Raw genomic sequence first — 144179 nt, 5'->3', positions numbered from 1 at the left:
AATAGAAAGGCAAATGGAGACAGTTATTGAGGAGTGTACAACACAGAGATCTGGCCACTAGGCTTTGGCAATTTTTATTTCCAGCTTCATTTATGAGAAAGAGATACAACATTGACTATTCATAAGCTTAGTGAAATTAATCCTGTGTTTGGGATTATTACCTAACTCTATGCATGACGAAACTGAGATCCAGGAAAGTGGATTCATCTGCCCATTCTAAGTCACCAGAGAGAAACTGAGGTGCTTTATGAAAGTCTACATAGATCCATCTCTTCCTCCAGCTAGTGAATTTATACATATTCTTCAGAGTCCTCACCTTGAGTTATCTCCCCACTTTAGCCTTTCTTGACCTCCATAAGTAGTATGATGGCTACTTCCATTGCAATCTTGTAGAACTCTGGTATTTTCTCTATCAAGCTATATCATAATGCATTACTGTTGTTTGTCTAGATATTTTACTCTTCTGTTCCTCACCCCACTAAATTATGACCTCCTCTGAGCAGGAGTTGTATAAAGCTTAGTTGTTACTACATAGACCATACAATAGTTTTATTTGCTCTTGCTTTATTCCTTCAACAACCATATTTAATAATTTGGCTTCTCCAAACCTGGTTGTTAGGAAGGGTGGATGGAGACCATGCAAATTTAAGTCAAGGAGAAGTCCTACTCATAACAAGCGGCGAAATGGATGGGCATCATGGTTTGTAAATCAGGGTACTGTGCATTTAAGTGTGTGAAATTGTTTGGACTAGTAATACTCAAACATGCCTGGTCCAAAGAATCAACTCTGGAGCCTTAATCCAAACTCCTGGCAGCAACCACAGGAATTCTGATTTAATAAGCATTTGGTGGAGTCTATACATATGTATTTTTTAAATCCTCAATTGGTTTTGATATACAGTCAATTTGAGAATATATGATCTAGAGTTTGATCTCTCCAATAACCTAATAAAATAAAAGTAGGAAAAGTGAGGTTCAGAACTTACCAGGGTACAGCAGCTCCTCTCAGACTTAATTTTACCAGTAAATTGACCTTAACCATTTCCAACATTACCAGTTTTAATATCCTAATAGCATTGGGTTTGGGGATTGCATATTTTTTGAAATTTGAACGGAGTATGACCTCCTAAAAATCCTCCCTTGTGGTGCATGTATACTTTTGGACCATGTTTTTCTCCGGATATATGCCTAAGAGTGGGATTGCTGGATCATATGGTAGCTCTATTTTTAGTTTTTTAAGGAACCTCCATACTGTTCTCCATAGTGGCTGTACCAATTTACATTCCCACCAACAGTGTAGGAGGGTTTCCTTCTCTCCACACCCTCTCCAGCATTTATTGTTTGTGGATTTTTTGATGATAGCCATTCTGACCAGTGTAAGGTGATATCTCATTATACTTTTGATTTGCATTTTGCACCCCAGTGTTCATTGTAGCACTGTTTACAATAGCCAAGACATAGAAGCAACCTAAATGTCCATTGACAGAGGAATGGATAAAGAAGATGTGGTACATATATACAATGGAATACTACTCAGCCATAAAAAGAACAAAATAATTCCATTTGCAGCAACATGGATGGACCTAGATATTGTTACACTGAGTGAAGTAAGTCATACAGAGAAAGATAAATATTGTATGATATTGCTTATATGCAGAACCTAAAAAGAAATGAAACAAACGAGCTTATTTACAAAACAGAAACAGACTCACAGACTTAGAGAAAAAACTTATGGTTACCAGGGGGGAAGGGTGGGGGAAAGGGATAGCTATGGAGTTTGGGATGACATGTACACACTGCTATATTTAAAATAACCAACAAGGGCCTACTGTATAGCGCAGGGAACTCTGCTTAATATTATGTAACAACCTAAATGGGAAAAGAATTTGAAAAAGAAGAGATACATGTATGTATGTATGTATCTATAAACAGCCAAGAATGGCTGTCTCCCGACCAATGTGCACACCTTGTGGGAAGGACAAAGTTTAAAGATGACTGAAACTTGGGATTCTAATGCCCTTGGAAGGCTCTTCCTCTCTCTTCTCTGCAGGTCAGCTCTAATCTTTAGACAGCCTTCTTTTACAGTGACTGAAATGTGGCTTCCATCAGCCTTCAGATACATTTATTTGCTGAGGAATGGAAACTCAGACTCTCTGAACCCAAGATCCTACGACTGGTCAAACTTGGGCCAAGGGCTATTCCCAGACCAAGAACTATGGCTAGGCAGGTAGGACCCTGAAAAAAATGCTAGTTCTCTTTGGAATTATGTAGATAGAATAAGTGTTTCCCAGGAGAGGGGAAGGGAATGTTTCTCTAAGTATTCAAAACAATAGATGTCCAGTATAGACAGGAAAGTTAATTGTTATAATTTTTATATTATATTATTCCTGTCCAACAGAGTTTTAAAAAAGATATTTTACCATGTTTTTATTATTAAAACCAAGGTAGAAAAACAAAACTGAAATTGGCTTTGGACTATTTAGAAAGGCTCACAGCTATGATCCTTGCTGGATAAATCAAAGGAACTCGTGCTTTGAGGTTTTGGGCTTCTGCCACCCTGGGTACCCCTTTGCTGTTATCTTCATACTCATCCTTCTATCCAGGACACAAGAAGTTTCTTCTCACATCTTTTGCATATCTGAGATTTCCTGACCACCTAGGAAGGTAGGGGGTTGCCACTCATTTTACCAGGAACTCTTGGGATTTCTCCTAATTGTTTTTCTTGGAGGTGGAGGTTTTCTTCTAATGAGACATGGTTCTCAGTATTCCAGAGTTGGAGTCAGGACTCTCACAGACCCAGCTCTCATGTCATGCTCTCGTTAAGCATTTATTGATTCTACTGCCCTCAACCACCCACCCAGTGTTGGCTTTGCCTTCCTCTGTGATGCTGTAACATGAAATAAACCTTGATTATGGTGTGCTCATTAACTGTTGAGGTCCCCCAGAAGACCACCAGAAAAACCTGTTGATCAAAATAGCTATTTAATCAGGTTTAATACAGTAAAGAAGAACACTATATTGACAATCTTACTAATGTCTCAGAGGGGAGTCAGGGCAGGTTATTCATAGGGTTTAGGTCCTGGGCTGGGTGAGGTGGGTCTGCCAGCCAGAGAACTGATTGGGTTTGAGAAGAATTTATGATATAATATAGCTTTGGATCAGTAGATACCTAGAGATGACAGAGTTAAAGCAGGTCTTGCTGAGCAAGCTGGTTGGTATGGATAAGGAAGCTGGTTGATATTAATAAAAAGGCTGGTTGGTATTGACAAGGAAGCTGTTTTGCTTAGCCTCAGTCTTGTCTTTTAGGAGCAAATATTTCCTGGAGCAAGTAGCTAAGTCATTTTTTCTTGTTCTCAGTATGGCTTAACATAGAGAAAGTATACCAGATTCCAGTATCATTAAATACAGGGACAGGAACATTGCATTTTATTTATTGATAATTTTACCTAGTGGTGTACAGGCATGACAGAGTGATATGTAGTCACTTGGTGAGAGAAGTGTTTCCTTTTACCCTCTTCTTTTAATAATTCTGATTGCACCAAGGAGAAAGTCAATCATGTTCATTTAAATCATCTCTGACCCAAAGTCATCTTGCGCACTTCTTGTACTGTAAACAGGTATGACCTTATGGGGCCTTCCCGGGACAAATCCTTCTCCCATACCCTCTGCTTTAGGCTCCCCTCTGAAATACCTAGATAACAGTATCTGATGCATATTTCCTGAATTTTTCAGATGCTAAAAACCACCACCAAATGGAAAGAATTAACTACTCGATGATCATGAGCATGTAGCTCTCAGACCTTCTGGTATCGAAGGATTGATCACGATCAAACAGTCAGAGAATTGTGCACTTTTGAGCCGTCACATACACTGGGACACCTCTCCCTCACCTGGCTTTTAAAAATGCTTTGCTGAAACCCTTCTAGGAATTTGGGTTTTTTGAGCACAGGTCACCCATTCTCCTTGCACAGCCCGGAAATAAACCTTTCTCTGCTCTAAACTCTGATGCTTCGGTTTGTTTGGGCACATGGACTTGTGTTCAGTAACAGTATGGGTCTCATATTTTTTGAAATACGTCAATACTTATCAGCGGGAATTAAGGGGTGTAGAGTAGAAGACAGTTGCTATGACTCATTCTAATGTTATCTCCTTACTTAAAACAGTTGCAGAAATCCCAGACTGTAGAGGTTGGGTAAATGAAAAGCAAATATAACTAATGATGAATTCTGGGAAAATATTTAATACCCTTTCCACAATTTTGAAATTCTGGATTTCTTTTCTTTTATTCAATATCAAAGCCAGATAAATGTAAGTCCAAGTCGTCTATTTTTTGTGGTAAGTAATTGAAAACTTGGTGATTTTAGTGCCTAAATTCCTTCCAAAGTTTAGCTTAAAACTCCTACTTTCTGAAACATATTAATGTATCCTTAGTAGAACAAGTGTAATTCTCAACAGAGGACAAATTTTGCATTATAATTTCTTTAGGGAAAACCGTTGGTTCAATTTTACAAGCAGAGGAAAGAAAATGAAGTCTTGAATTCTGTGGAAAAGGCTGTCGATCCCGAAGCCACTTTTATATCATAGTGTGATTGTGAAACTTAAATTGTAATTGTACTACAAGTAAAAACATTCCTAAAATAATACTTTCCAGAAAAGTTACTCAAAAAAGCCAACTTCCTGTTGACTCCAATGTTATTTGAATACTATTACACTAATTGTAAGGAAAGAACCCCAACCTTCTTCTGAAGTGAAATAGGCCTCCTTCCCTCCCGCGGGATTTCACTCTTTGTTGGAAAAGAACATCTCAACTAATCAATCTTTGTCAACGGAGGGTGTATGTACACTGCATGAGGGCACAACTGAGAACTGCAAGTGTGCTTTGTTCCTGGGACGCCACGTTTTGACCTTCCAGCCCTCACCATCACTCTTTGTGTTTCCCTCTGGGGTGAGGGGCACATCCTTCATCAAAGACTAGATGGGGTCTGAGACTCATTGATATTAAAGGATGAGTCTTGAGGTGGGTGTGGAGAGCAGCTCAACCGGGGAAACCATTCTTTGGCATCTTGAGTTGTTTTCTGATTATGTTCTAGAAGTGATACAGGGTGGTGGTGTATCACCATGGTGAGCATGGTCTGTCTTCCCCCACCAATTCTGCTTTTGTTGGGTTGTGTTCCTGGTTCTCAGTACATCTCCTGGGGGACTGCTGAGGGGGGTCATCTTTTACAGTCAGAACAGGTCTGATGGGCAGTGCCAGGGACAGTGAATATTCAGCACACCTCCCCCCCCGCCCCAGCACACACACAAAAGGAAAACCTTGGGAGGGAGGAGCCAGGTGAGGCAGGAGGGGGTCCTGAACCCTGTGGGCCAGGATGAGACCTTCTCTCCAAACCAAAGAGAAGTAGGCTCAAATCCAGCACTCAGAGTGTTCTGTGCGGACCGCCCTGGGATCCTGACTGTACTAAGTAGATCCCAGAAGTCTAGGTCACCTTTAGCTTAGAGCAAATACACTGCCTTCTGAGGAAAACCATTTTCCCCCTTATTAGTAAAAAACAGAAAGAAAACCAGTCATTAGTTTACACATATTTGTGTTCCCTTTGTTAAAAGGGAAGGAAGTTGAAGGAGGGCTATCAGGATTTTTTCCTTTTATTAGAAAAAAGTCCTGACAGCCCTCCTTCAACTTCCTTCTCTCCATCCTTCCAGCCCCATTCCTTCTGAGACATACATGGAAACCTCCTAATTAACTTTGGAAGCAGTTCCAGAATCAAGAGACCTAGTGCCCCAGCGATCCTTGCTAAACAAAGACCTGTTGACCTTTTAAATTTTCCTCTTGACCTTTTAATAAACTTTCATCAGTGTAAGAAATGTCTACATCTCTTCATGGACAACTCAGAAGCTGGCAGGCTAAGCGGTACGCAGATAGACTGAATTCAGCGGCACAAGCTGGTAACGTATTTACCTATAAAATCTCAACTGTGAGTTCACGTCCGTGGAAGACAAACAAGCAAGCAAACAAGCCATTCATCTAAGAACAGGCAATGCTTTCCAAGTTCTTCATTGTGATCTCTGCGCGAAATTGCATCTTTATTACTGTTGCCTGCCCCACCTCCCAACCCTGCCCTTGCTGGGAGCTGCTGGGGAGCTCCTGCTGCCTTTAGCCCAGGTATGCTCTCTGCTCCCTCTCGGACCTCAGCTCCCCCCCCCCCCACCCCCGGGACATCGCCCGCTCTAGGAAAGTTCTCTCGTTCTCTGCAGGCTGGCTTGGAGGAAACCGCTGAGTAAACCGTTGAAGCCAAATGGCGAGTCCTCAGCCCAAACAGTGACCTCAACTCAGCAGATAAAGATTGCCCTCGGTTTCTGAGAAACCGCCTTCTCAAGTTCTTTTTTGGCAGCCCCTGGCTTCTCCCCGAAACCGCTGCTGGCCGCTGCGCACAGAGCCAACAGCTGGAGCGTCTCCGGACACACACAAGAAACCCAAGAGGAGCAAATAGCCCAGTCCCCGGGGGCGAGCCAGGCCAAGTTCGCGAGTCAGGGCCGTTTTTAAAGGGCCGCTCAGGGCACGCGGCGCTGGGTACCACCTGCGGCAGAGCAGGGACCTGGCTCTGCGCTCCACCTGCCGCGCGCGGTTCCTGTGCCCAGGCGCTCGTGCAGCCCTTGGGGAGCGGGGGGCGGGGCGTCTCCGCGGTTCCGAGGGGCCCCAGAGCCCAGCAAAGCTCGGTGAGTGCTGGGAGCGAAGGCTTGGGGCCTGAGGTGGGCGGAAGAGGGCTCTGAGGGCAGGGGTGTAGGCGTGAGTACATTCTGGTGATTTTGCACCTGTAGGATGCCCAGACTCTACAGCATCTTGCAAATTGAGACTAGGTTCTTAAAGGTTAGTTAGACTCTGAATTGGAAAGGATCTAATAACAGTGCTATTCGATGTGTCCAAGGACAAGTAGCAGCTCCATCCCCTGCGACCTAGTTAGAAATACAAATTCAGTTGCCCCACCCCACACCTGCAGAGCCTGAATCTCTGGGACTGGGCTCAGGATTGTGTGTGTTAACAAGTTCTCCTGGAGATTCTAATGCAGTTGAAGGGTTTCTTGTTTTTTGTTTTTTAAACATCTTTATTGGAGTATAATTGCTTTACAGTGGTGTGTTAGATTTTGCTTTATAACAAAGTGAATCAGCTATACGTGTACATATATCCCCATATCCCCTCCCTCTTGAGCCTTCCTCCCACCCTCCCTATCCCACCCCTCTAGGTGGTCACAAAGCAACCAGCTGGTCTGCTTGTGCTACGCAGCTGCTTCCCACTAGCTATGTATTTTACATTTGGTAGTGTATATATGTCAATGCCACTCTCTCACTTCGTCCCAGCTTCCCCTTCCCCCTCCCCGTGTCCTCAAGTCCATTCTCTATATCTGCGTCTTTATTCCTGTCCTGTCCCTAGGTTCTTCAGAACCTTTTTTTTTTTTTTTATATTCCATATATATGTGTTAGCATACGGTATTTGTTTTTCTCTTTCTGACTTACTTCACTCTGTATGACAGACCCTAGGTCCATCCACCTCACTACAAATAACTCAATTTCGTTTCTTTTTATAGCTGAGTAATATTCCATTGTACATATGTGCCATATCTTCTTTATACATTCATCTGTTGATGGACACTTAGGTTGCTTCCATGTCCCAGCTTTTGTAAATAGTGCAGCTGAAGTTTGAGCTTCAGCTCAAGCTGAAGCAAAAAAGCAAAAACGATTCCCAGATCGGATCAAAACGCTGAATCCAGCCAAATGCTCTTTACCAGAGAAATATCCAAAATAAAGAGATTTTATAATTGACATTAATGATATGCTACCCAGGGGAAAACAGAGATTATAATGTTATATCAGATAATATTGAGAGCAATAAAGATACACTATGTGAGGCCTGGTGCATGCTTTTTTTTTTTTTTAACCTCCTCTGCAATCTCTGAATACAATGCATTTAAACCAAAAGTAAATACTAAAAGTAAGAGGTACACTCACACTGAAAAATAAAACAATATCAATAAAACAAAAAAAAATTTAAAATCTCTACCCACTTGAAGAACTTAAAACCATAATCGAAGAATATCTGGCCTATAATAATGATAAAAATGCTCCCTTATTAAGCCAATATTGTAGCGCTATAGCTATACTCAGAAAAATGCATTGCCTCGAAAAGCTTTCATTCCTAAAAAAAGAAAGAATAGAAATAAATGGATTAATCATTCAATTCAAAAAGTTAGGGGAAAACACAAAATGAACCCAAGTAACAATAGAAACAGAAAATTGAGAATTAAGGCAAAGAACAAAAATAGGATTGATTAATACACACAAAAAGGTCTTTTGTGGAAAATTTTGCAGTAAAAATGATAACCTACTAATTGCTGTAATCCAGAAAGAAAGAAAGAACACAAATGCACATTAGGAATGAGAAAATTAGAGATAACCCTAGAGGGTAGAGAAAATAATATGTCTGATTTTATCATAAACAATTTGAAACCAGGATGAAATGGAAACATGTAGAAGAAAGCAGGAATGATAATTCAACTAAAAAGCAGTAGAAAGCCTACGTGACTTCTAACACTGGAAGGAATTGAGATGGTTGAAAGATAACACTCAAATCCTGTCAAAACTTGCAGTGATAGATAATACCTCTAACATTTAAAATGTTTAGAAACAAAGAGAAAGAAGAAAAGCTTCCACGTCATTCTTATACATCCAGCAGAATTGATACAAAACCAAAGAGAGTTCACAAAAAGTAAAAGACGCAGGTGTTCCTCTCTTCTGAACAATGATTCAAAATTTCTGAGTCAAATAATAGCAAGTAAAATCCAATAGTACATAAAAGAGGATATAGGATGACTAAGTGGGGTTTGTTCAATAATAGTTAAATATTAAGAACTCTAATAAATTACTAACATTTTGTTAAAGTTCAACATATAATTAGATTATAAAAGAAAAAGCATACATGGTAATTACAGTAGATGCTGAAAAGGTAATTGGTAATATTTAGTAGCTATTCCTGATTTTCTTAAATTTTATGTTAAAATAAGATGGGATATTTTCTTAACATGTTTAGAAATGTATGTTACATATCAAATGCCAGTGTATCCCACTTAATGGTGAAATACTTGAAATATTACCATTAAGTTAGGAACATTATCAATACCATTATTTAACATTGTTGTCAAAGTTCTGGTCAATATAGTATAAGATATGGACATTTAGGAAGGAGGACATGAAATAATCATTATTTCCATTTGAAATCAGAATATACTAGAAAAGTCCAGATGAATCAACAAGAGAGTTCAGTAAAGTGGCCAGTACAAATAATCATTTAGTAAAGTGAGTAGAAGAAAAGTTTCCATTTACAATAACAACAAAAAATATAAAGCATCCAGGACTGTGTATATTCATAAATGTTAAGAGTGTATCCAGATCAGTATGAGACAAACACTTATGAGGGGAAATGGCTCTTAAGAATCCTAGGTATACAGTTCATAGGGGAAATATAATTCCCAATCTCACTAGTATTATAATTATAGGAATGCAGAGAGCCATGTGGCTCCCCCCTCCAATCAGGATTCCAAAACTTTAAAAGTGTGTGATAAGAATGTGAGGAAATAAGGACTCCCATATGTTCCTGGGGAAATATAATTTGGTATCACCTTTTTTGTTGCAATTGTTTAATATTGACCATAATTTTAGATATACATTCCCTTTGACACAGAATTTCCACTCCTAGTAAGTGATCCTATAAAAATACTCCTCCCATGGTGCTGTGAGGTTTATTGCAACATTATTCAGAATTATGAAAAAAATTGGAAACAATCTGACTATCCATCTATAGAGAATTGGCTAAATGAATTAGGATACATTGGTATAGTGGAGTACTATACAACTGTTAAGAAGGATGAGGTAGATACAAGAGCACTGTTAACAATATATAACAATAATCAATCATTGAGCAATCAGAATGGATGTTGGTTTCAAAAAGTAAGACCATACTGGTCAGTGACAATTATTATTAATTTTTTTTAAATAATCAATTTTATTTATTTATTTATTTTTGGTTGCATTGGGTCTTTGTTGCTGTGCACAGGCTTTCTCTAGTTGCGGCGAGTGGGGTCTACTCTTCGTTGCGGTGCACTTGCTTCTCATTGTGGTGGCTCCTCTTGTTGCAGAGCATGAGCACTAGGCGCATGGGCTTCAGTAGTTGTGGCACTCGGGCTCCGTAGTTGTGGCTTGCGGGCTCTGGAGCACAGGCTCAGTAGTTGTGGCACACGGGCTTAGTTGCTCCACAGCATGTGGGATCTTCCCAGACCAGGGATCGAACCAGTGTTCCCTGCATTTGCAGGTGGATTCTTAACCACTGGGACATCAGGGAAGTCCCAATGACAATTATTAAGGACTTTCAAACAATTAAGTAAATAAGAAAATAGATTAATGGCTAATATGAATATTAATAAAGTATGAATGAGGTAGATACATTTAGGAAGAATAATTGAGCCAACAATTGTTTTTAAAATTTAAAAACTCATACCAGGGAGAATAATAGAGATTAAATCATATTACTAAACTTGTCTAATTATTTAGTGCAGAGCTGGCAACCTGCTGCCAAACAAAGTTTTATTGAAACACAGCCACACAGAGCAGACTTATCCACTCAGTACAGATGGCACAGTGAACAGGGCCCACAGAAGCCTGTGAAATGCCTTAATTTCTTTAAAAAGTCAGAAGGAAAAACACCAAACTTTCAGGGTCAAAATATTTAATTTTTTTCTCACATCAGAAAAGAAAAATGCAATGTTAGGACCCACAAGAGTCTATTAAATTTTGCCTAAAACAAAAAATAATTCAAGTATCTAAAGTTATTTAAAGATAAGTTTTAATTTATTTTTTATGATGGGTGGGCCCATAAGGCAGAAGTTGGTAGGCTCCACGGAAATTCTAATGCAGTTCTGCAACCATGCTGGTGTGTTTGCATATTGTCTGCAGCTGCTTTTGCAGGGGTAGAATTGAGTATTTGTTCTGGACACAAAGCCCTTAATACTAACTATCTGGTTCTTTACAGGAAAAATTTGCTGACACTTGGCTTAGTGTATTAGCACTCATGATGTTAAACAAAATTATCTTTATGAACTGGATTTTACTTTTAATTCCACCCGACCATGAAATTTTTTTTTAAAATTTCTATTTTTGAATTCTTCTTGTTAAAGGGAGAAAGTCAACTATGTCCATTAAAAATTTTAAGAGAAGGAATATCACCAAATAACTGATATTTACATTAAATTATCTTCATGCCAGACATCACAAAGAATATAAAGAGAATGAGGACAGAAAGGAAGTTTTAAGGGAAAAAGAATCTCCAAATAGTACGCTCTTCTTCAGACATCAGTTGCAAACAAATATCTGCCTAGTGTGGCATGAATGTAACACAGTGGCCTCAGGAATAATTCAGTAGGTGACAGTGTTAAGAGTATTGTTCCTCAACTCTAATGTCAACTGTTTATAATTCAGCTACTAAAGTTTTAAGAAAACAATAATAGTTTACAAATTTGGCATACAATTTCAGATTTATTCTTGGATCCCTCAAATTTGTACTATGATGGGTCTATTTTCGCTTAGGCTAAAATAACTTAATTTTAAGATTCAAACTCTTGGCATTCAGCTATCACAGATTATGACTCATTTATGCATAAGAAGCCTTCTGGAAGACTATTTATTTCCAAACTGGTATGAGTTTTGTCTCTAGGGATGGGAATGTGTATCATGTGGTTTACCAACATGGAGGAGCAGTTGAAGTGGTCCACGCGGCTAGGAAGGAGATTTTTACTGGCATTGATTAGAATTGCCAGTTCATTGGGATAATAAGAAGTGGGTCAGTTTGGTTTTATTAATGTTTTTAAAGTCTCTGTGCACCCCTTTATGCCTACCTCCAGGCCAGATGACTCCCACCACCCTGCCGTTGGTACATCGTGCTTAATCACATAAGTTATCATCCAAACTGGGCACATCAACTGTATTGAGATATAATTCATATGTAATATAATGCATCCATTTTAAGTGTATTATTAGAATCATTTTGGCAAATATATACTTCCAGGTAACCATAATCGATACACAGAGTATCTCCATCATCCTTGAAATATCCCTAATGCTCAAACCAGGGTTTTTATTTTGGTTCACAGCAAAATTGAGCTGGAAGTACAGAGAGTTTCCATATGCCCCCAGGCCCCCACACATGCACACACATAGCCTCCCCCCACCAAAGTGATACATTGGTTATAAATGATGAACCTACACTGACACATTATTATCACCCAAAGTCCATAATTTACATTAGGGTTCACTCTTGGTGTTGTGTATTCTATGGGTTTTGACAAATTGATAATGACATGTATCCACCATTATATTATCATACAGAATAGTTTCACTGCCCTAAAAAATCCTCTGTGCTCCACCTGTTCATTCCTCTCTCCTCACAAACCCTGACAACCACTGGTCTCTTTACTATTTCCACAGTTTCCTTTGCCAGAATATTATATAATTCGAATCATACAGAATGTAGCCTTTTCACATTGGCTCCTTTAACTTACTAATATTCATTTAAGATTCCTCTAAGTCTTTTCATGGCTTGTTAGTTCATTTCTCTTTTAGCACTGACTAATATTCCATGGTCTGTTTTACCAAAATTTATTTATCCATGGTACCAAAATTTATTTATCCATCCATCTATTGAAGGACATCTTGGTTGCTTCCAAGTTTTGGCAATTATGAATAAATCTACCATGAACTTATCCCTGTGCAGATTTTTGTGTTAGTATAAGTTTTCAACTCACTTGGTTAAATACTAAGGATTGTGATTGCTGGATCGTGTGGTAAGAAAATCTTTAGTTTTGTAAGAAACCAAAAAAGTGTCTTCCAAAAGGGCTGCATTGTTTTGCATTCCCATCAGCAATGAATGAGAGTTCCTGTTGCTCCTTATCCTTGCCAGCATTTTGGTTGTCAGTGTTTTGTATTTTTGCCATTCTAATAGATGTGTGGTGTTATCTAATTGTTTTAATTTGCAATTTCTTAATGACATACGATGTGGAGCATCTTTTCATAGGCTTATTTGCCATCTAATGTATCTTCTTTGGTGAGGTGTCTGTTCAGACCTTTGCCCATTTTTTAATTGGGTTGTTCTTTTTCTTACTGTTGAGTTTTTTGTTTGTTTGTTTGTTTTAATTTATTTATTTTTCGCTGTGTTGGGTCTTCGTTTCTGTGCGAGGACTTTCTCTAGTTGTGGCAAGCGGGGGCCACTCTTCATCGCGGTGTGCGGGCCTCTCACTATTGCAGCCTCTCCTGTTGCGGAGCACAGGCTCCAGATGCACAGGCTCAGTAGTTGTGGCTCATGGGCCTAGTTGCTCCCCGGCATGTGGGATCTTCCCAGACCAGGGCTCGAACCTGTGTCCCCTGCATTGGCAGGCAGATTCTCAACCACTGCGCCACCAGGGAAGCCCCCTTACTGTTGAGTTTTAAGAGTTCTTTGTATATTTTGGATAACAGTCCTTTGTCAGATACGTGTTTTGCAAGTATTTTTTCTCAGTCTGTGACTTGTCTTCTCATTCTCCTGACAGTGTCTTATGCAGAGCAGGAGTTTTTAATTTTAATGAAGCCCAGCTTATGCATTATTTCTTTCATGGATCTTGCCTTTGATGTAGTATCTAAAAAGTCATTATCAAACCTGAGGTCATATAGATTTTCTCCTATGTTATCTTCTAGGTGTTTCATAGTTTTACATTTTACATTTAGGTTTATGGTCCACCTTGACTTAATGTTGTGGAGGGTATAAGGTCTGGGTCTAGATTTGTTTTCTTGCATGTGGATGTCTAGTTGTTCCAGCACGATTTGCTGACAAAATGATCATTTCTCCGTTGTATTGTCCTTGCTCCTTTGTCAAATATCATTGACTCTATTTGTGTGAGTCTATTTCTGGGCTCTCTATTCTGATCCACTCTTTTAACAATACTACACTGCCTTGCTTATTGTAGCTTTATAAAAAATCTTGAAGTCGGTAGTGTCAGGCCTCTGGGTTTGTTCCTCTTCTTCAATATTGTGTAAGTCATTCTGGGTCTTTTGCCTCTCTGTATACATTTTAGAATCAGTTTGTCAATATCCGCAAAGTTAACTTGCTGGGATTTTGATCGGGGTTGCATTGAATCTATAGATCAAGTTGGGAAAAACTGGTATCTTGACAATCTTAAGTCTTCCTATCCATAAACATGGAATACCTCTCCATTTATTTAATTCTTCATTTAATTCATTCCTCAGAGTTTTATAGTTTTCCTCATATAGATCTTGTACATATTTTGTTAAATTTATACATATTTAAGTTTTGGAGGTGCTAACATAAATGGTATTGTGTTTATAATTTCAAATTCCAGTTGTTCATTGCTGGAATATAGGAAAGTAATTGGCTTTTGTGTATTAACTTTTTATCCTGCTGCCATAGTTCCAGGAGTTTTTTGTGGATTCTTTAGGATTTTCTACATAAATAACCACGTCACCTGCAAACAAAGACAGTTACGTTTCTTCCTTCCCAATCTGTATGCCCATGTTAAGGAAGTTCCCTCTATTCCTAGTTTGCTGAGAAGTTTTTTCTGTTTGTTTGTTTTGTTTTGTTTTAGTCATGAATAAGGTATTACATTGTCAGATGCTTTTTCTTCCTCTATTGATATGATCATGTAACTTTTCTTCTTTATCCTGTTGATGTGATGAATTATATAAATGATTTTTGAATGTTGAACCAGCCTTGCATTCCTGGAATAAATCCCACTTTGTCATAGCGTATAATTCTTTTTATACATTGTTGGCTTTGACTTGCTAACATTTTTTGAAGATTTTTGCATCTATATTCATAAAAGATACTGGTTTGTAGTTTTGTTTTGTTTTATTTTGTTTTTTGTAATGTCTCTATCTGGCTTTGGTATTAGGGTAATTCTGGCTTCATAGAATGATTTAGGAAATATTCCTTCTGCTTCTATCTTCTGGAAGAAATTGTAAAGAATTGATATAAGTGTTTAGTGGAATTTACCAGTGAAGCTGTCTGGGCCTGGTGCATTCTGTTTTGGAAGGTTATTAATTGTTGATTCAATTTCTTTAATAGATATAGACCTATTCTGATTATCTGTTTCTTCTTGTGTGAGTTTTGGCAGACTGTGTCTTTCAAAAATTCGTCCATTTCATCTAGGTTATAAATTTGTGAGCATAGAGTTGTTCCTACTCTTCCTTGCAATCATGGAATTTAATGTCCTTTTAATGTCCATGTCATCTGAGTGATGTCCCCTCTTTAACTTCTGATATTAGTAATTTGTGTCCTTTTTTTTCTTAGTTAGCCTGGTTAGAGGCTTATAGATTTTATTGATCTTTTCAAAGAATCAATTTTTGGTTTTGTTGATTTTTTTTCTCTTGATTTCCTGTTTTCAATGTCATTGATTTCTGTTGCATTACAAAATTTTTTTTCTTTTCTTCTCCTTAATTTAGATTTAATTTTCTCTTCTTTTTAAAAATTTTCTTAAGGCAGATGTTTATATGATGCTTATATGATTGATTTTAGATCTCTCTTCTTTTCTGACGTATGCATTCAGTGCTTTGGATTTCCCTTTAAGGTACTACTTTTGCTGCATTCCACAAATTCTGATAAGTTGTTTTTCCATTTTTATTTAGTTCAAAATATTTTTGAATTTTTTAAAAAATTTCTTCTTTGACCCATGTATTATTTAAAAGTGTGTTGTTTAATCTCCAAGTATTTTGGGATTTTCTAACTCTCATTATTGATTTCTAGTTTAATTCCATTGTGGCCTAAGAGCAGACATTGTACAAGTTGTATTTCTTTAAATTAGTTAAAGTGTGTTTTATGGCCCAGAATGTGGTCTATCTCAGTGAATGTTCCATGTGAGCCTGAGAAGAATGTGTATTTTGCAATTGTTGAATGAAATATTTTATAGATATCAATTATCCAGCTGACTGATGGTGATATTGAGTTCAACTATTTCCTTACTGATTTTCTGTCTCCTGGATCTGCCCAATTCTGAGAGAGGGATGTTGAAGTTTCCTACTAAAATAGTGGATTCATCTATTTCTCCTTACAGTTCTATTGGTTTTCGCCTCACTTATTTTGGTGCCTTGTTGTTAGGTGCATATACATTAAGGATTGCCATGTCTTCTTGGAGAATTGACCCCTTTATCATTATGTAACATCCCTCTTTATCACTGATAATCTTCCTTGCTCAGAAGTCAGCTCTTCGAAATTAATAGAGCTACCAAAGCTTTCTTTTATTAGCATGGTTATATCTTTTAGCATGGTATATCTTTTTCCATCATTTCCATTTAATCTATATGTGTTTTATATTTAAAGTGGGCTTCAACTACATATAATAGGGTCTTTTTTTGATACATTCTAATAATCTCTGTCTTTTAATGGAAGTAATTAGACCAGTGGCATTTAAAGTGATTATTGATATAATTGGGTTACTATACCTACCTATATTTGTTAGTTTTCTATTGTTGCTCTTGTTCTTTGTGTGTATTTGTGTCTTCTACTCTTTTCTGCCTTTTGATGTTTTAATTAGTTGAGAATTTTATATGATTCCATTTTTTTTCTCCTTTCTTTCAATTTTCAATTTTTCAATTTTCTCCTTTCTTTCAATTATCCTTTTTTAAAAACCTTTTTAGTGGTTGCCCTAAAATTTGCCATGTATGTTTACAACTAATTCAAGTCCTCTTTCAAATGACACTATATCATTTCATGGGAATTGCAAGTACCTTATAATAACCAAGTATCCCTAACTCCTCTGTCCTGTCCCTTGTATCATTGTGTCATTCACTTCAAATATATACAAGCTATAATAATCAAATACATTGTTGTTATTACTACTTTGAACAAGCTCTTGTCTGTTAGATTAATTAAAGAATTAGAAAAATAAGTTTTTATTTTAACTTCACTTGTTCCTTCTCCATTGCTCTTGTATTAATTGTATTTTCTTATGTTCTGTATTCCTTTCTTTTTTTAATTGAAGTATAGTTGATTTACAATGTTGTTTTAGTTTCAGGTGTACAGCAAAGTGATTCAGATAGATAGATAGATAGATAGATAGATAGATAGATAGATAGATAGATATAGATAGAGCTATATATATCTATATCTATATATCTATATCTATATTTATCTATATAGATAGATAGATTCTTTTCCCTTATAGGTTATTAAAAATATTGAGTATAGTTCTCTCTGCCATACAGTAGGTCCTTATTGGTTATCTATTTTATATATAGCAGTGAGTTCTGTATTCCTGATGCTCTGGCATCTGAGACCCTGCTGACCCAAGGAGGGACTGCCCTTCCCCAGGATTAACTAATTCCTAGAAATAGTAAGGATTTGCCTGCAAGCACTCCTTAGATGTACAAACCAATGAATTCTGAGTCCACACCCCCTCCTGCCTCCTCTTATTGGGCTCTTGAACTCTGGGACACTTCCCTCTTTCCTAACCCCCCAGGACCATGTGCTAGGCAACTAGGGACCACTCCTACCACCTTGATCTCACTGAGATTCCTCAAACTACCCACTTCTAAGTCTGTTTAGCTTGCTTGCCTTGCACTGCCCATTGCCTCCCAGGAAAACCACAATAAGGATCCCATCCATCTCTCTCTGCCTGCTCATGTCTCCCCAGTGCTTCCCTGTGTGGCCCTGCATGGTGTACTATGCCTCCTGCTTCTAGGGGGCTGTGAGTAAAATAAAAACTTCTTCCTTCATAACAATAATTTTTGTGTCTGTACATCTTACTGTATCTGATTAAAACAAAATTTGTGTTTTTATGTAGATCCAAGTTTCCGACCTATATTATTTTTCTTCTCACTGAAGAGCTTCTTTGAACATTTCTTGAAAAGCAGGTACATTAGTGACAAATTCTCTCAATTTTTTTTGTTTGTTTGAGAAAGTCTTTATTTTTCCTTCACTCTTGAAGATAGTTTCACAGGGTGCAAAATTCCAGGTTGGTGGATCTTTTTCTCTCAATGTTTAAAATTGTCCACTCCAATCTCATCTTGCTCATGTGATTACTGAGAAGTCACGTGTAATGCTTATCTTTGTTCCTCTATAATGTGTTTGTTTGTTTGTTTTTGGCGATTATCTTGCTTGGTGTTCTTTGAGCTTCCTGGATCTGTGGTTTGGTGTCTGACATTAACTTGGGGGAAATTCTCAGTCATTATTGTTTCAAATACTTCTGTTCCTTTCTTTCTTCTCCTGCTGGTATTTCCACTACACATATATTACACTTTTCATAGTTGTCCCCCAGTTCTTACATGTAATGTTTCATTTTTTCTTTGCTTTTCATTTTTGAAAGTTTCTATTGATATATCCTCAAGCTCAGAGATTCTTTCCTTAGCTGTGTCCAGTCTACTAATGAGCCCATCAAAGACATTCTTCATTTCTGTTACAGTGTTTCTGACCTCTTGCATTTGTTGCTTACATAACCCATCTGCTCTTGCAAACTGTCTACTTTTTCCATTAGAGTCATTAGCATATTAACCATTTTTATTTTCAGAGAGCCCTCCTATTTACTAGATGGGATGCTTCGCAATTCATGAATTGTTGAATAAAGCCACAGATCTTCAAATTTTAAAAAATCATTGTTATTTTAAATTCTTGCTCTGATAATTCCAACATCCTTGCCATATATGAGTCTGGTTCTGATGCTTGGTCTGTCCCTTCAAACTGTGTTTTTTGCTTCTTATCATGCCTTATTATTTTTTGCTGAAAGCTGAATAAGACCTAGTGGATAAAAGGAACTGCAGTAAGTATTTAATGATGTGGTGGTGAGCCAGGGAGGGAGGGGAAGCATGCTATAGTCCTGTGATTAGGTCTCAGTCTTTTAGTGAGCCTGTCCTCCTGAACTGTGAACTTCATAGGTGATTCTCAGTTTTTTTTCACCCTCTTAGGTGGCACAGGATGGCTACTAGGGGCTGGAAGTTGTTGGTTAAATTCTAGTAAAATCCCATGTGGTTAGGCTCTGGTAAAACAGTTTCTGCTGAGGACAGGTTTTGTTAAGAAGACTAGAACTCTTTGGAATATTTCAAAATTGTTATTTTTCACCTCTCTCTGCTGGAAGCACAAGGGAATCTTTCTCAGATCTTCATTGTGAGAACTTGGTAGAGCTACAGGAGGTAAAACTTACAAGTATGGCTGACACTCTAACAGTGGGCCATACCCTGGAATTTTTAACTCTCAGATTTGTCCACACTGAGCCTCCAACAATTTGTCAATCATAGTTCAAGTTCCTCAGCCCGGGCACTGGTTCCCACAGAAGTTTCCACAGAGGTTTTTGCATGTGGGTTTCTGCACTGGTAAGTCATGATTCTCTCTATCCACCTGTCTGTCTCTCCAATTTGGGGCAGTGGTTTGCCCTGAGACCTCACTTCTCTGATGGATCTAAGAAGAGGTAATGACTTTCAGTTTCTTCAGCTTCTTACTTGTTGTTAGGATGGAGCAATGCCTTCCAAGCTCCTACATGCCAGACAGGAAACAGGCAGTCCTAGGGGTTGAAAAAAAGAAAGAAAGTACTGCTAAATCACTACACTGGGACAAGTGGCATAAATTGGCACTGTCCTGGGAAACCGCATCATATATTTGATATTTTCCCCCTCAAATTTATGTTGCTTTACTCGGGAAAAAATAATTTTTAATTTAAGAATGAACTAAATATTATATCCTTAACCCCATATCCTAGGAATAAAAGCATTCAACATTTTAAAAAATTGGGATTATATTCTACCTACTTAACTGGGCCTTTACCTCCTAAATTACTGTATCCATTTAATTAAATTTTGCAAACATTTACTTGCTTTGCATTGTATCAGGAGAACCCCAAAGTAAAGGAAAATATGGTCCCTTCTTTTAAAACTTACACTAAAGATGGGACAACAAATCATGTACACAGAAATAAACAGTAAGGCTGAATGAAATATGCACACTGGCTGTTAAAAATAGTGTTATAGACTTGAGTGTTTTGGGGGCAGATGGGAATGTGGAAGGTGGATGAGGCTGTAGTAGTCAAAGAGCAGACTAGGCTAGGCAGGTCTTGAAGTGTAGTTGAAATTTAAATGTGTGCTTAAGACAAGGACTGTTCAGTCTTGGGGCAGAGAGGAAAACAGTGTGGATGCTATGGTGTTTGATCAACTATAGAGGGACTGGGAATTTGAGAGCTCTCCAGTGAATCTGGTTCTGCAGAGTTACAGCAGAAAGAAACCATCAGAGAGGTCTCAGTCTTGGATTTCCCAGCTGATCTGGTATCCAAGCATCATCAAAATTTACCAAGTGCATGTTGGACAGCATTCTTTCACTTGTGAATTTTCAAACTAGCTCAAGCACAAAATGGGATTTGTTGGCTGAGATACCTATAAAAGTCCAGGGATTGGTCAGGCTGATCAAGATGTTGATGTCATCACAAACATGTCTCTCTTGATCTTGGGGTTCTCCTTCATGGTGGCAAGATAACCCTAGAAGCTGCAGGCTTATATCCCACCAGTTTTGCAACCTCAGTAGCAAAAGAACGTCTTTATTCAATAGGTCTAGCAAAAACCTATATATTGGCTGATGCTTATTGGCTCTGATGGTCTAGGTCAGGTGCTCATCCTTGGGTCAATCATGATGACCATATCAATGCTTGCTTAGGTCAGGTGTGCTTCCCTGAACTAGGGGTGAAATCATGATTCCAGCAACTATGGGGATTGAAAATGGAGAAAGGGGTTCCACAGGAAAAGTAATGAACATTGGTGAAGCAAAATCAACAGATGTCTCCTACGAGATGCTTTACATACATGATTTCATGTAAACTTCTCAACAACACAGTGCTACAGCCATTATTGACCACAACTTACAAATAAGGCCTTTGAGGTCCAGACTTTCTTCTCTTTGGGACTATAGCTCTGTGAGTTCCCCAGAGGGCTTGCTTCAAGATGGCCTCACCCGGTGGTTCTCAACCTTGGCCACACATCAGAATCACCTGGGGTGCTTTAAAAGAATCCCAGTGTTCAGACCACACTTCTGACCAATTGAGTCAGAGACTCTGGGATTGGGACCAAGCATTAGTATTTTTTGGTAGCTCTCCAGTGTGCAGTCGAGGTTGAAAACCATGAGCCCAGAGCTGTTCTCTTTTTAGGAAGTTGTAAAGAGAAGAAAGAACAGAGCCAAGTTCTCTTTTCTCAGCAACACCACCAGTGATGAGGCACACTCTCAGACCCCAAGGAGATCAAACAACCACACTAAAGCAAACTGAAACCCAACGAAAATCAAGCACTGAGAATGTAGATATAGATGATACTAACTTTTGGGCTTCATGATTTGGAGGGCAGCTATAGTCCAATGTCATTTATTCCTAAGGGAAGTTTTGGCAAATGGAAGTATTAGAAAGATAAGCAAGACAATTTTCACTCTGGAGATGTTTATTCAAAAAAATCTGGTGTGTGAGAATCTTATGGATTGGATGATGGATGGGTAATAATACCTGAAAAATATAAATCTCAGATGTTTGGGCCTCTCTTAGAGGAGCCTTCTGGATGTACCCGTGTTTTCTGGAAAGGAGGATGACTGCTTTGACTGAAAGGTCCAGACTTTGTGGGGTCAAACGCAGAAAAAGATGTCACAAAGAAAGAAAACTACAGGCCAATATCACTGATGAACATAGATGCAAAAATCCTCAACAAAATACTAGCAAACAGAATCCAACAGCACATTAAAAGGATCATACAACATGGTCAAGTGGGGTTTATTCCAGGAATGCAAATATTCTTCAATATATGCAAATCAATCAATGTGATACACCATATTAACAAACGGAAGGAGAAAAACCATATGATCATCTCAATAGATGCAGAGAAAGTTTTTGACAAAATGCAACACCCATTTATGATAAAAGCCCTGCAGAAAGTAGTCATAGAGGGAACTTCAACATAATAAAGGCCATAAATGACAAACCCACAGACAACATTGTCCTCAATGGTGAAAAACTGAAACCATTTCCACTAAGATCAGGAATAAGACAAGGTTGCCCACTCTCACCACTATTATTCAACATAGTTTTGGAAGTTTTAGCCACACCAATCAGAGAAGACAAAGAAATAAAAGGAATCCAAATCGGAAAAGAAGAAGCAAAGCTGTCACTGTTTGCAGATGACATGATACTATATAGAGAGAATCCTAAAGATGCTACCAGAAAACTAGTAGAGCTAATCAATGAATTTGGTAAAGTAGCAGGATACAAAATTAATGCACAGAAATCTCTTGCATTCCTATACACAAATGATAAAAAATCTGAAAGTGAAATTAAGAAAACACTCCCGTTTACCATTGCAACAAAAAGAATAAAATATCTAGGAATAAACCTACCTAAGGAGACAAAAGACCTGTATGCAGAAAATTATAGGACACTGATGAAAGAAATTCAAGATGATACAAATAGATGGAGAGATATACCATGTTCTTGGATTGGAAGAATCAACATTGTGAAAATGACCCTACTACCCAAAGCAATCTACAGATTCAATGCAGTCCCTATCAAACTACCAGTGGCATTTTTCACAGAACTAGAACAAAAAATTTTACAATTTGTATGGAAAAACAAAAGACCCTGAATAGCCAAAGCAATCTTGAGAACGAAAAATGGAGCTGGAGGAATCAGGGTCCCTGACTTCAGACTATACTGCAAAGCTGCAGTAATCAAGACTGTATGGTACTGGCACAAAAACAGAAATATAGATCAATGGAACAGGATAGAAAGCCGAGAGATAAACCTCCACACATATGGTCACCTTATCTTTGATAAAGGAGGCAAGAATATACAGTGGAGATAAGACAGCCTCTTCGATATGTGGTGCTGGGAAAACTGGACAGCTCATGTAAAAGTATGAAATTAGAACACTCCCTAACACCATGCACAAAAATAAACTCAAAATGGATTAAAGGCCTAAATGTAAGGCCAGACACTATCAAACTCCTAGAGGAAAACATAGGCAGAACACTCTGTGACATAAATCACAGCAAGATCCTTTTTGACCCAGCTCCTAGAGAAATGGAAATAAAAACACAAATAAACAAATGGGACCTAATGAAACTTAAAAGCTTTTGCACAGCAAAGGAAACCATAAACAATACGAAAAGACAACCCTCAGAATGGGAGAAAATATTTACAAATGAAGCAACTGACAAAGGATTAATCTCCAAAATTTACAAGCAGCTCATGCAACTCAATATCAAAAAAACAAACAACCCAATCCAAAAATAGGCAGAAGACCTAAACAGACATTTCTCCAAAGAAGATATATAGATTGCCAACAAACACATGAAAGAATGCTCAATGTCATTAATCATTAGAGAAATGCAAATCAAAACTACAATGAGATATCATCTCACACCGGTCAGAATGGCCATCATCAAAAAATCTAGAAACAATAAATGCTGGAGAGGGTGTGGAGAAAAGGGAACACTCTTGCACTGTTGGTGGGAATGTAAATTGATACAGCCACTATGGAGAGCAGTATGGAGGTTCCTTAAAAAACTAAAAATAGAACTACCATATGACCCAGCAATCCCACTACTGTGCATATACCCTGAGTAAACCATAATTCAAAAAGAGTCATGTACCAAAATGTTCATTGCAGCTCTATTTACAATAGCCAGGACATGGAAGCAACCTAAGTGTCCATCAACAGATGAATGGATAAAGAAGATGTGGCACATATATACAATGGAATATTACTCAGCCATAAAAAGAAACGAAATTGAGTTATTTGTAGTGAGATGGATGGACCTAGAGTCTGTCATACAGAGTGAAGTAAGTCAGAAAGAGAAAAACAAATACCGTATGCTAACACATATATATATGGAATCTAAGAGGAAAAAAAAAAAAGGTCATGAAGAACCTAGGGACAAGACGGGAATAAAGACACATACCTACTAGAGAATAGACTTGAGGATACAGGGAGGGGGAAGGGTCAGCTGTTGCAAAGTGAGAGAGTGGCATGGACATATATACACTACCAAACGTAAAATAGATAGCTAGTGGGAAGCAGCCGCATAGCACGGGGAGATCAGCTCGGTACTTTGTGACCACCTAGAGGGGTGGGATAGGGAGGGTGGGAGGGAGGGAGACGTGAGAGGGAAGAGATATGGGAACATACGTATATGTATAACTGATTCACTTTGTCATAAAGCAGAAACTAACACACCATTGTAAAGCAATTATACTCCAATAAAGATGTTAAAAAAAAAAAAAAAAAGAAATGCACAGGGCCCAGAGTATCCAAAACAACCTTGAAAAATGAAAAATTTGTAAAGCTCACCACTTTCCAACTTAAAAGCTTCCTACAAAGGTGGTCAAGACTGTGTGGTACTGGCATAAGAATATATACAATAATAGAATTGAGAGTCCAAGAACAAACTAAGACACTTATAGTAAATTTGTTTTTGACATGGGTGGCAAGATAATTCAATCGTGAAAGAAAATTCGTCTCAAGAAATTTTCAACAAATTGTGCTGGGACAACTGAACATCCACATGAAGAAGAATGGAGTTGTATCCCTACCTCAAACCATATACCAAAGTTAACTCAAAATGGATCACATATGTAAATGTAAGTGATAAAACTGTAAAATTCTCAGAAGAAAAAACAAAGTAAATCTTCATGACTGTGGGGTAGGTAATGGTGAGTTAGCTATGACACAAAAAAACACTAGCAAGAACAAAGAAATAGAGAAATTGGACTTCATCAATTTTTAAAATTGAGGTATTATTGACTTTACAATATTATGTTAGTTTCAGATGTATGACATAATGATTTAATATTTTTATACATTACAAAATGATCACCACATAAATCTAGTTAACATCTCTCACCATACAAAGTTATTACAATATTATTGATTATGTTCCCTATGCTGTACATTATATCCCCATGACTTATTTATTTTGTAACCGAAAGTTTGTACCCTCTTGATCCTGTCACCTGTTTAATTCGTCCCCACACTCCCCTCTCCTCTGGCAACTATCTGTTTGTTTTCTGTATTCCATATTCTGTTCCATTGTTTGTTTTTTAAATTCCAAATATAAGTAAAATTATACACTATTTGTCTTTCTCTTTTTGACTTATTTCATTTAGCATAATACCCTCTAGCTCCATCCATGTTGTCACAAACAGCAAGATTTCATTCTTTTTTCGTGGCTGAATAATATTCTATTGTGTGTATACACCACATCTTCTTTATCCATTCATCTATTTATAGACACTTAGATTGCGTGCATATCTTGGCTATTGTAAATGATGCTACAGTGAATATGAGGGTGCATATATATTTTCAAATTAATGTTTTGTTTTCTACAGTAAAATAGCCAGAGTGGATTTGCTAGATTGTATGGTAGTTCTATTTTTAATTTTTTGAGGAACCTCCATACTGTTTTCCATAGTGGCTGTACCAATTTATATTCCACCTACAGTATACAAGCATTCCCTTTTCTCCACATCCTCATTAACATTTGTTAGTTGTAGACTTTTTGATAATAGCCATTCTGGCAGGTGTGAGGTGCTATCTCATTGTGGTTTTGATTTGCATTTCTCTGATGATTAGTGATATTGAGCATCTTTTCATGTGTCTATTGGCCATCCGTATGTCTTCTTTGGAAAAATGTCTACTTGGGTCCTCTGTCCACTTTTTAATTGGGTCATTTTTTTTTTATATACTAAGTTGTATGATTTCTTTGTATATTTTCGATATCAACCCCTTATCAGATAGATGGTTTGAAAATATCTTCTCCCATTCAGTATGCTGCCTTTAATTATGTTAATAGTTTCCTTCACTGTGTAAAAGCTTTTTAGTTTGATGTAGTCCCATTTGTTTATTTTTGTTTCTGTTGCCCTTGCTTGAGGAGACATATCAAAAAAATATTGCTAAGACTGATGTCAAAGAGTGTACTGCCTATGTTTTCTTCTAGCAGTTTTCAGGTCTTAGCATTTAAATATTTAAACCATTTTGGGTTTATTTTTGTATGTGGTGTGAGAAAGTGCTCCAGATTAAATCTTTTGCATGTCACTGTCCAGTTTTCCCAGTATAATTTATTGAAGAAGTTGTCTTTCCCCACTGTATGTTCTTGCCTACTTTGTCATAGATTGACCATATAAATGTGGGTTCATTTCTGGGCTCTATTCTGTTCCATTGATCTATGTGTCTGTTTTGGTGCCAGTACCATGCTGTTTTGATTACTGTACATTTGTAGTATAGTTTGAAATCAGGGAGGTTGATACAGCTTTTTTCTTTCTCAAGATTGTTTTTGTTATTTGGGGTCATTTACATTTTCATATAAATTTTAGAATATTTGTTTTAGTTGGGGAAAATTTCATTAGTATTTTGATAGTGATTACACTGAATCTGTAGATTGCCTTGGGGAGTATGGTCACTTTAACAATATTAATTCTTCCAATCCACCAGCATGGTATAACTTTCCATTTGTTTGTGTTGTCTTCAGTTTCTTTCATCAGTGTCTTATAGTTTTCCAGGTACAACTCTTCTACATCCTTAGTTAGGTTTATCCCTAGATATTTAATTCTTTTTGATGCAATTGTAAATGGAATTCTTTTCTTAATTTCTCTTTCTGATAGTTTGTTGCTAGTGTATAGATACACAGCATATGTCTGTATGTTAATTTTGTATACTGCAACTTTACTGAATTCATTTATTAGTTCTCATAATTTTTGGGGACATCTTTAGGATTTTCTATATATAGTATCATGTCTTCTGAAAACAGTTATAGTTTTAATGGTTCTTTTTCAATTTGGATTCCTTGTATTTCTTGTCTTGTCTGATTGCTGTGGCTAAGACTTTCAATACTGTGTTGAATACAAGTGGTGAGAGTGGACATCCTTGTCTTGTTCCTGATCTTAGAGGGAATGCTTTCAACTTTTCACCATGGTGTGTGATGTTGTGGGTTTTTCATATGTGGCCTTTATTATGTTGAGGTATGTTTCCCTCTATATCCACTTTCTGAAGAGTTTTTTATCATAAATGGATGTTGAATTTTGTCAAAAGCTTTTTCTGCATCTATTGAGATGATCATATGGGTTTTATTCCTCAATATGTATTGTGGTGTATCACATTGATTGATTTGCAGATATTGAAAAACACTTTCACCCTGAGATTAATCCCACTTGATCAATGTATTGTTGGATTTGGTTTGCTAATATTTTGTTGAGGATTTTTGCATCTGTGTTCATTAGTGATATTGGCCTGTAATCTTCTTTCTTGTGATGTCTTTATCTGGTTTTGGTATCAGGGTTTTGCTGGCCTCATAGAATGAGTTCAAAAGCATTTTATACTCTTCATTTTGGGGAGGAATATTTTGAGAAGGACAGGTGTTAACTCTTCCTTAATTGTTTGGTAGAATTTACCTGTGGTGCCCTCTGGTTCTGGACTTTTGTTTGTTGAGATTTTTTTAAAATAACTGATTCAATTTCACTAGGGGCAATCAGTGTGTTCATAATTCCTATTTCTTCTTGATTCAGTCTTTGGAGATTGTATGTTTCTAGGAATTTATCCATTTCTTCTAGGTTGTCCATTTTATTGGCATACAGTTGTTCATAGTAGTCTCTTATGATCCTTTATATTTCTGTGCTGTCAGTTGTAACGTCTCCTCTGTCATTTCTGATTTTATTGATTTAGGCTCTCTCTCTTTTTTTCTTGATGTGTCTGGCTAAAGGTTTACCAATTTTGTTTATCTTTTCAAAGAACTGAATCTTAGTTTCATTGATTTTTTTCTATTATTTTTCAGTCTTTGTTTCACTTATTTCTGCTAATATTTTTATTTTTATTCTTTTTACTAACTTTGGTTTTTGTGTGTCCTTGTTTTTCTAGTTCTTTTAGGCGTAAGGCTAGGTCGTTTGTTTGAGATTATTTTTGTTTCTTGAAGTAGGCTGTATCACTATAAACTTTCCTCTTATAACTGCCTTTGCTGTATCCCATAGATTTTGGGTTGTTGTGTTTCCATTTTGATTTTTCTCTGGGTATTTCTGATTTCTTCTTTGATTTCTTCAGTGACCCATTGGTTGTTTAGTAGTATATTGTTTAACCTCCTGTGTTTGTGTTTTCTGCAGTTCTTTTCTTGTAGCTGATTTCTAGTCTCACATCACTGTTGTCAGAAAAGATGCTTGATATGATTTCAGTCTTCTTAAATTAATTGAGGCTTGTTTTGTGGCCTAGCATGTGATCTATCTTGGAGAATGTTCCATGTGCACTTGAAAAGAATGTGTATTCTGTTGTTTTTGAATGAAATGTTCTGTAAATATCTATTAAGTCCATCTAGTCTGTGTCATTTAAAGCCAGTATTTCCTTGTTGATTATCTGAATGATCTATCCATTGAAGTAAGTACAGTGTTCAAGTTTCCTATGATTATTGTGTTACTGTCAGTTTTTTCCTTTACATTTGTTAATATTTGCTTTATGTTTTTCGGTGCTCCTATGTTGGGTGTATATATATTTATAATTGTTATATTTTCTTCTTGGATTGATCCCTTTATCATAATGTAATGTCTCTTCTTTGTCTCTTGTTTTAAAGTCTATTTTGTCTGATATAAGTATTGCTACCCCAGCTTTCTTTTCATTTCCATTTGCATGGAATACCTTTTCCGTCACCTCACTTTCAGTCTGTGTGTGCCTTTAGATCTGAAGTGAGTCTCTTGTAGTCAGCATATATGTGGCTCTTGTTTTTTAATCCATCCAGCTACTCTACATCTTTAGATTAGATCATTTATTCCATTTACATTTAAAATAATTATTGATAGCTATGTACTTATTGCCATTTTGTTAACTGTTCAGGGATTGTATCCGTAGTTCTTCTTTGTTCCTTTCTTCTGCTTTTGCTCTCTTCCCTGGTGATTTGATGACTTTATTTAGTATTATGTTTTGATTCCCTTTTTTTTGTGTATGTGTGTATCTATTATAGATTTTTGGTTTGTGAGGTTTATATATAGCAATATATATACAATGAGGTTTATATATAGCAATATATATGTAGTTATATATATATTTTTTAATATTATGGATATATATATATATATTTCAAGTTGATGATCTCTTAAGTTCGAACACATTGTAACTGCCCTGCCTTTTTACTCCCCCAACCACACATTTAATGTTTTGACATCATATTTTACATCTTTTTGTTTTGTGTATCCCTTACCTACTTATTGTGGATATAGATAATATTATTACTTTTGTCTTTTAACCTTCCTACTAGCTTTATAAGTGGTTGATCTATTACCTTTACTTATATTTGCCTTTACAATGAGATTTTTTCCTTTTGTAATTTTTATGTTTCTCGTTGTGGTATTTTCTTTTCTACTGATACTTCGAGATGTCCCTTTAACACTTCTTGTAAAGTTGTTTTAGAGGTGCTGAACTGTTTTAGCTTTCACTTATCTGCAAAACTCTTGATCTGTCATTCAAATCTTAATTATATCCTTGACGGGTAGAGTGTTCTTGGTTGTAGGTTTTTTCTTTCATCACTTTAAATATATTGTGCCACTCCCTTGTGGTTTGCATAGTTTCTGCTGAAAAGTCAGCTGATAGTCTATGGGAGTTCCCTTGTATGTAACTAACTGCTTTTTCCTTGCTTCTTTTAATATTCTCTCTTTATCTTTAATTTTTTCAATTTTAATTACAATGTGTCTTTGTGTGGATCTCTTTGGGTTCATCTAGTTTTAGACTCTCTGTGCTTCCTAGATCTGTTTGTCTGTTTCCTTTCCTAGGTTAGGGAAGTTTTCAGCTATTATTTATTCAAATAAGTTATCTGTCCCTTTCTCCCTCTCTTTTCCTTTGGAACTTCTATGATACAAATATTAGTATGTGTGATGTTGTCACAGAGATCCCTAAAACTAGCCTCATTTTTTTAAAATTCTTTTTTCTTCTTTCTTTTCAGCTTGTGTGATTTCTACCACTGTCTTCCAATTTGCTGATCTGTTCCTCTGGAAGATCATATCTACTGTTGATTCCTTTTAGTGTATTTTTTATTTCAGTTATTTTATTCTTCTCTTTGGTTCTTCTTTACATTTTCTAATTCTTTGTTAAAATTCTTGCTGTGTTCATTCATTCTTCTGTGAGTTCATTGAGCATCTTTATGATCATTACCTTGAACTCTTTATCAAGTAGACTGCTTATGTCTCTTCACTTAGTTCTTCTTCTTGGGTTTTATCTTGTTGCTTCATTTGGAACATATTTTTCTGTCATTTATTTTGTTTAATTCTTTGTCTTTATTTCTATATATTAGGTAGGTCAGTTACATTTTTGATATTGGAGAAGTGGTCTTATGTAGGAGATGTCTTATGGGGCCCAACAGCACACTTCCTTCTGGTCACCAGAGCTATGTGCTCTATGGGTGCCCCCTATGTGGGCTGCATGTGTCCTTCTGTTGTGATGGGGCTTACTACTGGCCACACTGGTAAGAAGGGCTGGACTCCAGGCCAGTTGGTTGCCAGGCTCTGCCTCATGCTGTTGGGCAGGGCTGGGTCCCCAGTGGCTGCTTGTGGAGCCTATGGTGTCCAGGGGCTGGTGCTGGCCTGCTGGTGGATAGAGGCAGGTCACAGGTGGCTGGCTGCAGGGCCCCTGGGCCTGGGCCTGGTGTTGACTGGCTGGTGAATGTGTAAGTCCCCTGGCACTAATAGGCTAGAGGGAGGAATCTAAAATGGCAGTAACTAGTACCAGTGTCCTTGTGGTAGAATGAACTTCCTAAAATCGCTGCTGCTGGGATACAAATACTGTTAATATACTAAAACACATTGAATTGTCCACTTTAAAGGGTAAATTTTGTAGAATGTGAATTATATCTCAATAATAAAATTAATGAATAAGTAAAATATATGATATATTAGAATATGATGAGTATAGATCTGAAAGTCATTGCTAACATGATTCAGCCAATAACTACTGGGGATCCTCGATTTCCTCCTTAGCAAAATAAGGATTTAGTCTAAATGATCTATAGGGTGACTTCCAAATCTAGTTTCCAGTGATTCCCTCAGTCTTCCCGCATGATTAGCAATTTCAAAGTAACCACTGGAAAGGTCACTTCTAGAATAAAATCCAGTCCTTATACCTTTGGTATCTCATTGAAGGCATCTCTATTTTTGAGTATTGGTTATTTTATCTATTTCCCTATTAATAGAGAACAACTTTGACTTGGTGGAATTTCTGTAAGATTGTAAATTCCCATGAAATTTTCTGATTGTGTGCTCATGGAGAGAAATACTGAAGTTAAAGTAATTTATAAAACTGAGTATAACCAGAAATGAGGGAACAGTTCTTACAAGGGTTTAATGAAGAAAGAAACATGGGTAGCTGTTGGTTTTTTTTTTTTTTTTTAAATACATCTTAATATAGGTTTTTTTGGCTTTGGGTTTTTCTTTTTCTTTTTCTTTTTAACCCCACATTTGTTTATTTATTTATTTTATTTTGGCTGTGTTGGGTCTTCGTTTCTGTGCGAGGGCTTTCTCTAGTTGTGGCAAGCGGGGGCCACTCTTCATCGCAGTGCGCGGGTGTCTCACTATCGTGGCCTCTCTTGTTGCGGAGCACAGGCTCCAGATGCGCAGGCTCAGTAGTTGTGGCTCACGGGCCTAGTTGCTCCGCGGCATGTGGGATCTTCCCAGACCAGGGCTCGAAACCGTGTCCCCTGCATTGGCAGGCAGATTCTCAACCACTGCGCCACCAGGGAAGCCCTAGCTGTTGGATTTTTGAGCCAAGTTGTGAACATATAAAATAGTCATTGTTGACATGAAAATAGATGGTCAAGAGTAGTGACTACATAAGTTCTGAGTCCAAAGATTTTGTATAAACCTCATGGCACAGTGGTTAAGAGCTTGGGCTCTGCGATCACCTTGTCTGGGTTAGGATGATGGATCCACCACTTACCAAGTCACCTGTGCCTGTTTCCTTATCTGTCACGTGGGTATAGTAGTTGTACCTCCCAGTAAGATGGTTGTGAGGGTTAAATAAGATGATGCTTAAAAAGCACTGAGAAAAGTATCTGAGCCATGGTAAGGACTCAGAAAACATTAGCATTATCTATTTTCAACAAATACTCAAACTCTTGATGAATGTTTTAAACACAACTGGCATTGTTGACAAATACAGTGTTTACAGTGTACTATGCTCTAAACCAACTTTCCCAGTAGTTATTTCTTGTTAGATAATGAGATTTTTTATATTGTAAATAACATTTTTTACAGAATAAAAGCAAGAAAACGTCACTAACAAAATGAAGATTCTGCTAATTGTATTTGTTCTCATCCTTTGGACTGAAACACTGACATATCAGAGCCCAGGTACCAGTACATTTTATGTTTATTATTATTAGGAAAATAAATATTTTATGTCTCAACAAATCTTTATTTTAATAAATAGAAACAAGGAATTTATTTCTTTACTAAAAAAACAAAGCAGGCAGCATTTATTTGTAGTTGGCGATATATTATATCAAGCAAATGCAAGCTCTCAAAGATGATGGGAAGCCATGGGCAAAAGGCATGAATTATGCTACACCTGGCTAGAAAAACTTTAATTATTCATTGATTTGCTGAAGTCCTGATGTTCCATGTCTGTATGAACAAAGTCAACCCATACATTTTGTGGGTCAGTTTGCACCTTGGCTTTAATAAATGAAAGAAAAGGAAAAAAGGAACACCACAGAGGAAATTTTATATATATATAATAAGTAATATAAAAGCTTTCATATTCCATACATGCATATATGGAATATGAAAGCTAGGTTTTTCTACTCTTCTGTAATTACTAAAAACATCATTCAAAGAAGTATTTTTAACCCTGCACTGTGCTACCCTAGGAATCCTAGTGAATTTCAGGGTCATTTTGAAAGAAATGTCCTGCTTAGTTAAACATTTACCAGCAGATCACTAACTGGGTGGGTGGAGGTGGCTGACCATGACTGCTAAAGTCAATGCTCCTGGTGCCTCCCCTTGTCCAGACTCTCTTTATGAGGCAGGTACACACTCCCCCACCCACAGCTGCTGTGAATATTGCCTGCAATGGCAATGGCTCATGACTCTACCCCACTTTCTCAGGACAATTGCCCTTGGCTTTCCCAGAGCCACCTTACCCGTAACCCTCCACTCCTTCTCTCCAGTTCTTGGGAGAAGTCTGCAGCTGATGACTGACTGATAGGTGGGTACAAAAACTGTCCCTCTTGACCCAAAGGGTTTGTTGTCATTTTATTTTGATAGGGCCAGGCCCTGAGTATGCCGACGTGGTGTTTCTGGTGGATAGCTCCAATCACCTGGGAATTAAATCCTTCCCATTTGTGAAGATGTTCATCAACAAGATGATCAGCAGCCTCCCCATAGAGGACCACAAGTACCGTGTGGGCCTGGCCCAGTACAGCGATGGGCTCCACAGAGAATTCCAACTCAACACCTTCAAGAGCAGCGGCCCCATGTTGAACCACCTCAAGAAGAACGTCAGGTTCTTGGGCGGTTCCCTGCGGATTGGGAATGCTCTCCGGGAGGTGCACACGACCTACTTCTCAAACGGGAGGGACAGGAGGCAGTTTCCTCCGATTCTGGTGGTCTTGGCTTCAGCCGAGTCCGAGGATGCCATGGAAGCGGCCTCCAAGGCACTGCGCAGCGACGGGGTGAGGATCATCTCAGTGGGGATGCAGGGGACGCCTGAGGAGACTCTGAAGGCCATGGCTACAGGCCAGTTCCACTACAGCCTCCAGACGGTCCGAGACCTCAGCATGTTCTCCCAAAACATGACGCAGATTCTCAAGGATGCGGCTCAGTACAAGGAGGTAGCAGCCCACTCTCATACAGTAGGTAAGGAAGCCCTTGGTTGAAGAGGTGTCCCATCCCCATGTAGTCTGGTCCATAGAGCCATCTCCTATTATCTCTATGGTGCCACTCACCAGAAATCTCAGTATTTCATGTGGAAATGCAGAAGATCTCCTTCTTATCAACTTTCAGTCTTGATCCCCTAGGCTGAAAGGAGAGCTACTTTTACCCCCATGACTTACAGCTTCTCATTTGAAAAATGCTTTATTTATGTCTTAAGCAAGTTCTCCATGAAGACCTGAAACAGAAGACCCTTGAGTACAAGTAGCTTACTTGGGAGGTAATCCTAAAAAGCATTAGTAAAGAAAGGGTAAAGTGAGACAGGAAGCTACACATGCACTGTTGATGAACAGACGAAACAGGCCAGTACACACTCATGGGAGGTGCTCAGTAAGTGTGCTGCACTGATGAGGGGCCCCAGCCATTGTCTCCAGAGTGAGGTAGAAAGAGCTCCCGGCAAAATGGATCTTCGTGGCTGCCTCTGTGCTCTATTGTTGATGAGGGGCTATTCTGAGTAGGTGCTACCTAGTTCTAAGACTTGAGGAAGACACCTGGTTTGGTACAAAGTGCCCTGACCACAGGTCAAGAGGTCCAGACAATGCCACTAGCTGGCTGTGAACTTGAGGAAGTGATGTCATCTCTCTGAGCCTTGCATCAGCATCCTCCTTTGTAAGATATGAGAGTTGGAATGATCTTGAAATTTTTTCCTGCTCTATCATTCACCAATTCCTTGGCTATCACTATGGGTTGATTTTGCACTCAGACCAGCCTAAGCCTTAATAACAAATAGACTTCCTGAATCAGTAAGAAGTTTATTTATTTCCCTTGTAACATTATAGAGCCAGTGTTCAAGTTGACAAGTTGTCTTTCTTCTATTTAGATAATTATGTTGGTGGTGGCTCTTTCGTCTTCAAATATTACTTTCAAGGTGCCTTGGGAATTGGTATAGAGCTGGTGGAAGGGAAAAAAGATGGAACGTCACTCAAGATGTGGTTTTATGGGCTAAGCTTGGAAGAGACACATGCTACTTCTGCTCACATTTCATTAGCCAGATCTTAGTCCCATGGCCACACCTAATTGCAGGTGAGGCTGAGAAATCAGGTCTAGCCCTATGAGCAAGAAGAGGAAATGGGTTTGGGTAAGTATCTAGAAGGCTCTGTCACAGTTAGCGCTGCCCCTGAAGCATCAGGGAGTACTTTTACCTCCACTCGTCCCATCCCTCACTCTTCCTGCCTTGGGTGAAATAGCAGGTTCTTACAGCACATGTGCTTCTCTTCCCAGAGAAAAAAACTTTCCTGTGACCCTTCACCCTGTGGACCTTGGAGATCTTACAACCCTGTAGGTAGCCTGAGCTCTCCAAGACCATAGGACTTTACCACCTTCTTAGAAAGCTTTGTGTACTGATCTGTGTTTCTCTCACTCCTCCTAATTTATTTCACAGCAGTATACAGTACAACAAGGTTTTGTTTGTCAAGACCCTATCCTTGCCTTTAGAGGTTAAGAGTAAGGGCTTTGGAGTCTGGGTTCAAACACTGGCTTGGCTGCTAAAGACCTTGAGTAAGTTACTTAACCTCTGAGCTTCAGTTTCCTTACCTATAAAGTGAGGATAATAGTATCTACCTTACGATATGGGTGAGATGACTTGTATGGAGTTTGGCAGTTTACTGTCATTAATAGTAATAGCTCTTTGCAAATAAATACTGAGCTGAGTGGGCCATGCTGTAAGTTTGTTTTAGCCAACTATGTGAGGTTCAGAGTACATTGGTAGATTTATGAGAATTATTATAATTCCACAAATATTTCTGAGCTCCCACCAGGCACCAGATACTGGAGAGTTAGAGATAGGTAAGACATGCCTTCTGGCTTCTAGAGCTCACAATCCTGTGGATAGTTCTTGGCAAGACTGAGCTTATCTCTTGGCTACACCCCCCACAGTTGTGGCTCCTCCACCTGTTCCTGGAGTGGGCATTCTGTGAATGTGGTATACTCGCCTGTGGATTCCAGATTTATACAACCAACAGCTTACCTGGCATCTTCAATAGTATCCCAAACTTAGCATGTCTGAAATGGAGCTCTTGACTTCTCCCTCCAACCTGTTCTTCCCACTACCTCCCCTATCTTGGAAAAAGATACCACCAATATCCACTCAGTTGTTCAGGCCAAAAACCCAGGAGTTTTCACCACTTCCTTTTTGTCTCCCAATACTCATATCTAATTTATCATCAAGTCCTCTCTGTTCTATCTCTAATTCATGTATCAAAACGACTCTTTTTGTTCTGTCTTACCTGCTTTATTCTTGTCCAGGAACCATTATCTCTTTCCTGGACTAGGGCAATTGTTTTTTAATGAATTTTAATGAATTCGTTACCTCCCCTCAGGAACTAGGGTGATATTTAAAAGATTTAAATAAGATCATCTGAGCCCCATATGATTGGGCCCTGCCTCCCTCTGACCTCATCCATCATTGTTCCCCTCACTCACTGGCTCCGGCTACTCTGGGTTTCTTGCTTGTTTCTATTTCTTGCTTTTCTTTCTGCCAGAATTCTTCTTCCTTTCACACAATGTGTAGTTCAATCTTTCTCTTCATCTATCTCAACCCAAATGTAATCCTTTCAGAGAGGTCTTCCCTGACTTTTTATGGCTCAGATCAGTGAGTTCTCATCCCACATCCCCAACATAGGGTAACTCAATTGAGTCACCTATTTTATTTCCTTGTTAGCATTTATTATGGTCTGAAATAGCATAATTTATTTATCTGTCCTCCCCATAGAGTGTGAGCTCCCTGAGGTCAGGTATATTTCTACTAATTTATGCCTATATTTCAGCATTTGAAAATGGTGGTGGTGATTGTGGTGGTGGTTCATACTGGTAGTGGTGGACTTGGAGGTGGTGGTGGTGATAGTGTTGGAAGTTCAGGTGGTGGAGTTGCTGAAGATGAGGGGTAGTGGTGGTAGAGGGGGTGGTGGTGGTGGTGGAGGTGATGGTGGTAGTCATACTGGTGGTGATGGTGGTCATGAAGACCATGGTGGTGGTGGAGGTGGTGGTAGAGGTGGTACAGGTGGAAGTAGTAGTGGAGGTAGAAGTAGAGGTGGTAGTGGTGAGGATGGTGGTGGTGGTGGAGATGGTTGTTGTTGGTGGTAGTAGTGGTGGTGGTAGTCATACTGGTGGTGATGGTGCTCATCAAGAACATGCTGATGGGATGTGGTAGGAAAATCGTAAGAAGTATTCTTCAGATAGAGGGAAGAGCGTTGCAAATCCTCTGAAGTCAATGGCTAATGTAAATTTTGCTGAGAATTTTTATCTTTTGTTCACTAAAAAAAATGCTAACTACATCCATCATGACTGCCTCTATTTTCACTAATGCCTTCTGACAATCTGTACAGTGCCTTTCTCACTCTGGGCCAGGGGTTTGTACTAACATTCCTACTTTTTCTCTCTCCATAGTCCCTTTCCCCAGGGCCTGTCAGAAAGATTCACTTGCCGACCTCATGTTCCTGGTGGATGAGTCTGTTGGGACCAAACAGAATCTAAGGAACCTGCAGAACTTCCTGAAGAATATCACCTTCTCCATGGATGTGAAAGACAACTGCCTGCGGCTTGGTCTTATGAGTTACAGTGACAGAGTTCAGATTTTTTCTCTTCTGAGCTCAAGCACAACCCAATCCGAATTTCAGAAGCAAATCCAGAAGCTTTCTCTGCAGGCTGGGAAATCCAATGCTGGTGCTGCCATTGAGAAAATGAGGAGAGAAGGCTTCTCAGCATCAAGTGGCAGCAGAAGGGCACAGGGAGTGCCCCAGATTGCAGTCCTGGTCACTGACAGACCATCAGATGACAAGGTGCGTGAGGCTGCACTGAATCTCCGGCTGGAGGATGTAACTGTGTTTGCCATGGGCATCCAAGGGGCCAACAAGACCCAGTTAGAAGAAATAGTGTCTTACCCTCCGGGACAGACCATCTCCATGATGAAGTCCTATGCAGACTTGGAAATTTACAGTAAGAACTTCTTGAAAAAGCTCCAGAATGAAATATGGTCCCAAATTTCAACTCATGCTGAACAAATGGAACTTGATAAAACTGGTATGTCTTAAAAAATCATTTTCATAGTATAAAAATAATATGAGCAGTTGTCTAGGGCTGGGGCAGGAGTGAAGACTTGTTTTAATTGGGTAAGGGAACTTTAGGAGTTATGAAAATGTTCTAAAACTAGATTTTGGTGATGGTTGCACAACTTTATGAATTTCCTAAAAATCATTGAATGATTGCAGTGGATGAAAGTTTTAAGCATGTAAATCATACCTCAATAAAATATAAAAAATGTTAATTATAAAATAGTTTAATAGTGTTGATGAACATAAAGAAGAAAATAAAATCACCTGTGATCTTCTTTCAGATAAAGCCATTCTAATCCTTTATTTCTCTTATCTTTTAGTCTCTTCTCTGTCTCTACACTCATGTACACACAAACACATGCATACACATTTTTAAAAAACCAATGTAACATTATGTGTATCAGTGCTGTCAAACAGAATTTTCTGTAATGATAGAAATGTTCTTTATCTTCACTGTTCAATAAGGAGGCCACTAGCCAATCATGGCTATTGAGCACTTGGAATGAGGATAATGGAACTTAAGAACTGTGTTTTAAATTTAATTTAATTTAATTTTTATTTTAATAGCTACATGCTGGTGGCTGTCATATTGGACAATGCAGGAACACACTGTTAGGTAACTTGTATCAGTTACAATTACCTCTGAGTGTGACTAACAAAAGAAAAAATAACAATGATTTCAATAGGATAAAACTATCTTTTCTTTCTGTTTCACAAATAAGTCATAAGGTAGGTATAAAGAGCTGGGTAGTACAACACAGTGTCAGGGATTCTGTCTCTTTCTAAGTTATTTTTCTGCTCTTTGTGGTCTCTATTCCCAGCATCATAATCCAAGATAACTGCTCCTGGCATTACGTTCACATCCAGCAACAAGAATTATAAAAGAGAAGAAAAAGGCAGGCTTCCCCCTCTTTTTCTTCAAGGATATTCCCAGGAATTACACTCGCCATCTTTGCTTACATCCTATTGGCCAGAACTTAGTCACATGTCACTCTTCATTGTAAAAATGAGAGCTAGAAAATGTAGTCTTTACTTGGGGCAGCCAAGTACCTAGGCAAATATTGGGGACTAAATTAGTGTAGAAAAGAGAATGGATATTGGGGATAGCCAGTATGATATGCCTTACTCACTTTTCTATCAACCTTATAACATGAACTTTTGTCCATCTCCTTAAATATTTTTTGGCAATATTCTTTTTAGGTTGGGAATAATATTCCATCCTATGGATATAACATAATTTGTTTAACATATCCTAAATTGTTGGATATAGAGGTCATTGCCAATGTTTCGCTCTTATAAAAGTCTTGCAGGGATCATCATTGTACTTATATCTTTATACACAACCAAATCTGCTATAGTTTTACCAAGTTCTTTTCAAAGATGCCAGGACATACTGCCAAAAGATACTTGATGTTACTTCGAGTTTATCTAACTCTGAGATATCTGCTGACATTTCCCTGCAGATAAAGTGCTTCCAAACAATTGGAACTCAAATTTGGCAGCACTCACATGGAAAAGAATCCTCCAAAGATGTTAAAGGCTAATTTTAAATTCAGATTAGTCAATTGAAAGTTTAAGGATGCAATCCTGGGCCAGCCCTTGATTTCCTCTTGCATATATACATTACAAGGCAGCAGCAAGAAACCAGTCCCCTATTACCTCCTGAGTGATACAGAAAAGAGTCTCTCAGAGTGGCAGCTGCCTTGGTCTAGTAGCAACTTTTAGGGCATAGGAGGGATTTGTAACGTGGTCTCTCTCAGAGAGTTTGAAATTATGAGACAAAAAAATATTATTGTCATTACAGAATTTCTAAATGGGAAGATATGGGACCAAGGCTAGGACAAGGGCCATCCTTATCTTCCATAAGGCCTCAGTAGGTGGCTTCTTATTAATTCAGTGGTTCTGTAATACTGGTACCTGACTTAGATTGAGTTCCTCAGATGTAGATGTCAGATAAGGATTCATGTAAAACTGATATATTAAAAATATACCCAGGAAAAACTGGAGAGTGGTAGAGAAGGGAGGATATGGGACCAGGAAGGACAGGATGATAAGCAAAGTCCCATGGAGGGTCAATTCCACAGGACCATTCGAGAGACAGTGTGGGTTAAACTTTAGATTTGTCCTAGTCAAGGGGCAATGTAACTGGAGAATTTATATTCCAGCACACAGAAGGGAATGTACATTTCCAGACACCTCTGGCTTAATACCAAGCAAAAAGGGTTTCAACAACCCGAGAGCAGCCCACCCACCCACAGACACAGGTGCTAGCTATTGGAATGAAAGTGCTGGGCACTGGTTACACAGAAATGGTAAAGGATTTGAGGGGATACAGGCAGAGCACCAAAAGTGTTTGCTGTAAATTTATCAGGACTTCCTGAGGAGCTTGTTAATAATTCAGTGGCCCAACCCAATGACTCAGTCTCTGCGAGTAGGGCCTAGGCCACCTGGGTTTTAGAAAGGTCCCCAACAAACTCACGCTAGCAATATCTGAGAACCACTACCTCAGTGAATTTGTCATGGTCTACAGTAGGGTGGCCAGCTTTGTAGTTTCAGAATGGTCAGACACAGAGAATCAATCTCTACTGACTTAGTCTCTGCTGTGTCCACCACCTTCGGCACCACTAGGTATTCAATTTATTAAATAGAACTTCATTAAAGCAAGGAAAGACTCACATTAACCAAACCAAGAGGCAATGCATAAAAAAAGATTGACGATTATCTCTGTAATGGAACTATTAGTGCCCAGGGACCTAGACATTCATGTCCTCTGAGCAACATAGTCTCTCCCTGTAGACATATAGACAAGTCAGAAGCTAAACTGTAATCAAAAGACTGCTGGAGGATGTGGAATCAGAGCAAGGGAGTTAGTTTTATGACTGAAATGTCTAGTGGTATTTAATCAGGGGAATGACTATTTTAAAATCAAATATATAGATCTACATCTCTGTCTATCTCTCTGTATAACTGTGCAGGTGAGGCCTTGTGCCAGGAGACACATTTCTCTTCAACCCTGTCCACTTTAACTTTTTAGATGGATATATTCTGTAATTACACTGTCCAATATAATAGCTACTAGACACATGGGACTGTTAAGCACCTGAAATGTGGCTTTTGCAACTGAGGAGCTGACTTTTAAATTTTATTTAATTTTAATCAGTTTAAGTTCACATTTTAATAGCAACATGTGACTCATAGCTCCAGGCAGGGTTGGATGGGTATTGCCATTGTTACCCCCGGATTCGAATTTTTCTCTTCCTCATTACTGACCACCATTCTTCTTTATTACATATATAAGACAATTCATTCTGGTTGCTGTCAAGTTTTTGTGGCCTGGCATCACCCCTGTCTTTTGCAGATAACTGCTTACCTTTGCCCTAATACTTTTTTTTAAAAATAAATTTATTTATTTATTTTTGGCTGTGTTGGGTCTTCGTTGCTGCACGCGGGCTTTCTCTAGTTTCAGGGAGCGAGGGCTACTCTTCGTTGCGGTGCATGAGCTTCTCATTGCAGTGGCTTCTCTTGCTGCGGAGCATGGGCTCTAGGTGCACAGGCTTCAGTAATTGTGGCTCGTGAGCTCTAGAGTGCAGGCTCAGTAGTTGTGGTGCACGGGCTTAGTTGCTTAGCCGCATGTGGGATCTTCCCGGACCAGGGCTCGAACCCGTGTCCCCTGCATTGACAGGCGGATTCTTAACCACTGTGCCACCAGGGTAGTCCCTGCCCTAATACTTTATATGTAGATTTCATAGTTTAATTCTCAGAGTCAAACTTATTTCCAGTATTTCTGATTTCTTAAGGACCAACTCCTCATAGCCTGAAGTAGTGTCAATAGCCATATATTGCCAACAAGCTATCAAGAAAGAAAATATTTCTGAAATGACTAAATTGTCCTGTATTTTAAAGACCTTTTCACATACTTAACCAGGTAATTGTGCACATAACTAAATTTTAAAGGTATGCTTTTCCTTCTACCCAATTTCAATAATGGCTAAATAGAGTTGTAAATAGACTATTAGGAAAGTTAAAGCACTTTTTCAGAGAAGCTGTTCAACAAAGGAAGGAACATTGAGAGCTCCTTTATTTACAATTTTCTGTTGAAATCCTGTGATATAGCAGGTCTACCGGGCAGAAGCAGAAAACTAGGCAATGTCTCACCCTCATGGAGCTGACATTCTGTGACAGGAGACAGGCTGTGTTCATGAACAAATGAATAGGTAATTTCAGAAAGTAATGGGCATCATAAGGAAAATAGACAGGTTAATAGAATAGACAATGATTGATGTGCTTTAGCTGGAAGGGAAGCCCTTCTAAAGAACGGACATTTGAATTGGCATGTCCAGGAGGTAAGAAGGAACCAGCCATGAAGATTTTGGGGGAAGAATATTCCAGGAAAGAGGGCAGGTGCAAAAGCCCTGGGGCACATTTAGAGTACAGGAGAAGCCCAGTGTCGCTGGAACACAGTGAGGAAGATGAAGAATTGCTGGAAATAGGGTCAGAGAGAAAAGAAGGGGGAAAGATCAGGCTGATTTTTCATTTTTAAATTCTAAATACAATGATCAATCATTTAAGCAGAAGAGTAATATGATCTGTTTCTAGTTTTAAATACATTATTCTAGTTGCTCTGGGCAAAAGAGGTTATTGGGGACGTAAGAACAGAAAGTCATTTATCCCATCCCATTTCTCAGGAAATGATAAGGCATAAACGAAAAAGCCAGGTGTCAATACCAGAAAAATGATTTTAACTAAAAGCCTGGAGACTTGGGAATCTCGTCCTTACTCTGTAATTCACTGGCTGTGTGACCTCAGGCAAACCACTAGGCCTCATTCAGTTTCAATTTCCTCAGAAGGTTGTGGTAAATTTCAGAGAAAATGGGTATGAATGTGTGCAGCGAAGTGTCCAGGCTCCGTGCAAACCTGAAGTGTCCTCATCCTCCTCTCCAAACCCTCCTGCAATGTTCTCTCCAGATTCTCTATAGTTAACAGAGAATGCAATTTCTGCTTTCCATTTTTCTGCAGGCTGTGTAGATACAAAAGAGGCTGATCTCTATTTCCTCATTGATGGCTCAAGCAGCATTCAGAATAAACACTTTGAGCAAATCAAGGAATTTATGTTGGCGGTGATAGAGATGTTTAGCATCGGCCCAGACAAAGTCCGAGTTGGAGCTGTGCAGTATTCCCACGAGAAGGAAGTGGAATTTGATATCAATGACTATACTAATGATGTGGCATTGAGAAAGGCTGTTTCTAACATCAAGCAACTTGGAGGCAACACTCTTACTGGGGCAGCCCTGGATTTCATTCTGCCACTAATAAGGAAGGGAAGGAAGCAGAGGATGAACGAGGTACCCTGTTACCTCATTGTGTTGACTGATGGGATGTCCATGGATGGTGTCCTGGAACCTGCTGAGAGACTAAGGGCTGAACACATCACCATCCACGTGGTCGGCATTGGTGAGGCTAACAGAACACAACTGCAACAAATTGCTGGGGCAGAGGAAAGGGTTAACTTTGGACAGAACTTTGATTCTTTAAAAAGCATCAAAAATGAAGTTGTTCGCAGCATCTGCACTGAGAAAGGTAAGCAAAAGAAAAAGGTTTTATTCTCTGTACTTCGTTGGTTGCTTCAGGCGGACTAATAGGCCGAAACAAGGAATGACGTGACCAGTTGTCTGGCTCACATTTTGCTAACTTCCTGTATAACTGTGGAGGGATTCAACCCCTCACTTTAAGCCAATTGCCAAGGTTGGAGAATCCCTCTATAGACAGCTGCCCTAAGGCCATCTCGAAAGCCATAAGTGTGAAGGTTGCTAAGAATGTCGTTGCTCTGACAAAGCCCACTGCTGTGGAGGATAAGAAACTTTATAGTGTGTGTGTGTGTGTGTACACACTAATTCAGGCAGATGAGGACAGTGGAAAGAAAATGGGCTCTGGCTTTAAGTAGATTAGGGTTCAACTCACTTCACTGCTTGAACCTTGAACTTCCTTGTCTAGAAAATGAGGATAATACCTACATCAGAGTATCCGTATAGGTTTAGCATAATAAACACCAACCATTATTTCTCTATTATGAATGCATACCTAGGACATATGTAACCCTTGCTTATTTTTATTTATAACAGAAACACGTATCTGCATTTTTGTTCTGACTAAAAATTAAGTAACAGAAGTAAGGAAGAACAGTGTGCAAATTCCTGCACCTGATTGTTATTTCTCTTATTAGTAATAGCCACTTATCTAAAAAAAAGATACAAATGAACTGATTTACAAAACAGAAATAGACCCACAGACATAGAAAACAAACTTATGGTTACCAAGGGGAAAAGGGGGGGAGGGATAATTTAGGAGGTTAGGTTTAACACATACACACTACTATATATAAAATAAACAACAAGAACCTACTACTGTATAGCACAGGGGACTGTACTCAATATTTTGTAATAACCTATAAGGGAAAAGAATCTGAAAAATTATATATATATACATATCTGAATCACTGTGCTGTACACCTGAAACTAACATGACATTATTAATCAACTATACTTCAATAAAATTTTAAAAAATAATAATAGCCACTTACTAATTGAAGGTGGTGTGTGCTAACTGTGAGTATTAGCACCTGAAAATATTGTCTGCCAAGAGTCATGTTACTTACTGATTAAGATAAAGGATGATGGAGTCAAAGCATCAAAGTTCACAACCCAGATTTATCAATTATTGGCTGTGGACCTTGAATGGGTTACTTACTGTCTACCTGCCTTTGTCCCATATGTGTAGGCTTATTGTGAAGCTTAAAGGTACTAATGCATGCAGGGCACTTAGAAGAGGGCTTAGCCCATGGTAAGTGCTACATAAAATGTGGCTATTTTAAAAGTTAGTCAAGGTGTTCACTGATGTGGAAGGGAAAAGAATTCTCACTTACTTGAACTTACAAAAGTGAAAATGTGTTAGAATTTTTTTGGAGTCACTAAAATCCAAAGAAAACTAAACCAGCAAATAAGTAGCATTAACAGCAAAATCCTAAATCACAACTTTATTGATTTTTTTCTTCCTGTTATGGACAGTAGTAGAGTAGAGTCTTCAGGATGTCTTAGAATGAGTGTAAGAGTACAGGTTCCCTGACGTTTCCTGGAGTTGATGCCAAGGAAAGTAAAAGAGTTTCAGGAAACCTAAAATAGATTGTACTTCAGGTCTTCTCAAGGGAGAAAGTCATGGACCAATCTGAAGAAAGACAATACGTTTTTTGTTGATCAGGTAGTTGCAGTTCAGGTGCCAAAACCCTGGCACACCTGAGGGAGGAGACAAACTGTGGACAAGGAAATGAGCCATAATATGGTGAATAGAGAGGCAGGAAAACTAAGGACCCTATGCTGGAGGGCCTGGAAACCACTGACTGGTCTCAGAGCACATGTGGATGGAGTGACACTGTGTATTGGTTCAGGGGCAAGTTAAGTGGTTCTAGCAAAAAGACCCTAAACTACATAACATAGAATATTGTTTCTCTTTTGTGCAATAGTCCAGGGTAAGCAGTCCAGTTCTAGCAAAGAGGCTGGTCCATGCTCAACACATAGCACCCATCTCTAGGTCAAATGGAGCTCCAGTCCTCATCATCCTGCATTTGTGGAAAGGGAGATAGGGCCAGGGGAGCCCACCATGCTCAATTGTTTTATTGTTAAGACCCAGAAGTGGCCAAATCAGTCCTGCTAATATCTACTAGCAAGAACTTAGTCACAGGGCCACATCTAGCTTCAAGGAAGCCTGGGAAATATAGTCTTTACCTGGGCGACCATCTGCCTAGTTGAAACTCTTTTATTGACATGGAAGAGTGGGAGATGGTAGATGGCAAGAATCAGCTTGCATCACAAATAGAGATGAGGAGGTAGGTCCTGTGAATACTGAACCACAGGTAAAAGTCTCCTCTTTTGACATGTGTTCATGGAAGAGAGCCTTCCACACTTCGCAGAGCTGGGGCTTTGCCAAGGCCACAAACGTCTTCGGGAACTTCCCTATTTACAACTTTCAAAATGGCTCCAGGGCATTTTGATCTCAAATGATGGTTTTAATACCCTCTGGTGAGCCTTATACAAGTTATTAAAAAACAGATGGCATCTTTTAATTCTTCTATGGCTGATACTGTATCATCATTTTCAAATACTATGGAATAGATTCTGTGAATATTGAGAGAGGGGCTGGTAAAAGAATGGCAGTGAAAACAGATAGACAAAAGGGTTAAGACTAAGGAGATACATGCTAAAGAAAATATATTTATACTATATATAGAATATGTAATATAAATATATACTATGGTACATATATATGTATATATATACACACACAACTCCTGCACCATGAATTAATAACACTTTTTTATGGCTTATAGAAATTGGTCTTCTATGCATGTATATATGTAGAGATACATATATATGCATATAAATGTCCACTTCCAGTCAGTAGGGTATCTACAAATTTTATGTATAAATAAAAGAAAAGTCCATGTTGAATGGATATGTGCTTACTAATGTACTTATTATCTCTAGTAAAAGTTTTTCACCCAAATTTCTAATATTGATTTGTAGTGTTTATCAAATCACTTTATTTTATTTAAACATCTTTATTGGAGTATAATTGCTTTACAATGTTGGGTTAGTTTCTGCTGTATAACAAAGTGAATCAGCTCTATGTATATGTATATCCCCATATCCCCTCCCTCTTGCATCTCCCTCCCATGCTCATGAACCCACCCCTTTAACTGGTCAAAAAACACTGAGCTGATCTCCCTGTGCTAGGCAGCTGCTTCCCATTAGTTATCTATTTTACATTTGGTAGTAAATATATATATGTCAATGCTACTCTTTCACTTCTTCCCAGCTTACCCTTCCCCCTCCCCACGTCCTCAAGTCCATTCTCAACGTCTACATGTTTAGTCCTGTCCTGCCCCTAGGTTAGTCAGAAACTTTTTTTTTTTTTTTAGATTCCATATATATGTGCTAGCATACAGTATTTGTTGCTCTCTTTCTGACTTACTTCATTCTGTATGACAGACTCTAGGTCCATCCACCGCACTACAAAAAACTCAATTTCGTTTCTTTTTATGGCTGAGTAATATTCCATTGTATATATGTGCCACTTCTTCTTTATCCATTCATCTGTCAATGGGCACTTAGGTTGCTTCCATGTCCTGACTATCATAAATAGAGGTGCAATGAACATTGTGGTACATGACTCTCTTTGGATTATGGTTTGCTCAGGGTATATGCCCAGTAGTGGGATTGCTGGGTCGTATGGTAGTTCTATTTTTAGTTTTTTTAAGGAACCTCCATACTCTTCTCTATAGTGGCTGTATCAATTTACATTCCCACCAACAGTGCAATGGGGTCCCCTTTTCTCCACACCCTCTCCAGCATTTATTGTTTGTGGATTTTCTGATGATGCCCGTTCTAACCAGTGTGAGGTGATACCTCATTGCAGTTTTGATTTGCATTTCTCTAATGATTAGTGATGTTGAGCATCCTTTCATGTGTTTGTTGGCAATCTGTATATATCCTTTGGAGAAATGTCTATTTAGGTCTTCTGCCCATTTTTGGATTGGGTTGTTTGTTTTTTCTGAAATGGAGATGCATGAGCTGCTTGTAAATTTTGGAGATTAATCCTTTGTCAGTTGCTTCATTTGCAAATATATTCTCCTATTCTGAGGGTTGTCTTTTCGTCTTGTTTATGGTTTCTTTTGCTGTCCGGAAGCTTTTAAGTTTCATTAGGTCCCATTTGTTTATTTTTGTTTTTATTTCCATTTCTCTAGGAGCTGGGTCAAAAAGGATCTTGCTGTGATTTATGTCATAGAGTGTTCTGCCTATGTTTTCCTCTAAGAGTTTTGTAGTGTCTGGCCTTACATATAGGTCTTTAATCCATTTTGAGTTTATTTTTGTGTATGGTGTTAGGGAGTGTTCTAATTTCATTCTTTTATATGTAGCTGTCCAGTTTTCACAACACCACTTATTAAAGAGGCTATCTTTTCTCCATTGTATATTCTTGCCTCCTTTATCAAAGATAAGGTGACCATATGTGTGGAGGTTTATCTCTGGGCTTTCTATCCTGTTCCATTGATCTATATTTCTGTTTTTGTGTCAGTACCATACTGTCTTGATTACTGTAGCTTTGTAATATAGTCTGAAGTCAGGAAGTCTGATTCTTCCAGCTCCGTTTTTCTTTCTCAGAATTGCTTTTGTTATTTGGGTCTTTCGTATCTTCATACAAATTGTGAAATTTTTTGTCTAGTTCTGTGAAAAATGCCACTAGGAGTTTGATAGGGATTGCATTGAATCTGTAGATTACTTTGGGTAGTAGAGTCATTTTCACAATGTTGATTCTTCCAATCCAAGAACATGGTATATCTCTCCATCTGTTTGTATCGTCTTTAATTTCTTTCATCAGTGTCTTATAGTTTTCTGCATACAGGTCTTTTGACTCCTTAGGTAGGTTTATTCCTAGGTATATTATTCTTTTTGTTGCAAAGGTAAATGGGAGTGTTTCCTTACTTTCTCTTTCTGATTTTTCATTGTTAGTGTATAGGAAGGCAAGAGATTTCTGTGCATTCATTCTGTATCCTGCTACTTTACCAAATTCATTGATTAGCTCTACTAGTTTTCTGGTAGCATCTTTAGGATTCTCTATGTATAGTATCATGTCATCTGCAAACAGTGACAGCTTTCCTTCTTCGTTTCTGATTTGGATTCTTTTTATTTCTTTTTCTTCTCTGATTGCTGTGGCTAAAACTTCCAAAACTATGTTGAATAATAGTGGTGAGAGTGGGCAACCTTGTCTTATTCCTGATCTTAGTGGAAATGGTTTCAGTTTTTCACCATTGAGAATGTTGTTGGCTGTGGGTTTGGCATATATGGCCTTTATTATGTTGAGGTAGGTTCCCTCTAGGCCTACTTTCTGGAGGGTTTCTATCATAAATGGTTGTTGAATTTTGTCAAAAGCTTTTTCTGCATCTACTGAAATTATCATATGGTTTTTATCCTTCAATTTGTTAATATTGTTTATCACATTTATTGATTTGTGTATACTGAAGAATCCTTGCATTCCTGGGATAAGCACCACTTGATCATGGTGTATGATCCTTTTAATGTACTGTTTGATTTTGCTTGCTAGTATTTTGTTGAGGATTTTTGCATGTATGTTCATCAGTGATATTGGCCTGTAGATTTCTTTTTTTGTGACATCTTTATCTGGTTTTGGTATCAGGGTGATGGTGGCCTCACAGAAAGAGTTTGGAAGTGTTCCTCCCTCTGTTATATTTTGGAAGAGTTTGATTAGGACGGGTGTTAACTCTTTTTTAAATGTTTGACAGAATTCGCCTCTGAAGCCATCTGGTCCTGGGCTTTTGTTTCTTGGAAGATTTTTAATCACAGTTTCAATTTCAGTGCTTGTGATTGGTTGTTCATATTTTCTATTTCTTCCTGGTTCAGTCTCAGAAGGTTTTGCTTTTCTAAGAATTTGTCCGTTTCTTCCAGGTTGTCCATTTTATTGGCATATAATTGCTTGTAGCAATCTCTCATGATCCTTTGTATTTCTGCAGTGTCAGTTGTTTCTTCTCCTTTTTCATTTCTAATTCTGTTGATTTGACTCTTCTCCCTTTTTTTCTTGATGAGTCTGGCTAATGGTTTATCAATTTTGTTTATCTTCTCAAAGAACCAGCTTTTAGTTGTATTGATCTTTGCTATTGTTTCCTTCATTTCTTTTTCAATTATTTCTGATCTGATCTTTATGATTTATTTCCTTCTGCTAACTTTGGGGTTTTTTTGTTCTTCTTTCTCTATTTGCTTTAGGCATAAGCTTAGGTTGTTTATTTGAGATTTTTTTTTGTTCCTTGAGGCAAGATTCTGTTCTTATAAACTTCCCTCTTAGAACTGCTTTCGCTGTATCCTATAGGTTTTGGATTGTCCTGTTTCCATTGTCATTTGTTTTTCGGTATTTTTCGATTTCCTCCTTGATTTCCTCAGTGATCCTTTGGTTATTTAGTAACGTATTGTTTATCCTCCATGTGTTCGTTTTTTTACATCTTTTTTCCTGTAACTGATAGCTAGTCTCATAGAGTTGTGGTCAGAAAAGATACTTGATATGACTTCGATTTTCTTAAATTTACCAGGGCTTGATTTGTGATGCAAGACCTGATCTATCCTGGAGAATGTTACATGAGCACTTGAGAAGAAAGTGTATTCTGTTGTTTTTGGATGGAATGTCCTATAAATATCAATTAAGTACATTTGTTAAATGTGTCATTTAAAGCTTGTGTTTTCTTATTTATTTTCATTTTGGATTATCTGCCCATTGGTGAAAGTGGGGTAAGTCTCCCACTATTATTTTGTTACTGTCAATTTTCTCGTTTATGGCTGTTAGCATTTGCCTTATGTATTGAGGTTGTCCTATGTTGGGTGTATAAATATTTATAACTGTTATATCTTCTTTTTGGATTGATCCCTTGATCATTATATAGTGTCCTTCTTTGTCTCTTGTAGTAGTCGTTATTTTAAAGTCTATTTTGTCTGCTATGAGTATTGCTGCTCCAGCTTTCTTTTGATTTCCATTTGCATGGAATATCTTTTTCCATCCCCTCACTTTCAGTCTGTATGTGTCCCTAGGTCTGAAGTGGGTCTCTTGTAGACAGCATATATATGGGTCTTGTTTTGGTTTCCATTCAGCCAGTCTATGTCTTTTGGTTGGAGCATTTAATCCATTTACATGTAAGGTAATTATCATTATGTATGTTCCTATTACCATTTTCTTAATGTTTTGGGTTTGTTTTTCTAGGTCTTTTCTTTCCCTTGTGTTTCCTGCCTACAGAAGTTCCTTTAGCATTTGCTGTTTAGCTGGTTTGGTGGTACTGAATTCTCTTAACTTTTGCTTGTCTCTAAAGGTTTTATTTTCTCTGTTCGAATCTGAATGAGATCCTTGCTGGGTAGAGCAATCTTTGTTGTAGTTTTTTGCTCTCATCATTTTAAATATGTCCTGCTACTCCCTTCTGGCTTGCAGAGTTTCTGCTGAAAGATCAGCTGTAACCTTATGGGGATTCCCTTGTATGTTATTTGTTGCTTTTCCCTTGCTGCTTTTAATATTTGTTCTTTGTATTTAATTTTTGATAGTTTGCTTAATATGTGTCTTGGCATGTTTCTCCTTGGATTTATCCTGTATGGGACTCTTTGTGCTTCCTGAACTTGACTGATTATTTCCTTTCCCATATTAGTGAAGTTTTCAAGTATAATCTCTTCAAGTATCTTCTCAGACCCTTTCTTTTCCTCCTCTTCTTCTGAGACCACTGTAATTGAAATGTTGGTGCATTTAATGTTGTCCCAGAGATCTCTGAGACTGTCCTCCATTCTTTTCATTATTCTTTCTTTATTCTGCTCTGCAGTAGTTATTTCCACTATTTTATCTTCCAGGTCACTTATCCATTCTTCTGCCTCAGTTATTCTGCTACTGATTCTTCATAGAGAATTTTTACTTTCATTTATTACATTGTTCATCGTTGTTTGTTTGCTCTTTAGTTCTTCTAGGTCCTTCTTAAACGTTTCTTGTATTTTCTCCCTTGTATTTCTAAGATTTTGGATCATCTTTACTATCATTACTCTGAATTCTTTTTCAGGTAGACTGCCTATTTCCTCTTCATTTGTTTGGTCTGGTGGATTTTTACCTTGCTCCTTCATCTGCTGCATTTTTGTCTGTCTTCTCATTTTGTTTAACTTCCTGTGTTTGGCATCTCCTTTTCACAGGCTGCAGGTTCATAGTTCCTGTTGTTTTTGGTGTCTGTCCCCAGTGGGTGAGGTTGGTTCAGTGGCTTGTGTAGGCTTCCTGGTGGAGGGAACTGGTGCCAGTCTTCTGGTGGGTGGGGCTGGATCCTGTCTTTCTGGTCATCATGGCTGCAGCCGGTGGTGTGTTTTTAGGTGTCTGTGAACTTAGTATGATTTTAGGCAGACTCTTCTAATGGGTGGAGTTGTGTTCCTGTCTTGCTAGTTGTTTGGCATGGGGCATCCAGCACTGGAGCTTGCTGACTGTTGCGTGGAACTGGGTCTTACCATTGAGACGGAGATATCTGGGAGAGCTCTCGCATATTGATATTATGTGGGGCCTGGAGGTCTCTGCTCGTCCAATGTCCTGAACTCGACTCTCCCACCTCAGTGATTCATGCCTGACACCAGGCTGGAGCACCAAGACCTTGTCAGCCACATGGCTCAGAAGAAAAGGGAGAAAAAGTAAAAGAAAAAAAATTTTTAATAATTTAAAAAATTATTCAAATAAAAAAATAATAATAATGAAAAGAAGAGAGAAACAAAACCAATAAACAAATCCACCAATGATAACAAGTGCTGAAAACTATACTAAGATAAACATAAAAATCAGAAACCAGTCAGTTGCAGACAGCAAACCCAAGTCTACATTTGCTCCCAAAGTCCACCGCCTCAATTTTGGATGATTAATTGCCTATTCAGGTATTCCACAGATGCAGGGTGCATGAAGTTGATTCTGGGGATGTAATCCGCTGCTCCTGATGTTGAATGGAGAGATTTCCCTTTGTCTTCTTTGTTTGCACAGCTCCTGGGGTTCAGCTTTGGTTTTGGCCCCACCTCTACATGTAGGTCACCCTCAGGCATCTGTTCCCACCCAGACAGGACAGGGTTAAAGCAGCAGCTGATTATACGTCTCTGGCTCATTCAGGCCGGGGGGAGGGAGGGGTACGGTAATTATAATTGGAATGCGGGGCGAGCCTGCAGTGGCAGAGGCCGCCATGACATTGAAACAGCCTGAGGCGTGCCATGTGTTCTCCCAGGGAAGTTGTCCCTGGGTCACAGGACCCTGGCAGTGGCTGGCTGCACAGCCTCCTTGGGGGGGTGTGTGTGGATAGTGACCTATGCTTGCACACAGGATTCTTGGTGGCTGCAGCAGCAGCATTAGCATTTCATGCCCATCTGTGTGGTCCGAGCTGATATCTGCAGCTCCCACCCATCTCTGGAGCTCATTTAGGTGGCACTCTGCCTTCTGTGGGCAGACAGGGAAGGAATCCCCTCTCCTCGTGCACCCCAAAACAATTATCTCTTGCCTCTTAGGCAGGTCCAGACTCTTTCCCAGACTCCCTCCCAGCTAACTGTGGCACACTAGCCCCCTTCAGGCTGTGTTCATGCAGCCAACCCCAGTCCTCTCCCTGGGATCTGACCTCCGAAGCCAGAACCTCAGCTCCCATCCCCCACCCATCCCGGCAGGTGAGCAGACAACCCTCTCAGGCTGGTGAGTGCTGGTCAGCACTGATCCTCTTTGAGGAGATCTCTCCTCTTTGTCTTCTGCAACCCTGTTGCTGCACTCTCCTCCATGGCTCTGAAGCTTCCCCCTTCCACCCCCCGTCTCTGCCAGTGAAGGGGCTTCCTAGTGTGTGGAAACTTTTCCTCCCTCACAGCTCCCTCTCAGAGGTGCAGGTCCAGTCCCTATTCTTTTGTCTCTGTTTTTTCTTTTTTCTTTTGTCAGCATTCGATAGGAGTTGTTCCACATGTAGATATATTTTTGCTGTATTTGTGGGGAGGGATGTGATCTCCACGTCTTACTCTTCTGCCATCTTGAAGGTACCCCCCCCAAATCACTTTGAATTATCCCAGAAAATAATGCTATATAAAGATTACCTGGAATTTTGTGTTTCAAGAATATACATAAAACCCTGGAATATTAGTCATATTAGTGCCAAAAATTGCTTACTTTTCTCTGTCTTTCTTTTTTGATCACATTGCATCCTTAATGATGGCCTGATGCTTTCTATTTCATGAACTTCAAGAATTATGAATGAATAATTATGAATAAATGCATAATGCATATATGCATAAGTGAGTGAATGAATATATACTTTTGAAGTTGCATTTCTTCTTTAAAACTTCTTAGGTAATCTGCAGTGAATTTCTGATTTAGGGTTCTAGTCAGCAGGCTTCTACAAAAGAAGCAGATAAAAATTTCAAATGCAATGGAATTTGCTTGAGTTAATTTTTGATGTTTTCTGATTAAAGGATTTATTTCTGCTTTACTGTCTTGTATACATTCTGAGGACAATTCCAACCTGGCTTATTTCTGGTCTTTTTGATTACATGCAGGATGTGAATACATGAAGGTCGATATCATGTTTCTGGTGGATGGTTCTAGCAGTATAGGATCCGAAAATTTTGGGAAAATGAAAACCTTCATGAAAAACCTGTTAGCTAAGGTTCAGATTGGCCCAGACAAAACCCGAATTGGTGTCATTCAATTCAGTGATTATAATAGGGAAGAATTCCAGCTTGATAAATACTATACACAAAAAGAAATTTCTGATGCAATAGACAGAATGTCTCCCATCAACAAAAACACTTTGACTGGAAGTGCACTAACCTTTGTGGATCCATACTTCACTGAGCCCAAGGGGGGCCGTTCAATGGTCAAAAAGTTTCTCATCCTCATCACTGATGGAGAAGCCCAAGATGATGTGATAGACCCTGCAAAAGCTCTTCGGGACAAAGGTGTGGTCATCTTCTCTGTGGGGGTGTATGGGGCCAATAGAACTCAGCTGGAGGAGATCAGTGGGGACGGCAGCCTGGTCTTCCAAGTTGAGAGCTTCGATGATCTAAAGGCAATAGAGAGTAAACTCATCTTCCGTGTGTGTGCTCTTCATGGTAAGTGACCCTGTTATCCTTCAGGACTCAAGGGTGTGAGCTGTTGACTTTATAGTGGGGTGAACAGTGACTTGGACACTGGGCTTGGCCTCCAACTGGACTTCTTTGGTATTAAATTTTGGTCTTATCTATGCTATGTTAAAATACCCATGACCTCAGGAACACATATACAAAATACCAAGGCATATTCTAGAATAACAGTTTTGTCAACTAATTTGGCAAAATGTACTCTGATTTTGATGACTTTAAATATATTCCAAGAAGGTCTCAGAATTTTATATTAAATTTTCAACTCTTTAATACCTGCATACCTAGATTTTCCAGAGCCAATTTTTAATCCCAAATGATTCCCCAAATTGTTTCTTGGCTACCTATAACCATTGTTAAGCAGTAAATAGAAATACAAATTCATCTTCCTCTTAGTTAAATTAAAACCAATATCCTAAGCACAGTATCCCCCCAACAAAAACCCTCTGTATTTTAAAGTTATAGTGTATATTTTCATTACTTCACATTATTCTCTTACCCTCTATCAGCTAAGTATCATGTATCAGCTGTTCGTGTGTCTATCCCTTTGGAAAATTTTAATTTGATACTTTTCTTAAAACAATTGCTTGGGGTCATCACTTTTATCTGACAAACGGTAATCCTTTTCAAATTGAATTGAGCAACCTTCAGTTTGAGCCCATCAGTTTTAATGACTCGAGTAAGAACTTGCTATAAATCCACATGTAAGGCTAACAGCACCTATGCTATTAAATCTACCACGTGCTGTTGTTATCTGTGTTTTGGATACAACTAAGGGAACAAACCAAAGCATTAGTAATTGTATATTGTTCCTCTGGCAACAGAGGCCTCCTCTGGACTTTGTTCTTCAGGATTATGTGTTTCAAAATTTCAGAAAGTTAACAAATAAGATGTCTTAGTATAAACTCTGAGCTTTAGGCAATAGCTCTAAGATTTCTCTTGGAACAGCTTAACTGGAATTTTTTTTTCTTCCTCCAAGAATGGCAGTGATTCCCAAATTCTTGGGATTGTGGAGACATTCTAAGAAAGGCTTACCTTAAGGCCACGGCCCCACCTTTGAAATCCAAAGGGCTCTTTCTGGCCTTTCTTCATTTTGAGAAATGTAATGTTTGTGGAGACCCTGTCCATAGCATGAGGTGAAGTTTTAGCTGACTCATACATTAGATCAATTCATAAATATTTATCAAGTCAACTCATAAATATTTATCAAGTTATGATTAGTCACCAAATCACACTGGCTTGTTTTTCTGACATAGCCTGGGCTCATCCACAGTGGATGAGACTTGAAAGTTTGAGGCCTCATTGCCAGAAATAAGGATTGGAGGTAAGATAGGCAGGTGGAGGGTGAACCTTTGGGAAGCATGTGCTTAAGTTACTTAGGGAAGGAAAAGAGTGGAAACAAGCTCACACTTTGGAGACTGAGCCAGAGTGGTTGCTTGGCTTCTAACGTGGAAGAGGGCTTGGGGCTGGGGTGAGGTGACAGGAGACTTAGCTCTCCCCCTACGTGGGCTTTTCTGGGTTCCAATTTGAGAAGTCAGGGGAAGGAATACATATAAATACAAAGAGGCATGGTGCACATGGGAAAGTTTATCTACTAGAAGATGAGGAGACAGCTGGAGCCTGAAGGAGCAGGATGAAACTCCCAGTTTATCCACTGAGCCCCTGACCCTTTCAAAACTACAGGCCAGTCTGGCAAACATTAGTTGTGTCTCACCACTATACTACATTGAATTACCTTCTGACATTCCCTTCCAGTTGAAAGCCTGCTTAGCAAAAGGTGTTGCACGACCCGATGAAATTTAGCAGAATAGAGTCGGGAGGCATGAGGAGCACCAATCTGATCACGGAGTTACATAGATAAGGGTGCCAGTGTCCTTGGAATCATGATGTGGGCAAGTTGTACATCTCTCAGCCCTCAGCTTCCTTCTCTTTAAAATGGCAACAGTACCTAAGTGAAGTGCAGTATCTGGCACGTGGGAGGGACGTGGCAAACGTAGTTGGCTTCCCTTCTAGTCTGTCTGTGCAGAACACACTGCAGAAAGTTTGTGATGCCTGCTCTCTTCTCCTTGCAGATTGTAAAAGTATTAGACAGTTAGACGTTGTGTTTGTGCTGGACCATTCAGGCAGCATCCTGCCCCAAGACCAAGAAAGCATGATCAACGTCACTATCCATTTGGTGAAGAAATCGGATGTTGGCCCGGACAGAGTTCAGTTTGGAGCGCTCAGATACTCGGATCATCCTGAGGTTCTCTTCTACCTCAATACGTACTCAAACAGATCAGCCATCATTGAGCATCTGAGGAGGCCCAGGGGCACGGGAGGGAATACCTTCACTGCCAGGGCTCTGAAGCATGCAAACAACCTGTTCATGGAGGAACATGGCAGCCGTCTCAAGCAAAACGTGAAGCAGATGCTGATCATCATCACAGATGGGGTATCCCATGACCGAAATCAGCTCAGTGACGTGGCTTCGAAATTAAGAGCCAAAGGCATCATCATCTATGCAGTGGGTGTGGGAAAGGCCGAACAAGAAGAACTGGAGACTATGGCGGGGAATAAAAACTATACTATCCACGTCAGTAATTTCAACAAACTGAAAGATATTTACCTGCCTCTGCAAGATAGTATGTGTACCAATGCACAAGAGGGTAAGTTGGGCTGTTAAAGTTTCTACAGGGATAGCAATACAAGTTTACACAAAAAATAAATGATAACTTGGCTTCCCATTACCTGGGTGTCACAGGATGAACATTTCTCTGCTCAGGCTACTAGTTTTCTCATTTCTGAAAGAAATGTATTATTGATTAAGCAAGAGCCTAAAGGTCCTTTGCCACCATATTGAAGACATTATACAAGAAGGTTTCAGAAGCAGTCCTTGCTATCTGGCCTCCCTGTTTCCTTTTTCTTGGCAGAAAGGACTCTTCTTAGGGCCATATTCACCTTTCCTCATTTCACAGCTGCCCATTTGCTTAATGACCCCAAGTGCAACTACTCGGTATCAGTTTCAGGCCAAACTCAAGTGGAGAGTTTCATGGTTTAAACAGATAGACTTTTGTCTTCAAAGTTCCAGGGCCCTCTAAATGGGATTGTTGGCATCCTGTAGGGCCATTGGAAGTCCAAGTGGTACAGTGAGCTTTTCTGGATAAAGGCCAGGAATGGGGTAATAGATACTGGCTGCTAGGAACCAGGAGGGAAGGGGCCAAAGCTGATCCATGAGATACCCCGGGGCAGGAGGGGCTGGAGGCATCACATCTGAGTGAGGAAAGGGTGAGATTTGCCACCTGACCTCAAAGCAGCAGTTATTGACAAGTCATCTAGGAGATCTCTGTGCCTCCTTGGAAGGCTGGAATCCTGGCCAGATATTAATCCAGGCCTCCCGACATGGCAGATGCATCAGTCAACCAGCTAACTTCCTTTCTTCTTTCCTCTTCCCTCCCTTCTTCTGACTTCCTTCTCTTTTTCCTTTCCTCCTCCCTTCCTTCCTCTCTACCAGTTTGAAACCTGCTTTTGTATCCAACAGAAATCATGTTTTTACAACTGACATTAACTCACTCTCATCTCTGTGAAATAGTCCAACCCCAAACAAAACCTCCCCCCATATCCTGTGTCGGACCAGCATTTGCTGGGCTGTGTGAAACTACATCTGACCTCCACAGCTCTACTTTACTTAAGTAAGCAATAAATACATCTTCTTGGTTTCAGATACTGAATAATGGTATCATCTTTAAGAAAAACATGACTTTTCCCAAGGGAGTGGGGCCAGCTCAATTCTTGCACCTGTCTGGTCCTTCCCTAGACTCTCACCCTTGCCATCTGTCCTGCTGCCTTCCAGACCATCCTTAGCACGGAGTGATCTTTCTGATACACACTGCGTTGTGTCACTGATCTGCTCACAGGTTACAGTTCCTAAACTCCTGAGATCCACGTAGCCCCTGCTGACATCTCCCACCTCACCTCTTGCCCCCCATTTCACAGTATCTCCCATCATCCTGAAATTCCTCCATCTTTGCATGCATCATTCCACCCACCGCGAACACACCAGCCTGCCACTTCCCTTGGCTGCACCTAGCTTATCTGTCACATCCAGCCTTTATTTGCCAGTTTCCTGACCCAGCACCCGGCAGTGTCCCAACCGTGTCCCTCAACTCCTGCACCTTCTATTTCTCCTAGTGGTAGCACTTAACACATACTTGCTGTTTCCTTATCTGTACCCATCACAAGACTACAAGCTCCTTGGGCAGGCTTGGGCTCTTGTTTATCACTGGGTCCTCACCAAATCTAGGACATTACTAGGACTACAGTCTTTTCCTAGGAATATGGGGACTGCTTTCTTCTCATCTTCCACACCTGTCTTTTTGGAGGTAGATGCTGAGATGGAGTTTGGGATGCAAGAATTTTATTAGGGAGGCACAGCTGTGAAAGAAAGGGGGGAAGGCAGAACAGGCAGTAGAAGTCAGCAATGCATGCTCCGTCATCTCCGTTACCTTCCGTGATCACTTTAGTGCTGCCCCATCCCAGCCTTTGCATTTGAAGGGAACCGAGCATCATCCCTTGGTTATGGACCATTTCACACTGGACTTCAGGGAGATGACCCTGTACCCTGTTTATTAACACTTGCCCATGAAATTTTAATATTTGGGTTATGATATCATTAAAACAATTTGTAATATAAAAAAGTGCTGGATTTAAGGATAAAAGGGACCTAGGTACCAGCTCCTCTGCATAGTAATTGTGTATTCTGAGGCAACTTACTTAACCTCTGAATTCCATTTCTCTACCTAACAAACAGAATAATTCCTCATAAGGTGGTCATGAATATTAACCATTATTGTATGCTAAACAGGTTTTTTAAATGATAATTTTCAACACAAATGTAAAATGGTAACATTAATAGTAACAGGATTACTAATAATAGTACAGTGGTACTTGGCTTGGGTGAACATTCCAGTATGGGTATGTTGAAGGGATTTCAAGCCTTTGTAATGACCTTTTAATGAATATATTCAACCTAGTCAAACGTCTTACTTTCTTTCTCAGAGTAGTGTTCAGTGTCCTTTCAAATGAATCATGTAAATAATTAAAATTTGAAACAAAGTCTATTAGCTTTCTCCTCCCCACTATTTTTTCTTCTCTTTGAGGGCCAATAGTGGTTCTCTCGTCTGTTACCTTATCTCAATTTGCCATGGATGTGAGGATTTAGTAAAGCAATTCAAATATTTGAGCAAAGGGAAAATTTGGAATGATTCACAAGGACAGTAACTGATTTATTTTTTCAACTGCAGTCTGTAACATTCAAGAAGCCGATGTGATTTTCTTTTGTGATGGCTCTGACATGGTATCTGATTCAGACTTTGTTACCATGACAACTTTCTTGTCAGACTTAATTGATAATTTTGACATTCAGTCTCAAAGGATGAAAATTGGGATAGCACAATTTGGGAGTCGCTACCAAGAAATTATTGAGTTGCAAAACTCTCTGACTAAAACCCAGTGGAAGTCTCGAATTCAAACTATCACGAAGAGCAACGGGCTTCCGCGAATGGACTTGGCCCTGAAACAAGTGAGCGTTATGTTTGAGCAATCCGCTGGTGGGAGAAGGAAGGCTGGTATCCCTCAGACTTTGGTGGTTATCACATCTGGGGGTCCCCGTTATGATGTGGAAGAGGCAGTGAAGACTCTGAGAGAAGATGGCATTTGCATTCTGGCTTTGGGCATAGGAGATGTTTATAAGGAACAGCTCCTGTCAATAACGGGCAATTCTGAAAAAATCATCACTTTTAAAGACTTTGAAAAACTAAAGAATGTGGATGTGAAAAAAAGAATGGTCCGTGAAATCTGCCAGAGTTGCAGGAAAACCAGTGAGTGCTCCCTTGCTCTTTCTTTGTTATTATTTGATTGCAGCTTCCCAGTTGTCCATTTCCTAAGGTGTCTGTGGGCGAGTCCAGCAGAACACGTGTGCGGTGAGAATAGACATCTCCTCTGTTTCCAGAAATTGAGATCGGTCAGCCTCCCTCAGAGACAGGGGAAAGGGTGCAGAGGCTGGAGGAGGCCCTGAGTTGTGTCCCCTGGTCAGCCCTGCCCCCCAATGTAATCCAGTGGTTATGCTCCTCTAACACCTGGAACTCAGCCTATTTCTACCCTCTCTGCTTCTGGAAGTCCTAGAGCAATGCCCTGCATCCCACAGGAATTAAGTAAAATAAACATGTGCTGATTGGACATTTTCCTATTTTAACTTTGTTAAACCATCTTGTAAGGGATTCAGTGTGTGTGTGTGTGTGTGTGCGTGTGTGTGTGTGTGTTGTCCATCTGTGTCAGCACACATCTGGTACATTTTCTTCTTTGAATGATGGCATTCATATAATCATGACATAGTAAAGATTTGAATTGTCCTTGGGGATTATTTAATTTCCAGAGTTCACCAATGCTGATGGCTACAAAGGTCGGGTGGGTCATGGAAGTGAGTCAAGTGGGCAGGGAGTGAAGAAAATGAACTCAGGGCCATGGCTCATCTGATGACGATATCATTCTTCAGCTCCAGCTGAGAGTTGCCATGTGGGACTCAGGTTCTGTACACTTGGAGCTGGGAGTTGGGAGGACAGAGCAACAGTGAAGATTAATATTTTGTGGAATTTGCACAACAGGCAGAAATTCCCCAGAGTGCTTCTGTTTCTAAACTCGTTATGATGGAAGCGACTTCTTTTACAAAACACATTGGTTTTTCCAAGCTCTCCATTGGGGTGCTCACTGGGGGCAGATGACAGTGGTGGAGGAACCCGAGACTGGAATCAGAACGCCAGGGTTCCCACTCTGGTTCGGCAGCAGCAACCTCCATGCATGACCATCTCCTCGTGTGTAAAATGAGCAACTGGACAGGTTCAGGGGTGACCAAATGGCAACTTGTAGCTGAATTGGGTTTGTCCTATTTGGTGTTGACAGCTTCTTAATTAATTGATAACTTTTACAAACTGGAGATATTGCATTAAAATGCAGATTTCAGGTTTCTTTTTGAAAAATCAGACAATGTAACCACATTACGCCCCGTTTCCCACATGGCTACTCTCAGCTGGAACTGAACGGTGAACAGATGGGTCGTTGCTCTGCGTTCATTTTCTCATTCCCTGCCCACTTGACTCGTTGACATTACCCTCCTGGCCTTTGCTGCCATCTGAGTTGGTGGCCTCTGGATTAAATAAACTCTAAGGACAATTCAAATATTTAATATGTTATAATTATATGAATCATAATGTCATCATTAAAAGAAGAAAATATGCATGCACGCACACACACACAAACATGAGGCCAGCCACTGAGAATAAGACTAAACCATGATTAGACTTCAAACAGTTACTGAAACATGTAACATTTGAATGGGACATGCAAGGGCGGGGAGGGTGAGGGTGAACCTGTGCTACAGTATTTTCCTTCTTGGACACTTTTGGGTCCTAGAGACCCTCCAGCCCTAGACCATGACTGCTTCCCCTTTTCCTGCCTTGTCTGCCCTTCCTTGCTCCTGTTTGCTCATTAATTTGGCCTTATTTCCCTTGTTCTCCAGACTGCTTTCTGGACATAGTGGTCAGCTTCGACATTTCCACTCACCTGCTGGGGCAGCCATTGTTCTATGGCCACCCCCGGCTGGAATCATACCTCCCAGGCATCTTAGAGGACATTACCTCCCTCAGGGGTGTGAGCTGCGGGGCAGGTGCAGAGGTACAGGTGAGCGTGGCCTTTAAGGTGAACAGTGACCATAATTTCCCCGCCAAGTTCCAAATCTACCAGGAAACAATATTTGACAGCCTACTGCAAGTCACCGTCAACGGGCCAACGCACCTGAATGCACAGTTCGTGCAGTCCATGTGGGACACGTTTAAGGATACGTCTGCATCCCGAGGACAGGTATCCGTGTCACATTCTAGCTCCCATCTCCATGCTTTTGTATTGGTTTCTCCCTCCCAGTTATATGTTTTGTTATCATGTCATCCCATTCTATGCTTTCCTCTTTCTCTAGGTATTACTCATCTTTTCAGATGGTCTTGGGGGTGAAAGCAAAATAATGCTTGAAGATAAATCGGACAGGCTCAGAGAAGCAGGTAAAGTTAAAATTGAAAAAGTAAATGATGAAGCATGGAATCTGCTGAACAGGTCTGTACCTACTAGGGTGCTCTGGAACTTGGGATTTGCCTGGCCACTTGAAGCAACTGCTGCTGGTGTCCTGCCCAAACCCCCTTGACCAGCTGCCCACTTATCCCCCAAATGCTGCAAACGCTACAGCCAAGTTCTTATACCTGTGACCTTCTATAGATGTGTGCCCTTGACTGACCCCAACAGTGACCTGATGCTTGGAATGGGGGTTGGGGTCACACATCCCACCTGAGGGATGGGAGCAGGGGTAATTATTTCAGAGGGAAACAGAAACCCAGCACTCTTGCCTGAAGTGGGTCAACTCTGGTACAGCCTACACTCCAGGGACCCTCAGGAATCAGACCCAGGTGAGGACTTTACTGAGACACATCCTTGCTCACAACCTCCCCTTCCCTTTCCTGCTTCTCTCTCTCCCTCTGTAAGCCACTTACACATAGATTCCTCTCTCAGATTCTGCTTCTAGGGAACCTAAGACACTTTCTATTGTGTCTGATTTTCCATGGGAAAGATTGCAACATGGATTTTGAAAAACACTTCTCACTATACCTCCCCTGTCCATGTCATAGTTTCAGAAGAGCTGGGAGCTAAGTGCAGAAGTGGAGAGTCACATACAGAGACAGGAGGCAGGCAGGTGACTGGCAAGTGGGGCATGTTATTGTAGGCTTCCTTGGTGTAGCCCTCATGGCTTCCAGTGTTCAGCTTCCTTGGAAACTCCCAGGGGCCATAAATGTCCTGGTTGTGTCACTCTCCCTTCTTGAATCCCTACTATACATTCCCACTGTTCTTAGAATATCAAATTCCTTCATATGGCCTGTGAGGCTTTACAGGGTCTGGCCCCACTTCCCACTCAGCTTTACCTTGCTGCTCACACTCTGTTCCAGCATCAGAACTTTTTCCATTCTCCCTCCAATGTCCTTTTCAACCTCACCCTCCCCACACTTGCATGTCCTCTTTCCTTCTACCTGGTACTCTCCCCACTCTCACCTTCCCCCAAGTTCTTCTCACCACCTCCCTTCTCTGGTTCTTTCCCTTGACCAACTTCCATTCATCCTTTAGTATCAGTCTAGACATCAGTTCTTCACAGAAACCTTGTGTGACCTTCCAAAACCGAGTTAGGAGCTTCTTCTTCAGACTTTTGTAGCATCCTGACCCTCTCCCTGGTACAATGATTAATACATAATAGACTCCTAATAAGCAAATCTTTGTTTAATGAAAGGAGGGAAAGAGTAAATGGACCAGCAAATGAATTAATGAGTGAGTGAATGGGTGAATAAATGAATTCCTGGGTATGGCCAGGAGTTCAGCTGAGACTGGAATCACCCTGGGCTTTCCTCAAGCTTCCAGGGCCCACCCAGCTCCCAGGGTGTTTGGCAGTGGAGATGATTTGAGAGCTATTTACATTCTATTTACAAATTTTGTAATTGATTTACAAGTTAATGTAATTAATTTACATTCAGAAAAATTCATAGTTCATAGCAGCACTATTTACAATAGCCAAGACATGGAAACAACCTAAATGTCCATCGACAGATAAATGGATAAAGAAGATGTGGTACATATATGCAATGGAATAGTACTCAGCCACAAAAAAGAATGAAATAATGTCATTTGCAGCAACATGGATGGACCTAGAGATTATCATACTAAATGAAGGAGATCAGACAAAGAAATACAAATATCATATGATATCACTTTTATGCAGAATCTAAAAAAATGATACAAATGAACTTATTTACAAAACACAAATAGACTCACAGACATAGAAAACAAACTTATGGTTATCAAAGGGGATAGTGGTGGGGGAGATAAATTAGGAGTTTGAGATTAACACATACATACAACTATGTATAAAATAGATGAACAACAAGGACTTACTGTATAGCACAGATATTGAACGATATTCAATATCTTATAATAACCTATAATGGAAAATATATATATATATTCTGTTATATATAAATATATAACTGAATGACTCTGCTGTGCCCCTGAAACTAACACATTGTAAATTAACTATACTTCAATTTTTTTAAATGGTGAAAAAAATAAATTAAAAAAAAAATTACTAACTACCATGTTAAAAAAAAAAATTCAGAAGAACTCTGAAGATGAACAATATCCTTTCTTAAAAAATTGCTTTCAAATGCCCAAGAACTGCATTAAGATTAGTGGTGAGGAATTAAACACAATTTTCTGCTAGTGTTTTTCTGTAAGATTTCTTAGATTTCATGCCGAGATCAGGAACCAGTGCCTCATGTGTGTACTGAAGATGCAGGCAAAGCGCTGTTGGGTTCTTCAGTATCAAGAACACTCTTTTCTCTTATTTTTCCCCCCTTTCTGATTCTTCGAGTCATGTTCACTGAATGGAAATGAGATGGGCTTTTCTTCTTTTTTGTGTACAATTCCTGGGGTTTTATATCTGTTGTTTTTACTGCCTAGGACTTGATGCTTTGCTGGTGGTTTCCCTAAACTCAACCTCTCATGATGAGTTTTCCAGCTTTGAATTTGGAAAAGGATTTGATCACAGGACTCACCTGACCATTGGAATGAGAGAATTGGGCAATATGTTATCACAGTATCTGGTGAGTTGCTGAAGAAAAAAACCCCATTATTCAAAATGCCCTGGGAACATTGGAATTGGAATTGGAATCTTGATGAGTATTTCCAAAGATTCCCTTGTTTGCCCTAAATTCAGTTACATGGTCTTTAGCATATGAAAAAGTGTGAAAGCCCAGAGCATTGTTTTTGCTTCTCCATGCCCTTTCATCCTTTGTCATCTCGACAAATGAATGCATAGGAAGCTAAAATCCAACCAACCCCTAATCAGATCAAAAGCCCCCAACAGTTTATGCTGCATAAATCCCAGGAAACAAGAGCTGTCAACTAGGAACCAACCAGTCTTGTGCACACTTGACCTGTGGCCATCTGTGTGGTGAGTGCCCCTTCTATAAATAGAGGTCATTTCCTTAGAAAAGGTATGTCACCAGTGCAGTTGCTGATCTGGTGCTCTCTCTTCAGGGTTAAGTCAAAAAACACCTCTTATTCTCTGCAGCCCCTCACCCAATGAGAGAGGACAGGCTGTAGGTGGTGAATTATGATTTATGTCAATTCAGTTCTTATGTGATGAAGTTCCTCACCATAGTTGCTCACTCATTTTTCCTTTTTTCCAGGGAAACATTGCAGAGAGGACTTGCTGCTGTACGTTTTGCAAGTGTTCACGGACTCCAGGACCTCAAGGGGTCCAAGGACCACAAGCCTTAAAGGTGCCATTCAGTTGTGACATGCTTTTACCGAATGGGCTTTGATTTGCTGTAGGTGGAGCTGAGATTGAGTAGTTGGGTTTGCAACCTTTGCTTGATGCTGATGTAATTACTTTGGGCCGTTTGTGTGACTTCTATGGTGTAGGAGCCAGATCAGAAGGGCTCACATTTTTTAAAAAAATATATTTTATTGAAGTATTAATTTACAATGTTGTGTTAATTTCTACAATACAGCAAAGTGATTCAGTTATACATATATACACATTCTTTTTCATATTCTTTTCCATTATGGTTTATCATGAGATATTGAATATAGTTCCCTGTACTATATAGTAGGACCTTGTTGTTTCTCTATGTTATACATACTAGTGTGTATAAGCTAATCCCGAACTCTTAATTTATCCCTTCCCTCCTTCCCCTTTGGTAGTATAAGTTTGTTTACTATGTCTGAGTCTATTTCTGTTTTGCAAATAAGTTCATTTGTATCATTTCTTAGATTCCATGTATAAGTGATATATGATATTTGTCTTTGTCTGAGTTACTTCACTTGGTATGATAATCTCTGGGTCCATCCATGTTGCTGCAAATGGCATTATTTCATTTTTTATGGCTGAGTAATATTCCATTGTATAAATATACCACATATTCTTTATCCACTCCTCTGTTGATGGGCTTTTTGGTTGCTTCCATGTCTTGGCTATTGTGAATAGTGCTGCTGTGAACATTGGGGTGCATGTGTCTTTTTGAATTAGAATATTTTCAAATATATGCCCAGGAGTGGGATTGCAGAATCATATGGCAACTCTATTTTTAGTTTTTTGAGGAACCTCCATGCTGTTTTCCATAGTGGCTGCACCAATTTACATTCCCACCAACAGTGTAAGAGGGTTCAGAAGGCTCACTTTTGATGCTACTATTAAGAATGACTCCCTTTTCTCTTATGTATCCTTGGTGGTGTTGCTCCTTGGCTTTGCAATTTATACTTTTTTTTTTTATGTTTAATCATTCCTTGAGGTTTCTTTTCTCTTTAATTCACGTGAAACTGCTTTTTTTTATTTTTTATTTTTTTAAAGTCTTTTTTTTTTAACATCTTTATTGGAGTATAATTGCTTTACAATGGTGTGTTAGTTTCTGCTTTATAACAAAGTGAATCAGTTATACATATACATATGTTCCCATATCTCTTCCCTCTTACGTCTCCCTCCTTCCCACCTTCCCTATCCCACCCCTCTAGGTGGTGCACATTAGACAGTTTGAAAGGCGGCAAGAGGTGTTAGAAATGGTGGGGAAAGTTGTGCTTCATCAGCAATGATAGGTGATTGAACTGCAAAAAGAACATAGCACTGCAGATTAATAGCCCTTCAAAAAAGATTATGAAAGATCAATTACACAGCAATAGCATAGATAAATATATCACGGCTCTAAGGTAGTGAAAATGAATGAACTACGGCTACACATAACAACAGGGAAAAATTTTACAAACACAATAATGGCCAAAAAAAGCAAAACACAGAAAAGTACGTATGGTATGATTTCATTTATAAAAAGTTTGAAAGGAGGCAAAACTAACCCATAGTGTCTAGGGATGAATGATTAAGTAGTGAAGTATTTTTTTTTTAAAGTCCGGGAAATATTATCATAAAAGCAGGAGTGTGTTCCCAGGGGAGGGGTGGGGAATTGTTTGTGATTGGGGTATCTACTGTGTCTGGGTACCAGCCATGTCCTATTTCTTGGCCTGGGTGGTGATGACACAGATGTTCACTTTGTAATAATTAAGCTGTACCTTTCTATTTTATTTACTTTTATGCACTTTTTCAAATGCATTTTAGATATCACAATGAAAAGGAGTCTGGTCTATTTTATTTTAAGAGCTCAAACACGATTCTTGCTCCTGAGTGCTGCATTGTCCATCCTTGTGAAAGGATAATTCATCAAGGACCTCCCTTTAGGTCCTTGTTGTTTATCTATTTTATACACAGTAGTGTGTATATGTTAATCCCAAACTCCTAATTTATCCCTCCCCTTGACTTTTTACTAAGTTACAGTGTTTTGTTTAGCACAGTTTCCTCTATTATTATGTTGCTTGGTAATAGAATTCTATTCCAAGAGCAAAACTCCCCAATATACTGAGCAGACAGTGTGGACCTGTGTTAGAGGGTGAGGAAAGCAAACCTTAAAGGAAATCCTTGCCAAAAATAAACCACGAGGCAGTTAAACGCAGAGGGAGAGATGATAGCAACTTAAATATGCATAATCTTGTTGTTGGAGAAGGGCTTATTCTTTTTTGAGCTCTCAAAAAAGCAGAAGAAAGTAAAATGATCTCTTTGGAAATGTTATCAATTTGCCTGCTGAAAGGGTCCTGGTGGCCACCACTGTCCTCCATGCAACGCCCCCCCCAGGCACAGGGCTGACCCTGAAGCCCTGAGCTGCACTGGGTTCCAAACTCAGCCTCCTGTAGGCATCAGGAGGCCACCTCCGCAGAGGGCTTCAGAGCCAATAACAAGGACAAAAGCCAGACCCAGAACTTGTCTGACTCTCTTCACACTCACAGCCACACCTGCAAAAACCACAACCAGGTTGGAGGAGGGTCTTGCCTAAAATGCCTAATGTAACAAGTTTGAGTTGATGGAAGATGACTAAAATCGAATTTTCTCTCTTTCCTCCCAGGGTTTTCCAGGTCTGAAAGGCAGCAGAGGACACAGCGGAGAGGAAGGAGACCCTGTAAGTTTTTGTGACCCACTGCCCACCATACTTACTGATTTCCTTTTTTCATAAAAAAAGCTTTATTTTCCAGAAGGGATAATGGGGTTTTGTTTATATATTTTTTGTAGTTTGGGGGGAGGGGGAATGGGTTGCTTTTCTTTTATTTTTTCCTTTTCCTTGTCTTAATCATGAGGCACTTGCTAAACCTACTTTTTGGGAGAAGGAGGGAGCAGGCTTACCTACATTTTGCCTGGCACTTTTTTGTGGGTGGCAGGGAGCTGGACATCCTCTTTATTGCCCCTGCACAGGGTGAAACTGGGTTATCCGTTAGGGGCTCTCTCTGGACCTGCAGCCCAGTGCTTCTGACATGGAAATAGAAGATGGCAAAGCACCCTCTAAACATGGTGTTGTGGTCCCATGCCACATGTGGTTTTCGAATCTCAATCTTTGACCCCCAAACCAGAGCTCTCACTTGGTTCACCAAATTATAAAAATGGATTTGGAGGAACTGAAACCATTTAGGTGGCTCCATTGGGATAAGAAAAGCTTAGGAGGCATCCAGCCTGCATCCAGCCCCTTAGAATCCTTATCTGCACAGCAAGTTGTGATTAAAAGTATAGGCTCCCAGATTGGGATTGACATATATACACTAATATGTATAAAATGGATAACTAATAAGAACCTGCTGTATAAAAAAATAAATAAAATTCTAAAATTCAAAAAAAAAAAAGAATAGTAAAATCATTTTTGAGATCTGAAAATAAATAAATAAATAAATAAAAGTATAGGCTCCCAAGTCAGACAGTCAAGGGCTGACCTAGACGTGAAACCTTAACAAGGTATGTAACTTCTTGACCCACAGTTTCCTCATCTGTAAACACTTATAAATTCCTCTAAGACTGTAGTTTATCCACCCTGTACCTGCAGAGGGGTCATGGAGCCCACTGAGCCAGCCAGGGTTTGAGTGAGGGGAAGAGTGTCACCCAATGCCTGACTGTGAGCCCACAGCTGGCTCTCAGCAACTGTGGCCATAGGTGAGGCCTCCTGCTTTTACTGGGAACAATCCTCAGAATAAAGAAAGCAAAGCAGCAAAAGGAAAATCACCTCTCCCCTCACCTACCAGGAAAGGAAGAACTAAGTTCATTGCTAGATGAGTATTTATCCACACAGCAAACCATTAGCACCTTCTGTGCACACAGATCTGAGCCAGGCACCAGGGACACAATGGGAAAAGAGACAGTTGGGGGTTCCTGCTCTCAGGAAACACAATATCGTTCTTCTCTTGAGACTCATTTTACTCTAGCCCTTGCCTGTATTTAAATATTTCCTGGGAGAAGGCAGACTAACGGGAGAAGCACATGTCATTGACCTTGAGTGCTCTTCCCTGTGTGGATGCTCTAACTTTGGGGATCTTTAGCCTGGTGGTCCTTCCCATGAGCACTGGCTTGGGGCAGTGTCATTTCCTATCAACTGCTTCTACTCAGTTCTTGTCCCCTGGCACAAACTTGCTTCTCTGCCGTGAGCAAATCTGAGTTTTCCAGGCCAGCGTTAGGGCCTGGGCAAGATGTTAGGGCCAACATGTATCAGTCGAGCATTGGGAATGTTGCTGTGAAGTGAAGTGACTTCAAACCTTTGGCTGTGCTTTCTGATAAGGGCAGGGAAGCAACTGAGCCCATCCCACACCTTTGTGTGATCTTGGATCTGTAAGGAAGCCCTGAAGGGAAAATGCTTGAATCGAGGGGAAAAACAGAGTTAATTAATGAATTTGCAGGAGAGTTTGCTTTGTCTAGAGCTCAGAGTGCTCAGCTGCTCTGGCTTCACTCTTGAAAAGTAAACAGTTGGCAGTTTCTGGCAAAAGAGTCACTTTGGATACCTGTTTGGGTACCTTTTCTTAGGGAAGACAAGGAGACACTGGACCCCAAGGAAACAGAGGGATTGCAGGATGTCCAGGGGAGCGGGGTCGAAAGGTAAATATTGTATTTTAAATTCTCTATGGCATCCTCTCCATCTCCTCCTTCTTCTGTGTTCTCTCTTCCATCCCCCCTCCCACTTTCCCTTTCTCCAATTACATGTTAGTTTCCTCTTCTGCAGAGGAAGTCTATTTAGTCATCTCAAGAAATTTTGAGCATTATTAAATTCCACCTATAACCTCTTTGTCGTTGGAAACCCAGAAGCAACTAAAGAAATACAAAATCACTCTCTTAACGGAGGCAGCCCCTTCCTGCCTCAACAGACTGTGAATCCACATTCTCCTTGACATGCCAGTGAGAGATATTTAATCTTTTACAGGGAGCCAAAGGATCTGCTGGATATAAGGTACTGTAGTTACTTCTTCAGTCAAATTTCACTTCCTAATGGACTTAGTTTACTGATAAGCATGTGGCAGAGATCTCCCTTGACCTGATTGCTGCCCATCTTTGTCTTTCAGGGAGAACATGGAGACGATGGGATTGATGGACTCGATGGGGAAGAGGTAAGCCATTTTTCTTCAAGTACCGTGAAATCATCATGAAGTTGATGTATTTCTTTAATGGGAAATTTTGCCTTGTCTTCTTTTAGGGCTTTCATGGACTTCCTGGGAAAAAGGGAGAAAAGGGTGATCCAGGATCCCAGGTAACACTTTTCATTACACCAAAGAAGGAGAATTTGGTGTTAGAGATGGTCTTAATTGTTGTGTGTCACAGGTTATGAGGAATAAAGTTGACAGCAATGAAGCCTATTACCACCGAATAGATGCTACATCCCCATTTGGGGCAAGTGGGTAACTATGCAGTTTTCAAGAATTTCCAGCTAGAAAGATTCAAGACTTGCAAGGATCTTCTATGAGCATGTTTTTCAGAAGTCTGCAAATGAATGCATTTGCCTGTTAGCAGCTTACCTCTTCTCTTTATTGTATCAGAAAAAAATAAAAAGCAAGAGAAAGAGACAAAATTATTTTGGTGGCCTTGGTGTAGCAAATCACAGAGAAACATTTTTTTATTTTCAATTCATTTTGACACTCATTAATGTGTGCCTCCTTGGTTCCAAGTGGCTCTCCTTTAATGTTCTGATTCACTTATTTATCAAATACTTCTGAATACCTGGCATTTGTCAGGCACTAAGTTATGTGCTAACGACTCAGAGATGAACCACACTGTCCTTGTCTTCAAGGATCCCCTGGTGTAGTTGGAGAGACAGACATATCAATAGCTAATGATGACACAGTGTGTGGTTGGGGTCATGTTATAGGTAACTAGGTGGGAGCCCAGAGAAGGGCACCAAACTCTGCAGGGTGGGGAGGGAGTGCAGGAAACCTTCCCGGAGGAAATTATCTCTGAGCTGAAGATGAATAGGAATTAGTAAGATGTGGAGAAAGGGCAGTCCAGACAGAGGGAACAGTATAAGCAAAGACATGTAGGCTTGGGGACCCTGCAAGTTGTTCTGCTTTGTGTGAGCTTTAGGGTACAGGTGGAGGGAGGTGAGGTTCAAGAGCGGGTGGGAAGAGCTGGTGAAGGCACTGGTGAGCCAAGGAGGAGGAGTCTGGATTTTAGCCATTAAGGAATGGGGACCCTTAGAAAAATTTTAAGTAGGGAGGTCACAATTGAATTTGCACTTTAGAAATATTCCGTGACAGTAGTGTGGAGGATACATTGGGGATGACATAGAGGCAAGGCAAATATGAGAGGCAGATCTGTAATAATCAAGGTGAGAAGTGATGAAGACTTCAAGTAAAGCAACAGACACAAGACCCATGAAGGCTGTAACAGGGTCCAGGCTGGAGTGAGGACCTAGTGTGCAAAATTTAAGGAAGCACTCTTTCTCAGAGTGAAGCAAAGCGTGAGTGCCTGCCTAAATTTTGCACCCTAGGTACCTTGTTTTTCTCACCCTAGTTCTGACTCCGGGATATCAGATCTCCAAGTAGCCAGAGGAGCAGAGAGTGAGAAGCCAGTCAAAATGCCTGCAAGGATCCCAGCTTGGGCAAGTTTAGTTGGGAACAGTTGAGTTTGAGGTGACAATGGAACATCCCAGTGGTGGTTTCCAGTGGACAATTTAATTACAGATGTCAGAAGTTGCTAGACTGGCTGGGATGTCCAATACGATACCCACTAGCAATATGTGACCAGTAAATTCAAATTAACTAAAATGAAAAATTCTACTCTCAGTTGTACTAGCCGCATTTCATGTGCTCGACAGCCAACTATGGCCAGTGGCTACCATATTGGACAGTGCAGATGGAGAATATTTCCATCCCTGCAGAAAGTTCTGCTGGGCAGTACTCTGCTAGACCATAAGAAGTTTTCCCTTTTCCCAGCCTTTTTATAAATAATCCTGACTATAGGCTTAAAACTGGACCTTGTACTGCTTGAGAGGTCAAAGGGAATCTGGCTGGGTTAGAGGAACATGGATCATTTTGTCTGATTGATTTTCTCCCCTCCAAACACCACGACCCATGACATTTTAACACCCTCCTACAAGCTAACTCAGAAGCTCATTTTATTTTTTTCAGGGCAGCCCAGGTTCCAGAGGCCCTCCTGGGGGATATGGGGAGAAGGGCTTCCCAGGGGATACTGTAAGTTACTGGGGCCCAAGTGGCTCTGAATTGTGTAGTTTACTCCACACTTCTTGTGTCTCCTGCTAACCTGTAGGCAAAGGCATGTCTTGGGAAGGGGTGGTAGGTGTTGACTGAGGCTTATTGGTTTGGGGAGAACCTGCATCTGATTTGGGCTGATTATGTCAAAAATTCAGAGATGGGAACTAAAATACCATCTTATTCATCCTTATATATCTTGAGACTTTCAAGTTCCTTTGGGAATGAAATTTCTATAATTTTGCTTATTGGTTTTCTAACCTTATTGATTCCCTATTTGAAGACTCGATTATAGGGGAATCTTACTACACCTTTGAGAGACTGGCATAAGCATGTTTGGATGAGTGCATCAGTGAAGCTGCCAGTACAGAGAAGGGAAAATTCGCCATAGCTTCAGCAAGCACTCTTTTAATTCTTCATTTATCACTAAGCCTCCTTCAGACTTGGAGAAATATTGTTTCATTTTTTTTTTTAATTTGTGAGTTTCAAATATGGAGAATTTTCTCACACCTCTCATTACTTAACCCAAATTAGTTTAGTTCTTAATATTGTACCATTTTGAGAAAAAAAAAAACCCTGATATTTCTTGATTCTAAAGTACTTTTAAAACCTTCCTCTAGGGTAATCCAGGACAAAGCAATAACATCAAAGGACAAAAGGGCTCCAAAGGAAAACAAGGAAGACAAGTAATTGGATCTATTTTACATATATGTTGAGTTGATTAATTCTGTTATCGAGCTGAGGCTTTCCTAAAGTCTAAATTAATTTAGTAAAATACATAACAGTTTTTCTAACAATCACCCCTAAGTTCCCATTTAAGAGAGCCTTATTTTCTTAAAATAAGGTATGCCTGTAGTAGGTTACACCTCTATAGGCAAAGTTATTAAGTTTCTAGCAGGTGATATTATATGGGGAAATTGGTCATTAGCAGTGCGTGTTGCTATACCATTTTCCTCTTTAATGGATATATACCCAATAGGGTTAATATGCAGAAACATTCTGGCATGACACATTTGTTCTGTTTTAATAGTGCTTGAGATTTTTATGCTGATGTCTTTGTCATTTACTCAGAATCTTTTGCCTTATGATCTTGGGGGAACAATTGTGTTTCTAGGGTAGAACCGGCCCGAAAGGGACACAAGGCAGTCCTAGTTCCAGAGGGAGCAGGGTAAGTATTTCCGTGGACATTTATTTCCCCTCCTTATCACCTGGAGATGCCAAGAGGCATTCAGAATATGTGTCACTGCAGTTAGCTGATCCAGGGCAGATATACTGACACTGTTGTCATTTGGGGCCAGGTAATTCTTTGTTGTGACGGGCTAGCCTGTGCATTATAGGATGTTTTGCAGCATCCCTGGTCTCTACTCATTAGATGTCAGTAGCACCCACTCCTCCCCAGTTGTGATGTCCAAAAATGCCTGCAGATCTTGCCAAATGTAGTCGAGAGTAATGCGGGATGTGGTGGTGGGGCAAATTGCCCCTGGTTGAGAACCACTGTGACAGTCTGCCTTTCCCTTTCCACCTTCCAGAAACTTTTAAATGTCTTTGAAGGGAGCCAGTGACTTTCACATAAAAACCTTCCTCCAGTAGCTTAGCATCTTTGAGCTTCTGTAGAATATTAAGAAATAGGTAAATGTGCTCTCTTCCTCCTCATATGTCACCAAAGGAAAGAAGAATCACAGATAAATTCTTCCTGAATAAACCAAAACATTGGCGATTAGGGCCAAACCGGTGGCAACCTGAAGATGCTGTGGTAATTTTACAGCATCCCATGTGATATCAAGCTTAAAACAGAAATGTTGGATTTCTGCTTCTTTTTAAGGAACAACCAAGAAATCACTTTTCCCTTTGTGGACTACCAAAGTTAGAGAGGATATTTATAATGTGTTAGAAACCCTTTCATCATGCACTCATTATTCTCAAAAGAGAATAATGTCCAAATGTAGATTTGGCCCTGAGTTTTGTTCACGAGGACACTGAAAATACTTGGCTTCCTTTTCTGTCACAAACTTGGAATCGTCTCACCACTTTGAAAGCTGTGGCTGATTGCCTCTCCCTCTGGGAGAGATAGTGGATGAACGTTTTAGTTCTTCTTGCCTTTGTTTATCTTGACTCATAGTTCTTAAGGGAGGTCTGCAGTTGGATGGCTTAGGCCTCCCAGTGCTTCTGGTGAAATTCTTTGGGACTTTGCCCTCCTCTCCATACAAGAGAATTACAATTAATCAGAGGAAGCAGGAGAGCAGCAAGATGAACTAAATGCTATAAATGTTAAAGACAAATATGTAGTTTTGTTGGTTTAAGAGAAAATACTTTTAGTTTGAAATAGCTTTATAACTGTCATCATTAATCAGGCACTTTTAAAAAATAGTGGGGTGGGGTAGGGGATTATTACTTGGACAAACCAGCCAATGAGTTTAAGTCACTCCATGGACAGGAGGCTCTCAGCCTCCCTCCCCCATTCTCACCCACTTTCCTGCCCATCTTCTCCTTTGTAATTAAACAAATCAACATGGATGGATATAAAACAATGGCTTTTCTACACCCTCCTTCACCTTTCCAGTGAAGGCTAGACTTCTCTATGATGGTCAGAGGATCTTAAATGGATGACAAATTCTAAAAACACAAGCAAACCTAAGACATCTCCTCCCACATGACAGAATTTCAACCTGTGTAAATTAATTGTTGCCCCAGCTATTGACAAAGCAACGGATCCATGTACTAAGAACCAGAGCATTTGAAACCATGTTCCAGGCCCATTGCCTTTGGCCTGTCAGGCACAAGGAATACATATAAATAATAGTATTTATACTTCTAGAGCACATATTTTGTGCCAGGTCCTAATCAAATCACTTTCAAATATTAATTTGTTTAATCCTCATAACAAATATATCAGGTAGATACTATCATTATATCCATTTTACAGATGAGAAAAAGCAAGAAACCTTGGACAAGTTGCCTAGGATCAGGATAGGTAAATGGTAGAGCTGGGGTTTGAACCCAGGGAGTCTCACTCCTAATCAGCCAGGCTCAGACCTATTGTGCAACTGCTCTGTGCCACCCAGGCTTTAAAGGGCAGGGATGAGCTCAAGGCTGTCTGACTTCTGAGGACACATCCCTAACCATTGTGCTACTAAAATAGGAATGCTATTTTATCCTTGCTTTTTAATGTAGACAGAATTATGACATCATGGAAACAGTGGCTTCAAACTTTACTGTTTCTGCTCTGCTTTCATCTGTCAAGAGTTCTGTGAGTCACATCAAGGTACAAATGGCTGACAAGTTACAATGGGTAACTTCTCCCAAAGGGTATTTGCACTTTAAAAGCAAAGAGTACCTGAATCGAGGGGTAGAACCTCCGTGGAAGAATTCTAATCATCAGCCAAACTGGTGAGGTGATATTTGGTCAGGTGTTTTATTCTAAGGAGGTTCAGAAGCTGGGCAGTTGAAAGAAAACTGCTGCTCTGAAATCATTTCCATGGCTACCTTTCCAAGTGAATGTAGGAAGAATTTTTAAGTATTTGTTTTGTACATAAAATAATCATAGTTGTTTATCACTACACAAAGTAGATCAATGGGTGAGATGTTCCGTGGCTCTCTCATCGAGACAGAGGTGGGAGGTGAGGGGTGAGAGCAGACATCATTGCTATTTAGGGAGAAAGTTAGGATCTGGGGCTTGGATCTTCTTCCTGCTTGGCTGCCCTCTGGAAAGCAGAGACAGCCACTAGGTGGAGAGCCTGCACTGGCAACTTGAGGTAGCTTCTGGAGAGGTGATGCCAGATTTTAGCTTCAGACCAGCTTTTCTCAGACAACCCTGATGGTGGCATTTGGACCAGCACAGAGCTGACCTGACCCCATCAGCCATTTCCTCCTTGGAGAATTCCATGGAGTCTAACCCCAGTGGGCCCATGGGAAGCACTGTGTATAACGAGTTTGTACTCCCCCCTAAGATACCATCAGGGACCCAGGACAGAGTGAGACGGATATGGCACAGCTTGTTCTCATGCAGGAAACCTCTGATCAGCAGACAGTACTTTGTAGGATTTGCTGGAGAAGGGAGGTATCAGACAGGTGCTTCAGGATGATTTCATTCTCCAAACAGCCTCCCAGATAATTGTCAGGGTTGTCAGACTGGAGCTAGGTCTGTAATGACTTTTGGGTTGGTTTGCGATCAATCCTCCAAATGTTAGTTGGTAATTAAATGCCCAGTGTGTAAACTTGTCTTTGGAGAGTGATTCGGGGAAACCATTTCTGCGAGCTGTTCATTACTCAGTCTGTCAGGGACAAGACAGGTCAGGTTGCCTCTAAGGAGTCTCCATCCAGACACCCACACACTAACATTTTGTCTTTTCTGATCCAGGGAAGAGAAGGCCAGAGGGGGGTCCAGGGTGCCTCGGTAAGTATCCTTCCCCCCCACCCTGTCCTCTGTGGGAGGTGAGGCCAAGGAGATGTCTCACAGGCAGATGGTACTGCCAATGAGTTAGTGTTTGATGCGGCTGCTGTAGGAAGTGCTGAGCACTGGACATGAGCCCCACCGACTGGGGGATCAGTTAGACTGCCAGACACAGGACAGGGCTGACCTAAAGCAAGCCTCCTTCACAGACACTTCAGAGACAGGGGACCTGTGCAGCCCTGCAGGCTGTGCTATTCACACACCCTGGGCATTGACTGCAAGAGAGTGAAATTCTGTCTTAGAGTAAGAAATGACCTGGAGTTCAATTCTCAGACATTTTGGAAGAGTACAATCCTAGGTCAAGTAGGGCATGAGCCAAGAGTCAGACAAGACAGTTCCTGGGTACCATGGGTACCATGCCCTGAAGCCCTGGAGCACTATGAAGAGAAAACGTATATGGAAACCATGTGAAGAGAATCTTAACACTGAAAACTCATCCATCAGGGGGAACCAGGGAACCCTGGACTTAAAGGTGCATCAGGAGCCAAAGGATTACAAGGCTTACAGGTATGTTGGAATATTTGTAATACTGATAATGCTGTTATTCTGATGGGAAGATGTAGTTCTGTATAAAAAATAAATAACTGAGACAATTTGAAGCTGCCCCCGCCATCCACCATGGTACATTTCTCTGGGATTCTACATTTCCCATTGTGGGTGGGTGATTTTGCTCCGTCAAAATTTGTAGCTCACTGATAGAAGAAAGGCTTGCTCTTGTGTATACCTGGCATCATGTCTGCATTTTAGTCATAGTGAATTATTGAGACCTTAATACTATGTTAGTAATCAGTATCTAGATCAACAAATTGATTTTTCTTAAGTGAGGTCCTGCACACAGACTCCGATGAAGAAAAGTTAGGAATTGGCAACTATTATTCACCTCTTCCAAAGCTGACTCTACAGGGGGTGACAGTGCTTCTGGAATATCACCGATAGGGCTCTATGTGAGTCATCTGCATTTTTTCTTGGTCATAACATTAGTGAGATGGGCATTGGAATTAGGACATCTCTGTTTCTTTTCCATGTCAGAAATATGCCAGGGTCATCCTAGAGAATGGTTTGCAACACATGGGTACATAGTCACCTGATGGAGTCTACTTTAAGCCTGAACTTGTCTGGAAGGATCTGCCTACATAGATGTGCCCATCCTAAGACCTTTCCAGGAGTTCATTTTTCTTCTAGAAAGTTCTAGATTCTTCATACTAAGACTGAATTTGGAATTCTCTTGAGTGGTTCTGGTGTCCTCTAGAATGAGTAACAATGGGACCAGCCTAAATCCATCCCCAGACTTTTTAGGGAGAGGGGTGACATTACCTCAGCCCCTCCAGGGTCCCTCTGATGCTCAGGCTGTGAACCAAGGCCAGCCCAGGGGCTGTAACCACCATTTGCACTGGGCAGCCAGAACATCTTACAGCTACTGCTTTGGTGATGAGAAACAGTACCAGCACCTCTAGTTTTTCTTTCTGTGTGAGAGAACCATATGAGATCCATGCATTTAATGGGAAATATGACAAAAAAAATATGCTTTAATTCCTCTGATAGGGATCTGCTGCTAAAATGTCCTTTTGTGCTAACTTGCTTTCTCTTTTACACATTGATGCACTTTGGCCCAGGTAACCTGCCCCATCAAAGGAATCCATCTGCCTATTGTTTATGTCTCACTTCCCTCTTCTATGGGTTTTATTTCTCCTTTTAGTCTCTTTTCCATTTCTCCCTGCCACAGAGGGATGAGGTCTTACACCCAGGCAGGAAATTCCTTCATAAGAGCTGCTCCACTGAGTCTGGGTCTCCTTTCAACTCCTCTTCTGAGACATGCTTAATCGCAGTGTTAAAGCTGATTGAAGGGCTGGATAGATGCTTTTCTATGCAGGTGTTTCAAAAGCGCTAATGAAGAAAGTCAGTTTTCATTGACTTCATTGCATTGTGTTTCTTTTATTACCACCAAAGGGGTCAAATGGACTTCCCGGCAGGAAAGGAGAGAAGGGAAACGAGGGGCACAAAGGACCTCAGGTGCGTGACTCAGATGGTACCATAAATGGTCTCCAACCTTCATTTTCCTCTTGCTTCAAAGACATCTTCAAGTAGAGTTTATTTTATATTATCTAGTATGGAGTATTTCATTTGGGGATTAACTTGGGACAAATTGGGGACAAATCTTTAGCACAACTCAGATTCCTTGTACATTCGTCTTTCTCCTTCCCGGGGGTTTGACTTGGAAAGCACAAACTCACTTCATCCGCCTGAAGGAAGCCTTTAGAAGAATGCACCTCTTGCTGACTCTTGAACATTTCAAAACCTGATACGTTATTCTGCTTTTTCTAACTTTTAAAAATTATCAGTGCCATGCCTATCTCCATTGACTATAGATATTTGAAATGGACTCTGCAAAGATCCCTCGCTACCCAAATTTATTTGATTCTTAAGTTCAGCTTTGAATTCACCCTCTGAAACTACTTGATTCCCAAGTTTCTGACAGTAAGTAATGAGAGTTTGGATGGTGAGAGATTCATATGAAAAATGTTCTGAATCTATTCAGTTTTTCAGCTCAGATAGCGAGAGTTTAGAAGGCAAGCGATACCCATGTTTGCTCAGTTATCTTCCCAGCATATTTGTGAAAGACCGTTTTGCCCCTTTGCAGATCGGGAAACTGAAACACATTTGACATCCCATTTTATATGTGTGGATGGCACAGAGCACAAAAGTGACAATGACAGCACAGTCTTGTTCTAACAAAATCAGTCCATAACAAACTTGCCACATTCAGAAATAACATGTGTTGTGTCAAGAGTGCCTTTTTTATTTCTCACTAAGCCCCCATTTGGACTAGCGATGTCCCTGCCGATAAAGACTTGGGGTCCTCTAACCAGGACTGTAGCCCGAGTCACCTGGTTTCAGGCTGGGTTTCTTGTTAAGGAGGCATCAAGAAATTGTTAGAAATGACAGGAAGAAAAGCAAAACTAATCTAACAGGTTTTGTACAAATTGCTGTAGCACCAACATCTGTGTTTCCTATATTCTTTCAGGGTGCTCCTGGGCCAGTGGGAGATAAAGGGAGTGTTGGAAGGCCTGGACTTTTGGGGAAAAAGGTAAGTGTTATTTCTTACAGATTTCAGATACTGAGAAAATAGTAGCTCCATTTTTTTTCTTGATTTTCATTTTAATTCTTCACACGATCCAAGCACAATCAACCACTCACCAGCTTTCTGCCAATATTCTTTTCCTTCCTCTCTGAAACTGCCCCATTTCACTAGGAGAGACAAGGTTTATTCACCTACCATGAAACAACTCTGATAAACTCAACTCGCTGGTTTCCTGAATGCATCAAGACACTTGGTGGTAGAGTCGGCCAGAGGCATGGGGGATGTCAGAACTCAGATCTGTTCATGCATGCAATTCTCGGTCTAACTCAACCTACCTTCTCAGAAATGTCCTTATTGGAGATCGTTAGAGAACAGACCGTTGGCCTGTTCAGAATCTCACTCCCCTGCTCAAAACCTTTCAGCAGCTCCCTCCCCCAGGGCCAGCTTCGTGGGCCTGGGACCCATTCATTCACACAGGGGGCCTCGCTTAGAAGGCACCCCTACTTGGCCTCAAGCTCTGCTATCACAGTCTGGAAAGTTTGCTTTTGAGTTAAGGGCCCATGCTTTCATTTGAGTCCCACAGATTATGTCACTGGTCTTAACTTCAGATGACCCTTAGGAAAATCTCCAAACTTTCCAGTAGCTTAGAAGACCCTTTGACCCTGTTTAATTCTAAGGCTTCCTAGCTCATCTCCCTCCTGTGTGCCTTCCCAGGCTTCTCACTGTGCCTTCCTCCTCCATTCTCACTCCTCCCTTGGTCCTTCTTCCAGCTCACACAACTTATCCTTTAAGCCTCAGCATCCCTGCTCCCTTCCTTCAGGCAGCCAGCCTGCCCGCCCCACCAAATCTGACTTAGAGTCCCCTTCTCTCTGCTGCCACAGCACCCTGAACTTTATCACACAGTATAGAATTGCCTAATTGTCTCTCGTTCCAACCAGAGTATTCTTGGTGAGGGCTGGACCACATCGGGCATGTTCAACAGTTCCTTTTCCAGGACAATAAATAACTGTTGGATGGGTGAATAAATCAGCAAATGAATCCACTTTCCCTGGAGTAAATTTTCCACTCTTTCTCTTCTCCTTTAGTCTTTCTATAGCACTGGGAAAGCAGTACTGAGTCCAGCTTTGGGCTGTGCTAGTGTTTCCTGCTTGCCTTTGGGAAGATGGTTATTTATTCCCTACACTCCCTTGCTTACTGAGCATTGAGCCCTCACTGAGAACCCTGAGTGTCCCCAACTAGTGTACAGAACGTCCTATGGTGGGAGCCAAGTTTGATTTTTACTGATCTGAAGCTCTCCTTGTCTCACTAGGGAGAACCTGGAATTCCTGGAGATCCAGGGCCACTGGGGCAAGCTGGACGGCGAGGAAAGCAAGTATGAGGTTTTAGGACTCTTACCCTTTAGCAGCTCCAAGGGCTCAGTAAAGAGAAGGGGGCTGACACCATCAGCTTAAGCACCTGGGGTCCTGAAAGTATTTTGGGACCGCCTAGGAAGATGTAGGGACATTCCTCCTGCTCCCTGAAGCACTCATTCTATAGCTAGTCTGTCTGCTAAAACAAAGGGAGAACAGCAAGAGGGAAAGGAGAATGCAGAGAGAATAAAGGATGAGCTCAGTATTTTAACAACCTATATGGCCATGTCAGTTGAAAATCAGGTGACTTCTTGCAAAACTCCAGAGTGACAAGAGGGTAGTAGGATCAAGAAACAGGGTATCTGTTCTAGTTGCTCTGGCTGTACCAGAGTCTCAGTTCATAAAGCAGTCAATATAAGAAAAAAATAGGAAAAAAATTAATTTCTTTTCAAAAATAACGTTTATTACAAATGTTATGCATAGATATTGTAGAAAATTGACTAAGCATAAAACATGGGAAATGGGAAAGAAAAATTACCCATAATCCCACCATTTTGAAATATTTATCATTAATGTCCTGGAGATAGAAAAAAAACATTCTTTTTCCCTATTAACAATGTATCATGGGCATATTTCCATGTCATTATATTTTTCCCTCAAAGTTACTTTCAATAGCTTCAAAATATTCTACTGAATGTATATACCTTAGTTCACTTGACCACCTTCTTATTACTGTATATTTAGTTTGCTTTCAGTTTTTCACTGTCTTAAAATAGCACAGCAATGAACATTCTTGTATGTAATGACATTTTTGGATAAAACCATAATTAATTTCTACATAGAAATTTCTAGAAGTAGCATAGCTGGGTCAAGGAATATGTACATGTTTAATTAAGGCTTTGAACTCTATTGCAAAGTGTCCTTAGGAAAATTCCAAGGACGTATATACCCTTGTGTTGTGCAGGAAGAGTGCTCACTTCAGGGCATACACACCAACAATGGGTATTGTCACTTTCTTTTCTTTCATCTTTATCAATTTTACTGACCAAAAATGATGTCTCATTACTGTTTCAAATTGCATTTCTTTGGTTACTAGTGAGGATAACATTTTTCCATATGTTTATTGGCCATTTACAATTCCTTTTTGGGGAATTCCTCACCCAGTGTTCTTTGGACCAGCTCCTAATTTTCCAGGCAAGTAACTGCCACTGACTCCACTAGTCCTAAATGACCATCACTCTGCCTCCTGTCATGTCTGCACAGTGGAGCTGACCAAAGAAGTACCAGAGCACATACCAGGAAGTATGGAAAACTAAACGGCATGAATATTCCAAGAGTTCAAGTTCATCAGGCCCCCTCCACCTGGAAGTCCCTGGTGCTTTTATCCTGACACCATAATCTTCCCAGTATAGGTTACAATTAATTTTCACTCTTGAGAAATTGAAATGAACTGATATATTCACAGGGTGATTATGGCATTCCGGGCTACGGTCCTATGGGACGTAAAGGAGTAAAGGTAAATATGGAAAACAATTATTTCTTTAACTGGTGAATCAATTAAATGGTGTGTTGATTTATTTATGTTCTCTGCTGAAAATCGTAGGGCCCAAGAGGATTCCTTGGAGATATGGGTCAAAAGGTATTGTACACATAACTTGTCAAAGTTACAATGATCTTGACCTTCTACTTGAGAATTAAGATAAGTCTGTGGATCTGAATGAAACAGGAAAAAAAAAGCAAGACAATCGGTTTGCCTGAGCTTCATGAAGAAAGGACCATACTTAACTCCTATGAACCTTTAAATTGGAAAATATGTCCTTCACTGCCTGATGTCCCTTATCTTGAAACCCTACCTCTAGGTACCCTCTCAAGTTTAGTCCTTAGTCCTTTTCTTGATTTCTCTACCCTGGTGATCTCATGCAAAACTCTTGCCTTCTGCTATTGTACTTTGCCCTTCATTATCGTGGCCTTCACTTCCTCTTACCTGAAAGATTACCATATTCTCATTAGTTTCCTACTTGCAACTTTAACCTGTTTCAGTTAATCCCAAACACTACTCTCTTGATTTTTCCCAAAGTATAACTTAGTTATGTTACTCTCTTGGTCAAATATCTTCTAGAATTCCTCATTGCCTACCAGCCTGAAATTCACCTCCAAGCTCTACGACAAGACATTCCTTCCATTTCAACCAGAGTAGCTCAGGTTATATCTGTTTTATACACTGGAATTCCATAATAAGATTTATTTAAAAAAAAAGAATCCTTAAAAATGAACTTATTTACAAAACAGAAATAGACCCACAGACATAGAAAACAAACTTATGATTACCAAAGGGGAAGGGGGGAGGGATAAATTAGGAGTTCGAGATTAACATACATACACTACTATATATAAAATAGATAAACAACAAGGACCTACTGTATATATAGCATAGAGTACTACACTCAATATTTTGTAAAAACCCATAAAGGAAAAGAATCTGAAAAAGAATATATATATATTATATATGTGTGTGTGTATAACTGAGTCATTTTGCTGTACACTTGAAACTAACACAACACTGTAAATCAATTATACATCAATAAAAATTAATTAAATAAATGAAAGTATCTTGTATGTCTTCCAATCATTGATGCTCAAATTAAAATAGAAACTATGGATTAAAAAATAGAATGTCTAAGTAAATTGAATCAACTACAGTATAGGAAAATAACCAATTTTTGATTCCCTTAAAAGTGCTTTTAATTGATGAATTACTAAAAGAGATTCTTTCCTTAGGTGGAGAAGGGTTCAAGAAGGGACTATATAAATAACTGTTAGGATAGGAGTTCTCATTGTAAAGGACCAATTTTCTAATTTGCTGATAAAGAGAAAATTAGCATATTTCAATTTACAGATAAATGTTAAATTAGCATATTGATAAGTGTTAAATTAGTTTTCCACCAAAGTCAGAATAAATTTCTTTTTACCTTCAACTTTTTGAGAAATGATTCATGAATTTAGGAAGTAATTCATTATTTAGTACTTTATGTAGTCAATACCCCATATGTTTTCCTTGATTTTCAAGCATTTTTCTTTAGGTATTTTTAGTAACTGATTGGATAGCCATTGTATTGATATTGATGCATAAATATTTGTATTCTCAGAAAATTAAAATAGTTTGGAGAATATCTAGGTGTATCAATGACTTAGTTCTAAATGACAAGAAGGAATGACATTTAATATTTAATATATGATATAGTTATAAGATCAATTAGATTTTGGTTTGGAGAGAATTATTTTTATTCTTTCATAGCAAGTATTTTAATATCTTGATTTCTTATATCTGAATCTTTAGGGTGTTGTTGGTGATCCTGGAATTCCTGGGGGGCCTGGACCCAAAGGATTTAGGGGACAAACAGTAAGTGACCTGTAATTCCAGAAATAATAAATGTTTCTTTGGAAGATTCTGGCTTTTATGTTGTAATTATAAATGTGGATTGTCAATCCAACCCAGGGTCATCTGAAATGCCACTTCCTAGCTGTGTGATCTTCAACACATCTTTTCAAGTTCTCTATTTCTATAACATGGGAGTTAAACTTAATGACACAAAAGCTACTTTCAACTCTAAAATTCTATGGTTCCATGAATCTGAACTATTTTAAGTATTTACAGATTGATAACAGGCTATTCTAAAAAGTACCAGTGTCTTCCAGTCTTTTCTAGGGCACATATTAAAGCCCAGAATATTAACCCTGTGAGTGGAAATGAAGCTGACATCTTCCTACTGTGTCCTGGAGGATTTTCTGACAGTTCCAGTCCCCAGAGCCAAGGTCACCTGGGGTATTCATTTTAAGGAAGGCTGTTGAGATGTTCTAAATAGCAAAGTGCAGAGTAGAGTGTTATACTTATTAAAAAACCAAAATGCCAAGACAAGCATCCTTTCATTTTAAAGTTTCAGTGTAATATCGATGGTCATTACCAGCATGAAAGAGATGCAATTCAACAGATATTTTACATCTGGCTGGACAAATTTCATTAGCATCTATATCCATCACCTTGAGTTATGGGAATGATACAGCCAACCCATGTCCTTATATATGTGGGGAATTATTTTTCTTATTTGATTCTTTGTAGATGGCAGTTTTTTATTAGATCGCCATATGCTCTAGTGTATTCACTTGTTTAAAGCACCAATTCTAGCTTATGACTAATTTAGATTTAAATGCACAGCCAGTGCCAGAGCAAAGGATATCACTAAATGAAGAGGGAAATGGATGTTTACCAATAATTAAGAATGACTATTTAGGATGAAAGATAAAAATCATATGATCATCTCAATAAATGCTGAAAAAACATTTGACAAAATTCAACATCCTTTCAATATAAAAACTCGTAACAAATTGGGTATAGAAGGAAAGTACCTCAACATAATAAAGGCCATATTTGAAAAATCCACAACTAACATCACAGTCAACAATGAAAGGCTGAAAGCTTTCCTGCTAAGACCAGGAACAAGACATAGGTGTCCACTCTCACTACTCCTTTTCAACATAATACTGGAAGTCCTAGCTCTAGTCCTAGAGCAATTAGGCAAGAAAAAGAAATAAAAGTCATCCAAACTGGAAAGGAAAAAGTGTCTGTTTGAAGATGATATGATCTTATAGATAGAAAATCTTAAAGACTTCATCAAAAAACTGTTAGAAGTAATAAACAAATTCAGTAAAGTTGCAGGATACAAAATCAACATATAAAAATCAGTTGTGTTTCTATACACTAACAATGAACTATTGGAAAAATTAATTTTTCTGTGAGTTCTGTGGGAAAAAAAGAATGGCTATTTATATTACACCTAAGGAATTTGCTTAACTTGAATTAATAGTTGCTTTTGCTAAAAAAATTTTTTTTAATTATAAAGTCACATTAAGGCTGAGGTAGTCTCCATGGATAGAGGATGTGGAAACTCATGAATATTTCTATCTGCAGCTCACTGTAGGCTTGAAAGGTGAAGAAGGCTCTCAAGGACCCCAAGGCCCTCCTGGACGGAGAGTAAGTACACTCATGAGAACTAAGGGGCATGTGCTGCTTCCTAGGGTGCCCACTGGAATGAGCACAGAATTTAAAGTCAGAAGCACTGGTTCAAGTCCAGACTCTGCTTCTTGCTACCTGGGTGCCCTTGGACTAGTCTCTGGGTCTCTCAATTTCCTTCTAAAGTGGGAGTGACATGTCCTGTTGGAAACACCTCAAAAGGTAGCTGTGAGGATCAGATAATCAAGTGTGAATGCTCTTCATAAACTATAAAGTTCAATGCAAATATGAGCTGTGACTGTTAATTTTTACTGAAGGTTTAAAAATAGGGACGGGAATGCATAAGCTTCATTAAGGTGTCCTGACAAGTTGATAGAATTTCCCAAACCACTATTTTTGCCTTCCTGACCTCTCGATTTAGACGCTGGGGAGATTTGGAAATAAAATTGCAACTTTCCACTGTGATTCAATTACAAAAGAAATGGCACCTCTAGAAGCGTTCCTGGGCAGAGCCAGGCACATCTCCCACTGAGAAGATATCCATATCTTTATTTTAGTGCCTTATGTGTTATTGTGATGACATTAACATGTCTCTCTCCCCTAAAGAGAACAGTCAAATAAGAACTAAATGTTGCCACCATCTGTGTTTTGTGTGTGAGGTGCAGGAAGCACCTTACCTTGTGTGTAAGGACAGGAGCAACTGCTTCTCTTGTTTTGTGTATTGTGTTTGTTTTCTGACTACCTGTAGGGGTTCTTTAACTTGCAACTTTATAAAGAAAACAAAAACATGGATGTTTTGTGGAAAACTGAATCCGTAGTAGAATGGTAATCAACTCACTGTAAAGGATACTCTGGTACAATCTTTTCTTTCTTTTGAATTAAGGAACTGGTGGCTATTCTCAGTCATGTGGGTGAGAATCTGGTCTCTGAGTCAATCTGGACTGGTCTGGATTTGCCTCCTTTCCAGATTCTGGAGCTCTCCCTGGAGGTCCCATATCTTCTTGCTCTTGTGTTTGGCCATGCTGGTCTGGTATACCGTGGTTTCTCTGTCTCATGCCTGTGGTTCTCAGTCTCTCCTTAAGAAGTTGCTCGAAGTTACTGTTAAACTCAGTCTTTTGGAACCTACTCTCCACAGTTCTGATTTTCTGTAGGGTGTGGGCTGCCTACTCTATTCATTAGCTGGAAACTCTTCCTCTCTCTGTTTAAATGGCTCTGCATTCTTTTCTGTTTTCTGCTGTCACTTGTAAAGGGAAGAATAAGTCTCTGAATCTTTTAGTGAGATGCGTATTTCTTGCTTTGGGTCAGGAAGAAAATATGTCCCCAGTGGGTAGAATCATGGATGCCATGACAGTTCCGGCTACTACCAGCAGCACACAGTGGGCCACCTCAGCATTCAGCAGACACTTAACTGTTCATTGGATGGATGAATGGTTGGATGGATAGATGGATAGATGGATGGATGGACAGATGCCCAGTTGTCGTTTAGAACAGAGGTTCTTACACTAACATTCATGGATGAGCTTCTGAGGGGTCAGTGAAATTGTACAGCAATCATGAGCATGTGACAGCATTTTCTGAAGCCACCAAACATCCTAGCTTTCAACAGCTGCCCAAAGGAATTCATATGTGCAAACACATTAGGAACCAACTGCCAAGAAGAAGGCTGATCCTGATAAAAAGGAATTAAAAGGAAAAAGAGAAAAGCTGACACTATCAAGAAAGGCAGCTGACTGTGTTTAGAGCCTTCCCTGACTCATCACACCCAATTATCTGTACTCCTTTCCACCATCACCTTTCAGCATTTATGAGCTTAGTGTGTATGCTCTTCTTCTGTGTAATGTCCATTCGGCTATGTAATTGTCTTTTTTTTTTTTTCACATATGTTGGGGTTGTGTGCTGCTGCCAGTGTTTTAAATATACTTCAGTAAATGTCTCTCCTTCATGCTACTCTTTGGGAAGCCTGCTGTTTATAATTTTAAGTATTCTTATGAGAAATGCCTTCTAAATGTTCTATCTGCAGTACAAGTATCTTTTAAAAGTACTTCTGTTTCTTTCCTTCTTGTCGTCCTAGAAAAATCATTCAGTTCAATCTAGATAGACATTAGCTTAATTGATCAAACACTGAAACAGAAAGGTTTATACTCTCAGTGTGTGGGGGGAGAGCACTGAAGACTCCAATTCACATACCAATAACTTGCTCTGTTTTTGTTTTCCTAGGGCCCTAAAGGCATGGCAGGGCAGCGGGTATATTCTGTACGTATTGTCTTATTCACACACACAAAAATGCAACCTGTTCACTGGGAAATGAATATGGCCACTTGGAATTCGCTGTGTTTATGTTTCTTATTTTCTCTCTCCTTTTTCATGTACAGCAATGTGATCTAATCCAATTCATGCAGGACCATAGTCGTGAGTATCTGTGTGTCGTAGAGCATCATTGATTAGTGAGGGCACTTAGGATGAAGACAGTGTGGGGATGTGGAATCAGTAGGCTGAACTCACTGGTGGAGAAGCCATATATCCTCAGCAGCAGGCTTGCTGTGAGTGCCTGCTGTGGGAACAGCTCACAACAAAGGAGGAAGGAAAAGGCACATGCCTTAGCTCAGAGGTGTGCTTCCTAGAGGGAGAGAAAACATGCCTGTGGGAAACAATCAGTGATCAACTCAAAAGGTGTGTGACTCAGTTCACACTAGTATAACAATTATGTACAAAGGCCTGGAGGGCATGGTGTTAAAGGGAAGAACATGGGGACATGGGGTTGCTTGGCTACTTCATTAAAGAAGGCTGCTTGAATGGAAGTCATTGAATCTGGTTATAGGAAGTGATGGGAAGCAGCAAGAGAGTAGTTTCACAGACTCGGAGACATAGAGAACAGACTTGTGGTTGCCAAGGGGGTGGGGGGTGGGGAGGGATGGATTGGGAGTTTGGGATTAGCAGGTGCAAACTATTACATATAGAAAGGGTAAACAACAAGATCCTACTGTGTAGCACAGGGAAGCATATTCACTACGCTGAGATAAACCATAATGGAAAAGAATGTGTATATGTATATATATGAATAACTGAATCACTTTTCTGTACAGCAGAAATTAACACAACATTGTATATCAACTATGCTTCAATAAAATAAATTTTTTGAAAAAGGGAGTAGTTTCAGCAAAGGAATAAAGCAGGGTCAACAAAGAGAGAGGTTGTCTGTCATTATGATCAAGGAGAATATGAGGTAGAAAAAGACCCAGTGATCTCATTTCTGGAAATTTATGCTAAGGAAATAAAGGAAAAAAATTATAGATACAGAGGTTGTTGAAATATTATTCATTAGAGAAAAATGACTATATATGTAGACTGTTTATACTTATAGAATAATTGGGTTATAGTCCATCATCCTCTGATAAAATATTAAGCAGATATGATTTTTATGAAGACTCACACAAATATGAAAAATATTGTCATTAAAAAGCAGAAAATTAAATTAACTTCATTTTTACATATAGATAAATATATGTACATAGAAACAAATACTAGAAGAGGAATTGGGAAAATGTAACCATGTATTGTGTTAGGGTGGTAGAATTCTAGGTGATTTGTCTTTCTTCATGTTTCCATTTCAATTTATAATCATGCCTATACAATCACAATCAGAAGAATGGAAAATGGGAAAATCGGAAAGACATTGTAGGAGACTGGATAAAAATGTAGTCATTGCAAGTGTGTAGCCAGGAAAGACCAACAACAAAAACAAGTTTAAAACAACTGTAAGGACTCCCTCTTGCAAGAGCACTGGAATCACAAGTAACTGCTGAACAACCATTGACAGGAAGACAGTGGAACTCACTAAAAAAGTTACCCCACATCCAAAGACAAAGGAGAAACCACAATGAGATGGTAGGAGAGGGTGCAATCACAAAATCAAATCTCATAACTGGTGGGTGGGTGACTTACAAACTGGAGAACAATTATACCACAGAAGTCCACACATTGGAGTGAAGGTTCTGAGAACCATGTCAGGCTTCCCAGCCTGGGGGTCCGGCAACAGGAGGAGGAATTCCCAGAGAATCAGACTTTGAAGGCTAGCAGGACTTGACTGTAGGACTTCAACAGGACTGGGGGAAACAGAGATTCCACTCTTGGAGGGCAAACACAAAGTAGTGGGTGCATCAGGACCCAGGGAGAAGGAGCAGTGACCCCATAGGAGACTGAACCAGAGCTACCTGCTAGTGTTGGAGGGTCTCCTGCAGAGGTGGGGGGTGGCAGTTGCTCACCGCAGGGACAAGGACACTGGCAGCAGAAGTTCTGGGAAGTACTCCTTGGCATGAGCACTCCCAGAGTCCACCATTAGCTCCACTAAAGAGCCTGTAGCCTCCAGTGCTGGCTCACCTCAGGCCAAACAACCAACAGGGAGGGCACTCACACCCACCCATCATCAGACAAGTGGATTAAAGTTTTACTGAGCTCTGCCCACCTGAGCATCACCCAGCTCTACCCACCACCAGTCCCTCCCATCATGAAGCTTGCAGAAGCCTCTTAGATAGCCTCATCTACCAGAGGGAAGGCAATAGAAGCAAGAAGAACTACAATCTTGCAGCCTGTGGAACAAAAACCACATTCACAGAAAGATAGACAAAATGAAAAGGCAGAGGGATATGTACCAGATGAAGGAACAAAATAAGACCCCAGAAAAACAATTAAATGAAGTGGAGATAGGCAACTTTCCAGAAAAAGAATTCAGAATATTGATAGTGAAGATGATCCAGGATCTTGGAAAAAGAATGGAGGCAAAGATCGAGAAGATGCAAGAAATGTTTAACAAAGACCTAGAAGAATTAAAGAACAAACAAACAGAGATGCACAATACAATAACTGAAATGAAAAATACACTAGAAGGAATCAATAGCAGAATAACTGAGGCAGAAGAACGGATAAGTGACCTGGAAGAGGACAGAATGATGGAATTCAATGCCATGGAACAGAATAAGAAAAAAGAATGAAAAGAAATGAAGACAACCTAAGAGACCTCTGGGAAAACATTAAACGCACCAAAATTTGCATTATAGGATTCCCAGAAGAAGAGAGAGAGAAAGGGTCTGAGAAAATATTTGAAGAGATTATAGTTGAAAACTTCCCTAACATGGGAAAGGCAATAGCCGCCCAAGTCCAGGAAGCACAGAGAGTCCCAGGCAGGATAAACCCAAGGAGAAACACACCAAGACACATAGTAATCATATTTACAAAAATTAAAGACAAAGAAAAAAATTTTAAAGCAATAAGGGAAAAACAACAACTAACAAACAAGGGAACCCCCATAAAGTTAACAGCTGATTGCTCAGCAGAAACTCTACAAACCAGAAGGGAGTGGCATGATACACTTAAAGTGATGAAAGGGAAGAACCTACAACCAAGATTACTCTACCCGGCAAGGATCTCATTCAGATACAATGGAGAAATCAAAAGCTTTACAGACAAGCAAAAGCTAAGAGAATTCAGTACCACCAAACCAGCTCTACAACAAATGCTCAAGGAAGTTCTCTAAGTGGGAAACACAAGAGAAGTAAAGGACCTACAAAAACAAACCCAAAACAATTAAGAAAATGGTAATAGGAACATACATATTAATAATTACCTCAAATGTGAATGGATTAAATGCTCCAACCAAAAGACACAGGTTCAATGAATGGATAAAAAAACAAGATATATATATATATATATATATATATATATATATATATATATATATATATATATGCTGTCTACAAGAGACCCACTTCAGTCCGAGGGACACATACAGACTGAAAGTGAGGGGATGGAAAAAGATATTCCATGCAAATCGAAATCAAAAGAAAGCTGGAGTAACAATACTCATATCAGATAAAGTAGACTTTAAAATAAAGAATGTTACAAGAGACAAGGAAGGACACTACATAATGATCAAGGGATCAATGCAAGAAGAAGATATAACAATTATAAATATATATGCACCCAACTTAGGAGCACCTCAATACATAAGGCAAATGCTAACAGCTATAAAAGAGGAAATCGACAGTAACATAATAATAGTGGGGGACTTTAACACCTCACTTATACCAATGGACATATCATCCAGAGAGAAAATTAATAAGGAAACACAAGCTTTAAATGACACAATAGACCAGGTAGATTTAATTGATATTTATAGGACATTCCATCCAAAAACAGCAGATCACACTTTCTTCTCAAGTGCACACGGAACATTCTCCAGGATAGATCACATCTTGGGTCACAAATCAAGCCTCAGTAAATTTAAGAAAATTGAAATCATATCAAGCATCTTTTCCAACCACAAAGCTATGAGATTAGAAATCAATTACAGGGGAAAGAATGTAAAAAACACAAACACACAGAGGCTAAACAATGCATTACTAAATAACCAAGAGATCACTGAAGAAATCAAAGAGGAAATCAAAAAATACCTAGAGACAAATTACAACAAAAACACAAGGATCCAAAACCTATGGGATGCAGCAAAAGCAGTTCTAAGAGGGAAGTTTATAGCAATACAAGCCTACCTCAAGAAACAAGAAAAATCACAAATAAATAATCTAACCTTACACCTAAGGGAACTAGAGAAAGAAGAACAAACAAAACCCAAAGTTAGCAGAAGGAAAGAAATCATAAAGATCAGAGCAGAAATAAATGAAATAGAAACAAAGAAAACAATAGCAAACATCAATAAAACTAAAAGGTGGTTCTTTGAGAAGATAAACAAAATTGATAAACCATTAGCCAGATTCATCAAGAAGAAGAGGGAGAGGACTCAAATCAATAAAATTAGAAATGAAAAAGAAGAAGTTACAACAGACACGACAGAAATACAAAGCACCCTAAGAGACTACTACAAGCAACTCTATGCCAATAAAATGGACAACCAGGAAGAAATGGACAAATTCGTAGAAAGGTATAACCTTCCAAGACTGAGCCAGGAAGAAATAGAAAATATGAACAGACAAATCACAAGTAATGAAATTGAAACTGTGATTAAAAATCTTCCAACAAACAAAAGTCCAGGACCAGATGGCTTCACAGGTGAATTCTATCAAACATTTAGAGAAGAGCTAACACCTATCCTTCTCAAACCCTTCAAAAAATTGCAGAGGAAGGAACACTCCCAAACTCATTCTATGAAGCCACCATCACCCTGATACCAAAACCAGACAAAGACACTACAAAGAAAGAAAATTACAGACCGATATCACTGATGAATATAGATGCAAAAATCCTCAACAAAATACTAGTAAACAGAATCCAACAACACATTAAAAGGATCATACACCACGATCAAGTGGCATTTATCCCAGGGATGCAAGGATTCTTCAATATATGCAAATCAATCAATGTGATATACCATATTAACAAATTGAAGAATAAGAACCATATGATAATCTCAGTAGATGCAGAAAAAGCTTTTGACAAAATTCAACACCCATTTATGATAAAAACTCTCCAGAAAGTAGGCACAGAAGGAACCTACCTCAACATAATAAAGGCCATATACAGCAAACCCACAGCAAACATCATTCTCAATGGTGAAACATGGAAAGCATTTCCTCTAAGATCAGGAACAAGACAAGGATGTCCACTCTCACCACTATTATTCAACATAGTTTTGGAAGTCCTAGCCACGGCCATCAGAGAAGAAAAAGAAATAAAAGGAATACATATTGGAAAAGAAGTAAAACTGTCACTGTTTGCAGATTACATGATGCTATACATAGATAATCTTAAAGATGCCACCAGAAAACTACTAGAGCTAATCAATGATTTTGGTAAAGTTGCAGGATACAAAATTAATGCACAGAAATCTCTTACATTCCTATACACTAACAATGAAAGATCAGAAAGAGAAATTAAGGAAACAATCCCATTCACCATTGCAACAAAAAGAATAAAATACCTAGGAATAAACGTACCGAAGGAGGTAAAAGACCTGTACTCAGAAAACTATAAGACACTGATGAAAGAAATCAAAGATAACACAAACAGATGGAGAGATATACCATGTTCTTGGATTGGAAGAATCAATATTGTGAAAATGACTATACTACCCAAAGCCATCTACAGATTCAATGCAATCCCTCTCAAATTACCAGTGGCATTTTTTTTACAGAACTAGAACAAAAAAATCTTAAAATTTGTATGGAGACACAAAAGACCCCAAATAGCCAACGCAATCTTGAGGGAAGAAAATGGAGCTGGAGGAATCATTCTCCCAGACTTCAGACTATACTACAAAGCTACAGTAATCAAGACAGTATGGTACTGGCACAAAAACAGAAATATAGATCAATGGAACAAGATAGAAAGCCCAGAGATACACCCACGCACCTATGGTCAAGTAACCTGTGACAAAGAAGGCAAGGATAAACAATGGAGAAAAAACAGTCTCTTCAATAAGTGGTGCTGGGAAAACTGAACAGCTACATGTAAAAGAATGAAATTAGAACTCTTCCTAACAGCATACACAAAAATAAACTCATAATGGATTAAAGACCTAAATGTAAGGCCAGACACTATAAAACTCATAGAGGAAGTATAGGAAGAACACTCTGACATAAATCACAGCAAGATCTTTTTTGATCCACCTCCTAGAGTAATGGAAATAAAAACAAAAATAAACAAATGGGACCTAATGAAACTTCAAAGCTTTTGCACAGCAAAGGAAACCATAAACAAGATGAAAAGAAAACCCTCAGAATGGGAGAAAATATTTGCAAATGAATCAATGGACAAAAGATTAATCTCCAAATTATATAAACAGTTCATGCAGCTCAATATTAAAAAAACAAACAACCCAATCAAAACATGGACAGGGGGCTTCCCTGGTGGTGCAGTGGTTGAGAATCCGCCTGCCAATGCAGGGGACACGGGTTTGAGCCCTGGTCTGGGAGGATCCCACATGCCACGGAGCAACTAGGCCCGTGAGCCACAACTACTGAGCCTGCACGTCTGGAGCCTGTGCTGCACAACAAGAGAGGCCGCGATAGTGAGAGGCCCGTGCACCGCGATGAAGAGTGGCCCCTGCTCGCCGCAACTAGAGAAAGCCCTCGCACAGAAACGAAGATCCAACACAGCCAAAAATTAATTAATTAATTAATTAAAAAAAAAACAAAAAAACGGGCAGAAGACCTAAATAGACATTTCTCCAAAGAAGACATACAGATGGGCAAGAGGCACATGAAGAGCTGCTCAACATCACTAATCATTAGGGAAATGCAAATCAAAACCACAATGAGGTATCACCTCACACCAGTTAGAATGGGCATCATGGAAAACTCTACAAACAATAAATGCTGGAGAGGGTGTGGAAAAAATGGGACCCTCTTGCACTGTTGGTGGGAATGTAAATGGATACAGCCACTATGGAGAACAGTATGGATGTTCCTTAAAATACTAAAAATAGAATTACCATATGACCCAGCAATCCCACAACTGGACATACACCCTGAGAAAACCATAGTTCAAAAAGATGCATGCACCCCAATGTTCACTTCAGCACTATTTACAATAACCAGGTCATGGAAGCAACCTAAATGTCCACTGACAGATGAATGGATAAAGAAGATGTAGTACATATATACTCAGCACAATATTACTCAGCCATAAACAGGAATGAAATTGGGTCATTTGTAGAGACGTGGTTGTACCTAGAGACTGTCATACGGAGTGAAGTAAGTCAGAAAGAGAAAAACAAATATCGTATATTAATGCATATATGTGGAATCTGGTAAAATGGTACAGAAGAACCAGTTTGCAAGGCAGAAATAGATACAGAGATGTAGAGAACAAACATATGGACACCAAGGGGGGAAAGCAGGGGGGAGGGGGTGGTTGTGGGATGAATTGGGAGATTGGGATTGACATATATACACTAATATGTATAAAATAGATAACTAATAAGAACCTGCTGTATAAAAAAATAAATAAATAAAATAAAATTTAAAATAAATAAATAAATAAAAACTCTAAGGCCACAGCGGGAGAGGTTTGGTACCACTGTGGATGAGGAGGCAGAGGAAGAATTGCGAAGAAAATCTTTTGGTAGGAAGAAGTGATGAGTTTAAACATTTTAGAGGCAGAGGAATGCTGTGTAGACCCTAAAGTGAAATGATCTACAGGCAGAATGGAAGCTGAAATTACTAACGTCCTTAGAGCCGCAGGGATGAATGAGCTTCCAAAGGATGTGAAACTAGAGAGACAGAAATGGAATTCTAAAGAATGAACCCAGGGAGATGCATTACCAAAAAGAGTGGGCCCAACACCAGAAAAAATGGCACTGCAGAGATGAGGAAGTCCCACCAAGTGTGGGCAACTTGGAAAGAGGCAAGAAGCAGTCAATGGAGAAAACTCCAAGGTTGAGTGGGGGAACCCATGTCAAAGATGTCACTTGAGAGCTGAAAGGCTCTCCAGCACAGGGAGGAGGTGAGAACCAGCCTGGGGCACAGGGAGAGGACAAGGGGGGAGCTATTGTAGGGAGAGGAGTGTGTGATCTAAATCAAGGAAGACCCAAGGGGTGGAAGGGGCAGGGAGGTGAATATCTATCTTGGAGGATTTGGGATGTGAGGGCATTTTCCAACACTGCATGAAAGGAGTTAGCCAGGAAATTAGTGGGTTGTCGGGAAGTGGGCGGAGTCTATAACCAGACAGGGTGCTGATCAGAGAGCATGGAACTCTAGAATGCAGAACTGAGATAGGGGTTTGGGTGACAGGCCTTTGGAGCTAATTCAGATGCCCTGCAAGGTTGGACTCCTGCTCCACCATGTTTGTTCTTCAGCCCTACAGCAGTTCCAGCTGCACTGGCATGAGGGCCCTGGGCTGGTGGGTGGGAACTTCCCCCAGAATAAAGTAAGAGATCTAGGAAGCTGGGGAGAATGGAGAGAGAAAGGGAGGTTGGGGATAAAACAGGAGGGCCCAAGTAATTGGAGTCTTAGGAGAGACATAAGAAAGAGAATTTTCAGGAAAAACTAAATTAAAAAAAAGAAACACCCTAAAAGAGGTCAAGTAGTTTCCCCAGACTGAAACTCAGACAAATGCACCTAATTCTAGAGTTTGTTCTTCTGGCCTCACAGCTGGGCTGGAAGTTAACAAATGGGACTTCTCAGTCAGGAAGAGAGATCTATTTCAGGCCTTGAGATGCAGAGGAGGCCGTGGGTTCTGTGTGCTCTCTGTTGGCAGTCAGCATCTCAGCAACTGCAGGATGAAGACAAACAAAAATGTTCCTGGGGTTGATGTGAGAGGGTTTGTGGGCTGTGGGCCAGCAGGATGGATGACCAGTTTGTTGCCAGGGCTAGTAAAATCTTTTATAGTCTCGGAGTGATTCATTTGCTTCCTAGGAATTGAGTAAAATGAACATGGAAATTGTCAGGCCTGTGCTTTCTTCAAGATTTGCCAATATTTCCCCCTGTTACATCTCACGCTTACCAGGTAAATCACTTGGAGAAACCAGATGCTTGGGAGAAAGCAGGGGGTTCCCCCAGTCTGGATACACGATCACTCAAACACAGGAGCTGTATTTTTTTTTAGCAGAGACAAAGTTCACTTGGAAATCCCCACAGCTCTGCAGAAAAATAGAGGTTCCCAAGGTGTTCATCAGTGAAGAAAATAAGACCCCGTATTTTAGTCCTGCCTTGTTGAATGGCTCTCAGAAGGCTGTAAAATAGAGACAAAACAAATTGAATATTAGCTATCTTACCTTTTAATCAGAGGCTCATCTGTTCTGTTTCTAAAACAAGTGATCAGTGATTCAAATTTCAAGCAGAATTCTGCTAATGTCTGCTGGCCACAGCTCACAAGGAGGAAAGGTCAGGAAGATCCACAAAATAATAAACTTCTGTGTCCACCCTCCTCCATCCTTTAACCTTGGCTTCCTGTAATTAGAAACTAGCCCCATTTGCAATTAAACAGAATATTAAACTTTTTTGAAATTTTATTTTTTGGATTATTTTTAGTCAGCATTGCAAAAATGTTAACAGACTCTTTCTCTCTCTCTCCTCTTTATAGCTTGTTGGAAAGGTGAGTATTCTTACCATATTATGCAGCTTGCTGAAATAATTCTTGCATTCTGACAAGACCGTACACACACTACTATATATAAAATAGATAACCAACAAGGACCTACTGTATAGCACAAGGAACTATACTCAGTATTTTGTAATAACCTATAAGGGAAAAGAATCTGGAAAAAATAGATATATATATGTATGTATAACTCAATCACTTTGCTGTAACTAACACAACACTGTAAATCAACTATACTTCAATAAATTAAAAAAAAAAAGTAAATGGGCAAAATATTTGAATAAACACTTCACAAAGGAAAAAAAAGAAACTCTCATCTCCACGGGAAAAGAGACTTCTTCCTTCTGTGCAGACACTTATTATGACTATAATTTTAAGTGTCGTGTTTGGACCTGACTATAAAATGCTGACTGCCAGCTCCCAGACCCTTCACACTGCTGTTCTTTCCAGGTCCTGCCAGTTTCCAACTCATTTTCTTCACGGGGTAGGTCCTGTGTTGTTGGACAATTCAGTGCAGGGCTGCTCACTGCCTGACCCATTCTGTTGCTCCATCTGCTGCTGAGTCCGTGAACACTGGCTCCTTGGACGGGCGATGTTTCCTTTCCTCCCTCTGACCTCCATTCACACCTTTCACCTCCACGTGCCCACCACTCGTCAGCCTGACCCGGAGGATGGAGGATGGTCTTCCTGGGGCCTAGACTGCAGTCGGTGTTCCGTGGTGCCTTAGACCCCTCGGATGATGTCACCCCTGAGCTGGTTAAGTCAACTCCAAGAGCTCCTGGTCTCCTAGAGGCCTGCTGACATAGATCCACCGGATCTTTGAGCTCATCCCAAAGTTTGGCACCATTCACTTTATTCAAAAAACAAAAAACAAAAAACTTAGTAAATCTAAACACTCAGTAAAACTTCAGGGGTTTGAATTAAATTTATCAGGTACCCTGCTGGGCACTAAGAAAGGGAGAGATTAAAAATAAATGGAAACTGGTGCTGTCTTCTGGGAAAATCTGTGATGATAAGTCAGCTCTGAAGATGCTATCTACCACTTCATTAAACCTTTTTAGTATAGGGCTAAGAAATAAGGCATAGTACATTTTTCTCATTGTCTTGTTCATTATTGGCTTGCATATTTAAAAAATTTCTTCGCAGCAAAATGTTTTGATTCAAAACACATCTCGAAATCAACACTTCCTCTTCTATTTCTGTTACTGGGAACAACGGTTGGGAGATGCTATATTTTGAGTTTAATGCATTTTGAGAGTTAGCCAGATTGGGGAGAGTAGATGTAGATGAGGGGGTGCTTAATTTTTAAATAATTTTATTTTCTCTTCCTGTGTTCAGACTTTAACAAGGACTTTGAAAAGTTTGGTTTGATACATAGGGCAGATTACCTATGAAATTCCCAAAGTGCAGTCATCATAAGACTATTAGGATTGAGTTGGAGACTACAGACAGTCCCATCTTTATAATAGCTCGTTGAAAGCCTGCCATGGTCAACTGTGCTGCCCCCTTCCTCCTGCCACCCTCGCTGTCATCCCAAAGCCCCTGAAATCCTCTCTCTCTGGAAACAGTCTCTTTGTCCTCTGAATCCCTGTGAAGAATAATAATCACTCTCTACCTTTCAATATCATGATCCTCCCCAGACAAGTTCCTCGAGGGCAAACTTGCATTTGTTCATCTTCATATGTATCTCACAGCACATATTACCCTGCATTTCACATGGTGGATACTCAATAAATATTTGCACATAAGTGGATGAAAATCTTCCAGCTGACTTTATCATTATTAGTAGATCATTTCTGAAGATTTTTGAAGAGAATAAACTTTCAGATTTTTTTTTGAATTTTATTTTTTTTTATACAGCAGGTTCTTATTAGTTATCCATTTTATACATATTAATGTATACATGTCAGTCCCAATCTCCCAGTTCATCCCACCACCACCACCACCCACCACCACTTTCCCCCCTTGGTGTCCATATGTTCGTTCTCTACATCTGTGTCTCTATTTCTGCCCTGCAAACCGGTTCATCTGTACCATTTTTCTAGGTTCCACATATATGTGTTAATATACGATATTTGTTTTTCTCTTTCTGACTTCACTCTGTATGACAGTCTCCAGATCCATCCATGTCTCTACAGATGACCCAATTTCGTTCCTTTTTATGGCTGAGTAATATTCCATTGTATATATGTACCACATCTTGATCCATTCATCTGTCGACGGACATTTAGGTTGCTTCCGTGTCCTGGTTATTGTAAATAGAGCTGCAATGAACATTGTGGTACATGACTCTTTTTGAATTATGGTTTTCTCAGAGTATATGCCCAGTATATTGGGTTGGGATTGCTGGGTCATATGGTAATTCTATTTTTAGTTTTTTAAGGAACCTCCATACAGTTCTCCATAGTGGCTGTATCAATTTACATTCCCACCAACAGTGCAAGAGGGTTCCCTTACCTTCAGATTTTCTGATAAGCCATAGTTTCCTTTAAAATTTTTCCATACAGTAAAATTCACTCTTTTGTTCAGTTTTACACATGCATAGATTCATGTAATCATTACCACAATCAGGATACAGGAAGTTCCATTAACCCAAATACTCCTTCCAATTTCTTTTTAAATAGCACTGATGGTGGGCAGTGAAGCCTGAGCATTATATAGCAAAATATCACTGCTCTGTATTTAGGTAACACCTTCAGGCTAACAAAGGAGAGTCTTTTCCTCCCTTTACATGTGGGTACCTCTGGTTCCAGAGTTTACGTGACACTTGCATTTTCCCAGACCTCAGTGTCAACCTGTCTCACTGGAGTAAAGGGAATGGGAAAGACTTTTGACCCAGTGAAATAACTTAATACTTTTGCTTCTCATTTTTGTAGAAAAGTGTCCAGTGTATCCAACAGAGCTAGTATTTGCCCTGGACCAGTCCTACGATATCACAGAGCAGAGATTTAATGAAACGAGGGACATCATCATTTCTATTGTCAATGACCTTCACATCAGGGAAAATAATTGCCCTGTGGGAGCAAGAGTTGTCGTGGTTTCCTTCGACTCAGGCACCAGCTACCTCATCCGTGGGTCTGACTACCATAGCAAGAAGCAACTCCTTCAGCTTCTTTCCCAAATTAAATATCAAAACTCTGGGGAAGTCCGAGATATTGGTAACACGATGAAGTTTGTGGCTCGGAACATCTTCAAGCGGACGTTAGGAGGAGCCAATGTGCAGAGAGTCGCTGTGTTTTTTAGCAATGGACAATCTGCCAGTAGGTCATCCATCATCACGGCCACCATGGAGTTTAGCGCCATGGACATCAGCCCTGCAGTCTTTGCTTCTAATGAAAGGGTTTCCCTTGACGAGGCTTTTGGGGTAAGTACTTCCCTGGTCAACGTATTTATTTTTAAGATATTGGTACTGGCAGGACGGGAATACTGGGGAGTAGGGGGACAGATGTGGCCTTTTGACCCCCTTTGCAATTTTCACAGCTGTATTGTTGCCAGGGTCCATGAAATCCAATTTTTAATAAGCACAGTAGCCAATGATAGCAGCCACCTTTGTTCAGGTCCTGCTGGGCACCAGACACTGTCCCTTTACATACACACTCAGGCATTCTCCAACCCTCTGAAGTAAATGCACATTATCTCCATTTAAAAATCAGGAAACTGAGACCCAGAGAGTTTGAGTGACCTCTTCAATTTTGTACAGCTATTAAGTGGCTAAATCAAGATTTGAACTAGGGCTGTCAATATAATGCTTTACCAGCCCTCTGCCAACCTGGTGTTTCTCAAATCTGTCATCTGCTAGCTGTATCTCATTGAACAGCTGGTCTTAAACTGTAATGGGTGAAGTTTAGGGGGTTTTTGAACCCTTAATGTTGTGTAAAACTTTGATGGGTATGAACCTTTTTCCCAAGAGAGGTTCCATCCCTTTTGGATTCACAGATTCTCATGGGATCTGTGCTTCTTTCTTTCTCCCCACAAACTGAAGAACTTCTCCATCTACTCTTCAACTATTTTAAAATCTACTCATATTGTCCATGAAATACATGTTCCTGGACCTGGGTAGAATCATTATGTCATCCAAGAGGTTATAAAGGTCTATTTTTACACATATACACATGTCTACTATAAAAAGAAAAGCTCTCTATAACATGAAGAGAGTCAATCTGCTCGTAAGGTATCCATGAATATTTTGGAAATAGGAGTCATAGGGAGAATAGATCCTGACAGAAAAGATTGTAGGAATTTGAAGTATTTTCTATAAAAATAATTACTTCCCAACATAGATAATTTATTTATTGGTTTTGTTGTGGTATATGTCCCCCCACTAGAATGTAAGATAGAGATTTTATCTGCTTTGTTCATTTCTGTATCCCCAGCACCTAGAATATTACCTATTTAACATTGTAGGCATTCAATAAATATTTGTTGAATGAATGCATGGATGAATGAAGAGAATGTGGTTGACTCCTGTGAATAAACTTCCTTGATTACCAAGGTTGCAGTTAATCTTTACATGGGGGACCAACAAGGTCAAACACAAAATAACACCCAAAGTATCCAGTTTCATAAAAACTAGAGTAGGAATGTAGTAACTACTTTCTAACTATAAGGCTGGAATGATAATGCATATTACCAAACGCTCAGTCAGCACTTTACAGAAAAACAGAGGGGGTGGTTTTTCTACCTTTTAATTTCCCAAGGGAGAAAGAACAAAAGCATGAGCATCTCTGTCGATTGAAAGATCCCCTCATCACCTGGGAATGATAGATTTCTATTACTGTAATTAAAGTGTCTGTATTGCATGGTGCCTCATACAGAGTAAATGCCCAATATATAGTTATTGAGTCTGAATGAATGAATGAATGAATGCTATATATTGCCCATTTCAGTGAGTATCAAAGCAAAAATATAATCAAGAAACAGACAAAATCAGGCAGTATACTACCAAGAATTTTGAATAGACTTAGTGTCCTCTGTCTACATCCTTTTGGAATAGACATTTTAAAAATTGAAGTATAGTTGATTTACATGCTGTGTTAATTTCTGCTGTACAGCAACGTGATTCAGTTATATATATATATATGTGTGTATATATATATATACACACACAAACATATATATAGGCATACATATACATTCTCTTTTATATACTTTTCCTTATGGTTTATCACAGGATATTGAATATAGTTCCCTGTGCTATACAGTAGGACCTTGTTGTTTATTCATTCTATATATAATAGTTTGAATCTTTTAATCCCAAATTCCCAATCCATCCCTCCCCTCCCAGCCCCTCGGCAATCACAAGTCTGTTCTCTATGTCTGGGAGTCTATTTCTGTTTTGTAGATATGTTCATTTGTGTCATATTTTAGATTCCACTAGTGATGTCACGTGGTATCTGTCTTTCTCTTTCTGACTTCACTTAGTATGATAATCTCTAGGCCCATCCATGTTGCTGCAAATGGCATTATTTCACTTTTTTTTTATGGCTGAGTAGTATGGAATAAACTTTTAATTGGAATTTGTGATTGGAGAAATCCACTTGACATCTGAAAGATATGCCTTCTTCTAGATAGTGTGATTGGTTGGAAATAGTTAGAATCACTACTTAAAGAGGCTAAAGGAAACTTGTGAATGTAAAATTTCTGCAAGACCCAACCCCAGAAACTGATGTATAGTACATAAACAGCTGGTGCATAATCAGAAGTGTGTGAAAATTCAATGCAGAATTGCAGGTTTAGAGATAAGAATGAGATATTAATATCTACCCCAGTGGGTGAATCTTGTGGTTAACTTGTGGCAGTTTCCTCATCATAAAATTGGGTTGCTGATACCTGTTCTATATGCTTCCTTGGGTTATGTTTAGGATCAAGGGGGGATAGTGTGTGTGTGTGTGTGTGTGTGTGTGTGTATGCATAAAGATGCACTGAATAGAGCAATGGGCTACAATGCAAGGTGATGGTGATGAGTTAGGTGTTTTTCAAACTCTTAAAGTGTGTGCACAGTGTATTCCTGATGATGACTAAAGAAAATGAGCAAGTAAACATATACTTCTTTTTCAATGCAGTTTGACAACACGGGAACATTTCAGGTGCTTCCTTTTCCTCCAAATGGGGAATATGAACCATTAGAAAGACTTCGGCACTGTACTCTTTGCTATGGTAAGACTAATGAGAAGAATTTATTGTGCTGAAACACTTAAATGCCTTCTGGGTGAGTTATTAAATCTACCTTTATCAAAGAATTCTATTTTTGATTGTAGATTCTATTTTAAGTTTTCCAGTCTTTCAACACCATATGTCAGAGTTTCAATCTCTGTAATGTTTGAAGTTTCCACAGAATGTGAAAATTGGTTTAGAAGATTATCCCAATTGATTCGACTTTTCCTGGGGACAATTTGATAGTTTGTATCAAAAGCTTCTAAAATATTTAAAATATTTTCTAAAAGAGTTTGGACATGTCTTATAGACTTTAAGTATACATGTTACTTACATCTGCTTTCAACAAAGACATTCCCAAATTGTCTGCTAGTGGCCACAGAAATTATGGGGACTTTGAAAATTCCTTATTAATTTAAATGATGTGAGATTGAAGAGGTATTGATCAGATGATTAATTTTTGGTAATCAGTCCTTTATTCACTTGAAGATCTCAAACAACAGTGTCTTCTTGTGCTGACATTGAACCAATGATAAGTCTCTATGTGTTTTCAGATAAATGTTTTCCAAATACTTGCAAGAAAGAGATTTTCTTACCTGAAAATTCATACATGGATGTCGCCTTCCTCTTAGACAATTCTAGGAATATAACAAGTGATGAATTTAAGGATGTCAAAGCCTTGGTGAGCTCAATGCTTGACAACTTTGATATTGCCTCAGACCCTGTAACCTCAGACTCTGGTGATAGGATTGCCTTGTTGAGCTACTCTCCTTGGGATGGGAGGAAGAAGGATGTGGTAAAAACAGAGTTTGAGTTTACAACATATGACAATCAAGCTCTAATGAAGAGGCACATCCAGACTTACCTCCAACAACTAAATGGAGAATCCACCATTGACCATGCCCTACTGTGGACTGTGGAGGATCTCTTCCCAAGAACACCCAAACTGAGAAAACATAGGGTCATCTTTGTGGTCTCCGCTGGAGAAAATCATGAGAGAAAGGAATTCTTAAAGAAGATGGCTCTGAAGGCCAAGTGTCAAGGCTATGTCATATTTGTGATTTCTCTGGGCTCTACACATAAGGAGGACATAGAGGAGCTAGCCAGCCACCCACTTGATCATCATCTGATACAGCTTGGGAGAATTCATAAACCAAACCTGGATTATGTTGTGAAGTTTTTAAAGCCATTTGTGTACTCAGTTAGACGTAAGTCACTATTTTATTTTCTCTATGTTTTAATAAATTAGTGTTTGTTAGTAGTATTTATAACCTAACATACCTCTGTATCTATAGCTAACCAAAATATGTGAATTAGATGGTGAAAAGGGGACAGGAATAGGACACATCTTGGTTATACCTTGTTTATGCTTTGGTCATAATGCGGTGAGACCTTTTTCATGATACAATGTCTCTTAGCCAAAATCTCAGCACTAGAAGGAACAGAGTGACTGGAGATCTCCTGAACTACACTTGCCCAACATAAAGAAGTTCTAGCAGCTCTTAGGTGGTCTCCAGGTTGAGCATTTAAATAAAAGTTTTCCCTGCTACACCTGGTTTATTTCCAACCTTGGAGTACCCTGGAGACCTCTGTGAGAGTGCTGCTTCCAAAGAGTCTGAGCATACATACCACACAGGAATCTTGTTAAAATGGAGGTTCTGATTCAGTATGTGTAGGATGGAGCCTAATATTCTGCATTTCTAACAGGTTCTTCAGTGATGTCAATGTTTCTGGTCCACAGATCACACTTTGAGTAGAAAGGTTCTAGGCCAATGTACTACAAAGCGTCACCCATTGGACAAGTGTTAGTCCATAAACTGATGAAATACAGAAATTTCATAAACTGATGAAATACAGAAATATTTCTGAAAGAAAGAAATACAGAAATATTTCTGAAAGAAAGAAATACAGAAATTGAGAATAAGCATCTGGAAACTTTTAAAGCAATTTGACATTGCCACATTATACAAGTGTATAAACAGTGGACTTTGTCTCATTGAACAAGATATAAACCAAAAGTATCAGTCTGCAAAAAGCTAGAAATAAAAATACCTTGTCCTTCACCACCAGTGGTTTAGAAATGCTCTTTCTAGAGAGGTGGTTCTCAACTGGGGATGATTTTGCTCCCCAGATGACATTTGGAAATGTCTGGAGACACTTTTGGTTGTCAGAACTAAGAGAGAGGATACTACTGGTATTTAGTGGATAGAGACCAAGGATGCTGCTAAATATCCTACAATGCACAGGGCGCCCCCCCACAGCAAAGAACAATGCAGCCCAAAATGTCAATAGCATTGAGGTTGAGAAATCCTGCTCTAGAGGATCCCATGGAATCAGAGCTGAACCTTTTTTTTCTGGGAATCTGACAAGTGTAGAGTTAGGTTCTGTTGGAACCAATCCCACCACCCTAGGATTCCAAAGTCGCCCTGGTATTCAAGGAATCTCCAATACCACCATAGTGACAACGTCTTGGAAGTTCACTCTTCATTGCAGAAGGAGCTTCCCCTTTCTCCTGTGACTCATATTCGACTGAAGAATCCAATAATTGCCCCTTTGGGGATATCATGTAATTTCTTTAACTCTAAATGCCTTCCACTGTATAATGCACCATTATATTATGAAAAATGAAAGAAAAAGTGCTTCCAGTTAAATGTTGATACTGACTTTCCTGTTAGAGTTTTTTATTTTATAGTCTTCAAAAAAGTTCTTTTAGACAGACTATGATATGTCACTCTTGTGCATACATAAAAAGGGAATATACGTGAAATAGACTTGGTTAAGGCATTCCTAAAACTTCTTCTAGTCAAAATTTGACTTTTGTGAGCTCTTTCTTGACTCAGAGTCATTGATACCCATCTTTTCCCATGCAATATTTTTCTTTATACCATCAAGATCGATGATAGATTTTTTTAGAAAATCTTTTTTATAATTTAATTTTTATTGGAGTATAGTTGATTTAAAATGCCATGCCAGCTCCTGCTGCACAGCAAAGTGAATCAGGCATACATATACATAAATCCACTCTTTTTAAGATTCTTTTCCCATACAGGTCATCACAGAGTATTGAGAAGAGTTCCCTGTGCTATACAGTAGGTCCTTATTAGTTATCTATTTTATGTATAGTAGTGTGTATATGTCAATGCACCCCAAAGGAGCAGCACTTTAAAAAGACTCTATGAAATAACACAAAACTGGTCTTGCTGGGCTCTTAAATTAGGCTTTGCAATTATTAGAGCTAGCTTACTTTTGATTTCCATCTGAGCAATGTTGTTAAACACATCCAATTCACTGTCTTCCCATAACCACTTGGTTTGTAGAAGTTAAAAGTCTCCTTTACTAATACTTCCGGGAATTTTTTCTTAACTACTGACCCCAATTCTACAAGTTTTGGTGCTGGCACGTTTGTTGTTCCCACATGCACAGGTGATAACAATGGCATCATGATTCCTTCCTCACCAATAGCAACTGTCAACTACAATTGATTAGAAGACAGTCTCATTTCAGAGAAATAGAAAAAGATGCTCATCTTAGAACAAGAGAAATATGATTATTATAAAACCATAAACATTCTGTGAGATATTTTCATGGAGTCTTCGATCATTCAATGGTCAAAGATCTCCTTTCACTAAAACCTATTTATTTTCCTGAATGAGGGGAAAATTATATATTTCTCAGTATTCCACAGTTTATAGAACAACAATAGAAGGAGGTAAAGGAACATATTATTTAGGTCAGTAAGCTAAAATCTTTCCTGTGATTATTTTCCTCCTAGGAAATCAGTGTTAATTGGTGCAGAAGCACAGAAATAGCATCATGTAATAAAATATTACTTTTTCTATTAGCATAAGTCTGAGTGAAAAAGTATTATAGGATCAGAATAAAATTATGTTAGCCTGAACATATGGAAATCGTGTCTCTGCATCACAATTAACCCTTAAATGAACAATTTGAGGAGGTCCGTTTCCATGACCCCGGTAATTCTTTGGCTGCAAAATGTTCTAAAATCAAATTCTGAATGCTATTTCTAGTTGTTACTATATTCTTTTCTCACCCCAGCCAAATTGTGCTGAAATACTTTAGTGACATTTATCGCTTCAAGAAGATTCCTGTTGGAATTCTCTTTCCCTAGCAAATACAATTTCTAGTTTAAAAATCTAACTATAATTTTCCTCTCTCAATAGGAGGATTCAATCAGTACCCACCAATGATGCTTGAAAACATCTGCAGACTCATCAATTCAAAGGAAGAGGATAATCGAAGTATCAATCTTCTGTGAGTTAGAAAGCTCTGATATTTACAAGTGACTGTTGATTGACTGAGGGGTGTGTAATTGGCTGATGGCAGATGATAAGGTCTCTGAAGGAAAGGCTCTTCATGTATTCCATTTTCCATAGCAGAAGTTACACACAAGCATGCTTTCTGGATTGATGTTTTTATAACATCCTCATGAGCTTATTACAATTTTGCTTTAAAATTCATGGTTTCCTCAGAAATTTCCAAATTGACATTTACCCCAGAATAGAACCCAGAATTCAGTCTCAACCCACCTCAACTTTACTTCTCATCTCTCCCCATCATAAGCTCTGAGTTCCGGCCACACTGGACTCTTGTCTGCCTTGTGTAACCAAAGGTCCAGGAGTTTACCCTCCTGGACCTCTGGTCACACTGCCTGGGCTCCTGCTCCTTCCAGTGAAACCCTACCCATCCTTCATGGCCCTGATTAAACCTGTCTCCTCTTCAAAGCCCATATTTACTCTCAGTCAAAATCCACAGTTTTTCCTTTTTAAATAACTTTTTACACCTCTGCTGAGGCACTTATTACAGTTTATCCCAATATCTTCTCACTGAAGTATGGGGTTCCATGTGATTCATTGTTTCATTCCCAAAACAGCATGAAAGACCCCACAATATCATTGCACATGTAAATAATTTTCTTTAAAATTTTATCTTGAGTGAAAATAGAAATAATTAATCTGAATGGACTTGAACCTCAAACAGAACGAGAATGGCCCATTTGGCTGCTCTGTGCTTTTCTCTCTATTTCACCAAGCTTGGATCCCTGACTACAGTCTGTGAAAGCCCAGAGTTAGCCCATAATGGCCCTGTCCTGTCAGATTGCAATTAAGCCAAGAGCTTCTCAAAATAGATGCGGTCTTTCCCATAAAACCCATATATCCAAAATGGCAAGATGAAGTGTTCCTCAGAATTCATGCAAATACATGTTCCTCTCATGTCAGGTTTCATTTATATTTAGTAGTTTAACAAGGAAGTGTCCAGCAGCTCACACCTTCTGAAGGACAATATGGCACTGATGTCCTGTGAAGCAGTGTTTCCCAACATGGAATAGACAATACTCTTATTTAAAGGAAAATCCCTTCTTACAGGACTACATTTTAATATAATGTTATTTTAACATGTACAAACACAAATCTAGCTGCAAATACCATATGTGTATAGTTCCTATGCAACTATCAAACAAAAACAAATTCGTACATCAAACCCAAGGAAACTCAATAAGACACAAATTTAAAACACTAATTTAATGTATTAGATGATTCTGCTTTGCCAAATAGAATTCCTCAAAAGTAAAATAAGAAATTTTATAGCCAAGCATGTAAACAACCTAAATGTCCATCAACAGATGAATGGATAAAGAAGATATAATACACACACACACACACACACACACACACAGACACACAATGGAATATTACTCAGCCATAAAAAATGAAATAATGCCATTTGCAGCAACATGGATGGACCTGGAGATTATCATACTAAGTGAAGTCAGACAGAGAAAGACAAATATCATATGATATCGCTTATATGTGGAATCTAAAAAAGTGGTACAAATGAACTTATTTACAAAAGAGAAATAGATTCACAGACTCAGAAAATAAACTTACAGTTACCAAAGGGGAAAGGTGCAGGGGAATGGGATAAATTAGGAGTTTGGAATTAACATATACATACTACTATATATAAAATAGGTAAACAACAAGGACCGACTGTATAGCACAGAGAACTATACTCAATATCTTGTAATAACCTATAACGGAAAAGAATCTGAAAACATACGCATATATATGTGTATATATACACATATATATGTATATATATACACATATATATGTATGTATAAATGAATCGCTTTACTGTATACCTGAAGCTAACAGAACATTGTAAATTAACTATGCTTCAATAAAAAAATTATTAATAATATGGTGCATATTGGTAAAATGTGTAAAACATGATGCATGCTGCAGAGTCACCTCTGCTCTCAGCTTGCCCACTCAGTTCTGTGAGTGCTTGATTCCCCAGCACTTGTCTTCACCTGCACTACTGCAAAACGGTCATTCCCACTCTATGTCATTGTATCATTTGGCTTTTGCTTGGTGTGAATGTATTGTTGATAACATTATGTCTGACTTTATTTCCTTTCCTCATTAACTCTCAACAGTTAAAGTAGTACCACCGTGTGCCAAACAACAGTATCAATGCAAATGTAAACATGGACTTGAAATTGCATAAAGGTGCATTAATAGAATAAGAATAAACTTATATTGAATATGTTTTTTATCATCACCTAAATAAAAACACAATATTTTCAAACTATCATTCTTACTCCAAAGAATATAAATGTAGACACCATTTTAGGAAGCATGGTGTCAATGAGATATATTTTATATAGTTTTATTCTTCTCAGAGCAGTTGATGGTAGATTAAATGACTATTTTCTACATTTTCTGTGGAGATTGATATCAAACTAAGACACATTATTTGGTTGTCCCAAGTAACCTATGAGTTTCTTGTCATTTATCTAAAACTCTGTGACAAATCAGACTTGATTTATTCCAAAGTAGTGTTTCATAGGCTATAAGCAGATGGCAGGAAAGGGAAAGATAATGGGAATTTACACAAATGTATCAGTATACGCTTTTTATTTTAAATGAAGTATAATTGATTTACAATATTATATGAGTTTCAGGATTACAGCAGAATGATTCAGTACTTTTACAGATTATACTCAATTAAAAGTTATTACAAGATAATGGCTATAAGTCCCTGTGCTATACAAAATATCCTTGTTGCTTATCTATTTTATACACAGTAGTTTATATCTCTTAATCCCTTACCCCTAACCTGCTCTTCCCCCCCACCACCCTCTCCCCTCTGGTAACCACTAGTCTGTTCTCTGTACCTGTGAGTCTGTTTCTGTTTTGCTATATACATTCATTTGCATTATTTTTTAGATTTCACATATAAGTGATATCATACAGTATTTGTCTTTCTCTCTCTGACTTACTTAACTAAGTATAATATTCTCTAGGTCCATCCATGTTGCTGCAAATGGCAATAATTCATTCTTTTTTATGGCTGAGTAATATTCTATTGTATATGTATACCACATCTTCTTAAGCCAGTCATCTGTTGATGGACACTTGGGTTGCTTCCATGTATTGTCTATTGTAAATAGTGCTGCTATGACCATTGGGGTTCATGTATTTTTTCAAATTAGTGTTTGTGTTTTCTTCAGATGTATGCCCAGGATGCGAATTGCTGAATCATATGGTAGCTCTATTTTTAGTTTTGTAAGGAACCTCCATACTGTTTTCCATAATGGCTGCATCAATTTACATTCCTATCAACAGTGTACAAGTGTTCTCTTTTCTACACATCCTCACCAACATTTGTTATTTGTAGACTTTTTGATGATAGCCATTCTGACAGGTGTGAGGAGCTATCTCATTGTGGTTTTGGTTTGTATTTCTCTGATGATTTGCTAATCATCAATCATCAAAGATGTTGAACATCTTTTCATGTGCATGCTGGCCATTTGTATGTCTTCTTTGGAGAAATTTCTATTTAGCTCTTTTGCCCATTTTTTAACTGGGTTGTTTGGTTTTTGATATTGAGTTGTATGAGCTATTTATCTCTTTTGAATATTAATCCCTTATCAGTCATATCATTTGCAAATGTTTTCTCCCACCCCATAGGTTGTCTTTTAGTTTTGTCAATTGTTTCCTTTGCTGTGCAAAAGCTTTTAAGTTTAATAGGTCCCATTTCTTTATTTTTGCTTTTATTTCTTTTGCTTTAGGAGGCAGAGACAAAAAAAATATTGCCTGTGATTTATGTCAGAGAATGTTTTGCCTATATTCTCTTGTAGGAATTTTGTGGCTTCTGGTCTTACATTTAGGTCTTTAATCTATTTTGAGTTTATTTGTGTATATGGTGTGAGAAAATATTCTAATTTCATTGTTTTACATGTAGCTGTCCAGTTTTCCCAGCACCACTTATTGAAGAGACTGTCTTTTCTCCATTGCATATTCTTGCCGCTTTTGTCATAGCTAGATTAAGTGACCATAAGTGTGTTGGCTTATTTCTGGGCTCTCTATTCTGTTCCATTGATCTCTGTATCTGTTTTTGTGCCAGTACCTTGCTGTTTTGATTACTGTAGCTCTGTAGTATAGTCTGAAGTCTGGGAGGGTGGTGTCTCCAGCTTTGTTCTTTTTTTCAAGCTTGCTTTGGCAATTCAGTGTCTTTTGTGGTTTCATATGAATCTTAGGATTATTTGTTCTAGTTCTGTGAAAATTTTCATGGGTATTTTGATAGGAATTGCATTAAATCTGCTTTGGGTAGTATGGTCATTTTAGCAATATTAATCCTTTCAATCCAAGGGCACAGGATATCTTTCTATTTCTTTGTATCATCTTTAATTTCCTTTATCAATGTTTTATTGTTTTCAGAGTATGGGTCTTTTACCTCCTTGGTATTTTATTCTTTTCGAAGTGATTTTAAATGGGATTGGCTTTTCACTCTCTCTTTCTGATAGTTCATTATTAGTGTATAGAAAAGCAACAGATTTCTGTATATTAATCTTGTGTCCTGTGACTTTGCTTAATTCATTTATTGGTTCTAATAGTTTTTGGGTAGAGACTTTAGGGTATTTATATAAAGTATCATGCCATCTGCAAATAGGGACAGTTTTATTTCTTCCCTTCCAATTTGAATGCCTTTTATTTCTTTTTCTTATCTGATTGCTGTGGCTAGGACTTCCAAAACTATGTTAAATAGAAGTGGTTAAATAGCCTTAACTTGTCCCTGAATTTAGAGGAAAACCTTTCAGCTTTCCACCGTTGCATATGATGTTAGCTGTGGATTTGCCATAAATGGTCTTTATTATGTTGAGATATGTTCCTTCTGTACCCACTTTGATGAGAGTATTTATCATGAATGGAGGTTGAATTTTGTCAAATGCTTTTTCTGCATATATTAAGATGATCATATGATTTTTGTCCTTCCTTTTGATAATGTGGCATATCACACTGATTGATTTGTGTATGTTGAGCCATTCTTGTGTCCCTGGAATAAATCCAACTTGACACAGTGTATGATCTTCTTATCTACTGTTGGATTCATTTTGCTAATATTTTGTTGAGGATTTTTGCATCTGTACTAATCTAAGCTATTGGCATGTAATTTTCTTTCTTTGTAGTGTCTTTGTCTGGTTTTGGTTTCAGGGTACTGGTGGCCTTGTAGAATGAATTTGGGAGTGTTCCATCCTCTTGAATTTTTTGGAATAGTTTGAGAAGGATAGGTATTAGTTCTTCATTACATGTTTAGTAGAATTCCCCTGTAGTATAATGAATTATTTGATTGAAATAAATTTAGATTTTTATCACCCAATTTTATTTCTTCTAAGAAATAATTAACTATATTAAATTGTTGGGATATTTTATTTGTATTCCCCAAAGTTATATAGGTTCACCTAAAACTTTCCCTTTTATCTTCTAGATTTACCCCTGAGCCACATGAGATTTCTTCAGGAGAGAAGAGCTTCATTGGCCAGGAATTGAGTGTGGGCAGAGATTCATCTTTTGTGTTGGAAGACAGTGGAAGTGACCATCTGGTTTACATTCCAAGCCAAATGTTTATGCCACAGAAATTAACAACTAAATATGACAAAGATCAGGATTCTGAAGAAATTGCAAGTCTCACTTCTGGTAAGGAAATGAAAAGTTATAGCAGTAATTTTAAAATAACTGGATCCTCATCCTTTAACACTAATAGAGAATCAAATAAATAAGGTGGGTATAAAAAGCAACATTTTTCAAGTTCAAGATGGTGGCTACAACTGCAGCTTTTATTTGATCTGAAGATTTAAATGGTCACAGGTACCACTCTGGAAATCACTGATAAGCTCTAAGAAATGTCCCTGATATGCTCACCAAACTTAAGATTTCTCTAGAAACCACAATTTAGGTTAGTATGATGTAGAAGGAGGTACTATAGAGAATAACATAGCAAAAGAGGAATTAAAATAATTTTTAAAAGTTGGCCTGACCAGTGCCCCAGAATTTGTGATTTGTGATTTCACTAGAAGGTGTAAGGTTTTTTCACTAGAAATAAAATAAACTACCCCACTCTCTACATTTTTTTTTTTTTTTTTTTTTGGCTGTGTTGGGTCTTCGTTTCTGAGCGAGGGCTCTCTCCAGTTGTGGCAAGCGGGGGCCACTCCTCATCGCGGTGCGCGGGCCTCTCACTTTCGCGGCCTCTCTTGTTGCGGAGCACTGGCTCCAGATGCGCAGGCTCAGTAGTTGTGGCTCACGGGCCCAGTTGCTCCGCGGCATGTGGGATCCTCCCAGACCAGGGCTCGAACCCGTGTCCCCTCTATTGGCAGGCAGACTCTCAACCACTGCTCCGCCAGGGAAGCCCCTACTCTATACATTTTAATGGCAAAGCAGTAATGCTTTTTGTCAGGATTTAATAGTTTCAAACAAATCATATCATAGAATTTTGGCTGTATTTTCATTTAAAAGGGTGAGAATTCTAAACAGACTATTCAGCTATTCCATCTATGTATCTAGAGTCTCCCAAAATGCTTATTTGGCCAGAATGCCAGCATTTAAAGCATTATGTCGTAAGTATCATGTGTGACGTTAGAATATGCAAGTTTGAAAGAAGAGGTGGCCAATCTCATAATATTCATTCTTAGTAATTTCCTTGGATAAATAAATGTTCTTTTCCTTGGGTTCAACACTGATGTCCCCATATTTTCCCCCTATTTCTGAAATACACATGTTTGAATTTTGTCTTTAAAGCAGCTAAGCTTTCCTTTATAGAAGCTAGAATTGAGAATTAAAAAGTCAATTACCCATTAGTTGAAAAATAAGACTTTTTTAAAAAAGTAATGAAGTAAACCTGGATGTATGTAGTTCCTTGGCATTAAGGCATTCAAGTGTGTGATTTCTTATTTAAAACAGGTTTTTATCATTATATAGACATAGCTTAAAGAAGAAAATACAAAATTTGTTCTTCTTAATGGATGCAGTTAATTTGGGGTATTCATTTTAACGATATGGTAATTACAACAGCCCTCAAGGCATAGGAATTTATTATGGTTTGGTTTAGGAAGAATAAAAAAGAAAAAGAGAAGTTATTTTGGCAGAGTTGGAATACCCAATTGTCATTTGTGATAGTATTGTTAGTGGTAAGCATTTTAAAGTCTAATAATTCAGAAGTGTGGAACTTTTCAAGAAAGACAGAATTAATTGGATATTTAAGGGAAAAAAGGAGAAACTCATCTTTGCAGCCATCTTTAATGACTGTTGTTCAGTAATAATAGAAACACTTTTCATTTGGTTTTTCAGATGTCTGGTATCAAGATACTCATAACCAGTTTAAGGTCCAATTTGACTGCAGAAATAATTGTTGCATGGCTCTATAGGAAAAAAATGTCAATTTGCTGTTACACCCACCACACCCAATTTCTCTTGCAGTGGATTGAAGTGTGTTGGGAGTTCTGTGGAGGATTATGTTGAGTTGTGATTGCCTGGAAACAGAGTCTCAAACCTAAGGATAATATATATTTTTTATACTTTAAATAAATCTGAGTCTCAGATCATCAGTGTTGTCTAGGGACTTCATACTATTCCTTTCTTTCTTTTTTTTTCTTTTTAAAATCATTGCTAGCTAGTTGTCAAAAGCTGCTGAGAACTTTCTGTATAATGTGCCATCCTCAAGGAGAGTAAATTGTAGTTCAGATATTTTATCTAGTCGCTAAGAGATGAGCTTTGATACATTCCAGATGTATTGCACAAATAAAAAGATTGATAACTTCTGTAAGAACTTCCACATGCTATGCTTATTACTCATTTATAATGTGATTCTTATGGCCAAGGGCTGATTTTTGTGCCCTTGAATGGAGAGTCCTGGGGAAGTCAAGAACCTTAACCATTTAAGAAACTTTTAGAGTTCCCAGAGTACTGTGGGCTGGCAATGAGTTGTGTATCACTCTCTTTCACAAGAAACACAACCACTATCTCTCTACCTAGGCCTCTCCCTTGCTTCTTCCTCCCTACTCCAGTTTCCAAGTTCATCCTTAATTCCATCACCTTTCCTGGCCCTCTCCACTCCTTACAGCAGCTCAAAGACAATTTGTATCAGGATCACCTGGAAGCCCTTCACAAGCATAGATTCCTAAGCCCTTCTCAGTACTACTGCTTCATATTTAGGGGTGTGAGTGGCCAGGAAAAAGCCACAAGCTTTAAAACCACCACGGGTGATTTTTGTAGGTCCTCATTTTTCAGATCCACTATCCTGGTGATTCTCAAAAAATGTGTCCATAAACCAGCCACGTCAGCATTACCTGGGAACTCGTTAGAAATGCACTGATCCTGGACCTACTGAAGCAGAAACTGGAGGTGGGACTCAGCCATCTGATTTTTAACAAGTGAAAATTCTGATCCAGGCTGAAGTTTAAGAACTACTGTGCATGCTACCACTTTGGTGTGCTTTCAGATTTGCTCTGTGTTCTCAGCTAAAAGCAATTGAGTAACTAGCATCACAGAACAGAAGAATTCCTATTGTCAAAGGGATCCAGGTAAACTGGATTATAATTTTATTTTATTCATCCAAGAACACTGAACATTCATCCACCCATCTATTCATCCAACATCTATCTAACAAGACATTTTAAGATCCAAATATGTCGGGGTTATCTAGAGATACTATTATGCATTTTGACCACGGCATCCACAATATAAAAATTCCTTGGAAAATTCAGTTGCTCTTAATTACTCACCAATGGAATACACATAGTTCTTTGGAATTATGTAATGAAAAATGGGTGGTTTAATTCTAATTAAATTGCAACTGTTGACCCAATGGTGAGCCTAGCACTTTCTCAAAGATGCTATGTTAACTAATACTTAAGATACAGTTAGTCTATTGTCAAGATTAAAGAGGGACAGGATAATTTTTAATGAATGTTAAATACCAACCCAAACTCAACCTAGGGCACACTCATAGCTTTAAGCACTCCCTGGCCTTAGGATAATTTCAGCTGACGTTCTTTTCAATGAATTTTATTAAGAAATAAGAGGCAACACTTCCCTCTTCAAATTAGGCTGGAGTTGTGCTCAAGGAAATTTGCATGGATTTTGTTTTACATTCTTATTTTGCTAACTTTGATCGTGATCTACAATCAGGTTTTTTTTAAAGCCAATGTATCTTTTGATTTTGAATCAATCATAAGGTATTAGAGCTGGAAAGGTATTTAGTGATTAGCTCTTGCAAATTCACCTGGGGATGATTCCACCCTGCTCTACCCTAGGAGACATATTGCAATGTCTGGAGATATTTTTAGTTGTCATAACTGGAGGGTGCTACTGGCATCTAGTGGGTAGAGGCCACAGATGCTGCTAAACATCCTACAATGCACACAGGACATCCTCTCACAACAAAGAATTATCCAGTCAGACTGTCAATAGTGAAAGAAACCCTGTTTTAGAAGAAACTTCAAGTCCCCAAGATCAGGGAACTAAAACATTCAGTATAGGGACTCAAGATTTCTACACCCTGTCCACTGTTTCCCAGTACACCCTCAGGATTCTGCTAATTTTTTAAAAATTGTAGAAGTACTATCATACCATATAAAATTGTAATACAGAGTCACAAGTCACACAATTTAGCAGACTGAGCTATTTGTGGCGTGGAGTGCAGTTTTTGGTTTTTCCATAGGCATATAGGTTTACATAGTTTTATTCAATTTCATATCCTGCTTTTCACATATGTTATACATTTTACATATTGCTGCAAGCTTCATACTGATTTTTCTGTGTTCTCATAAAGTTACTTTCAATGAATGAATGTATTTAACTATTTATCTGCTGTTGAACACTTAGCTTGCTTCCAATTTTTTCTGTCATGTGTTGAACTTGAAGACATATATCTTCTGCTACATTTAAATCTGTACTGGAATTAAATGCAACAGAACTGGCTTCTGAGTCACCCAATGGAGCAGTCCCCAAGCTGAATGTCCTACTTTCATATCTGTACACATGCTAAAGAAGTCAGTGATAGAATTAGGATCATGTTTGAATTGTAATGACATGTTTCATGAACGTTTTAGGAAATCTCAATCATCTGGTTGCTCTTTGGGGGATAAACTGAGTCTCCTGTTCATTTTAAGCTGTGGACTGAGGTTGTGACATTCACTTTTGCTTGAGAATTTATTGTATAGTTATTATATTTTGGGTGTCTTCCTTGAAGATTTTGCATGCGGCAGAGCTAATGTGAACTGCGAGTTCAGGGGATGTGGATGATTTGACTTCATGGAGGCTGCTTCTGTAGGTCTCATGCAATCATTTGTTGCAATTACTAAAGCAATGTTCTATAGTGTTAGCAACACTTGTTTTCATGGGGACTCTTTGCTAATGGAATAAAACGTAGATAGTTGAAGTGATAATTGGGTGATGGTGGTGGTGGCAATCGACAAAGCAGTGGCAGCCCTCATTGAGGGCTTCCTATAGGAAAGGATTCTGCCAAGCATTTACATGGATTTTCCCATGAATACCCATGCAGCAAATATGTATTTGACTCCTGTTCTGAATTAAGCCCCATGCTAGTCTTTTGGGGGGTTAGAGAGATTTAAAAAAAAAAAAAGATTCAGACAGAGGCCCTGTCTTCAAGGAGGTTGTAGTCTGATAATCAAAGTATACTCTGAGTTAAAAAAAAAAAAAAAAAAGCCTAATACAAGTAAGAAAGTATTCAGTTTAATAAAAAGTGCAGATGGAATGCTTTGGGGGCCAGTATTCATTTCAGCATTGTATTCACTGTCTCACTTGATGATCAAACAATGCCTGAGAAATAATAGTAATGACAGAAGCTACCACTTATTTAGTGCAACTATGCGCCGGGCACTTTATATACATGATTTAACTTAATCCTTACCCTGAAAATCTATTATTATTATTATAATGACTATTACATATTACAGATGAGGACACTGATGCAAAGGTTAAGATCCTCAAGCAACAGCACACAGCTTGTAAGCGGCAGAGCCAGGATTCAAATCCATGCCCATTTCCACAAAAACGTTAACTTAACAATGTAGTCTGTGTTGTCTGGCAAGGGCATTGTTTGCATTTTCAAATGACGGAATATATCCAGCTGCCAAATTTCACGATCATCATGTCATCAATGGGAGAACTTTTTTTAAAACAATTTTGGTGGTACAATTCAATTTTTAAATTTTAATTTAATTATTTTTCTCTCATGCTTTTTTATAAACCATACATGAATAAAGCCATAAATATTTATTAATTCTTTTTTTAGCATCTTTATTGGAGTATAATTGCCTTAAAATGTTGTGTTAGTTTCTGCTGTATAACAAAGTGAATCAGCTATACAGATACTTATAAACCCATATCCCCTCCCTCTTTCATCTCTCTCCCACCCTCCCTATCTCACACTCCATCCCACCCTTGTAGGTGGTCACAAAGCACCGTGCTGATCTCCCTGTGCTATGCAACTACTTCCCACTAGCTATCTATTTTATATTTGGTAGTGTATATATGTCCATGCCACTCTCTCACTTCGTCCCAGCTTACCCTTCGCCCTCCCTGTGTCCTCAAGTCCATTCTCTGCGTCTGCATCTTTATTCCTGTCCTGCATGTCGGTTCAGCAGAACCATTTTTTTTTTTTTTTAGATTCCATATATATATGTTAGCATATGGTATTTGTTTTTCTCTTTCTGACTTACTTCACTGTCTATGACAGACTCAAGGTCCATCCACCTCATTACAAATTATGCAATTTCATTTCTTTTCATGACTGAGTAATATTCCATTGTATATATGTGCCACATCTTTTTTTTTTAACGTTTTTATTGGAGTATAATTGCTTTACAATGCTGTGTTAGTTTCTGATTTATAACAAAGTGAATCAGTTATACATATACATATGTTCCCATATCTCTTCCCTCTTGTATCTCTCTCCCTCCCACCCTCCCTATCCCACCCCTCTAGGTGGTCACAAAGCACCAAGCTGATCTCCCTGTGCTGTGTGACTGCTTCCCACTAGCTATCTATTTTACATTTGGTAGTGTACATATGTCCCAGCTTACCCTTCCCCTCCCCATGTCCTCAAGTCCATTCTCTAGTAGGTCTGCATCTCTATTCCCGTCTTGCCCCTAGGTTCTTCATGACCAATTTTTCTTCTTTTCTTTTTTTTAAGATTCCATATATATGTGTTAGCATACGGTATTTATTTTTCTCTTTCTGACTTACTTCACTCTGTATGAAAGACTCTAGGTCCATCCACCTCACTACAAATAACTCAATTTCGTTTCTTTTTATGTCTGAGTAATATTCCATTGTATATATGTGCCACATCTTCTTTATCCATTCATCTGTTGATGGACACTTAGGTTGCTTCCATGTCCTGCCTATTGTAACTAGTGCTGCAAAGAACATTGTGGTACATGTCTTTTTGAATTATGGTTTTCTCAGGGTATATGCCCAGTAGGGGGATTGCTGGGTCATATGGTAGTTCTATTTTTAGTTTCTTGAGGAACCTCCATACTGTTCTCCATACTGGCTGTGTCAATTTACATTCCCACCAACAGTGCAAGAGGGTTCCCTTTTCTCCACACCCTCTCCAGCACTTATTGTTTCTAGATTTTTTGATGATGGCCATTCTGTCCAGTGTGAGGTGATACCTCATTGTGGTTTTGATTTGCATTTCTCTAGTGATTAGTGATGTTGAGCATCTTTTCATGTGCCTGTTAGCCATCTGTATGTCTTCTTTGGAGAAATGTCTATTTAGGTTTTCCACCCATTTTTGAATTGGGTTGTTTGTTTTTCTGATATTGAGCTGCATGAGCTGCTTATAGATTTTGGAGATTAATCCTTTGTCAGTTGCTTCGTTTGCAAATATTTTCTCCCATTCTGAAGGTTGTATTTTCGTCTTATTTATGGTTTCCTTTGCTGTGCAAAAGCTTTTAAGTTTCATTAGGTCCCATTTGTTTATTTGTGTTTTTATTTCCATTTCTCTAGGAGGTGGGTCAAAAAGCATCTTGCAGTGATTTATGTCATAGAGTGTTCTGCCTATGTTTTCCTCTAAGAGTTTTATATTGTCTGGCCTTACACTTAGGTCTTTAATCCATTTTGAGTTTATTTTTGTGTATAGTGTTATGGAGTGTTCTAATTTCATTCTTTTACATGTAGCTGTCCAGTTTTCCCAGCACCACTTATTGAAGAGACTGTCTTTTCTCCATTGTATATTCTTGCCTCCTTTATCAAAAATAAGGTGACCATATGTGCATGGGTTTATCTCTGGGCTTTCTATCCTGTTCCATTGATCTATATTTCTGTTTCTGTGCCAGTCTTGATTACTGTAGCTTTGTAGTATAGGAAGTCAGGGAGCCTGATTCCTCTAGCTCCGTTTTTCTTTCTCAAGATTGCTTTGGATATTTGGGGTCTTTTGTGTTTCCATAGAAATTGTGAAAATTTTTGTTCTAGTTCTGTGAAAAATGCCATTGGTAATTGGATAGGGATTGCACTGAATCTGTAGATTGCTTTTGGTAGTATAGTCATTTTCACAATGTTGATTCTTCCAATCCAAGAACATGGTATAGCTCTCCATCTGTTTGTATCATCTTTAATTTCTTTCATCAGTGTCATAGTTTTCTGCATACAGGGCTTTTGTTTCCTTAGGTAGCTTTATTCCTAGGCATTTTATTCTTTTTGTTGAAATGGTAAATGGGAGTGTTTCCTTAATTTCTGTTTCTGACTTTTCATCATTAATGTATAGAAATACAAGATATTTCTGTGCGTTAATTTTGTATCCTGCTACTTTACCAAATTCATTGGTTAGCTTTAGTAGTTTTCTGGTAGCATCTTTAGGATTCTCTATGTATACTGTCATGTGATCTGCAAACAGTGACAGTTTTACTTCTTTTCCGATTTGAATTCCATTGTTTTCTTTTTCTTCTCTGATTACCATGGCTAAAACTTCCAAAACTGTCTTGAATAATAGTGGTGAGAGTGGGCACCCTTGTCTTGTTCCTGATCTTAGAGGAAATGGTTTCAGTTTTTCACCATTGAGAACGATGTTGGCTGTGGGTTTGTCATATATGGCCTTTATTATGTTGAGGTGGGTTCCCTCTATGCCTGCCTTCTGGAGAGTTTTTATCCTAAATGGGTGTTGAATTTTGTCAAAAGCCTTTTCTGTATCTACTGAGATTACCCTACGGTTCTTATCTTTCAATTTGTTAATATGATATATCATATTGATTGATTTGCATATATTGAAGAATCCTTGCATTCCTGGGATAACCCCCACTTGATCATGGTGTATGGCATTTTAGTGTGCTTTTGGATTCTGTTTGCTAGTATTTCGTTGAGGATTTTTGCATCTGTGTTCGTCTGTGATATTGGCCTGTAGTTTTCTTTCTTTGTGACATCTTTGTCTGGTTTTGTTGTTAGGGTGATGGTGGCTTCGTAGAATGAGTTTGGGAGTGTTCCTCCCTCTGCTATATTTTGGAAGTGTTTGAGAAGGATAGGTCTTAGGTCTTCTCTAAATGTTTCATAAAATTCACCTGTGAAGCCATCTGGTCCTAGGCTTTTGTTTGTTGGAAGATTCTTAATCACAGTTTCAATTTCATTACTTGTGATTGGCTGTTCATATTTTCTATTCCTTCCTAGTTCAGTCTTGGAAGGTTGTACTTTCTATGAATTTGTCCATTTCTTCCAGGTTGTCCATTTTATTGGCATATAGTTGCTTGTGGTAGTCTCTCTGATCCTTTTTATTCTGCAGTGTCAGTTGTTACATCTCCATTTTCATTTCCAGTTCTGTTGATTTGAGTCCTCTCCCTTTTTTTCTTGATGAGCCTGGCTAATGGTTTATCAATTTTGTTTATCTTCTCAAAGAATCAGCTTTTATTTTTCTTAATCTTTGCTATTGTTTCCTTCATTTCTTTTTCATTTATTTCTGAACTGACCTTTATGATTTCTTTCCTTCTGCCAACTGTGGGATTTTTTGGTTGTTGTTCTTCTTCTTTCTCTAATTGCCTTAGGTGTAAGGTTAGGTTGTTTATTTGAGATTTTTCTTGTCTCTTGGGGTAGGATTGTATTGTTATAAACTTACCTCTTAGAACTGCTTTTGCTGCATTCCATAGGTTTTGGATCATCATGTTTTCATTGTCATTTGTCTCTAGGTATTTTTTGATTCCTCTTTGATTTCTTCAGTGATAACTTGGTTATTTAGTAGCATATTGTTTAACCTCCATGTGTTTGTATTTTTTACAGTTTTTTCTCTGTAATTGATATCTTGTCTCATAATGTTGTTGTCAGAAAAGATATTTGATACGATTTCAATTTTCTTAAATTTACTGAGGCTTGATTTTTGACCCAAGATATGATCTTTCCTGGAGAATGTTCCATGTGAACTTGAGAGGAAAGTGTGTTCTGTTGTTTTTGGATAGAATGTCCTTTAAATATCAATTAAGTCCACCTGGTCTAATGTGTCATTTAAAGCTTGTGTTTCCTTATTTATTTTCATTTTGGATGATCTGTCCATTGGTGAAAGTGGGGTGTTAAAGTCCTCTACTATTATTGTGTTACTGTCGATTTTCCCTTTTATGTCTGTTAACATTTGCCTTATGTATTGAGGTGTTCCTATGTTGGGTGCATAAATATGTACAATTGTTATATCTTCTTATTGGATTGATCCCTTGATCATTATGTAGTGTCCTTCTTTGTCTCTTGTAATAGTCTTTATTTTAAAGTCTATTTTGTGTTATATGAGAATTGCTACTCCAGCTTTCTTTTGATTTCCATTTTCATGGAATATCTTTTTCCATCCCCTCCCTTTCAATCTGCATGTGTCTCTAGGTCTGAAGTGGGTCTCTTGTAGACAGCATATATATGGCCCTTGTTTTTGTATCCTTTCAGCCAGTCCATGTCTTTTGTTTGGGGCATTTAATCCATTTACATTTAAGGTAATTATTGTTATGTATGTTCCTATTACCATTTTCTTAATTGTTTTGGGTGTGTTATTGTAGGTCTTTTCCTTCTCTTGTGTTTCCCACCTAGAGAACTTCCTTTAGCATTTGTTGTAGTGATGGTTTGGTGATGCTGAATTCTCTTGGCTTTTGCCTGTCTGTAAAGGTTTTAATTTCTCTGTGAAATCTGAATGAGATCCTTGCTGGATAGAGTAATCTTCATTGTAGGTTTTCCCCTTTCATCACTTTAAATATGTCCTACCACTCCCTTCTGTCTTGCAGATTTCTGCTGAAAGATCAGCTGTTAACCTTATGGGGATTCCTTTGTGTGTTATTTGTTGCTTTTCCCTTGCTGCTTTTAGTATTTTTGATTTGTGTTTAATTTTTGATAGTTTGGTTAATATTACTATTTCCTTTCTCATATTAGAGAAATTTTCAACTATAATCTCTTCAAATATTTTCTCAGAACTTTTCTTTTTCTCTTCTTCTCTTGGGATCCCTATAATTCGAATGTTGGCGCATTTAATGTTGTCCCAGAGGTCTCTGAGACTGTCCTCAATTCTTTTCATTCTCTTTTCTTAATTCTGCTCTGCGGCAGTTGTTTCCACTATTCTATCTTCCAGGTCACTTATCCATTCTTTTGCCTCAGTTATTCTGTTACTGATTCCTTCTAGAGTATGTTTAATTTCATTAATTGTGTTGTTCATCATTGTTTGTTTGCTCTTTAGTTCTTCTAAGTCCTTGTTAAAAGTTTCTTGTGTTTTCTCCATTCTATTTCCAAGATTTTGGATCATGTTTACTATCATTACTCTGAATTGTTTTCAGGTAGACTGCCTATTTCCTCTTCATTTGTTTGGTCTGGTGGGTTTTTACCTTGCTTCTTCATCAGCTGCATATTTCTATGTGTTCTCATTTTGTTTAAGTTAGTGTGCTTGGGGTTGCCTTTTCACAGGCTGCAGGTTCATAGTTCGTGTTATTTTTGGTGTCTGCCCCCAGTGGATGAGTTTGGTTCAGTGGCTTGTGTAGGCTTCCTTGTGGGGGGAACTGGTGCCTGTGCTCTGGTGGGTGGGGCTGGATCTTGTCCTTCTTGTGGGCAGGGCCGAATCCTGTGGTATGTTTTGGGGTGTCTGTGAACTTAGTATGACTTTAGGCAGCCTCTCTGCTAATGGGTGGGTTTGTGTTCCTGTCTTGCTAGTTGTTTGTCATGGGGTGTCCAGCACTGGAGCTTGCTAGATGTTGGGTGGAGCTGAGTCTTAGTGTTGAGACAGCTCTCTGGGAGAGCTCTCACTGATTAATATTACATGGGGCCGGGAGGGCTCTGTTGGACCAATATCCTGGATTTGGCTCTCCCACCTCGGAAGCTCAGGCCTGACACCCGGCCGGAGCACGAAGAGTCTACCAGCCACACGGCTTGGAAGAAAAGGAAAAAAAAAAAAAAAACGAACACATAGAATCCCCAAACAAATGGTAAAACAAATCTAAACAAACAAAATCACACAAAGAAACACACACACACACTCACAAAAAGAGAAGAAAAGAAAAAAGGAAAAGAGCAACCAAACCAATAAACAAATACACCAGCGATAACAAGCACTAAAAACGAAACTAAGATAAACATAAAACCAAAAGCAAATCAGACACAGAAAGCAAACCCCAAGTCTACAGTTGCTCCCAAAGTCCACTGTCTCAATTTTGGGAACATTTGTTGTGTATTCAGGTATCCACAGATGTAGGGTTTATCAAGTTGATTGCGGGGATTTAATCTGCTGCTCCTGAGGCTGCACAGAGAAATTTCCCTTTGTCTTCTTTGTTTGCACAGCTCCTGGGATTCAGCTTTGGTTTTGGCCCTGCCTCAGCATGTAGGCCACCCTCAGGTGTCTGTTCCCCACCTAGACAGGAGGGGGTCAAAGCAGTGGCTGATTAGGTCTCTTTTGCGCACTCAGGCTGGGGAGAGGGAGGGGTACCATAGCCATAATTGGAATGCGGGGCGAGCCTGCAGCAGCAGAGGCTGGCATGATATTGCAACAGCCTGAGGCACACCATGTGTTCTTCTATGGAAGTTGTCCCTGGCTCACAGGTCCCTGGCTGTGGTGTGCTGCACAGGCTCCAGAGGGTGTGTGGTAGTGTGACCTTCACTTGCACACAGGATTCTTGGTGACAGCAGCAGCATTAGCGGTCCATGCCCATTTCTGGGGTCTGAGATGATAGCCACAGCTCATGCCTGTCTCTGGAGCTCACTTAGGTCATGCTCTGCCATCTGTGGGCACACAGAACAGGAAGTCCCTCTCCTCATGCACCCCAAAACAATGGTCTGTTGCCTATCTAGCAGCTCCAGACTTTTTCCCAGACTCCCTCCTGGCTAGCTGTGGTGCACTAGCCCCCTTCAGGCTGTGTTCATGCAGCCAACCCCAATCCTCTCCCTGGGGTCTGACCTCTGAAGCCCAAGCTTCAGCTCCCAGCCCCCACCCGCCCTGGCAGGTGAGCAGACAAGCCTCTCAGGCTGGTGAGTGCTGGTCGACACCCATCCTCTGTGCAGGAATCTCTCCGCTTTGCCCCCTGCACCCCCGTTGCTGCGCTCTCCTCCGTGGCTCTGAAGCTTCCCCCCTGCCCACCCCCCACCTCTGCCAGTGAAGGGTCTTCCTAATGTGTGGCAATTTTTCCTTCTTCACAGCTCCCTCCCAGAGGTGCAGGTCCCATCCCTATTTATTTGTCTCTGTTTTTTCTTTTTTCTTTTTTCAGGTACATGGGGATTTTCTTGCTTTTTGTGAAGTCTGAGGTCTTATGCCAGTGTTCAGTAGGTGTTCTGTAGGAGTTGTTCCACATGTAGACGTATTTTTGATGTATTTGTGGGGAGGAAGGTGATCTCCACATCTTACTCCTCTGCCATATTGAAGGTCTCTTTAATTTAATTTCTAAAAATTCCTGCTTATGACTCATTTAGAGGACATAAGACCACAATAAATTGGCCTTATAAACTGCTTATAAACTCACCCAGAGGCCAGAGCAAAAACTAACACCATTAAAACCAAAATAACACTATTTACAATAACCAAGACATGGAAACAACCTAAATGTCCATCAACAGATAGATGGATAAAGAAGATGTGATGTATACATACAATGGAATATTACTCAGCCATAAAAAATAATGAAATAATGCCATTTGCAGCAACATGGATGGACCTAGAGATTATCATACTAAGTGAAATAAGTCAGACTGAGAAAGACAAATATTATATGATATCACTTATATATAGACTCTAAAATACAACACAAATGATATTATTTATGAAACAGAAACAGATTCACAGACATAGACAACAAACTTATGGTTACCAAAGTGGGAGGGATAAATTGGGAGTTCATGATTAAAATATACACACTGCTATATATAAAATAGATATACATCAAGGACCTTCTGTATAGTACAAGGAACTACACTCAATATCTTGTAATAACCTATAATGGAAAAGAATCTAAAAAAGAATATATATATATATATGTATAACTGAATCACTTTGCTGTATACCTGAAATTAACACAACACTGTAAATCAACTACATTTCAATAAAAATTTAAAAAAAACAAAGATTCATGTGGTCTGGGTATAAATAACTCCTAAAGCATGCATGACTTTTCTCAGTGTGCTGGTATCTTTCTGTAGATTGTTGTTTCAGAGTGTGACATAGATGGCAAGGGTGAGTCGTTTGGACCAAATGCCACCTAGAAAACTCTAGGCCAAGAACGATATTTTTTCTGTCTTCGGGGAAAATGATGAAGTTGATTTTAAGACAGTGACTCCTACTTGTTCAGGCAAGTGGTGGAGAGAGGAACACATCTAACAAAACAAGAGATTGAAAAATATGTCTCTATTTCCCTTTGGCCTAAAATCAATGACACACAGTCAGAGACACATAAGAGACCATAAGAGACATGTGCCCCAGCCTAGAGCTTGACCAGTGGCCTCACCAGACAGGTCTGGGTTAGCAGTGTGAAATGGAGAGGTGTGTAAGTCATTCCAACTCCTCTGCAGTTAAAGTATGCGTAAACACAACAGAATGAGCTTGTACACATGTCCATTGTGTTCCACTAATATCAGCTGACTTTGCATTTTTTGGAAATTCTGGTTTACAGAATATAGTATCATGGGTAGGATTTTCAGATATCTGAGACTTTTCTCTGTTTTTTTCCCTTCTAAAAAAATATATTTATAGAGTGCTTAGGATATGCTAGGCACTGTGAAATTTTTATTTAATTCTCTCAAAAACCTTATAAGGTTATAGTTTATTATAACAATTTTATAAATTTTTAGATAATGTAACAGAGGCATGGGAGAGACTCAGAATCACAGAGCTAACAAATGGTATAGACTGACCTCAAACTCCAAAAGTTCTGCTCATAACTGTTCCACTGTTCCATAATGCCTAGAGAAGAAAATACTGCAAATTTTATTTAACGGCTTACTTTTGGAAGAAAATTTTCTTTAGTAGCTTCAATCACTAGGAATAGCATTGACTGAGACCCTTGTTCTTCAAACCAAGTCCTGGGCCTTTGGCAAGGTGGCTACTGTATCCCTTAATGTGTCTGTTCCACACTCAAATCTGATGAGCAGTTCTTCTGAAGGTGTTACACAGAGCTGGGTGCAAATCCTGCCTCTACCACTTACAGGCTGTCTTTTCTTGACCAAGTCATTTGCCCCCTCCAAGCCTCAGCTTGCTCATCTGTAAAATGGGTGCAATGATAATTTCATCCTTATAGTGCTGTGTGGAATATTAAATGAGAGGAGATAGGCATGAAGCTGAGCACAAGACCTGAAGCATACTGGATGCTCAATTCAATACTGAGAAAATGGAAAAATTGAAAAAGAAAGCATTGCCAGACTCATAGGAAGTCTTATAAAAAAGGTTAACTTGAAAAATATCTGCTGCAGTCCTTGTGGACAGAAATGTACATATAAAGTAGCCACAATTGTCCATATAGCTTGCCTATAGAGAACACATGGCTAATTTTGGCACCTGTACAAATTCCAAGGCAGACCACAAGATAACTCATGCATATCTTGAGATTTCTCACAAATACCATAGCTCCACAGCATATGTAATCCCAGTCCAGATGGCTCAATCTCCCTCAATTCCCTTTCCACCTCCGCTTCTCCCAAAAGTTACTGGAGTACACCTGGCCCTGTGGCTTAAATCTCAGCCGAAATTAGGCTAATCCCTGGGGGCACTTCCCTGGAAATCCAGCTGCATCCGTCATTCCTTTCAAGCCATAACAAGTGAGCAAACCCTTCCTCCTCTGCCATTCTGAGGAAATTCTTCCACAGAGTTAGAGATAAGAATTTGGCATGGTGACATTTCCAGAAAATACACAACATTGCTCTGAGCTGTGGGTAACCTTTATCCACACTTCTGCCAGATTTTCTTGAAGGAAAATGTTTTTAAAGGCCCAATCTTTCCTAATAAGATAATTTAGACTCAAAGCAGAATAATCATAGGTGATTATTTAGTGTTTGACTAAATTTTAAAGTTCAGCATTTAACTTCTTTGATTCTCATGCTAATCCTGTAATAGGTAGAAAACCTATTTTTAGAGATTTTAGAGGTAAAATATACCTCTTTAGAAAATAGTTCTGCTGGGTACTTTGGAAAAGGATTGAGATTTTGCTCATTTATAAAGAGAAAACGGGAAAAAAAGAGTACTATTTCTGGTGTGGGCAATGTATGAAAAAATATTTTACTAACATGATAAGTCAACCCTTCCTCTTATTTTAATGAAGTATAGTTTAGTTACAATATTATATTAGTTTCAGTTGTACAACATAGTGGTTCAATATTTTTATAGATTATATTTCATTTAAAGTTATTATAAAATATTTGCTATATTCCCTGTGCTGTACAATATATCCTTGTAGCTTATTTACTTTATACATAGTAGTTTGTACCTCTTAATCCCCTACCTCTATCTTGCCCCTTCCCCCTTCCCTCTCTTCACTGGTAACCACTGGTTTGTTCTCTGTATCTGTGAGTTTGTTTCATTACATTCATTTATTTGTTTTATTTTTTAGATTCCACATAAAAGTAGAAACATACAACATTTGTCTTTGTATGACTTATTTCACTAAGCATGGTATCCTCCAGGTCCATCTATGTTGTTGCAAATGGCAAAATTTCATTTTTTTTTATGATTGAGTAATATTTCATGTGTGTGTGTGTATGTATATGTATATATATATATATATATATATATATATATATATATATATATATATGTAATGTCTTCTTTATCCATTCGTCATATGGTGGACACTTAAGTTGCTTCCATATCTTGGCTATTGTAAATAATGCTGCTATGAACATTGGGGTGCATGTATCTTTTCAAATTAGTGTCTTCACTTTCCTCAGATACATACCCAGGAATGGGATTGCTGGATCATATGGTAGTTCTGTTTCTAGTTTTTTTGTGTGTGGAACCTCCATACCATTTTCCATAGTGGCTGCACCAATTTACATTCCCACCAACAGTGTAGGAGGGTTCTCTTTTCTTCACATCCTCACCAGCATTTGTTATTTGTGACTCTTTGATGATGGCTATTATGACAGGTGTGAAGTGATATCTCACTGTGGTTTTGATCTGTATTTCTCTGATGATTAGCAATGTTGATCATCTTTACATGTGCCTGTTGGCCATCTGTATGTCTTCTTTGTAAAAAAGGTCTCTTCAGGTTTTCTGCTCTTTTTTTGATTGGATTGTTTTTTTGATATCAAGTTCTACGAGCCCTTTATATATGTTGAATATTAACCCCTTATCAGTCATATCATTTGCAAATATTTTCTCCCATTCAGTAAGCTGTATTTTTGTTTTGTCGATGGCTTCCTTTGCGGTGCAAAAGCTTTTAAGTTTCATTAGGTCCCATTTCTTTATTTTTGCTTTCTTTTTTCTTTGCCTTAGGAGCCAGATCAAAAAATTATTGCTACAATTTATGTCAAAGAGTGTTTTGCCTATGTTCTCTTGTAGGAATTTTGTGGTTTCTGGTCTTATATTGAAGTGTTTAATCCATTTTGAGCTTATTTTAATATATGGTATGAGGAAATTTTCTAATTTCATTGTTTTACATGTAGCTGTCCAGTTTTCCCAGTACCACTTATTGAAGAGGCTCTTTTCTCCATTGTATATTCTTGCCTCCTTTGTTGTAGACTAATTAACCATAAGTGTGTGGGCTTATTTCTGGGCTCTCTATTCTGTTCCATTGATCTATGTGTCTGTTTTTGTGCCAGTACCTTGCTGTTTTGATTATTGTAGCTTTGTAGTATAGTCTGAAGTCTGGGATGGTGGTATCTCCAGCTTTGTCCTTTTTTCTCAATATTGCTTTGGTTATTCAGGATCTTTTGTGGTTTCACATGAATTTTAGGGTTATTTGTTCTAGTTTTGTGAAAAATGTCATAGATATTTTGGTAGAGATTGCATTAAATCCATAGATTGCTTTGGATAGTGTGGACATTTTAACAATATTAATTCTTCTAATCTACAAACACAGGCTATCTTTCCATTTATTTGTATCACCTTTAATTTCCTTCATTCATCAATGTTTTATAGTTTTCAAGGTATAGGTCTTTCACCTCCATGGCTAAGTTTATTCCTAGGTATTTTATTCTTTTTGATGTGATTTTAAACAGGATTGTTTTCCTGCTTTCTCTTTCTGAGAGTTCATTATTAGTGTATAGAAAAGCAACAGATTTCTGTATACTAATCTTGTATCATGCAACTTTACTGAATTCATTTATTAGTTCTAATGGTTTTTTGGTGGAGACTTTAGAGTTTTCCATATATAGTGTAGTGTCATCTACAAACTGTGACAATTTTACTTCTTCCCATCCAATTTGGATGCCTTTTATTTCTTTTTCTTGTCTGATTACTGTCACTAGGATTTCCAATACTATGTTAAATAGAAGTGGCAAGAGTGGATATCCTTGTCTTGTTCCTGAATTTAGAGTAAAACCTTTCAGCTTTTCATCATTGCATATGATGTTAGCTGTGGGCTTGTCATAAATGACCTTTATTATGTTAAGATATGTTTCCTGCATATCCACAGTTTTTGCTTTGTTTTGTTTTGTTTGCTTTTAATTTATTTTTTTAAATTGAAGTATAGTTGATTTACAATGTTGTGTTATTTTCAGGTGTAGATCAAACTGATTCACTTATGTGTGTGTGTGTGTTTTATACATATATATAGATTTTTTCAGATTCTTTTCCCATATAGGTTATTACAAAATATTGAGTATAGTTCCCTGTGCTATAAAGTTTTTATCATGAGTGTATGTTGAATTTTGTCAAATGCTTTTTGCATCTATTGAGGTGATCATGTGATTTTTGTCCTTCCTTTTGTTAATGTGGTGTATCACACTGATTGATTTGTGAATATTGAGCCATTGTTGTGTCCCTGGCATAAATCCCACTTGATCATGGTGTATGATCCTTTTTATATATTGTTGAATTAGGTTTGCTACTATTTTGTTGAGGATTTTTGCATCTATATTCATCAGAGATATTGGCCAGTAATTTTCTTTTTTTTGTAGTGTCTTTTTCTGGTTTTGGTATCAGGGTAATTTTGGCCTCCTGCAATGAATTTGGGAGTGTTCCCTCCTCTTCAATTTTTTGGAATAGTTTGAGAAGGATAGGTATTAGCACTTTGTTGTATGTTTGGTAGAATTCCCCCATGAAGCTGATCAGTTCTGGACATTTGTTTGCTGGGAGCTTTTTGATTACTAATTCAATTTTAATACTAGTGACCACTCTGTTCAGACTGTGTATTTTTTCCTGATTCAGTCTTGGAAGATTGTATGTTTCTAGGAATTTATCCATTTCTTCTAGGTTGTCTAATTTGTTGACATGTAACTGGTTTTTTTTTCTTTAATTTTTATTGGAGTATAGTTGATTTACGATGTTGTGTTACTTTCTGCTGTACAGCAAAGTGAATCAGTTATACATATACATATATCCACTCTTTTTTTAGATTCTTTTTCCATATAAGTCATTACAGAGTATTGAGTAGAGTTCCCTGTGTGATATAGTAAGTCTTTATTAGTTATCTATTTTATATATAGTAGTATGTATGACATGTAACTATTGATTGTAGTATCTCATGATGTTTTGTATCTCTGTGATATCAGTTGTAATTTCTCCTTTTTCATTTCTACCCCTTCCTCTTCTACCAGAACTTTTATGAAATAATTTTCCTTATGTTTTAACAAAGTGTGTTGATTGGCCTTTTTTAAAAAGCCAAAATGGAGATCCTGGTGGCAGAGCAGGTAATGATTAGTAAATTCCAGGATTGTAAACTCAAAAGGAAAGAAATGTCCATTTAACTAATCTTCACACATCCTGATACACTATTGCCAAGAACTCTAGAAGAGGTTTTGGCAGTATTTTAGGGCTAAAGTATATTACATTGCATCCATTGCATAGACAAATATATTTATGCTTTTGTCTGCACTTCCACTTTTATATTTAGTAATTAAGAATCTTGATATTGATCAAAAATTCTAAGAATTTGAAACTAGGTTCTTGGTGGAGGATTGGAGGTCCATGGATTTCAAACAGCTCATGAAATGTAAAATCCTGTTCAATGACTATGAATGTATTGATAAAGGAAAAGTCTGGTACATTAATGACCAGTTCTTAGTCCTTTGTAAGAAGGGAGAGAATATAGGAATATCTCAAACAAGATGGTTAGTTCTCATCTATTAGAAATGCCCAAGGTGAAGTAATAGGAACTGGATTTACCTACCAATTGAAATAACAAAAAGAAATATATATATATATATATATATATATATATATATATATATATATGAAATGAAACAACAATTGTCAGGACACTGGACTTCAAGAAATAAAAGTGATCCCTGAGAGATGAGAAACCAATGAGATGAACCCTATGATTTCTCCACCTTACTGCCAAGAGAGAGTTTCCAGGCCATGGTTCAGGAAGGGGAATTCAGGTGGAACCCAGTATACTCCTTGAGATGAGGAAACAGAGCTGAGAGTTCAGGGAGAACAAGGTGGTAAGAGTTCACAGGACAGAACACCAGAGAGGAGAGAGCTGTGCAGAGAGAGAAACCCAGAGCTCTACAGAGGATGCTCCTTCATCATTCATCAGAGTGCTGATAGCATGAGCATGTGAGGAAATGACCTGAGCATGGGGGAACATTCTTCTGAAAGAATTAGAGGATAATGCCCATTGCTCACAGGACCAGGGATAGTGCCTGTTACCACCAGCGAGACTGGAAAAACTCATAATTCATAGAGTACTGGGAAGAAAATTCAGGAAGGTCTTGCTTCAGTAGTGGGGAATAAATAGCCTTAAATTAAGTACCACTCTGCACATACCTAACAAATCATAACAGCAAGACCCAAAAAGATCAAACCATTTTCATGTAACTTGTCTCCCAAAACAAATCATATGGATATTTATAAGAATATAAAACTATCCCATATCCAACAAGGCAAATTTCATAATGTCTGGCATAAAAAGCAGAAAGAACCCATCATCAAAAGTACAATCACTCAAAACCAAATCAGAACTGACAAAGATGTTAGAATTAACAAAGAAATTAAAACAGTTATTGTAACTATACTCCATATGTTAAAAAGTTAAGCAGAGACATGGAAAATGTAAAAAAAAAAAAATTAAATAGAATTTGTAGAGATGAAAGCTGCAGTGCCTAGGATGAACAATACACTGGATGGGATTAATGGAAAATTAGATTTGATAAAAGAAAAGACTAGTGACCTTGAAGATGTAGCCATAGAAATTATCCAAAATAAAACTCAAGGAGAATAAAGACTTTAAAAAAAAAAAGAAAATATCCTCAGTGGGTTTCAATACCTCTCTCAATAACTGACAAAAGAATAGACAGAAAATCAGCAGGAATATCGTAGGCCTGAACAACAGTATCAGTTAATTTGACCTAATTGATATTAATAGAACACTGCACACAAAATAGCAAATACACATTCTTTTCAAGTACATGTGAAACATTTACCAAGACAGACCATACTGTAGACCATAAAACAATTCTCAAAATTGGAAAGGTTTCAAATCATTCCAAGTATATTCTCTGACCAAAACAGAATTAAGTTGAAATCAATAGTAGGAAGATCTTTGAAAAATCCCCAAGTATTTGGAAACTAAATAAAGCACTTGTAAATAATCCATGGTCAAAGAAAAAAGCAAAGGCAAAATTAGCAAGTATTTTGAAATAGATGAAAATAAAATCACAATATACTAGAATTTGTGAGATTCCACTAAAGCAGTACTTAGGATGTCATTCATAGCATTAAATGCCTATACTGGTAAAGAAGAAAGTTTTCAAATCAATGACCTCAACTTTCATCTTAAGAAATTAGAAAAAGAAGAACAAGTTAAACCTAAGGTAAGGAGAAGAAAGGAAGTAATAAAATTAAAGCAGAACTCAATGAAATAGAAAAGAGAAAAATCAATAAAACCAAAAGTGGTTTTTTGATAAGATCAACTAAATTGATAAATCCATAGTCAAACTCACCAGTAAAAAAGAAATTACACAAATTACCAATATCAGGAATGAGAGAGGAGAAATATTCTACAGATATTAAAAGGATAATCAGGGAATATTATAAGCAGTTTTTGCCTATAAGTTAGAGATTTTAGGTGAAATAGGCAAATTAGTTGCAATGCACGAATTACCAAGCCTCACTCAAGGAAAAGTAACCTAAATATTCCTAAACCTATTAAAGAAATTGAATTTGTAGTTCAAAACTTTCCATAAAGAAAACTCCAAGTCCAGATGACTTCACTGGTGACTTCAACAAAACATTTAAGGAAGAAATAATATCAATTCTACATAAACTCTTCCAGAATATTAAATAGGAAGGAATGCTTACAAACTCATTCTTTGAGGCCAAAACCAGACAAAGACATTACAAGTAAAGGAAACTACAGACCAACATTCCTCGTGAACATAGGTGCAAAAATTCTAAACAAAATGTTAGCAAATCAAGGGATTAACCAAGATGGCGGAGTAGAAGGACGTGCTCTCACTCCCTCTTGCGAGAGCACCAGAATCACAACTGGCTGCTGGACAATCATTGACAGGAAGACCCTGGACTTCACCAAGGAGGATACCCCACGTCCAAGGACAGAGGAGAAGCCACAGTGAGACGGTAGGAGGGGCTCAATCAGAGTAAAATCAAATCCCATAACTGCTAGGTGGGTGGCTCACAGACTGGCGAACACTTATACCACAGAAGTCCACCCACTGGAGTGAAGGTTCTGAGCCCCACGTCAGGCTTCCCAACCTGGGGGTCTGGCTACGGGAGGAGGAATTCCTAGAGAATCAGACTTTGAAGCCTAGTGGGAATTGATTGCAGGACTTTGACAGGACTGGGGGAAACAGAGACCCCACTCTTGGAGGGCACACACAAAGTAATGTGTGCATCGGGACCCAGGGGAAGGAGCAGTGACCCCAGGGGGAGACTGAACCAGACCTGCCTGCTGGTGTTGGGGGGTCTCCTGCAGAGGTGGGGGGTGGCTCTGTTTCACCGTGGGGATAAGGACACTGGCAGCAGAGGTTCTGGGAAGTTCTCCTTGGCGTGAGCCCTCCCAGAGTCTGCCATTAACCCCACCAAAGAGCACTGGTAGGCTCCAGTGTTGGGTTGCCTCAGGCAAAACAACCAACAGGGAGGGAACCCAGCCCCACCCATCAACAGTCAAGTGGATTAAGGTTTTACTGAGCTCTGACCACCACAGCAACAGTCAGCTCTACCCACCACCAGAGCCTCCCATCAAGCCTCTTAGATAGCCTCAACCACCAGAGGGCAGACAACAGAAGCAAGAAAAACTACAATCCTGCAGCCTGTGGACCAAAAACCACAGTTACAGAAAGGTAGAGAAGATGAAAAGGCAGAGGGCTATGTACCAGATGAAGGAACAAGAAAAAACCCCAGAAAAACAACTAAATGAAGTGGAGATAGGCAACCTTCCAGAAAAAGAATTCAGAATAATGATAGTGAAGATGATCCAGGACCTCGGAATAAGAATGGAGGCAAAGATTGAGAAGATGCAAGAAATGATTAACAAAGACCTAGAAGAATTAAAGAACAAACAAACAGAGATGACCAATACAATAACTGAAATGAAAACTACACTAGAAGGAATCAGTAGCAGAATAACTGAGGCAGAAGAACGGATAAGTGACCTGGAAGACAGAATGGTGGAATTCACTGCTGCGGAACAGACTAAAGAAAAAAGAATGAAAAGAAATGAAGACAGCCTAAGAGACCTCTGGGACAACATTAAACGCAACAACATTCGCATTATAGGGGTCCCAGAAGGAGAAGAGAGAGAGAAAGGACCAGAGAAAATATTTGAAGAGATTATAGTCGAAAACTTCCCTAACATGGGAAGGGAAATAGCCACCCAAGTCCAGGAAGCGCAGAGAGTCCCATACAGAATAAACCCAAGGAGAAACACGCCGAGACACATAGTAATTAAAGTGGCAAAAATTAAAGACAAAGAAAAATTATTGAAAGCAGCAAGGGAAAAACGACAAATAACATACAAGGGAACTCCCATAAGGTTAACAGCTGATTTCTCAGCAGAAACTCTGCAAGCCAGAAGGGAGTGGCATGATATACTTAAAGTGATGAAAGGGAAGAACCTACAACCAAGATTACTCTACCCGGCAAGGATCTCATTTAGATTTGATGGAGAAAATGTTAGCAAATCAAATGCAACCATATTAGCTTGATGTGGCAATCATTATACAAGGTATATTTATATCAAAACATTGTACACTTTATTATTAATTTTTTTATTCAATTTTTAAAATTTTTTATTGAAATATAGTTGATTCACAATGTTGTGTTAGCTTCAGGTGTACAGCAAAGTAATTCAGTTATACATACATATATATGTGTATCTATATATTCTTTTAAAAATCCTTTTCTAGTATAGGTTATTACAAGATATTGAGTATAGTTCCCTGTGCTATACAGTAGGCCCTTGTTGATTATCTATTTTACATATAGTAGTGTGTATATGTTAATCCCAAACTCCTAATTTATCCCTCGCCCCTCGCTTTCCCCTTTGGTAACCATAAGTTTCTTTTCTGTGTCTGTGAGTCTATTTCTGTTTTTGTAAATAAGTTCATTTGTATCATTGTTTTAGATTCCACATATAAGCAATATTATATGATGTTTGTCTTTCTCTGTCTGACTTACTTCACTAAGTATGATCATCTCTAGATCCATCCATGTTGCTGCAAGTGGCATTATTTTATTCTTTTTTATGGCTGAGTACTGTTCTATTGTGTATATATACCATATCTTCTTTATCCATTCATTTGTCTATGGACACTTAGGTTGCTTCCATGTCTTGGTTATTGTAAATAGTGCTGCCATGAACATTGGTGTGCATGTATCCTTTCGAATTATAGTTTTCTCCAGATATATGCCCAGGAGTAGGATCACTGGATCATATGGTGGTTCTATGTTTAGTTTTTTAAAGAACCTCCATACTGTTCTCCATAATGGCTGCACCCATTTACATTCCCATCGGCAATGTAGGAGGGTTCCTTTTTCTCCACACCCTCTCTAGCATTTCTTATTTGTATACTTTTTGATGAACGTTGTACACTTTAAATATATACAAATTTTATTTGTCAGAAAAAAATCCTACAATAGATAAAAAAAGATAATGTGGAGTTGACCCCAGGAATGCAGAGATCATTGAGCATTCAGAAGTCATCTGATAGTATTTGTCTTGTTAATAACATTATCCCTGGTGTTGTTTTTCTGCATTCTATTTCAATATTAAACTTTTGTGGCATTTATACAGGTTAATCAATTCATTTGTGAGGGTGGTTGCTGTGAGGATTAAATAAAGTAATAGATGCAAAGCATGAATAATGGGCCAAGCACAATTGGACAGTAATAAGTTTTTGCCAGTTAGGAATCTAATTCTTGCTTGATTAGGTTCACAAACATACTTCTTTCATAGAAAAAAAAAAGAATATTGACCACGTCCTCTTGTCTTTCTGAGCTGACATTTCCTGTTGTGACCTCACCAACCAGCCATCGTCCCCATGATTGTAGACATGGTTTCATGACCCTTTAGAGCAGAGCCACTTGAAGTGCTGGCCTCCAACAAGATAAGAAGTTAGCATCAGAGTGTAACTGGGGCACTGTTTCCTTCCTTGAGAAGGTCTTGATACAAAAAATAAATAAATAAAATAAAATCAGATGAAATAATTTGTGTGCTTAGTGATGTAGTTGACTTACATCATGGTGCAAACTTCTTATCTTGTCATGGGCCAATAAGCTGTTTGCGGACTGGTACTTTGAGTACCAAGGTCTTAGAGTATGTCATGTCTTACACAGAATTTGGATTCTAAAGTCAGCATTTATACTTCTTCTCATGACATCATACTATGGTGCATATTTTAAGCATGTATATAAAGATGTCATCAATAAATGTGACTTTGACATATTTACTTTTCTCTTGGGGTCATTATGTATAATGAAATCTCATGCAGTATGTACTCCAAATTTTGTAACCATGTGGCATGCACTAAAAATCACTGTATGTTTTTCACCTTGCATATGAAAATAGCTGGAGGATCCATCAATCCTTTGACAAAGATCAGAGATGGGGTAGCAAATAGGTTTCTTCACATGTGACAATACCTGTCAAGTGGTAATGGCTCTCCACACACTGTGTAGAGATGTACTTAGAGAATGCATCTGGGAACAAGTACTGATATTGATTAGTAACGTACACCATGGGTGTGGGAATGAAGTATGACAACACCTCATGCTGTGTATTGCCATTCTTGGCTAGGAGTTTCAAGGTTTTCCTTCTACTAAAAATAGTGACTTGAGTTATTCTGTTTCAGGACAGGAAAACCGTGGCAGAAAAGAAGAACCAGGTCCTACTTATGAACTTAGAGATGCCGCTCTTCAAGAATATTACATGGATGTGGCTTTTCTCATAGATGCTTCCCAAAGAATAGGAAATGATGAGTTTAAGGAAGTGAAAGCTTTTATAACCTCAGTGCTTGATTACTTTCACCTGGCCCCAGATCCACTGACCTCCACCTTGGGAGACAGAGTGGCAGTCCTGACCTACTCTCCTCCAGGCTATATGCCCAACACAGAAGAATGCCCCATCTACCTAGAATTTGATTTGGTTACTTATAACAGTATACACCAAATGAAACATCATCTCCAAGACTCCCTTCAGCAGCTTAATGGAGATGTTTTTATTGGCCATGCCTTACAGTGGACAATTGACAATGTCTTTGTAGGAATCCCCAACCTGAGGAAAAACAAAGTTATCTTTGTTATATCTGCTGGTGAAACCAACCCTTTAGACAAGGGAGTCTTAAGAAATGTATCTCTGAGAGCCAAGTGTCAGGGCTACTCCATATTTGTGTTTTCCTTTGGTCCTCTACACAATGACAAGGAATTAGAAGAATTAGCCAGCCACCCACTGGATCATCACTTAGTCCAGCTTGGCCGAACCCACAAGCCAGATTTGAACTATATCATCAAATATGTCAAGCCATTTGTCCATTCAATCAGACGTAAGTCATTTAAGTTTTTCTCTTCTGTTGCTTTTCCAATAGATACCTCTTTGTACAATCCACCAGTTGACTTAGTAACATGATTCTCACTTGTCAAGAGTGGTGGAGTCTAGGTGTGAGTAGGAGGCAATGAGAAAACCACAGAGAAAATCCCAGGTCCTAGTGACCTTGAGCTCTGCTGTCCCACTGTCAGGGTCTTTGCCAGAAAGTGAAAAGTGTCTTTTAATCCTAATCTGTGTTTACTATGTGCCAAGTTTTTTAAAGGATTGTATCATTTAATCCTCAGGACAGCCCTCTAAGGAAAGTAGAATTATTCCCATTTTACAAGTGAGAAAACTGAGGTTCACAGACATTAAATCAATTGCTCAAAAGCTGACAGTTAATAGTTGGCAAATTCTAGACTCAATCCTATGCATTGTGACCCCAGAGCTGTGCTCTAATCCATTAAACTATACATCAATTACTAAAGCTTTAATAAACGATTACAGTGGTATCACTGTAATGAATAATACCCCACTCCCACCACCCTCCACCTACTCCAAGGACTTCTGTTTCATCTTGTCACTGTAAATCAACTTTGCTTCTGACTTGAATTCTTAAGAGCCATGGGGACAAATCTCTTCTAGAGCCTCTGTCTCAGACAGCTGGTTCAGGCACGGCCAGGCAAGGGGTTTAAGGGAGTCTTTTCACAGTAGGCATTTGAGAGAGACTGCCCAGTCTCTGTCCATGAGCTGTAATTCCAGGCATGATTATAGTAGCAAACCTAAGAGCTTGTAGCATCAAGCAAGTCCGGGCCTGTGCCAGGAATTAGGAGTGTGACAGAGGCCACCCTGAATGGTTGTCTGTAGCTACTGCAAGTTTAATGGGGAATCAGAGAGATGCAGATTTTCTGGCACTCATAAAGCCCAGGGCTCATGGAACCCTCAGCATCTTGGCACTCAGAATTTATATTTAGTGGCAAGCTTGTCACTTGCAAAAAAAAAAAAAAATGATGCTTTCTTCCAACCTCAAAATAAATAGGGCAGACAATTTCAATAGTAATACTGTCTTCTAGAAACATCTTCCTTTTAGAGTGAGAGAGCCGGATGTTATAAGGGATTAAGAGACATCCTTGAATTATATTGCAAGCCTGTGACACACAGAGCATGAGAATTTTTGACTCAATCACTGCTATATCTCACTGACTTTGCCAACAAGGTATTGCAAAGTCAGAAGGTTCATACTTTGCTGAGTCCCTTATAAAATTAACTTGCTCTTGGAAACACCTCCAACCACAGGAAAAGATGAACTGACTTTGGGTGATAGAATATGGAAGGATAAAATTTAGGCTAACCACCCACTCTCTCTCCAGGTGCCATCAACAAATATCCCCCTGCAGATATGAGACCCAAATGTGTTAACATCACCTCTCCCAACCCAGAGAATGGTGGCACAGAAAACACTGTATTGTGAGTTGACAAATTCACAATTTGGGTAATACTACCACTGGAAACAGTCCTTAAGAAAATAATTTGAAAGAAATGGCATTTTAGTTTTCAGGATGCAAGTTTCGTTGTGGGGTGTGTGGGTGTGTGTGTGGGGGGGGTGTGTTTTAAATGTTCCTGATTTGTGACAACACCACAGATCTGGTGTTAATAGTACATAGAATATGATCCATATTTGAAAGAACCATGTTTCCAATTTTGTAGCTTTTATGAAAAAAGAGACCCCTATTAATACCTTATTAGTAACTATATCATATCATTCAAATATTGGGTACTGTTAAAACAGAAAACATACAATATCAAAG

The 144179-nt window shown here is 38.9% G+C and overlaps 1 protein-coding gene across 1 annotated transcript; it reads left to right on the top strand.

The window, feature by feature from the left end:
* Positions 1-32329: 32329 nt before the first annotated feature.
* On the top strand, positions 32330-143842 carry COL6A5 (collagen type VI alpha 5 chain). Its single transcript, XM_059921933.1, has 39 exons — positions 32330-32396; positions 33312-33902; positions 37362-37994; positions 43043-43603; positions 54148-54702; positions 56802-57377; positions 60012-60587; positions 62282-62622; positions 62735-62816; positions 65308-65450; positions 66039-66131; positions 68796-68849; positions 70727-70798; positions 71121-71147; positions 71260-71304; positions 71391-71444; positions 73318-73380; positions 74019-74084; positions 74513-74566; positions 77756-77791; positions 78293-78355; positions 79796-79858; positions 80871-80933; positions 82237-82299; positions 83742-83792; positions 83880-83915; positions 85614-85676; positions 87243-87305; positions 89502-89537; positions 89657-89693; positions 99315-99326; positions 102209-102696; positions 105395-105488; positions 106040-106693; positions 109667-109744; positions 112534-112546; positions 115281-115489; positions 141701-142390; positions 143742-143842. The coding sequence occupies exons 1-39, from the start codon at positions 32330-32332 to the stop codon at positions 143840-143842; spliced, it is 7566 nt and encodes a 2521-aa protein (XP_059777916.1).
* The last annotated feature ends 337 nt before the right edge of the window (positions 143843-144179 follow it).

The sequence above is a fragment of the Balaenoptera ricei genome, chromosome 4 (assembly GCF_028023285.1).
Source record: "Balaenoptera ricei isolate mBalRic1 chromosome 4, mBalRic1.hap2, whole genome shotgun sequence".
NCBI classification, from domain to species: domain Eukaryota; kingdom Metazoa; phylum Chordata; class Mammalia; order Artiodactyla; family Balaenopteridae; genus Balaenoptera; species Balaenoptera ricei.
This window is presented reverse-complemented; position numbering and strand designations above follow the sequence as displayed.

What these genes read in the sequence shown, in the direction of transcription:
- COL6A5 (XM_059921933.1), top strand. Translation starts at nt 32,330, where the DNA reads ATGAAGATTCTGCTAATTGTATTTGTTCTCATCCTTTGGACTGAAACA. An exon ending in GTGTACCAATGCACAAGAGG is followed by an intron (nt 57,378 to 60,011) that starts GTAAGTTGGGCT and finishes TTTCAACTGCAG; the next exon opens with TCTGTAACATTCAAGAAGCC. An exon ending in AAGGAAAACAAGGAAGACAA is followed by an intron (nt 74,085 to 74,512) that starts GTAATTGGATCT and finishes TTGTGTTTCTAG; the next exon opens with GGTAGAACCGGCCCGAAAGG.